General features: G+C 42.2%; 4 protein-coding genes across 7 annotated transcripts in view; 1 reads left to right on the top strand and 3 right to left on the bottom strand.

Annotated features, from left to right (window-relative positions):
* The window catches only part of tti2 (TELO2 interacting protein 2), a 10387-nt gene extending 5964 nt beyond the window's left edge, over positions 1 to 4423 (bottom strand). Inside the window, exons 1-6 of the mRNA XM_041900590.2 lie at positions 3281 to 4423; positions 2894 to 3080; positions 2685 to 2777; positions 720 to 904; positions 399 to 542; positions 146 to 302 (exon numbers count right to left, since the gene is read on the bottom strand). Of these exons, the coding sequence (XP_041756524.1) occupies positions 146 to 302; positions 399 to 542; positions 720 to 904; positions 2685 to 2777; positions 2894 to 3080; positions 3281 to 3978 (1464 nt within the window). The 5' untranslated portion in view covers positions 3979 to 4423. The remainder of the gene's footprint in view (positions 1 to 145; positions 303 to 398; positions 543 to 719; positions 905 to 2684; positions 2778 to 2893; positions 3081 to 3280) is intronic.
* A 16167-nt stretch (positions 4424 to 20590) lies between these two features.
* Positions 20591 to 28670, bottom strand: LOC121584604 (chromaffin granule amine transporter). The gene is made up of 16 exons (XM_041900589.2): positions 28044 to 28670; positions 26839 to 27007; positions 26110 to 26446; positions 25914 to 25972; positions 25267 to 25350; positions 25044 to 25136; positions 24680 to 24769; positions 24091 to 24134; positions 23599 to 23659; positions 23294 to 23389; positions 23120 to 23198; positions 22836 to 22887; positions 22686 to 22749; positions 22477 to 22596; positions 22174 to 22307; positions 20591 to 21673 (listed from the first exon to the last, which is right to left on the bottom strand). Exons 2-16 carry the CDS (start codon positions 26963 to 26965, stop codon positions 21566 to 21568), a joined length of 1548 nt encoding a protein of 515 aa, XP_041756523.1. The 5' UTR covers positions 26966 to 27007; positions 28044 to 28670; the 3' UTR covers positions 20591 to 21565.
* Positions 28671 to 35359: 6689 nt separating this feature from the next.
* Positions 35360 to 38902, top strand: LOC121584087 (dickkopf-related protein 4-like). The gene is made up of 4 exons (XM_041899918.2): positions 35360 to 35649; positions 35787 to 35912; positions 37475 to 37556; positions 37667 to 38902. The coding sequence occupies exons 1-4, from the start codon at positions 35515 to 35517 to the stop codon at positions 37963 to 37965; spliced, it is 642 nt and encodes a 213-aa protein (XP_041755852.1). The 5' UTR covers positions 35360 to 35514; the 3' UTR covers positions 37966 to 38902.
* A 32050-nt stretch (positions 38903 to 70952) lies between these two features.
* Positions 70953 to 140615, bottom strand: LOC121584603 (zinc finger MIZ domain-containing protein 2). Of its 4 annotated transcripts, XM_041900587.2 has the most exons (20): positions 111936 to 112092; positions 111638 to 111787; positions 102536 to 102640; positions 95551 to 95665; positions 95088 to 95281; positions 94411 to 94591; positions 93666 to 93890; positions 92992 to 93201; positions 92724 to 92822; positions 92277 to 92451; positions 90973 to 91114; positions 88987 to 89197; positions 88646 to 88751; positions 83206 to 83363; positions 82786 to 82853; positions 82601 to 82669; positions 82057 to 82301; positions 77147 to 77313; positions 76322 to 76537; positions 70953 to 71603 (listed from the first exon to the last, which is right to left on the bottom strand). In XM_041900587.2, exons 3-20 carry the CDS (start codon positions 102583 to 102585, stop codon positions 71496 to 71498), a joined length of 2739 nt encoding a protein of 912 aa, XP_041756521.2. In that variant the 5' UTR covers positions 102586 to 102640; positions 111638 to 111787; positions 111936 to 112092; the 3' UTR covers positions 70953 to 71495. The 4 variants fall into 4 exon arrangements, with proteins under 4 accessions (XP_041756521.2, XP_041756520.2, XP_041756522.2 ...); XM_041900586.2 differs by lacking the exons at positions 111638 to 111787; positions 111936 to 112092 and adding an exon at positions 140114 to 140615; XM_041900588.2 differs by lacking the exons at positions 111638 to 111787; positions 111936 to 112092 and adding an exon at positions 138390 to 138693.
* Positions 140616 to 144179: the final 3564 nt, after the last annotated feature.

The raw sequence follows: 144179 nt of genomic DNA, 5'->3' as shown, positions 1-144179 counted from the left end.
AGCGCAGCTCTTCAGCAGTACAGATTGAATCGAGCCCTAAATCATTTTCTGATTATTGCCAAGTTGTATTCAACAGGTAATATACTTGGAGGTTAATAGCCGACCGAAGACCCTGCGTGGTACAGTGATACTCTTTTATGCATACCTTGAGCTTGCCCTGGGTGCAGTGGTCCAGCAGCAGCAGGCAATGAGTGGCCTTGGTAACAAGCTCCTCTCTCACTGCTGGGGGTAGGGACTCTGTGGACAGGTCACACAGTAGCCTCAACAGACTCTGCACCAGAGCGGAAAGACGGCACTCCATTCTGCAAGTCCAGAGGACACAAACACTCAGCATGACCACAAAGACAGAGATGGGATTTCGATTATAGTCTAATGTATTTGCTGGGAGTAATGACAACCTTGGCCAGGCGATGAGCAGGGTCTTTTCTAAAGCATCCAGGATAGCCAGTCTAGTCTGTTCTTCAGGACCGTCTGAGATCTCTAGATACCCAATGATTACTCTTTCCAATCGTTTCAGATGGCGAACAATGACGATACCCATCCTAACAAAAGAAAAGCACAATCCAAAAGTTAATTTCCTAAATGTCTTACATTTTAAATGGCATTTACCACATAACCAGGAGATCACAACAAATGCAATTCCTCACCGAGACTCATATAGCGTAATAATAGTGTAGTGAAAATCCATTCAATTGTTAGCAAGAGGAGATAGACCTCACTTTTCAATTAAGTGTCCCAGACACTTGGCATAGACACTCCGAAGTACAAGTTTATGTTCCATCTCCATATGGATGAGGGTCAGCCGCAGCACCTCGTCATAACGGTTAGGCTTCCTGGGGAGCCCAGTGCAAGCAGGGTCTTTCTCCAACATAGGCAGAAGGTCTATCAGGCATGGAAGGACCACCTGAGACACAGAGGGGGAGATACAGTATATGGAGCAATAGAATACCATGATGTGAATGAGGCTACTTGGTCACCAGTTCAACTCGTACAGACAAAGTGTGTTGTTATGAGATGTTTGTCGGTGCATTGTACAGTGAGGGAAAAAAGTATTGATCCCCTGCTGATTTTGTACGTTTGCCCACTGACAAAGACATGATCAGTCTATAATTTTAATGGTAGGTTTATTTGAACAGTGAGAGACAGAATAACAACAAAAAAAAATCCTGAAAAACGCATGTCATAAATGTAATGTATTGATTTGCATTTTAATGAGGGAAATAAGTATTTGACCTCTCTGCAAAATATGACTTAGTACTTGGTGGCAAAACCCTTGTTGGCAATCACAGAGGTCAGACGTTTCTTGTAGTTGGCCACCAGGTTTGCACACATCTCAGGAGGGATTTTGTTCCACTCCTCTTTGCAGATCTTCTCAAAGTCATTAAGGTTTTGAGGCTGACGTTTGGCAACTCGAACCTTCAGCTCCCTCCACAGATTTTCTATGGCATTAAGGTCTTGAGACTGGCTAGGCCACTCCAGGACCTTAATGTGCTTCTTCTTGAGCCACTCCTTTGTTGCCTTGGCCGTGTGTTTTGGGTCATTGTCATGCTGGAATACCCATCCACGACCCATTTTCAATGCCCTGGCTGAGGGAAGGAGTTTCTCACCCAAGATTTGACAGTACATGGCCCCGTCCATCGTCCCTTTGATGCGGTGAAGTTGTCCTGTCACCTTAGCAGAAAAACACCCCCAAAGCATAATGTTTCCACCTCCATGTTTGACAGTGGGGATGGTGTTCTTGGGGTCATAGGCAGCCTTCCTCCTCCTCCAAACACGGCGACTTGAGTTGATGCCAAAGAGCTCGATTTTGGTCTCATCTGACCACAACACTTTCACCCAGTTCTCCTCTGAATCATTCAGATGTTCATTGGCAAACTTCAGACGGTCCTGTATATGTGCTTTCTTGAGCAGGGCGACCTTGCGGGCGCTGCAGGATTTCAGTCCTTCACGGCGTAGTGTGTTACCAATTGTTTTCTTGGTGACTATGGTCCCAGCTGCCTTGAGATCATTGACAAGATCCTCCCGTGTAGTTCTGGGCTGATTCCTCACCATTCTTATGATCAATGCAACTCCACGAGGTGAGATCTTGCATGGAGCCCCAGGCCGAGGGAGATTGACAGTTATTTTGTGTTTCTTTCATTTGCGAATAATCGCACCAACTGTTGTCACCTTCTCACCAAGCTGCTTGGCGATGGTCTTGTAGCCCATTCCAGCCTTGTGTAGGTCTACAATCTTGTCCCTGACATCCTTGGAGAGCTCTTTGGTCTTGGCCATGGTGGAGAGTTTGGAATCTGATTGATTGATTGCTTCTGTGGACAGGTGTCTTTTATACAGGTAACAAGCTGAGATTAGGAGCACTCCCTTTAAGAGTGTGCTCCTAATCTCAGCTCGTTACCTGTATAAAAGACACCTGGGAGCCAGATATCTTTCTTATTGAGAGGGGGTCAAATACTTATTTCCCTCATTAAAATGCAAATCAATTTATAACATTTTTGACATGCGTTTTTCTGGATTTCTTTGTTGTTATTCCGTCTCTCACTGTTCAAATAAACCTACCATTAAAATTATATACTGATCATTTCTTTGTCAGTGGGCAAACGTACAAAATCAGCAGGGGATCAAATACTTTTTTCCCTCACTGTATATACAAAAGCTGTTAATGCCATTGAAAGCCACAGCATTACCTCAATAAGCTGAGGCTCAGACGTGTAGAGGTGGTTGAAGAGGGCATGGTAGAGTACCTGGGCCCTGTTGTAATGACAGAGATCGGCAGCAGGCTGAAAGGGGGAGACGTTCATTGAACAGATACACAAAACACCACACATACTTTTACAACGCATTACTGTAGATGATGTCATTATCTAAGAATTCTGAGAGATAAAGTACATCTCACCACATTGAGGACAATGTGATTCAGGCAGCGCACTCCCAGCACTTGGTTGTCAGTGCAGTAATCATCTGACATCAGCAGTGAAGGGGGGAAAACCTTCTCCAGATAGTCTGTCAGCCACGGCCGGCCCACCTGCATGAGGATCCAGGAAAATACATGCTTAGTGGCCTGGTTTCGCTTCCAGCTGTCCCTGCAAGACATCATAAACGACACATTTAGAATATTCACAGCATGATGCACGGAATGAAAAAATAATGCAGATGATGTTCAGTTTTGATGTCGGGAATGTTGATGAAATATGGTCAACAACGCAGAGATTCAAGTGTTTGAAATGTTCTTAATCATTTCAATTTGCACTATTTACTAGTAAGCTATTTTGACGGAACTCACCTTTTTAAATCCGCCTGCAGGATTTCCAAGATGGAGCCAAGGACTCCTGGTTGGCGCTCGGTGTTGTTCTTCCCACACAGAAGCTGTGAGGTGGTCTCCCAGTCCCCTGCCTGGACCACTGAGGCCAGGAGGTCAGATGCAGCTGTTCTAGAGGCCTTACTGGTCCATGCCTGCTCTTGCATATGGGTCACCGCAAACACACACAAGATGGGGGCAAGTGGACCTGTGAGGAAGACCCAGGAGGTGGCTTGGCAGTGGCTGGAAACAGCCTCTCCTCCATTCCCATGTCTTTGTACCAGGGCTAAGACTACTGAACTCACGGCACGGGCTCTGGCAGGGATGGCCTCATAGGAACTCTCTGGTAATGCACCACTGTCATTCTCACACAATGGCAAAGCAGCATACAGTGTCAGGGAGCTCACAAAGTCTACATACTCCCTTGTCATGTCTGTGCTCTGATTGCTGCAACACTCAGAGAAGAGCCAGTGTCTGTCCCCCAGTCTGAATAGTTGCTCCACAATATGAAGGATCGCTCCACTCTGTTCTGTGGTGAGCCCTGGTGCCTTGAGTTTCTCCTGGACATGAAGCAGGACCTCAGCCACTGGACGGGAGAGCAGCGCATCAGGTCCTGCTGGGGAATGTCCCTCTTCAGGAGCTATACCTAGTTGTAGGTCTTGCAGCATATGGGACAAGTCCATCTTTGAAATATCTGTTTGATGATGTAATTATGTTGTTTTTGTGACAACAAAACCTCGATGAAGGAAAATAATGGCACAGCTCACAATTCTGACCCAGCACAAAAGCCTACCTTATGTACATTTGTGCTATCTAAAAATAGCATGCTAAACCGTAAACATCATGGTTGAACCTGTCAACTACCTACTAGCTAGCTAAAGTTAGCCGTTTACGATGGTACCACATGGACTAACAAGCTAGCTAGCTACCTAGACATACTATAAAACCTGCGTTAAACTAAAGCTAGCCACCGTTGAATGATCTTTAAATTGCGTGATACTTTATAGCCATTCGTATTCATAGCTGTAGTATTGATAGCAGAGGGATTTTTGATTTGCAGCTTATGATTTGACGGAGAGAGACCGCGGCAATATACTTCCTGGAATGAGAGAAGTAGGCGGAGCTTCTTTGGTTCATGCTATCAAAGATAGAACGCACCCGATTGTTGTCTAATCGGGTGTAGAACAATGAGACAGATATTTCACCGGATGTATAAATGTGAAGCATCCGCTTAGCGTTTCCACTCACGACCAAATATGGTCGTGAGAGGAAGCCCAATGGCCGGCAGTGGGAGAAGATAGAACGAGGTTTGGGCCGACATTCTGCACATTTTCTCATCGATGAAACATTTGATCTTAATATAGTTTTCTGTTCCCAAAACTAGAATATGTTATGAACAGAGTGGACTATGTTTTGTAGACTTTACAGTTTGCAAAAGTTTTTAAAAATCGCGTTGTTTAGAAGGAGTGCAAAGGCGAATTGAGTTATTGCACACGCGCACTCCACAGAGTAGGGGTTCCTTAACGGAAATATGCAGATGCATGCTAGAACGCGCCAGTTCATCTGCCACCCTTATTGCTAATATTCTTTGAATAATGTGGCTAATACAGATATACTTTATACTGACATTTCTGACGACTTTCCAATTTTCCACTTCTCTTTGCAGCTGGAAATGAACAGATCGGAATGATTAATAGCATTCAATGTAGAATATTTAACAAAAATAATTGTTAGCACTTTAAGATGTTGATTGATGATATTTCATGGGATTTCTTTTATAATCAGGCCGATGTGGAGTCTGCTTACCAGACTTTTCTCACATCTTTCAATTCTGTATTTTACCACTGCTTTCCCTTAGTTACACCAGGTAAGAGAGTAGCAGAAGGGTTCTGGAAACCTTGGTTTACAACTGGTCTCAAAAATCCTCAGTTACTTCGGATATCCCCAAAAATATATTTTACTGACAAATTCCAAGAATCCTTAAATAATATAAAGTCGACTTTGAAAATCATCAATCAACTGTTGAATAAGAAAAAGTCATCTACAACTATCCCATCTCAATTTATGTTATTTCATGTGAATTTAATAAGTTTTTTTGTGAATGTGGGTTCCTCTCAGTCAAATAAATGTTTGAAAACTGATGGAAATCCCTTGGATTACTAAAGTAATGATGGACTGTCGTTTCCCTTTGCTTATTTGAGCTGCTCTTGCCATAATATGGACTTGCCATAATAAAACACATTAAGAAGGAAAGAAATTCCACCAATTAACTTTTAAGAAGGCACACCTGTTAATTGAAATGCATTCCAGGTGACTACCTTATGAAGCTGGTTGAAAGAATGCCAAGAGTTTGCAAAGCTGTCATCAAGACAAAGGGTGGCTATTTGAAGAATCTCAAATATAAAATATATTTGTATTTGTTTAACACTTTTTTGGTTATTACATGATTCCATATGTGTTATTTCAAAGTTTTGATGTCTTCACTATTATTCTACAACGTAGAAAATAGTAAAAATAAAGAAAAACACTTGAATGAGTAGGTGTTCTAAAACTTTTGACCCGTAGTGTATATAAGACAAGACACTGTGATAACCTTCGCCCTCCCCACTGCCGCACCTCACATAGTCTATTCTCTGTCAGATACAGAGGTATCATACTCTGAAATTCTTATCTTCACATTGCGAAAACCTTATCATCACCTCAATAACTTCAAGCGAAGACTGGGGGTCAGCCTGATCAACCAAACTACCCAATAATCTCCTCCATGTAGCCTAACTGTCACAATCACATGCACACACACCTAATCAAACATGGTTTTTCTTGTATACTGAGTATATCGTGTACAATTATAATTGATATGCTTTGTTTAACTGATTGAACAAAGTTTGTTGTACTTATATTTGTGGTGTGGTTTTCATATAAGCCCTTTTGGGCTTCCAACCTCACCTGCACACTATTTTTACCCGTTTTTTATCTGTACTGTTTTGTCTTTCACTTCTTTAATTTGGTGCGAATAAATAAAAACTAAAAACGGTTCTCGCTAGCTCGTGCTTGGCTCTGCCCACCTCCTTGCTTGTTCTGCCCACTATAACTAATTTGTTCCCATTGGAAACGACAGGCTATGGTCTATCTTGGTTTAGTTATAAAATCTTTGTTGCTACTCCATCTTTAGGATTATTCAGCATTTTAAAAATCATGTCAACAGTAACATCTGTTAATAACTCTGTTGCCATTCCACAATAATCTTCAACCTAGCATTTCTGCTTTCCACAATCCGAGTCGTGTTGATAACCTTTCCAATGAAAGCTATGAAGTCCATTTAATATACTATCAAAGTGTCCTTTGGCACAGCACATTTATGGGAGCAAGATTTCTGAACATGCCTTGAAACCAGTAGAAGCACCAGTTCTGACAGTAGGTCCAATTACTACGGGAGCAGCCATGGTAGCTCCATCAGTCCACCTAGTAGTTCCACCAATCTGTTTTACAGTCTCTGCATATGAGACATCATGTTACATCATGACTGATCCTATATCTCTGAGCCTCTCTAGCCTCTCTCGATAGAAGCATTTAGCTACCGAAACTCAATTGGAAATGTAAATGGTCAAATGATAAATCAATATCATGTTTGCAATTCCTTTTCCTAAATGTGTTTGCATTGTTTGTGAATTCTAATTGAAATGCAAAAAAAAGATATTGCACTATCATTTTCATGATTGACTCTGCGTAATGCTTGCCAATTTGAAAAATAAATAGCAAATTGTGTAATATTCCATTTCCATGGTACTATCCAATACAACACTGACACATTCAGTTGGTAGAGCATGGAGCTTGCAATGCCACTGTTGTGGGTTCAATTCCCATGGGAGACCAGTATGAAAATGTATGCACTCACCACTGTAAGTCGCTCTGGATATGCGTGTCTGCTACGTGACTAAAATGTTACCTGACCATTGCTCTAGCTAGCTTTCGCCAGGTTAGTTATAATAAGGGCTACCAACAAGTAACGTTAGCTAGCTAGCTGCCTTCCTTCAATACTTGGTGGCTTTACTGACAGACAAGACAGGGAGCTTATATTAAAAGCCATCGAGCTATAAGCTAAAGCTAGCTATCATACCAAACTTGTGTGTGTGTACACTACAAGGATGCTTCAAGACTATCCAGCCCAAGCTAACGTGGCTTATACCAAGTCTTGACCATCACCCTCTCTCTGCCATCAGGTGAATTAATTATCAACAATTTTCTATATGGTGTAGGTAACTAGCTATAGGTGGTCATTTCCACCACCTAATAATGGCAGAGATGAAAGGAATTAAGATGGATCGTTCAATCATTCTCATTGGTAATTAGTGAGTATAGGTGAGTATATCTGTAGAGAAATAGGTGGGCATACTTAGTATGGCCACCACTACACCTGCAACACTGGGTGATATTGAAGTTGACAGTGACACTACACATATAGGCAGGCACAACACTCCTGACTTGCATGGTATGGCTTTGTGCACTGAACAAAAATATAAATGCAACAATTTCAAAGATTTTAGCCAAAAAGCACTTGGAAGCACCTGGATGATCATCAAGACTCTTGGAAGAATGTTCTATGGATAGATGTTTAAAAGTATAACATTTTGGATGAAATGGGTCCCATTATGCATGGTGAAAACCAAACACTGCATTCCACGATAAGAACCTCATACCAACGGTCAAGTATGGTGGTGGTAGTGTGATGTTTGGGGATGCTTTGCTGCCTCAGGACCTGGACGACTTGCCATAAAAAAGAAACCATGAATTCTGCTCTGTATCAGAGAATTCTACAGGAGAATGTCAGGCCATCCGTCTGTGAGCTGAAGTGCAGCTGGGTCTAAGGCACTGCATCGTACTCCTGAGTGGCGCAGTGGTCTAAGGCACTGCATCACAGTGCTAACTGTGCCATTAGAGATCCTGGTTCGAATCCAGGCTCTGTCGCAGCCGGCTGCGACCGGGAGACTCAAGGGCGGCGCACAATTGGCCCAGCGTCGTCCAGGGTAGGGGAGGGAATGGCCGGCAGGGATGTAGCTCAGTTGATAGAGCATGGCGTTTGCAACGCCAGGGTTGTGGGTTCGATTCCCACGGGGGGCCAGTATATATAAAAAAAAATGTATTCACTAACTGTAAGTCGCTCTGGATAAGAGCATCTGCTAAATGACTAAAATGTAATGTAAATGGGTCATGCAGCAAGACAATGATCAAAAACAAACAATAAAGTCTACATGAAAATGGCTAAAAAGCTAAACATTGAAAGTTTTGGAATGGCCTAGTCAAAGTCCAGACCTAATCCCAATTGAGACGTTGTGGCAGGACTTGAAACGGGCAGTTTATACTTGAAAACCCACAAATGTCGCTGAGTTACAGCAGTTCTGCATGGAAGAGTGGGCCAAAATTCCTCCACAGCAACGTGAGAGACTGATCAACAACTGCAGGAAGTGTTTGGTTGTAGTCATTGCAGCGAAAGGTGGCACAACCAGTTATTGAGTGTAAGGGGACAATTACTTTTTCACACAGGGGTATTGGGTGTTGCATAACTTTGTTTATGAAATAAATGAAATAAGTATGTAATTGTTGTGTTATTAATTCACTCAGGTTCCCTTTATCTAATATTAGGTTTTGGTTGAAGATCTGATAACATTCAGTACAAAAAATATGCAAAAGTGGAGAAAATATGAAAATAGGCTAACACTTTTTCACGGCACTGTATTTTGGTTCAGTATATATACTAGAGCCCTCAAACTACACTCTGGACCTCGAAGCCAGTTCCACTGCCTTTTTTAATTGTTCCCCTCTAATCAGGGACTGATTTAGACCTGGGATACCAGGTGGGGGCAATTAATTATCAGGTAGAACAGAAAACTAGCAGGCTCCGGACCTCGTAGGGTAATTATTATACATTATACTAGAATATAATTACATATTTCTAGAGAGGGACAGTGTGTAATGTGTGATTAACTAAATTGACTTTGTATCTTCATTCATTCTCCATAGAGAAGCTGGATACAGAATTGCAGTCCCTTACAATCCCTCACATCCTACACATGTTCAGTAGAGAAGAACATCCATAGACATGGAGCAGCAAAACCACTTCCTACAGGTAACACACACAGGAATGGATGAGCATACAGACACACACAGTCATGATTTCCCCATAGAAAGGATTTAATCTCGTTCCCAGACACTTCCACCCAAATGCGCGAAGAGTCTGGTTGGCCAATGGGTCAAACTGGTGTCAGAGGGAGCTAGGGTGCAGACGGTGGGAGTGGAGGTGGTGGAGAGGACGGTGGACTTAGTGGAGGACATCCCAGCCACTTGGCAGTGTTGGCACTGCTACTTCCTATCTGATGGGTAAGTGGACGTCACTTCTACAATCAATCCAAATTATATACAGTGGGGAGAACAAGTATTTGATACACTGCCGATTTTGCAGGTTTTCCTACTTACAAAGCATGTAGAGGTCTGTAATTTGTATCATAGGTACACGTCAACTGTGAGAGACGGAATCTAAAACAAAAATCCAGAAAATCACATTGTATGATTTTTAAGTAATTCATTTGCATTTTATTGCATGACATAAGTATTTGATCACCTACCAACCAGTAAGAATTCCGGCTCTCACAGACCTGTTAGTTTTTCTTTAAGAAGCCCTCCTGTTCTCCACTCATTACCTTTATTAACTGCACCTGTTTGAACACACCTGTCCACACACTCAATCAAACAGACTCCAACCTCTCCACAATGGCCAAGACCAGAGAGCTGTGTAAGGACATCAGGGATAAAATTGTAGACCTGCACAAGGCTGGGATGGGCTACAGGACAATAGGCAAGCAGCTTGGTGAGAAGGCAACAACTGTTGCCGCAATTATTAGAAAATGGAAGAAGTTCAAGATGACGGTCAATCACCCTCGGTCTGGGGCTCCATGCAAGATCTCACCTCGTGGGGCATCAATGATCATGAGGAAGGTGAGGGATCAGCCCAGAATTACACGGTGGGACCTGGTCAATGACCTGAAGAGAGCTGGGACCACAGTCTCAAAGAAAAACATTAGTAACACACTACGCCGTCATGAATTAAAATCCTGCAGCGCACGTAAGGTCTCCCTGCTCAAGCCAGCGCATGTCCAGGCCCGTCTGAAGTTTGCCAATGACCATCTGGATGATCCAGAGGAGGAATGGGAGAAGGTCATGTGGTCTGATGAGACAAAAATAGAGCTTTTTGGTCTAAACTCCACTCGCCGTGTTTGGAGGAAGAAGAAGGATGAGTACAACCCCAAGAACACCATCCCAACCGTGAAGCATGGAGATGGAAGCATCATTCTTTGGGGATGCTTTTCTGCAAAGGGGACAGGATGACTGCACCGTATTGAGGGGAGGATGGATGGGGCAATGTATCGCGAGATCTTGGCCAACAACCTCCTTCCCTCAGTAAGAGCATTGAAGATGGGTCGTGGCTGGGTCTTCCAGCATGACAACGACCCGAAACACACAACCAGGGCAACTAAGGAGTGGCTCCGTAAGAAGCATCTCAAGGTCCTGGAGTGGCCTAGCCAGTCTCCAGACCTGAACCCAATAGAACATCTTTGGAGGGAGCTGAAAGTCCGTATTGCCCAGCGACAGCCCCGAGACCTGAAGGATCTGGAGAAGGTCTGTATGGAGGAGTGGGCCAAAATCCCTGCTGCAGTGTGTGCAAACCTGGTCAAGACCTACAGGAAACGTATGATCTCTGTAATTGCAAACAAAGGTTTCTGTACCAAATATTAAGTTCTGCTTTTCTGATGTATCAAATACTTATGTCATGCAATAAAATGCAAATTAATTACTTAAAAATCATACCAACTATTTTGCAATCAAATGGGACGGCTGTCAATCCTTTGGTCCTTAAATTAAACTGGTATACTTTTTTATTTATCACAATTTTCTTTAACCAATTATGTTCTTTAATGCAGGGCCGACAGACAACTTCCTTACTTTTTCCCCCTTCCACTTTCCTCTTCCATTTTTGCGGTAATTCTGCAATTATTTGGTTGTAATTTTGGGTAGCTGCATGTGCGACATAACTCCACCAGTCCTACCTATGATATTATTTACGAAGATTATACCTTTTTAAAACATTTTTTCAAAAAATAAGATTTTTTAATCAATTAGTATATTTGAGTTTAACCACAATATTTGTTGCATTATCTGTTCTGTCGTTTCTGGAGGATTCAATTGAAATTGCAACCAACTTTCTATGGCTTGTTTTAGAAATAGTGATATTTGGGAGATGAATCTCCTCTTTGTAATTATGTAAGTCTGGGCAGCGAGTTCGGTTGTCATCGATCACTAGACCAGAAATAGTCTGAAGTTTTCATTTTTTCCCTACTTCCTCATTACGCAGACACCTCCCTACACAGGCTCAGAAGGATTATGTGATGGCGGGACATTTCCTGGGGACAGTAGTCCTTGTAGTGCTTCTGCCGTTAAGTCTTAGAGGCCCAAAAACTTATCGGCTGCAGATATAATGATGTCCAGCTTCTTGGGCTTCTTGGACACTTGAGCAGTACAATTAATAACTGTGGCTATAAATGCTACAAAATCCACCTTTTTCACAATAAGTGTATCAGATCGCTTGATTAAAGTATAACATTTGCAACTGGTTGTGGTGCATCCACCGCCATATCTGCCCCTTCAACGCTCTTCACCGCCTCCACATAGGAGATTTGCTGTACAGCCCTGATCCTTGACACCTCAACCTCTTTCACCCTAACAGGGCACTCAGGGAATTCGGAAATATGATCCCCACCACAGTTGCAACATTTTGCATTCACAGACTCTTCAATGACATATTCCTTCTGTCTGCAAACACTTGACACATGGCCAAACTTTTTACACTTCTTGCATTGCATCAGGTTTTCCACGAACGCTCTTACGGTGTATCTTATATATATCCCAACTTTACATTGGGTGGTAATTACTCATCAAACATCAATAATACAGATCAACTTTGCTCCTTTCCCCATTCTCCATATGGGTCAAGCGACGTGCATTAACTATGCCTGGAATGTTTAGCCTAAGATATTTATTATCAATGTCCAACAGGACGCCAGAAATAACACCTTTTACCGGTGTCCTGCTCCAAAAAGCTGTTCACTTCATGCGTCGATATTCTCCGTCTCGCTCCTTTTGTTCTTTAGATACACACGATATCAACACCATACCACTCCTGGTTACTTTGACTGCATCCACTTTTCCCAACGCCTTCTTCACCATCCTCGTGACTTCAAAAGGGTTTCCCAAATAAATAACTTACTCCAACAAGGAATGATTCATCAGACTAATTTTCCGCAACAATTTGAGCCCTTTTTGTTCCATTCTTGGACTTCACTGTTGTCCACTGATCTTCCTCGCTAACTGTACTCGACGCGCTTTCAGCATCAAACGACACTTCTGCTTCCGCCATCTCACGGTCCTACTGTCAATCTGCCTCCCTCCAGCAGGTGGCAGGTTTTTTCATTGATTCGCTCACCAAGCGAGGAGTTTTTGTAAGAGGTCAATGAGAGTGTCACATTTGGTCAACAAAAAATGAATGGCTTATTTGCTACATGAGGTTTATTTGATCTAATAAAAGTTTCATCATGCTTAAGTTGTTGTGAGATATAAGAGATTACTGATATAAGTAGGACATGTGACATCCCGGCAACTTTGACAAAAAACACTGGCTATATCGGAGTTGTCTCGAGATGGCTATGCGAGATGGCTATGCATATTCATACAGGTGGTTGACGTCAACAACTGTCATCGAATATTTTAAAAAAGTATTACAATATTGAGATGTATCCTATTCACCAATCCAAAGAAAGGATAGGCAGGCGCTAGACAGCCCGCCGTGCCGCTTTGTGGACAACGACTCCCATTGGAAGAGACATCTATCTTGTCAGTATATCCATAATCTTTGGCACATGCAACCTCTCTTCCGCCTCAGCTACCGAAACCCCGCCCACAGTGTTTGATTGACAATCAACATAGGTTGAAAACGATAACGCAAATGAGGAAACGAAATAGCAAAATGAAGCATTGCGATTAATTTATCGAATTTGATTGATCATTTGAATTTTGACAGTCTTAAACCACACAGAGTATGGAAAAGCATTGTCAGTTGCCAATTGAGAATTATTTTTCTTTTTGTCACAATTCATGCTATCACAACAAGGAAATGAAATGGCAAACATGATACATTATTTGTCATTTAAGCATTTACATTAGATTTTTAAATGTGTCACTGTTGTACTGGATAGTACCATGGAAATGAAATGTCAAACACACTTTGCTGTTTCTTTTTCAAATTGTCAGACATTATGCATACTAAATTATGAAAATGATAATGCAATATATTTTTTTGCATTTCAATTGGAATTTTGTCACAATAAATGCACACCCATTTAGGAAAAGTAATTGCAAACAATCCTACAGCTGTTGTATACAGTAATCATGCGCCTGTGACCCTGAGTTATACTTTTAGCACTGAGGCTGTTTGCCCTAGTAGGAAGTCCACTGTGTGCAGCTCACCCTGCACTATCAGCTCAAACATGTAAATGTAAACATAAATATCAATGTCATGTCTACCTCTGATAAGCCCAATAAAGCAATAAAAGCAAACAATAATCCCAGAAAGTGCAAAAATAGCCCATATTAACATATGTAGCCTAAAAAAACAGGGTTCATGAAATCGATAACTTGCTAGTAACAGATAACATTCATATACTGACTATCTCTGAAACTCACTTAGATAATACCTTTGATGATACAGTGTTAGCAATACATTGTTTCAACATCTTCAGAAGAGACAGGAATGCCAATGATGGAGGTGTTGCCATTTATGTTCAGTCATATTCCTGTAAAGCTTAGAGATGATCTCATGGCAAATGCTGTTGAAGTAAAATGGCTACAGGTTCACCTGCCTCACCTAAAGCCCGTTGTTGTGGGAAGATGCTTTAGACCACCAAGTGCTAACAGTAAGTATTTGGATAATATGTGTGAAATACTTGATAATGTATGTGATATCAACAGAGGTATGTTTTCTGGGTGACCTAAATATTGACTGGCTTTCAAGCTGCCCACTCAAGAAAAAGCTTCAAACTGTAACCAGTGCCTGCAACCTGGTTCAGGTTATCAGTCAACCTACCAGGTTATTTACAAACAGCACAGGAATGAAATCAGCCACTGTATTGATCTCATCTTTACTAATGCTGTAGAAATCTGCTCTAAAGCAGCATCCAAATCCATCAAATGTACTGATCATAATATAGTAGCCATATCTAGGAAAACCAAAGTTCCAAAGGCTGGTACTTTTGGGACTTTGGTGACAAACAATTACAACAAAATCTATGGGCTAAAAAACCTAAATAAAAAATGGGCTAGTTGAGCTGGACATTTCTGATGAATTATAAATAGCTCTCTAAGGTATGCAATGAATAACATGACAAGAGGAACTGATGATGCACTGCCCAATTTCGGGAACCACTGATCTACTACACCTATACAAAGATAAATATATTGTACGTTTTTTGGGCATAGTTTCAAAGGGATGGGGAAAACACCACAAAGCGAGCTCCATCACCTTAATCACATAGCAAACCTTCTGATGTACAGTATGTACTGAGCATCACGTCATACCTTACCTATGCAAATTGTAGGGGACAATGAGGCTATACAGTGGTGTCCGAAATTATTGACACCCTTGATAATGATGCGCAAAAATGACTGTATAAATAAATAATTTGAATACTGAGCTATAATGTATGCACAGAAAAAAAGGGAAATTATATAATTTTATACTAGTACAATTGCACATAGAAATATATTTAGTTAAACAAGTAATACTTATTTTCTCAAAAAGGTAGGGGTCAAATTTATTGACACCCCTGTTTTCAATACCTTTCAATACCTCACCTTGCGAGGATAACGGCGCTGAGCCTTTTTCTAAAATGTTTTATGAGCTGGAGAACACATTTGGAGGGATCGCAGACCATTCCTTCAAACAGAATCCTTCCAGATCCTCAATATAATTTCCCTGCGCTTATGGACTGCCCTCTTCAATTAAAACCACAGGTTTTCAATGGGTTTCAAGTCCTGAGACTGAGAAGCCATTGCAAAATGTTGATTTTGTGGCCAATTAAACATTTACTGTCTTGCTGGAAGATCCACTTGTGGCCATGTTTCAGCCTCCTGACAGAGGCAACCAAGTTTTTGGCTAAAATAACCTGGTACTGGGTAAAGTTCATGATGCCATTGATCTTAACAAGGGCCCCAGGACCAGTGGAAGCAAAATAGCCCCATAACATCAAAGGTCCACCACCATATTTTACAGTAGGTATGGGGTTCTTTTCTGATCACACGTTCTCATTTTGCTGCTAAACACACCACTGGTGTGTGTGGACAAAGAGCTCTATTTTCATGTCATCCAATAAATGTAAATGCCTGGAGTTTGCTAAACGGGATTGGCACTTGGATTGGAACCGGTGCTTTGGTCAGATGACATGAAAATAGAGGTCTTTGTGCATTCGGAAAGTATTCAGACCCCTTGACTTTTTCCATATTTTGTTACGTTACAGCCTTATTCTAAAATTGATTTTTTTAAAATAAAATCCGCTCATCAATCTACACACAATACCCCATAATGACAAAGCAAAAACAGGTTTTTATACATTTTTGCAAATTTATAAAAATAAAAAAACGGATATGACATTTACATAAGTATTCAGACCCTTTACTCAGTACTTTGTTGAAGCACCTTTGGCAGCAATTACAGTCTCGAGTCTTCTTGGGTATAACGCTGCAAGCTTGGCACACCTGTATTTGGGGAGTTTCTCCCATTCTTCTCTGCAGATCCTCTCAAACTCTGTCAGGTTGGATGGGGAGCATCGCTGCATAGCTATTTTCAGGTCTCTCCAGACATGTTCGATCAGGTTCAAGTCCAGGCTCTGGCTGGGCCACTCAAGAACATTCAGAGACTTATCCCGAAGCCACTCCTGCGTTATCTTGTCTGTGTGCTTACGGTCGTTGTCCTGTTGGAAGGTGAACCTTCGCCCCAGTCTGAGGTTCTGAGCGCTCTGGAGCAGGTTTTCATCAAGGATCTCTCTGTACTCTGTACTCATCTTTCCCTTGATCCTAACTAGTCTCCCAGTCCCTGCCACTGAAAAACATCCCCACAGCATGATGCTGCTACCACCATGCTTCATCGTAGGGATAGTTCCAGCTTTGCTCTAGACGTGACGCTTGGCATTCAGGCCAAAGAGTTCAATCTTGGTTTCATCAGACCAGAGAATCTTGTTTCTCATGGTCTGAGAGTCTTTAGGTAACTTTTGGCAAACTCCAAGTGGGCTGTCATGTGCCTTTTACTGAGGAGTGCCTTCCATCTGGCCACTCTACCATAAAGGCCTGATTGGTGGAGTGCTTCAGAGATGGTTGTCCTTCTGGAAGGTTCTGCCATCTCCACAGAGGAACTCTGGAGTTCTGCCAGAGTGTCCATTTCGTTCTTGGTCACCTCCCTTACCAAGGCCCTTCTCCCCCGATTGTTCAGTTTGGCCGGGCGGCCAGCTCTAGGAAGAGTCTTGGTGGTTCCAAACTTCTTCCATTTAAGAATGATGGAGGCCATTGTGTTCTTGGGGACCTTTAATGCTACAGACATTTTTTGGTACCCTTCCTCAGATCTGTGCCTCGACACAATCCTGTATCGGAGCTCTACGGACAATTCCTTCGACCTCATGGCTTGGTTTTTGCTCTGACATGCACTGTCAACTGTGGGACCTTGATATAGACTGATGTGTGCCTTTCCAAATCATGTCCAATCAATTGAATTCACCACAGGTGGACTCCAATCAAGTTGTAGAAACATCTCAAGGATGATCAATGGAAACAGGATGCACCTGAGCTCAATTTCGAGTCTCATAGCAAAGGGTCTGAATACTTATGTAAATTAGGTATTTCTGTTTTTTATTTTGAATACATTTGCAAAAGAAAATGTAAACCTGTTTTTGCTTTGTCATTATGGGGTATTGTGTGTAGATTGCTGATCAATATATATATATATATATTTTAGGTTAAGGCTGTAACGTAACAAAATGTGGAAAAAGTCAAGGGGTCTGAATACTTTCTGAAGGCATACATGTAACGTAATCAATAAGTTCTAGTATGGTAACATTAATAAGTATATTTCAAGCTAGAATCCAACAGTCTCTCCTTTTTGAATAGTAACTCCATACTGTTCAACATTATATAAACTTGGAAATTACTTATAAATGAACACACTCTTAATCCCCCTCTTATTGCACAACTGATAATTACATTTCAGCTGGAGCTTTTGACTTTCTCATTTTCCTCCTTCGGGTTCCTAAGAGAGTGATAGCACAGGACTTGAAAAGAAAACGAAAACACACAACATAACACGTATTAATAATGCGTTAAGCAATGCATAATTATATATGCAACAAAATACGAGGTTTGATAACATGACGATTCCCACTCTCTCTTTAGCCTGACTCTATACCTTCGGGATACTGTTCTGCTGGGGTCCACAAAAATGAAGGCCCTAAAAAACCTCCCCATGCTTTCACCCAGTCTTCCCCCGTTAGGCCACAGGTTACAAAAGTTCCAACGCCATATCATCTTCACTTTGCACCCATCTCCTTCTTCCTCCATGGCCACCTGATATACACGTGCGGTGGCCTTAATCAACTTTACCTCATCTTGTGGTAAATCAGCACTGTATACATGTTTCAACATCAACGCCTTCAGAAGGTGATATTTTGGTACCCTTCCTCAGATCTGTGCCTCGACACAATCCTGTCTCGGAGCTCTACGGACAATTCCTTCGACCTCATGGCTTGGTTTTTGCTCTGACATGCACTGTCAACTGTGGGACCTTGATATAGACTGATGTGTGCCTTTCCAAATCATGTCCAATCAATTGAATTTACCACAGGTGGACTCCAATCAAGTTGTAGAAACATCTCAAGGATGATCAATGGAAACAGGATGCACCTGAGCTCAATTTCGAGTCTCATAGCAAAGGGTCTGAATACTTATGTAAATAAGGTATTTCTGTTTTTTGTATTTAAATCATTTGCAAACATTTCTAAAAACCTGATTTCACTTTGTCATTATGGGGTATTGTGTGAAGATTGATGAGGAAAAAAATGTAGTTAATCCATTTTAGAGTAAGGCTGTAACGTAACAAAATGTGGAAAAAGTCAAGGGGTCTGAAAACTTTCCGAATGCACTTCAAAACTTTCAAAACTATCATGTCAATCAACTGCATCCATAGCCTCTGTCTCCGTAGCCTCTGTAGCCACCCTTGAATAGTGCGTACGCCACAGTACATCCCTGGGGCCAAGCTTCCTGAGATCCAGGACCTCTATACCAGGCGGTGTCAGAGGAAGGCCCTAATAATTGCCAAAGACTCCAGCCACCCTAGTCATAGACTGATCTCTCTGCTACCGCACGGCAAGCGGTACCGAAGCGCCAAGTCTAGGTCCAAAAGGCTTCTTAACAGCTTCTACCCCCAAGCCATAAGACTGCTGAACAGATAATCAAATGGCTACCCGGACTATTTGCATTGACCCCCCCTTTTTTTATGCTGCTGCTACTCGCTGTTTATTGTCTATGCATAATCACTTTACCCCTACCTACAGTGCCTTGCAAAAGTTAACTCTACCTACATGTACATTTTACCTCAATTACCTCGACTAACCTGTACCCCCGCACATTGACTCGGTATCGGTACCCCCTGTATATAGCCTCGTTATTGTTATTTTATTGTTGCTCTTACATTTTTTTACTTTAGTTTATTTATTAATATTTTCTTAACTCTTAATTTTCTTAAAACTGCATTGTTGGTTAAGGGCTTGTAAGTAAGCATTTCATGGTAAGGTCTACACCTGTTGTATTCGGCGCATGTGACAAATAACATTTGATTTGAGCTTACCAACCACAATTTCAGGGTCAGGCAGTTGAAATTACAGATAGTCCCTTTAAGGCAAAGCTATATTTAATTCTACACTCAAACAGTAAAATCACTTTGTCAAATAATCTAAGAGAAGTAATGTCGTCAGGCAATGCATGATTAAGTAGGGTGGCTGGTAGCCTGGCAGGCAGGAGCGTTGGGCCAGTTACCGAAAGGTTACTGGATGGGCAAGGCAGTTCTGAGCAAGGCAGTTAACCCACTGTTTCCCGGGCGATGATGACGTGGATGTCGATTAAGGCAGCCCCCCGCACATCTCTGATTCAGAGGGGTTGGGTTAAATGCAGAAGACACATTTCAGTTGAATGCATTCAGTTGTATAACTGACTAGGTATCCCCCTTCCCCTTTTTAAGTTTGGTTATAATTCCAAAATGTGTCAATCCATTTGATAATGACTTTTATAGCATCAACTGGTTAAATTAAATGGAAATCTTCATATCCCAATGCCTTTTTTTCTTCGTGTTCTATTGGTTTGACCACCAGTAAAGACAATGACAGATTTGACTCATTTGGGTTGTGACGATGTCCAGGATAGGTTACTTGCACATGTGATAACTCCATCCTTGTACCAGTCTATGAATGACGCAGTTCTATTTAATTATCACACATATTTATCTGGAAAGCCAAACAGGTATGGCATGTTTAATTAAATACATGCTTTCTTTCCTATTCCGTCATCTCCGAGTAAACAGCCTAGGCGTTGCCTGTTGGCCAAGCTTACAGCCTCAGAGGAGGGGAAGAGACCATCATTGATTGGAAAGCACAATATGAAAACATGCATATATTGATCGAGTGAGGAAATAATGTGAAAAATAATATACTGTTTAGATAAACATCATAAAATGTGGTGTCTCAATTATAACTGCCACCATTTTGAAATAGCCTTTCATTTGATTATTCTGGTGAATCTTACCTTTATTCAAACTTGATTCATTGTAGTTTACTTTTCATTTTGTTTTCCAGATACATTTATTAAGACTTCATTGAGCATTTATAACGTGCAATCAAATATATACTTTGGCTTTGACAATTTGCTTTGTATCACATACGCTTGTAGTGGCAATATGTTATTTATGTGGGTCAAGAAGATTTGAGGCATTTGAGCCACAATGATGCCGATCTTGCTCTCTTAATCTCATCTTTGCCTCTTTCTGTTAATCATTTCCTCTCCTTGGTTAGAAGCAAACCAACCCTACACAGAGGTTGTGTCACAAATGGCACCCTAGGCTATTCCCTATATAGTGCACTACTTTAGACTAGAGCCCTATGAGTCCTCGTCAAAAGTAGCGCACTACATAGGGAATAGCGTGCCATTTGGGACACAGACAGAGCCTTGCTACAGCCAAAGAGGAAATTAAAGGTGAGGCGAGATAGCTCTTGCCCTATACCAGACAACAGCTGATTGGCTGATACAGGGAGACAAACTAGAAGAGAGGATATTACATGTTACAGCATTTGAACTAAAAGCTCTGAGCTATTATGAGCTCTGAACAAGCATTGTCCTCTAGTCGAGCCATGTGAATGAAATAATCCGCTTTCATGATCGTGGATAGGTTATATTAAGCAATTAGGAATAGGCCTAGGAATAAACAATGTTATAGATCTAGACTAATTAGTTATCCGGAAGCACATTGAACATATCTTGACGTTCATATTTCAAACATTGAAAGCCACTGATTCATACGGTAGGCTCAACAAATGAACATAAACGTAGCCACAATCAAATGCCAAATGTATGTAAAGACATAATTTCAAGCTTATAGTAGGTTTTAATGTTTTTTGAGCCTGCACAAGTGTTACTTTTACCTCTTAGTACATTAAGCGAAATGATTCACAGAAATCTGACAGAGAGTAACTGAAAGTAACCAAGTTCATGCGCGCGCACACACACACACACACACACACACACACACACACACACACACACACACACACACACACACACACACACACACACACACACACATCAGACAACTTGGATTCAATAAATAAAATGCAAACACTACTGTCACTATACATGCCATATTAAAAACACAGGGGCCATTGTTTGTTATTTCAAGTAATAAACTAAGTACTGAGGTCATTAGGAAACGTTGAATACAGATAAGTGTGACACCAAATGCCTTTTCTAGACTTCATGTCAATTCAAAGGCAATATCAACAATTTAGAGACATCACAATGCCTCTGCTCTTTCACTGTCAAAAGAATAAAATAAATGTGTGTGTCGTGTTGTCAAAGAGCATGTTACTCCTCCGTTTCCTCCTCGCTCTCGTCACTCAAAGGGAACTCTCGACACTCCTTCTGTGTGTTGTAGCTCTTCCTGTGCAGAGGGCACTCCTGGTCTATGATGGTCTACAAGACACACAAGACATTTGTAAAACATTATCATGGGCCGTAAGAAATTACCTGATTTCGGGGGATACAATTATTTTACAATAGTAGGAAATCATCTTTGTTTTCATATTTGACTCTTATACTCTTATTATTAAATAATTAATTGGATTTCATAATATTATTATTATTATTATTATTTTTAAATAATTTATTCCTTATATTTTCTGTTATGACTGTATCTTTGAAGTGCATGACCATCATCTTTGAAACCATGGTCATAATTATTCGGTAAAAACCCACATCAATAAGAGGCACTATGTTTTCTACAATTATACCTTTGGCTAATACACCTTCCCACTATATGTGAGGGCTGATTCTCTGTTACCTGGCACTGATACAAACACATTGGATTGCAAACCTCACCTCCCAGGATGTGTTAGAACGCGTTGGGCCAGACATTCTGGTGGGTCTGGATTATGACTGGAGCCAGGGGATAGCAAATAGGAAATACCACTCACCATCTTCTCCTCCCTGATGGCAGGGTTACGCAGGAAGAAGCACAGGGGAGCGTAGAAGATATTGATGATGCCAATGAATACCATGAGGTAAGGGAATCCAATGGCCCTGACCAAGGCGCCCCCTATCGAAGGACCTGAATCACAACAACACGGGAGACAGAGGGTGCTGCTGGGTCAGACAAGCTAGACAAAGTTGAATCGCTGAGACCACCTGGCTGGGAGTATCTGGGTCATACAATTCAAGTGATTTACTGTATTTGCTGTATTTGTGTAGAAGCAGACGACAAAGGAATGATCACTCACCAATGGCAAAACCCATACACAATGCGACATCAGCTATGGCGTAAACACTGCCGTAGACCGAGGCATGGCGAATATCCACCAGGTATCCCATTATGGCCATCATAGAGGAGTCCACCATTCCTAACACACACACAGCAGACAGTTCATAGTTGTCATGGTGATTCAGACCATCATTCATATGTGTTTCTATATAACACATTGGCACCCACCAATAGCAAACCCCAGGCCTGCATTTGGACCAATAAGACCATAGATGTTCTTTGCAAAAGGAACCTATAGGACAAGAAATATGATGGTTATTCATTGAACTACCTTATGATCTTGCAGAGCCAGAAAACTGCATAGGAATTAATACTCACGCAAAGGAGACTGATGCCAACAATAAACATCCCAATCATAGAGCACAGCCACCTGAGAGAAAAATACCATCTCCTTACTGCGAATCATCATCTTACACATACACACACACACACAGTATATACATAGACACTAACACACCGATTCACACAACCCCCATAGGCTTACATGAGATGTCCTTTACTGAGTGACTAGCATTAAAGAGATGGTGAAATGTTTTTACATATTGATCATTGATAGGTAGGAACAAATAGAGGCAAACGGGAGAGGATCAACAAAAACCTACCTTCCCATTTTGTTGGCCAACAAACCAAATAAATTGGTGCCGATAAGATAAGAAATGCTTGCTGGTAGGAAAGCCATACCTATAAATCAAACGCAAAACACTGTCAGACAAAGGAAAGACTATTGCAATCCATACGATTTATTGGAAAGAAAGAAACATAACGCAGGAACGTACCAAGCTGCCATTTGGGAGAGCACATAGTCTGCATCATCCAGATGGGAAGCGTGGGCTCCAGAATGGCAACTCCCATGTTGGCGAAGCACAGAGAGCCTGAAACCAAAGCACCAAGGTCAGCTCACTTCTGTTTTAGGACTATGGTTGCGTCCCAAATGGCACCGTAATCCCTATTTAGTGCACTACTTCACCCATTGGGCCCTGGTCAGTGCACTAATAGGTAATAGGGTGCCATTAGAGACACATCCTCTGTGTTTAGCCTTCCTCTCTGGTTTGTTATTCTAACAGTCAAGGCCCAGTCTCACCTGCACTTATGAGAATGTAGGGGTCCTTCAGTAGGGTCAGCAAAGGAGTGCCCTCCACACTCTGTAAGTTAATGTGAAATGTTAAGCCAGAAGAGATAGAAAGACAGAGCAAACTTCAGTTTTTTCTAACGTGAGGGGGTTGTGAAATGTCAACATTCTAAAATAAGCATGTGTAACTTAATGCAATGATGGCTTCTGTTCGGTGCATCTTGAACTACATTGATTCGTACACACTCTGGCTCAATCTGAATTTGTCCTTGCCTCCTACTCTACATTATTGGAAGAGAAGGTCCAAGGTCCCTCGCCTCAGGCCTTCTTCTCTAATGCATTTTGTGAAGGAGGTGGGACATAGCATTCGAGGAATCAAGGAAAGATTAATTGAGATATAACCCCACTATTTGCAGTGATTGGGATTTTAGCAACTCAGTTATGTTCATTTTGAGAGTGTAATTTTTTTTTTTATCTTGAAAGAGATGGTAAAAGTATACTCACCCCTGGTGAAATCTTTGATGGCTGAAGTATACAAAGCTGTAACACTGTGTTTAGAGAGTCAGTCAGTTGGCATTGAGGAACATTCCTAGAATATATCTTGTCCGCTCCAAACAATACAAACAGCTTGCCTGTCTAAACCATTCATTCTGATTGGTTAGCCACAATAGATAATCTGGTAAAAAGCATTACTGTAACACTGTAACACTTTACGTTACAGTGCCCTTATTACTGTGTAACTACTCATGTAATTACAGTGTAACAACAAGTATATTAATTCCTCATATTACACTGAACCTAACCATAACCCTAACCATAGTCGCGACCCTCAGCCTAAGTAACCCTAAGTACATTGTAATTACAGACTGTACTGTACAAGTGCAACAAGAATTGTAATTACTCATTATTACACTGCAATGAGTAATTACAATACTTGTTACACTGTAATTACAGGAATAATTACACTGTAACAAGGTCACTGTAATGTAGAGTTTAACAGATAAACAGCATTGAAAACAGTCAATGCAGTCATAGCACTGAGATTAAATCAGTTCTTGGTATAATATTATAAGAAATAGTTTGATTTGATTACCTCCATCAAATACTGCCAGAAAAGCCAAGATTAAGAAAGGAGCAGTCTTCCCCACAAATTCATACATCACACTGCCAAATGGGGCTCCAACTGTCAAATACATTTTCAAGAAAAAGTAACTGATTACACATATATTCCACTTGAATATTTCAAGTTTGGCATGTTGTAGTGTAAGATACGTTTCACCATAACCATTTGCTATTTAACAGATGCTTTTATCCAAAGCAACTTACAGTAGTAATGTGTGCATACATTTTCGTGTGGGTGGCCACAGTGGGAATTGACCCCAAAACGTACAAGTGCCATGCTTTACCAGCTGAGCCACACAGGACCACCAGGATCTTAGAAAAGGGGAGTAACTCACTGAGAACCCCCATGGCCAGTCCACCCAGAGCGATCCCCATGGCTACGCCTCTCTCCTCATCATTTGTGTACACACTGGCCAACATTCCCAGTCCTACAGGAGAAGACGTGCTTTTCACTTGGACATTAAGATGCTAGGACAAAATGGTTCATATTCTATTGCAACACTGGGGAATTAGGATATTATTGTGAAACACAAAACACAACACACACACACACAGTACCTGCCACGGAGGAGAAAGAGGAACCAATTCCCTGAAGAGAGCGAGCAAAAAACAACAAGGCGTATGTACCTGAGAAGGCAAACACTGACAACCACCAGACACAAACACCATTACTATGACTACCCTGTGGTAAGATAAAATAAAATGTAAAGATGACACATTGGAGTTGTAAAACAGTCATGGTATGTATATTAGCGATCACTACCTCAAATATATTTCATTATCAACTGTGTGTAAAAAGTTAAAAGCTAGGACGATTCTCCTCATATCACTCATCTTGAAAAAACGTATAACAAAAAACTTGGAAGTCAATCAATCCGCCATCACAATGGCAACAATCTAATGATTTATTATTGAAATATTCAAATAGTATGGGCGACCGAGAAAAACAAATTGGTACAATTTAAGGCCAAATGGCAAACAATAATGCAGACAGTAGGGATGGGGGTGTGATGCATGCAGGTCTGGGCAGAGGAGATGTAGTCATTGTTTTTGTGCGTCTGTATGTTGTTGTTCATAAATAAGTAATACGTTCGTATAAGTTTGTTTTTGGAGAGTAAAAAAAAAGAAGGCAAAAAAATATATTATATAGTTAGAAGCTGTGTATCAAAAGTTAGAAAGTGTGTGTCAGTGTCAGCCACGCTTACTTATTGTTGAAACGAACATGATGATGAAACCAGCAAACATTGGTATGTGATATCCAACCCTTGGGGTAAAAGAGAAGGTTATGATTAGAACCAGGGTGTATTGTATTTCTTCATTTTCAATAAATGAGAAGTTGAACACCGTCCTAGCTAGCTGTGATTTTGTCACACACACTTGCTGTGAAGCCGGAACATGTACCTGTTGGTCAGGGGACCCACGAAGGGGTTGATCAGAAGTTGCACCAGAGCCTTGGAGGCAAAGAGGAGTCCCACACGAATATTCTCCTTGTCCAAGAAGGCACTGTCCTCCTGGCATGTGCTGCCTTTCGCCTGGCTGGAGTTTCTGGAGATGTTGAAGAGGAGGGCCTCAGACAGGTTGCTCTCAGAGCCCCTGAGGCTGTAGGAAGTGTTGTCGTAGAAGGAGTGGACCGAGGCCAATATGGAGCCCTCTTCAGAGGGCCTCTGTGTGCTTGGCTGGATGAAGGGGTCCTGTGTCGGGTGGTCCAGGGCATATAAAAAGGTTGGGATGATGGGCACTGCGAGACAGGAGAAACGACACACTTGGGTTTGGAGGAGACTGTGCACTTTAAAAGGCTGGCGGAAGGAAGAGAGGTGAACCCTTTTGTCTCAGCATCGGGGAGGCCCTTGTGTGCACAGTGGATCTACTCCATGAGGGGTAATGTGGTCGCGCTGCTCTCTGTCGCGCCAAGTTATTCTCTGTGTGCTCTAGAAGTCAGGCCAGGTAAAGGCAAATGCCACGGTCACGCTAGCTGCACTGCTGGCCCTACAGATAATATCAAAATGTGTGACGTCCCTTTTTCAATGCAGATGTCACTACCCTATCTAAGGTACACGCCTATGTGCACATTTGAAAGTGTGTGTGTATGTGTGTGTGTGTGTGTGTGTGTGAGGGGTTGTCTGGACTCACCGACAACAGTAAGCAGCATGTTATCCAGTAGCAGGGCAACACACACGACCACCAGCACCAGTCTGGGGGAGCCTCTGCTCTGTCGCAGCCACTCCCGCAGCCATACCAAGGGGTTGAATAGCGGCATAGCTCTCCACGTTCCCTGGGTCAATAGCTACAGAACAGTTATCTTTTTCGGATAAGAAACATATATGCTGATTATTGAAACATATTTGACAATATCAGCATTTGTTGACCAATTTAGTCACAAGAACATGTCCCCACAATCATGTCTGTACATTATCGTTACACCGCTACATTTGAGTAAATACTAAACTAACTACACATAAACTACTCCAGGTATACTCTTTTCATCTCAAAATATAAAACGGTAATAGTAACTGATCTGAAGGGGTCTCATCTCTCTATGTGTACTACCTCCAACGTTACCTATCCTGCCCTGAAACCACCACTCATGCACCATCCGTTTCAATTTAATAAGCTGGGATGCCCAGCCAGGGCTGCAGTAATTGTGGTAGCTAATGGAGTGAGCTGGGGGCTGCTGCCTGGATGGTCAGTCATAGTATTTCTGGAGAGACATTTGGCTCCGAGGATGGTGTTTTTTTTCTTTCAGCAATAGGATTAGACTTCCTCCAGGGCCCTCTCAGAGCCCTGCCTGCTGTGTTCTGTTCTGATCAAGGTAAAGTGCAGCCTGCTTGCCTGCTGTGGTGCTGATATACTGTAAATAAGGACTGGTCCATATGTCAAACAAACGTCTGATTGCACAGCTCCATCGTGTCTCCTTACACAACGTGCTAGTCAAGAACAAGTGTGCAAAGGGCTCAGTACACACTGTCCCGATCTTCTATGAAAATCACAATGTCTTCCAGTAACAGAGGTGATTATGGATTCAGTTTTTAATTTCTGCAAATCAGGTTTGCAGAGAATTCTAAATAGCTTACTCTTATCTTCAGACATTTTACATTACTATAATGACACATCATATAGCCTATGGTTACCATGCGTAACTGGTGGGAACAAACCAATGGATAACGTTACAATTCATGTTTGAGTCATATTCCATACATTATTTGTACCTTTAATGATTACAGAACAAATTAAAATGAACATTTCTAAAATGGATTTGCCTCATCCTTTCAGTTAAGGCTATAATAAAGTATTGATGATCCCTAGAGTCCAATTTGACCTGAGTCAAGACGTCTTACCTTCAGATACATCCTGCAGATCCACATCGGATACAAGTGGTCATCTCACTCTCCTGTTGCTCTATTTAAGTCCTCTTGTGGCTGCCCTTTTTTCATAAGGTAGACACAGCCCCCTCACAAACACACGCACGCACACATACTGTACACACTCCCTGACCTGAGCTCACTCTGCGTCACAGGGGGATGTAATTGTCTACATCTGCTACTCTTTATTGAGAGGGGTGGGTGGGCCCAGCCTCAGGGCGTATAACCTGAGGCTGGTGTTGTTCACAATAAGCTTTATCTGCCATCTCAGCCACATTAACCCTTTTCAAACTGTGGAACAACCTGGTCTTTTCCCCTGGCCTGTTTGCATTGTATCTTTGTCCAAAGGGCTCTATCAACAGGTCCCTGTGGTGCTATCGTACCAGGAGGAGAGTCTTGTAAACTGTAAACAAAAGGCAGCACATCCACTCCTCACTGTGTACACCTCCGGACCTGCTGCTGGAAAACCTGGAGCCACTGTTTGTTCACTGGTTGATATGCAAATGTCATATTATCAAAGTGTAAAACTGGTCCAATCAGAAAATGAAGGATTTTGAGAATTCCTGAAATTCACACCACTCTCCCCTCTAAAGCCCTATTCACACTGCAGGACTTAATGCTCAAATCAGTTTTGTTTTTCAAATCCGTTTTGGAATACTGACTGTTCAAACAGCAAGTTACAAGTGGCCAAATAGGATTTGAGTGTGTTCAGACAGCAGTCATTTGCTGACATGGCTACGCTAGTCATAGTAACGACGGGTGTGTGCACAGTGGTGTAGGCTGATTGGTGGTGGTGCTCGTGCTTCCTATCACTCAGAAGTTATGTAGCAAGCTAAGATGACAACACTTCCTGCCATGGACGTTTCCCATTTGCTTTGAATGCTCAAAATCATAGTGTAAGAACAGTTTTAAAGCCAAAAAGGATAAGATGATCCAACTTTCAAAACAAGTCCTTTTTGACTAGACAAGGAAGTCAACTAGCTAGCTAGGTAACTGTTTAGCTTCCTAGCACATTCACTAATTTGTTTGTAAGCAATTAACAAGCTAATTAGCTACCATATGTTCTTGTCAAACTCTCAACGGAGTAGCTAGCAAGCAACAATATCTGCCAAATAACAGCCTATAAACCACTTGAGGGCAAATAAATCAGATTTGACCATTCAGACACAAGTCACCTGGCCAGGAATCAGATTTGTATCTGACTTCAAACCACCTTCGAAGGTGGTTTGAAATGTGACTTGAAATATCTAATTCCATGTACTTTTTGGCTGTATAGACATCAGGAAAAATAACAGATTCTAATCGGATTTGCAAAGAAATAGGATTTGAGTCACTTCAAACTGTCAATGTGAACATGGCTTAAAAGTACCATGTGAATCTAAGAGGGATAACTCCTCTATAGCTTGAATTATTTGCTTTACACAAATGATAGTCATGTACTGTTACTATATTTCTGTCAGCTTGAAATGTACTTATTACTAGTAGAATTAGTGGTGTGCAAGGCTTTTATTGGGGATGGGAGTATAGGTCCCTCCCTATCTTTTCCCCTTATGTTTTGACAACTGAAATTCACCTGAAACTGAGCAGGTGCCATCGCCTACTAGCTCGAGGGTAGGTTTTTAAAAAGGCAGACCTGAATCAAACAGCCCTAGGTGAGCTGCCTGGACCAATGCATGTTCACTCTCCCTGTGTGCGCATGTGTGCACATCATGTAAAGAGAGAGAAAGAGAGAGAGAGAAAAATCTAAATCAAATTGTATTTTTCAGATGCGCCGAATATAGCGCGTGTAGACTTTACCGTGAAATGCTTGCTTACGAGCCTTTCCCAACAATGCAGAGTTAAAAAGAACAAGGCAGCACTCTCCCCCTTGGACCAATTAGTGACAACACTTCAAACTAGACTATATTGATAGTAACAAAACATGTGCCCGTTATAGCGCCACCGTGTGGTCGATATGAAGGTTCTTGCATATGTTGCTGTTTGCAACATCTTTACCAAATGTTGTTACAATAAGAATACCTGTGACTGATTTATATGCCTTTATGTGCCAGACCATGCCCACGTTAATGTCTATTGCTTAATAATCATGTTGTTTTAGGGATTAGTCTGGAAAATATTGCGTTGAGAGACCTTTGTCCATATATGCCACATTTCAAGGTTTGTGCAGATCGGTCATTCAGTGCCAGAGGTGTTTTAAGTGTTTTTCACAAAATTCAAAATCGCAAAAATCCATCATGTCGGACCTTATGGATTCCTGAAGCAAATGTGTTCCTTGTGAGGAGAGGGACCGATGTACCGCATTTCATGACTTTAGGTCAAATGGGGTGAGGGGCGTCACATTTAATAGTTTGAATTTTCAATCGCTTGTTATAGCGCCACCATCTGGCAAGACACATCATTCACCCAAGTTGAGTCAAAATCAGGCCAGTGCTGTCTGAGATATCTCATGTGACGAACGTACGAACGTACGAAAGTACTAATGGACGGAGACAGATCCACAGTCCCCTCCCCGATTTAATCGTGGGGGACAGTAAAATAAGAAAAATACAAATAGTAACACAAGAGGAATAAAATACACAATAGTTATGACTGTAAGTCGCTTAGGATAAAAGCGTCTGCTAAATGGCATATATGCTAAATGGCATATTATTATTATTATTTAAGCTATATACAGGGTGTGCCAGTACCATATCACTGTGCAGGGTACTAGGTATTTGAGGTAAATATGTACATAACGGCAGGGTAAAGTGACTAGGCATCAGAATACATAATAATAAGAGTAAAATAAATCACAGAGTAGCAGCAGCATATGATGATTGTGAAAGTGTGTTTTACCCCCCTTTCCTCCCCAATTGGTAGTTACAATCTTGTCTCATCACTGCAACTCCATAACGGACTCAGGAGAGGCGAAGGTCATGCGAAACATGACCTGCCGAGCCGCTTTGCTTCTTAACACGTTGCTCGCTTAACCCAGAAGCCAATATGTCAGAGGAAACACTGTCCAACCGAAATCAGCTTGCAGGCGCCCGGCCCGCCACAAAGAGTCTCTAGAGCACAATGAGCCAAGGATATCCCCCCGGCCAAACCCTCCCCTAACCCCCATGGGGCTCCCAGTCATGGGATCGAACCCGAGGCTGTAGTGGCACCTCAGCACTGCGATGCAGTGCCTTAGACCGCTGCGCCACCCGGGAGGCTAATGTGTGTGGGTTTGTGTGAGAGTGTCAGTGTCAGTGTAATGTGTGTGAGTGAGTGAATGTACATATAGTTTATATATAGTTTTGTGAGGGTGCATAAAGTAAGTGTAAGATAGGGTCAATGCAGATAGTCTGGGTAACCATTTAATTAACTATTTAGCAGTCTTATGGCTTGGGGGTAGAAGCTGTCTCGGAGCCTGTTGGTCAGAGAGCTGATGCTCCAGTCTATGGCTTGGGTGGCTGAAGTTTTTATTTAAAATCAAAAACAAATGCAGGCCTTCCTCCCACGCCGCCTGATATAGAGGTCCTGGATGGCAGGCAGGTCGGCCCCAGTAATGTACTGGGCTGTCCGCACCACCCTCTGTAGCGCTTTTATGTCGAGGGCATTGTATTTGCCATACCAAGCGGTGATGCAGCCAGTCAAGATGCTCTCGATGGTGCAGCTGTAGAACTTTTTGAGGTTCCAAGGACCCATGCCAAATCTTTTCAGCCTCCTGAGGTGGAAGAGGCACTGTTGTGCCTTCTTCACGGCTGTGCGGGTGTGCATGGACCATGTTCAGTCTTTAGTGATGTGGACGCCAAGGAACTTCAAGCTCTCGACCCGCTCCACTGCAGCTCCGTCGATGTGGATGGGGGCATGCTCTTCTCTCTTTTTCCTGCAGCTCCTTGGTCTTACTGACTTTGAGGGAGAGGCTGTTGTCCTGTCTCATCACCGTCGGTGATCAGGCCTACCGCCGTCGAGTCGTCAGCAAATTTGATGATGGTGTTGGAGCCTGCGTGGCTACGATAGTCATTTAGGCAGGTTACCTTGGAGTGTTAACCTGTTTAAAAGTTTTACTTACATCGGCCACGGAGAGCGAGATCATACAGTAGTCCAGAACAACAGGGGCTTGTATAAAGCGAGTATAAAAAGGCATTTAGCTTGTTTGGGAGCTCTGTGTCACTGGGCATCTCACGGCTGGGTTTCCCTTTGTAGGCTGTTATTAACTGCGAGCCCTACCACATCCGACGAGCATCAGAGCCTGTGTAATAGGATTCCACCTTCCTCCTATATTGAGAGACAGCATGTTTAGAATGGTAGAATCAGGGCAATGCTGAGCATATAGTTGGGTAATCTCATTTTCCATTGATGCACAACATTTATTTACTATCAAACTGTCTAGCCGAGTATTAATGTGTTATTGTATGGAAAGCCAACCCTGTCATATAGAATGCAGGGGCTCGAGCAAGAGGTCTGTGCAGAACACGCAGCTTTTCATACCACACCCGCCCACACCCTGGCTTTCTGTCTGACCCCCAACAACTACCTCAAGAACTGGTCCCCAACCCAACAGCAGTCATGCAATGTTATTTTAGGCATATGTGACGCAGCTCACTTCCCAGCCATGGTCACAGCAATTTTGCACCCTATAGGCAATATCAAAATGCGCAAAAATAACCTAAAAAATAGGTTATTATTACTAGAGAGTCTCAAATGGCCCATTATATTAGGCTACAGGTATTACTGGGCTATGTCAGCCAATAGGCTAGACATAGTTTGAAGAGAGTTGAGTTGAAGAGACTTGCACTTTCTCTTGAGCTACGTTTTATAGCCTAGCCTTTAAGAGTGTGGATGATCAACATTTATTTCTAGGCAATTTTTTTCTAGGCAATCATATATGTGAAGTAAATTTCCTTGGAAAGATAACTGCTACGTGCTTTTCCTCCCATGTATAGGCTATACAGTGCATTTGTAAAGTATTCAGACCCCTTCCCTTTTTCCACATTTTGTTATGTTACAGCCTCATTCTAAAATGGATTAAATAAATAAAAATCCTCAACAATTTACACACAATACCCCATAATGACAATGTGAAAACAGGTAGAAATTGTAGCAAATGTATTAAAAATAAAAAACAGCAATACCTTATTTGCATAAGTATTCAGACCCTTTAGTATGAGACTCCAAATTGAGCTTAGGTGCATCCTGTTTCCATTGATCATCCTTAACATGTTTCTACAACTTGATTGGAGTGCACCTGTGGTAAATTCAATTGATTGGACATGATTTGGAAAGGCACTGACGTCTATATAAGGTCCCACAGTTGACAGTGCATGTCAGAGCAAAAACCAAGCCATGAGGTCGAAGGAATTGTCCATAGAGCTCCGAGACAGGATTGTGTCAAGGCACACATCTGGGGAAGGGTACCAAAAAATGTCTGCAGCATTGAAGGTCCACAAGAACACAGTGGCCTCCATCATTCTTAAATGGAAGAAGTTTGGAACCACCAATACTCTTCCTAGAGCTGGCCGCCCGGCCAAATTGAGCAATGGGGGAGAAGGGCCTTGGTCAGGGAGGTGACCAAGAACCCAATGGTCACTCTGACAGAGCTCCAGAGTTCCTCTGTGGAGAAGGGAGAACCTTCCAGATGGACAACCATCTCTGCAGCACTCCACCAATCAGGCCTTTATGGTAGAGTGGACAGATGGAAGCCACTCCTCAGTAAAATCGCTGTCAAAGGTGCTTCAACAAAGTACTGAGTAAAGGGTCTGAATACTTATGTAATTTCATATTTCCTTTTTATATTTTTAAGAAATGTGCTAAAATTCCTAAAAACCTGTTTTTGCTTTGTCATTATGGGGTATTGTGTGTACATTGATGAGGGGAAAAACGATTTAATCCATTTTAGAATAAAGCTGTAACTTAACAAAATGTGGAAAAAGTCAACGGGTCTGAATACTTTAATTGAGACCACATGAGCACCTGATCTTGCACTTATGGACTTGAAGCAGCAAGAATGATGACAGCAGACACTTGCACTTTCTATTGAGCGATGTTTTGCAAATAGAAGATAGGCTACCTTTTATGAGGACTATTTGCAGACGGAGAGAAATAAAGGGGTAAATCAATATTTATTGAAAATGTGTAGGCGCAATGCTTGCTCACCATGGCAGCCTATGCTCGTTGCGGCTTTCCCTTTTCAATGATTATGTAATTTTTTGATTGCACCTCCCTACACTTTCCATTATCATTATTTATTTACAGACTAATCATATTTAATTTCCCTGGAAAGATAACTGCCACGTGATTCTACGCCCATGCATAGACAGCCTACTCTATTTTATTGAGATCACACATATACTAGTCGCACTTGATCTCGCACGCCCAACTAGGAGAGGAGAGGTAAGCTACATCACTTGAAGCAGCGAATTCTGAGAGTTTGTGAAAAATGCGACAAAGGTAGGCTAACGCAGACAAAGCAGAAAGACGGCCGTTTCCAAATAATCCAAATAAACACAAATATTTTCATTCCAAAATTATCTGTCTGACCGCCCGCTCCCAACCGTAGCATGAAAAATGTCCACCGCGCCGCAATGATCTCTGTTGGACTCGGAACCCGCAGCTCCCAATGCAGCCCTCTAGCTCGAGCCATTGAAAGAATACAATTTGGGCGGGGAGAAGATTCCCAAATGGGTGCAGTCACAGTGACACAGATGATTCAATACATCGCCTGATGATATAGATGATTCAATATATTAATTTAACATCATGAAAAGTAGACTCATATATCATGTATTTACTGCTAGGTAAGCATTTATAAACAAAATTGACAGAATCAACCCCTCATATCAGTCCTCTGATCTAGTATATGCCTGCCCTCTCTTTGCCATGTTTGATCTGTATCTAACAAAAATATGACGAAATTGGGCAAGACAAAGGTGCACAGGATGAAGGTGTTTGACACCCTTATTTTAAAATGTCAATTTAGAGTCAAGTAGCCTACTTAGAGAATAGGAAAATATCAAAATAAGTTGGAGGTAACACATTTATTATAGCCTACTACATTATTTTTGACAGTTAATATCCTAATTATTATTATTACAGGAGTGATAGATAGTGATCTCAGACCATCAAACGGTTGACAATTCTTCAATTTACGACATTTCCCCCTATAGCCTAAACGAGTCTAGTTCTAAAGAGAGCAGCTTACCATATGTTCCGGTCGGCCAGGATGTAGCTCTCATCCATGTCGACTGATGCGGTTTGTTCAAAGAATATTTCTTATTTATTAAAAATACGTTTCAAAGAGCCTCTGTGTGTTGGGAGGAGGGATTGGTGTGGATTTTGGTGTGCAATGAAAGAAGTAGAAGCTTTACAATGTGCGGGTGGGCCGGTGTAGGGTTATAAGTACCAGGATACACCTGCTCTGCTCAGAGAAAAGTGGGTTCGCCTTCTGCATTAGAGATTTTGCTATTTACAACTGCTGGATATTATGTGTCATTTTATTTGGTTAACAATGTGGACACCTACGATCGCTTTGCTTTTCATGTGTTCTCATTGTTTTGTGCGTAGCCTCGACTTCAATGTAATCCGATCCTCTAAAGAAGCAATGGATCCATTGGAACAGGTGAGAGCACCTGCAGTGGAGTGACCAGTGATGACCAGGCTACGTTTTGCAGCTGTGTGGATTCAAGTGTTTCAAGTGTCATTCAAGTGTCTCTTTTTTCAGATTGAAATAGGCCAATTATTTTGTTCGTAATACAGGTGCAGCCGCTAAATGGAACGGTGGCCATACAGAATAATGTGAACACGCGTCGCAGGGCAGATACATCTTCTAATCGCCATCACACCAGGTCATCTTGCCCTGATCAAGAATGCAGTCCGTCAACAGTGAGTTGAGTTGAGTGTGTGTGTGTGTGTGTGAGAGATCTAGAGAGATAAGAAAGAAGGGATCTGAGACTGTAATCACTAGGTAGTCCAATTAATTCCGAAATAAATAATATAATATGTTTCTAAACACTTCTACATTAATGTGGATGCTAATATGATTATGGATAGTCCTGAATGAATCATGAATAATGATGAGTGAGAAAGTTACAAAGGCATAAATATATTGCGAGTAAAGTACATGACGGATATTAAAATGTGATGACAGGCCTGATGGAAACAGAACATTTTCCGGTAAACTTTCCAAATGTTGACAAAACAAAATACGCTAGACAATGGATCCTATTTGTGTTACTAAAACGAATTATGCCAGAAATGTTGGTGGAAATGATATTATGTGCAAATATTGATATAATAACCATCATATCGAAGTAAATTTGGAGTCACGTGATGACATGTGTGGTCCTCCCACTACGACTCCTCGGGAAAGTATGCAGTTTATTAAACTACAGATTAAAGGTTAGGATGAACTTCACGAGGTGGTGAACGTGCAAGGTGACGAGCTTGATGCTTCGTTCCAATAAATATCGAGAGTCACATTTTGGTGACATGATCATCGATGCTTGGCTGCCGTTCGACAAATAAAATAATAAGCTATTTTGTCCATAATAATCTCATCATGTAGGCTATACGTGTATCTGCGCGCTGTTGGCTAGAGTTGGCACACTTGCTATATAACATAACTTTTTTTGTGAGAAAACCATCAGTAGAGTTGAAAATGCAATGGAAACCCCTTTAACTTGTATTTTTAATTCGGTACATGGGTACATGGAACAAGTCAATTTGATGGAAGCACATCTCTGGAGGGAAAATGAGCATACTGTTTTTATCCGGATTTTAGAATATTCACATGAAAACCTAGCTACCGTCCCAATACTTTTGGAGCTCACTGTTTATGGTGTGACCTTATGTGCTAAATTACCTCTTAATTAAAAACTGAAAGCGGCTATCTGCAAATCAAGGGATGGGGCTGGAGAAATGTAACCACTCTCAAATTCATAGACAAAGCTATATGCAAGTACTGACATCCATGAGATCAAAATGATTGTTTTAACCATGTTCAGGCTACACAGTGTTTGTTTACAATTACATCGTTTACAAACAACAGAGTAAATAAAACAAGCTTCCATGTTGGGTTCTGCTGGGGTACAACAGTTGAACAAAATTCAGGATGCATTTATGTTATATTCTTCAAGCACAGGAGGTTGGTGGCACCTTAATTGGGGAGGACGGGCTCGTGGTAATGGCTGAAGCGGATGTGTTTCTATGGTTTCTATGTGTTTGATGCCATTCCATTAGCTCCGTTCCGGCTATTATTATGAGCCGTCCTCCCCTCAGCAGCCTCCACTGTCTTCAATAATAAATTATTACGTAATGAATTCCAAAAGTCCAAAATGTACCAATCACAAAGGTGCCCTTTTAAACAGAACTGCTAACATTACATTGTTTAATTGTGCTGCTGACTGTCATGTGTAAGTGGTAATGAAGTTCCTATATCTACACAGAGAAATACCTGCAATGGATCTCAGAAAAAGAACCAGAATAAGGAAATACTTGCTCCTGATGATGACGAAAACATAAGGAAAGGTAAGAAAACGTAGAAAATGATAGCCTGGTCCCAAACTGTGTGTGCTGCCTCCAACTCTTGCAGCTCTGCATGTCTGAGTGTGGTGCTAACTGTCCTGTTCCCTCTCCAGTGGCAGAGATGGCAACATGCGTGCGCTCTGGAGACTGTGAGGCAGGGCTGTGCTGCGTCCGCTATTTAACAGGGAAAAGATGTCAACGCATCCCAAAGGAGGGAGAGGCCTGCCTCCTGGGAGGACGCTCTAAATTGCGTAGAAATCTTGAGCGCTGCAACTGTGCACGCGGGCTAACCTGTCGTGCCCAGGATGAAAGCCCCAAAAACCAAGGCGTTTGTCTACCCAAACTGAGAAAGAACATGAGGAGGGCTAGACACTCAGGCAAGAGGAGTATGGCCGAGAGAAGATGTGGATAACTTAAGCCAAAACATTTGACTCAATACTTTTGCACCATTCTTTGTTTCACAGCATTTCACTGATTTAATGTCAGAAAGGTTCATTTTGTCTTTGTTCTGTATATCAAGTTAAAGGTTAAAATGTTAAAGGCTAAACGCAAGGTAGGCTTTTGTAAATGTATATTTCATTCCATACAAGCTCCGGTGGTCTACTCTTTATTTTTATTTGAGCCCCTCACCTAATCTTATTAGCCTTCAAAAGAAAAGTCTGCACACTTCATAACCTCCTTGAGTTTAATGGCATCTGGTTCCATCTCTCAAGCACTTCTGTATGAAAATGGTCCAGACTTCATCATCACAATGTCCACTAGTGCCATCTATTGGATGAAGATTGTAAGCAACACATTGACAATATCTGAAAAGGGTCCTAGGCTAGGGTTTTGTAGCCTGGAATCCACACTGACCATCACCGTTTCAATATTGTTTCATGTCATTGATTCAGTCTGGACCTGCTCCAAGAGGGACTCTTGGGCCTAAATAGAAAATAGCCAGTCCAGTCAGTGACCGATCAGAATCTAAAGGTGGGTTTAACACAAAAACCCATGTGGCAAAATGCTGCACTTTAAATGGCAGGTAGCAGATAATGGAACATGTCAGATATTTATGTAGTTGGTCCTGTATATGAACTAATATACATGAGTTCTAACTAGAAAAAATCTTTGTTAGTTTACAATTGTACAACTTATGTTCCCGCATATAAAATCCACAAAGACTGCTGGAAAGGCCCGAACGCAAGATCGTAATTTCTATGACTCACACCGTGTAGAACATAACATTTAATAGCCTGTAGCCTACTGTTCATGAGTGGCACTTCACTTTTTAGTATGGAGAACAGCTGTGACAACATTGATCCTAAGATCAAAATGTTATTTGTGTAATGACAATGAATTGTGAAATAAAAAATCAAATGCAATTTCCTCAAATGATTGTGATTGTGCTTTCAAAATAACCTTCAAATGGTACAGCTATAAGATAGCTTTTGAAAATCATGTTTTAAAAAAAAATCAAATTGGATGATATTTGGATGAAACCAGAAACCAGTTGAACGTAGGGTGACCCAAGTGATTTTTTAAAAACTGTTGTTGGCACATTGATAAAGTTTGATCATAACGTTACAGGTCCCCTCCCTCCTACCTGAGGAACGCTCAACTCTGTTCCCTTATATCAAGGCGGAGTTTAGTTTTGATAACTGGTCTTGGGATTTGCTAGCTACAGCATTGAGCCACCATCAGTTGATTCTTCTAAAAATGTCAATTCTCAAAACGCTTACCAGTAGCTATGTTTGTCCTGTACAACTGCGGTCCTTCCACAGGGTGCGGAAAATCATACTTTTAATAAAAACCTTTAGCGAATACAACCACCAACTTTTTCCTCGTTGCTCTTACTACCTAAGGTGAGATTCAATTGGGTCCGTGCTATCCGGAATCCTTGGGACGTATAAAAGTATGAATTTCAGCACCCCGCAGAAGTACCGCAGTTGTACAGGACAAACTTAGGTACCGGTAAGCGTTTTCAGAATTGAAATTTTTAGAAGAATCAACTGATGGTGGCTCAATGTTGTTGCTAGCAAATCCCGCGACCAGTTATCAAAACTCAACTCTGTCTCGATGTAACGGCTTGTCACGAATTCAGCATAGCAAGTTTGTATGAACGTCTGGTTATTAAATGGAAAATATTGAATCCATTCTCCATTTCATTAATTTATTCACAGGTAATAGTAATATGCTCTAAACCGCTCTCTTGACAAACAAACTTTGCTGCCCTGTTTCCAATCATCCACATGGCTGGGAGAACCAAGTAAGTAAATACATTTAAAACTAAAAAACTAAACAAAAACAATGTATTATTAGCTAACTAGCTACAGTGCAGGCTAACTCAAATGAGCTGCTAATGTAGCTAGCTAGCTATCTAGCCAACTTTACATACTGTATAGCCACAGATAGAACAGGCAAGACGACCAACCATGGAGAATAGTTAGACACTTCATTATTTATATTTATATTTATATAACTACGCTATATTGTTTGTCCTCATGTGTCTGTGCATGTTTTTCAGTATAAAGTACTCTGCAGCCACTTAGTGTGGACACCAGGTAGGACCACACACACAGATTCCTGTTGAACACTGCCTCTTTAACTACCTTATTTTCTCAATGACAGTTTCTCTCCTTCACTTCATCCCTCTACCCCCTTCTCCCTAAATCCTCTAGGTTATATCAGCTGTGTCGGTGAAACCCTCCCGCATCTGTACTGGCTACACAGAGGGCACAGCATGATCAGAGGTGAGAGTTCACTTGGTTGGGTCAACAGGAAGTATTATTAATGAGATGCTTTACATTGAAATACAGATAGAGATGTAGTAGTCCTAGAGTTAATGATCCAAGGTCAGTTTTGCATTTCACCTCCTGATGATTATGATGACTGACAGTGTTAGCATGATTAAGCCCTGTGTTTTTTTTATTCTATCTCTCTCTCCATCTGTCTCTCGTCTGCAGGTATGTTTTGATGTGAGAGAGGGTGCCAACCCCCAGTCCCGTCATCACCATCTCACCCGCTCTTAAGATAACCTTCAGGCCAACTGAGGGTCCAAGGCTGGTCAGGGACACTGCTAGAGACACTATTATGTAATTGTGATGAACTGATTCATTAATCATATGCTGTCTTCCCTGCTCCTCTGTTCTTAGCTCTTTCCCTTTCTGTCTTTTACACTCTCTCACACCTCTCTCCCCACCTCCTCTTTCTCACACCTCTCTCTCCACCTCCTCTTTCTGCCTCTGTTTTTATAATGCACACCAGATGTGCATTGAAGTACAGATTGAACTTGTATTTATAATATAATATTACAATTATAATATTTATAATGCATGTATTATGTATTTATAACACTTGGATAATGAACTTCTTTCAAAAAAGCGTTTCACATTCTCTACTGGTTGAAATGAAGTCTCTCATTTGATGAAATACTACACCTATCCTGTGTCCTCAGATCAGTGCAGATTAAGGAAATTAGATATTGCGATGAACCGGTTTTAGAGTATTTACATGATGCATGGGAAGTGTAGTGTACTGTTTTTTAAATAATGTTTCTGTATATATGAATTACAAATCAGCCTTTAACTAGTTAAATCATGTTTCTAGTCTATTGCATAGTTACAATGTGTAACCATTGATGTCCCAGGACCAGGATTGGTAAACACCATTGAAGTATATCATTATAATACATACATGCAGACACAGCATCATTCAAAGACTGGAGTTTGACACTCCTGGTAATGGATATGACTGAAAAAGAATGTCTCACAGACATTCATACCTGAACCACACCTTTATTTGCCAAGGTAGAGTACATGATCAGTGAATATATTCAATGTACAGGCTACAATGTGGGGATCTCATGCTTGGTAATAACCACATGTATATATGACTTGCATTCTTGGCACAATAAAGTTACATTATATTCTGTTCAATCCATAGGCTTCATTGATGCCATTTAGACTGTTTTGAAGTCGATACAACCGGCTATGATAGCTGAGGTTCATAGCTAGGTTCTGAACTAATATTTATGCCAAACGTTTTAGGGTCCATACACAGATCGGCTACATAGCTAGCTACACATCCATAGTTGTACATTCAATTTGCAGTAAAAGCTTTAGCTAGCTAGATTCTTTACATTCACTGTTTCACAAGACGACAGCCTGGTTTGCTGGTTTTCTCAGGAGTCCCTAAAACATGAAACAACACGAATTACAATGTCAAACTCATGTCACAACGCCCATAAAGCTATCTTGCTAGCTTGCCAAATAGTGATATATATATATATATTTTTATTTTTTGCATGATTCATTATGACGTTAGAATTACTTCCATCCTAGTATTTTTGTCAGACATCTTTGCTGAAGAAAGTCTCCAGCATTGGATTGCATAGCGTCAAATTCACATAGCATCAAATTCGTCATGGGAACCACTCGATATGATTGGTCATCGCTCAGCAGTCGCCGCTGGTGATTTGCATAAACGTTTTCACTGCCACCCACACCACGTTCGTGTCGCCCAACGGTCCCCCGGCCACTCCGCTTCTCACCGCTTTCCTTCCATTGAAAATGAATGGGAAGTGGTGTTTCACCGCAGGCTAGTGTACATGAGCCGTAAGAGAACGGAGTTTAGCGTTCCTCAGCTATCGCCCAGTGTGATGCCGCGTTCACATGCTAGCCTGAACTAGGAAACTCTGACATTTCCGACTTGCTAACTGGTTGTAGTTATACACATACCGCGTTCAACCAGTTAACACATCTGAAATGTCTGAGTTGCCTAGTTCCGACTAGCACGTGAACACGGCATCAAACACTGGGATTCAGGAGGCAGGCATTACCAAGGATTTACTTCTGGCTTTATGCAACGTCACATAAAGCCGAAAATGTAATGCACCAATGGTAGCGTCTTATTATCTTAACTAATTTAAATATGTACCGCCATATAACCGTCATCATGTGCACCTATGCCTTTGTTTACAAACCATAAGCTAGCTTCTAGTAGCTAGCTCAAGCAGTGCGTACTACCAAAGATACTGGTAACCTTTCATCTGTGGTGTGACTGTTAGCTAGCAAGCTACTTACCAGCATGCCAGCAAAAGCACACTGTGTTGTGACTGGATGCCATAGTGTAAAATCAGGGGGAAAACTTTCACTGGGGACTGGGGGGGACATGACCTCCCCACATTCTGAAATTGCATATTTGTTCACCCTAGTTTTATCATTGCACTGTGTTACAAAATGCGGCACCGGTGTGCTTTAGGACCATGCAGAAGCCTCAGAGCGGTCAGGTAGGTTGTTTTCCGGTTTCAGCTGGCTGGATTTAGGACTGCATGGACACCACAGAGCATGCTGACTGGCTGTGTGAAGGCAAAGTTTCTGAAAGGCTGGCATATAGGACCAGCATGGGAAAGATGATCAGAGGCAGCTGCTGTCTGTGTTGTGCTTTTTCTCCAAGTTGTAAAAGCAAGCAGAGCAGAAACTGGCTACTCTTTAGTTGACTGATCTAGCTGGCAAGGTAACTGCTGTTTGACAGAAAAAAAGTATCTATTCCCTTACCTAGTAAACTCAGAAAAAAAAAACGTCCCTTTTTCAGGACCCTGTCTTTCAAAGATAATTCGTAAAATTCCAAATAACTTCACAGATCTTCATTGTAAAGGGTTTAAACACTGTTCCCCATGCTTGTTCAATGAACCATAAATAATTAATGAACATGCACCTGTGGAACGGTCATTAAGAAACTAACAGCTTACAGACGGTAGGCAATTAAGGTCACAGTTATGAAAACTTAGGACACTAGAGGCCTTCTACTGACTCTGAAAAACACCAATAGAAAGATTCCCAGGGTCCCTGCTCATCTGCGTGAACGTGCCTTAGGCATGCTGCAAGGAGGCATGAGGACTGCAGATGTGGCCAGGGCAATAAATTGCAATGTCCGTACTGTGAGACGCCTAAGACAGCACTACAGGGAGACAGGACGGACAGCTGATCGTCCTTGCAGTGGCAGACCACGTGTAACAACACCTGCACAGGATCGGTACATCCGAACATCACACCTGTGGGACAGGTACAGGATGGCAACAACAACTGCCCGAGTTACACCAGGAACGCACAATCCCTCGATAAGTACTCAGACTATCCGCAATAGGCTGAGAGAAGCTGGACTGAGGGCTTATAGGCCTGTTGTAAGGCAGGTCCTCACCAGACATCACTGGCAACAACGTCGCCTATGAGCACAAACCCACCGTCGCTGGACTAGACAGGACTGGCAAAAAGTGCTCTTCAATAACAAGTCGCGGTTTTGTCTCACCAGGTGTGATAGTCGGATTCGCGTTTATCGTCGAAGGAATGAGCGTTACACCGAGGCCTGTACTCTGGGGCGGGATCGATTTGGAGATGGAGGGTCTGTCATGGTCTGGGGCGGTGTGTCACAGCATCATCGGACTGAGCTTGTTGTCATTGCAGGCAATCTCAACGCTGTGCGTTACAGGGAAGACATCATCCTCCTCCTCCATACCCTTCCTGCAGGCTCATCCTGACATGACCCTCCAGCATGACAATGCCACCAGCCATACTGCTCGTTCTGTGCGTGATTTCCTGCAAGACAGGAATGTCAGTGTTCTGCCATGGCCAGCGAAGAGCCCGGATCTCAATCCCTTTGAGCACGTCTGGGACCTGTTGGATCGGAAGGTGAGGGCTAGGGCCATTCCCCCTCATAAATGTCTGGGAACTTGCAGGTGCCTTGGTGGAAGAGTGGGGTAACATCTCACAGCAAGAACTGGCAAATCTGGTGCAGTCCATGAGGAGGAGATGCACTGCAGTACTTAATGCAGCTGGTGGTCACACCAGATACTGACTGTTACTTTAGATTTTGACCCCCCCTTTGTTCAGGGACACATTATTCAATTTCTGTTAGTCACATGTCTGTGGAACTTGTTCAGTTTATGTCTCAGTTGTTGAATCTTGTTATGTTCAACAAATATTTACACATGTTAAGTTTGCTGAAAATAAACACAGTTGACAGTGAGAGGACGTTTCTATTTTCTAATGACGTACCATTAGCTAGAGCTAGCCAAAAGTTGGCTAATGTTAGCTAGCTAGCTAGCGCACTAACTTTAGCTACTCTTTTTGTTCAATCACACTAGACCTGTCACGCCTGCTCCCGCTCCCCCTCCCTGGCGCTAGAGGCCAGTACTTGCTTCCTGTCTCCCAGAGTCTGTCGTTACAGAATGCAGACACCACTATTGGAAGTGTCAGGGAGTTTTTTTGTTTTTTTTGTTGGAAACGTCGGGTATGGGTGCCGCTGCCGAAGCAACCGGGGATGCCTCAGCTGGCTCGTCAGGCTCACACTGGAAAAGCAAGAAGCTTCAAAGATTGAAACTATTTTAAGGCAGTCCGACAAACCTCTAAAGTTGATAGAGTTTGGCTGCCCAATATAAAGGATCAAAACTGACAGAGGAATAAAAATAGCATAAATAGGAAAGTATACCAGTTTCATTTGAGTACCAGGATGTTGACAGCTGTGCCATACAGATTGCAAAATAGTTGGGAAGAGATTTTTGATGTACCGATTCCATGGTGCAGGGTGTATGAGTTGATGCATAAAACAACGCAAGATTCAAGACTTTGTGCTTTTTAGCTAAAATTATTGTACAGAATTCTTGCCACCAACAAAATGTTGAATATTTGGGGCATATAATCATCGCAGCTCTGCAGATTTTGTTGTGAGGATACACAATCAATAGACCATTTGTTTTGGTATTGCCCTCAGGTAGCCTGTTTCTGGTCTCAGGTTCAGGAATGGCTGAAAAAGCATAATATTAATCTAAAATTGACCCTAGAAATAGCATTGTTGGGAGATCTGGAGAGACCTGGTCAGTCAAGTACTAATATACTAATACTCTTAGTAAAAGTATTTCTCTTCCACTCGCAATCTGTGGATTCTTTTCGATTAGATACAGTGGGGAGAACAAGTATTTGATACACTGCCGATTTTGCAGGTTTTCCTACTTACAAAGCATGTAGAGGTCTGTAATTTTTATCATAGGTACACTTCAACTGTGAGAGACGGAATCTAAAACAAAAATCCAGAAAATCACATTGTATTATTTATAAGTAATTAATTTGCATTTTATTGCATGACATAATTATTTGATCACCTACCAACCAGTAAGAATTCCGGCTCTCACAAACCTGCTAGTTTTTCTTTAAGAAGCCCTCCTGTTCTCCACTCATTACCTGTATTAACTGCACCTGTTTGAACTCGTTACCTGTTAAAAGACACCTGTCCACACACTCAATCAAACAGACTCCAACCTCTCCACAATGGCCAAGACCAGAGAGCTGTGTAAGGACATCAGGGATAAAATTGTAGACCTGCACAAGGCTGGGATGGGCTACAGGACAATAGGCAAGCAGCTTGGTGAGAAGGCAACAACTGTTGGCGGAATTATTAGAAAATGGAAGAAGTTCAAGATGACGGTCAATCACCCTCGGTCTGGGGCTCCATGCAAGATCTCACCTCGTGGAGCATCAATGATCATGAGGAAGGTGAGGGATCAGCCCAGAACTACACGGCAGGACCTGGTCAATGACCTGAAGAGAGCTGGGACCACAGTCTCAAAGAAAACCATTAGTAACACACTACGCCGTCATGAATTAAAATCCTGCAGCGCACGCAAGGTCCCCCTGCTCAAGCCAGCGCATGTCCAGGCCCGTCTGAAGTTTGCCAATGACCATCTGGATGATCCAGGGGAGGAATGGGAGAAGGTCATGTGGTCTGATGAGACAAAAATAGAGCTTTTTGGTCTAAACTCCACTCGCCGTGTTTGGAGGAAGAAGAAGGATGAGTACAACCCCAAGAACACCATCCCAACCGTGAAGCATGGAGGTGGAAACATAATTATTTGTGGATGCTTTTCTGCAAAGGGGACAGGATGACTGCACCGTATTGAGGGGAGGATGGATGGGGCCATGTATCGCGAGATCTTGGCCAACAACCTCCTTCCCTCAGTAAGAGCATTGAAGATGGGTCGTGGCTGGGTCTTCCAGTATGACGACGACCCGAAACACACAGCCAGGGCAACTAAGGAGTGGCTCCGTAAGAAGCATCTCAAGGTCCTGGAGTGGCCTAGCCAGTCTCCAGACCTGAACCCAATAGAAAATCTTTGGAGGGAGCTGAAAGTCCGTATTGCCCAGCGACAGGCCCGAAACCTGAAGGATCTGGAGAAGGTCTGTATGGAGGAGTGGGCCAAAATCCCTGCTGTAGTGTGTGCAAACCTGGTCAAGACCTACAGGAAACGTATGATCTCTGTAATTGCAAATAAAGGTTTCTGTACCAAATATTAAGTTCTGCTTTTCTGATGTATCAAATACTTATGTCATGCAATGAAATGCAAACTAATTACTTAAAAATCATACAATGTGATTTTCTGGATTTTTGTTTTAGATTCCATCTCTCACAGTTGAAGTGTACCTATGATAAAAATTACAGACCTCTACATGCTTTGTAAGTAGGAAAACCTGCAAAATCGGCAGTGTATCAAATACTTGTTCTCCCCACTGTAGATTCAAATTGTATGTTAAACATCACAGCACAGTTGAAGATATATGGCTCATTGAAATCCGAAGAGGGTGGCCAGCAGAGATAAGTGGGATGGGCTGAGGGAAGCTGAGGGTTGGGATGTGGAATTGGAGACAAGTGGGAGTGGAGTTGCTGAGCGGGGGATAGAATAATTGTCAAAGACTGAGGTTGATGACGCGCAGGTGTTTGTACGCATGTACACATGCATAAACACACACTCGCATTCAAACATACATACGTGCACATACACAGACACTGCACTGGGAAATTGTATTATTCTGCTGGAGGTGTAAAGCACAAAAGGGGACTTATTTGCATATGTTATGGTCTTGTAAAGGCTGGCTGAATTCTGGCAAAGAGTATGTTATTTTATCTCAGCATCTCTACAGATTCTCCCTTCTCCCTGTTTTTGTTTGCTTGCAAATGTTGATACTGGAGACTGTTATTAGAAGAAACTGTGTAACCTAGCATTTATAGCGGCTAGGAAATGCATTACCATGAATTGGAAGGATGGTTATCCTCCCACAATGTATGGAAAAAATGTAATGTTATGTACAGTATCACTAGATTTGTTTTATTACAAGATTAAGGATATACTGTGCAACTTTCATAAGGTCTGGATGCGTAAATGGAATACAGTACGACAAATGGAGTCTGTTTTGATAACATATCCACGTCAGGGGAGATACCTATTTAGGCAATCCCGAGCTGCTGGGTTGCTCAGTCCTGGCCCTGGGAGTCTGCTGTACTGTTGTCACTCTGGCCTTGGCCTAACTCACCTGAAACCAATAATGAATAGGGATCCGGGGGGACGGGGTGGTATGCCGATCACTGGGATGACAACCCAACTTGGGATGGGGAGGGGCTTTAGCGGGGGGAATAGTGGAGAAGAATTGGAGTGTTACTTAGTAGCAATGCAAATATCATGGTACAGCTATATGGACACTCAATCACTATGGTATTTTTTATTGGTAAATTTACAAACATATGTTATGATAAATAGATTTGAAACTTGTATCTCATTATGGTAAGTGGTGAAATAAGTATAGCCAGTTATAATTGTAATGGCTTAGCAGATAATAACAAAAGAAGAACAATATTTACATGGCTCAAAGAGAAGGAATATAATGTCTATTGTTTACAAGAAACTCATTCAACAATTATAGATAAAGTTGTGTGGAAAAAGGACTGGGAGAGCGAAATATACTTCTCCCATGGGCAAACAAACTCAAAAAGGGGTGATGATATTAATTAACAGTAATTTCGATCCAAATGTGCAAATTGTCCAAACAGATCCGTAAGGTAGATGGATGATTTTAAATATGTTATTGGACCATAAACATATATGGCTCATTAACCTTTACGGACCAAATAATGATGATCCATCCTTCTTTGACAATATATATAATACATTATCAACCCTGCAAGCAATACAATACTCTATTATTATGGTGAGAGATTATAATACTATGGTGAGAGATTTTAAATAGCTCAATGGACCGTAAAGGAAATCACACTACAAACTATCACCTCATGCGCTTAAGGAAATCATGAATGTCATGGATACATTAGAACTAGTAGATATATGGAGGCTTAAATATCCTGACCTAGTGAGATATACATGGCGGAGACTCAATCAAGCAAGTCAACTTCTTTCTCACCTCTCTCTCCAGATAAAATCTTGCGACTAGTGACTGCAGGCCGCCCAACAACCTGCCCGCTTGACCCCATCCCCTCCTCTCTTCTCCAGACCATCTCCGGTGACCTTCTCCCCTACCTCACCTCGCTGATCAACTCATCCTTGACCGCTGGCCATGTCCCTTCCGTCTTCAAGAGAGCGAGAGTTGCACCCCTTCTCAAAAAACCAACACTCGATCCCACTGATGTCAACAACTACAGACCAGTATCCCTTCTTTCTTTCTTTCCAAAACTATTGAGCGTGCCGTCTTTAGCCAACTCTCTTGCTATCTCTCTCAGAATTACCTTCTTGATCCAAACCAGTCAGGTTTCAGGACTGGTCATTCAACTGAGACTGCTCTTCTCTGTGTCACGGAGGCTCTCCGCACTGCTAAAGCTAACTCTCTCTCCTCTGCTCTTGTCCTTCTAGACCTGTCTGCTGCCTTTGATACTGTGAACCATCAGATCCTCCTCTCCACCCTCTCCGAGCTGGGCATCTCCGGCGCGGCTCACTCCCTGGATTGCGTCCTACCTGACCGGTCGCTCCTACCAAGTGGCGTGGCGAGAAGCTGTCTCCGCACCACGTGCTCTCACCACTGGTGTCCCCCAGGGCTCAGTTCTAGGCCCTCTCCTTTTCTCCCTATACACCAAGTCACTTGGCTCTGTCATATCCTCACATGGCCTCTCCTATCATTGCTACGCTGACGATACACAACTAATCTTCTCCTTTCCCCCTTCTGATAACCAGGTGGCGAATCGCATCTCTGCATGTCTGGCCGACATATCAGTATGGATGACGGATCACCACCTCAAGCTGAACCCTGGCAAGACGGAGCTGCTCTTCCTCCCGGGGAAGGACTGCCCGTTCCATGATCTCGCCATCACGGTTGACAACTCCGTTGTGTCCTCCTCCCAGAGTGCGAAGAGCCTTGGCGTGACCCTGGACAACACCCTGTCGTTCTCCGCTAACATCAAGGCGGTGACCCGATCCTGCAGGTTCATGCTCTACAACATTCGGAGAGTACGACCCTGCCTTACACAGGAAGCAGCACAGGTCCTAATCCAGGCACTTGTCATCTCCCGTCTGGATTACTGCAACTCGCTGTTGGCTGGGCTCCCTGCCTGTGCCATTAAACCCCTACAACTCATCCAGAATGCCGCAGCCCGTCTGGTGTTCAACCTTCCCAAGTTCTCTCACGTCACCCCCTCCTCCGCACACTCCACTGGCTTCCAGTTGAAGCTCGCATCCGTTACAAGACCATGGTGCTTGCCTATGGAGCAGTGAGGGGAACGGCACCTCCGTACCTTCAGGCTCTGATCAGTCCCTACACCCAAACGAGGGCATTGCGTTCATCCACCTCTGGCCTGCTGGCTCCCCTTCCTCTGCGGAAGCATAGTTCCCGCTCAGCCCAGTCAAAACTGTTCGCTGCTCTGGCACCCCAATGGTGGAACAAGCTCCCTCACGACGCCAGGACAGCGGAGTCACTCACCACCTTCCGGAGACATTTGAAACCCCACCTCTTTAAGGAATACCTGGGATAGGATGAAGTAATCCTTCTAGCCCCCCCCCCCAAAAAAAAATTAAAAAATAAAATGTTTTGTTGTAAAGTGGTTAACCCACTGGCTATAGGGTGAATGCACCAATTTGTAAGTCGCTCTGGATAAGAGCGTCTGCTAAATGACTTAAATTTAAATGTAAATCTTGATTCCTTCTTATGTCATTCTCATTGGCACCAAAAGATAAAAAAAAGTGTTGATAGGGGACAGAATGCGGTCAGACCATCATATAATTGGCATATACATTACTCTTACTGAATTTCCACGTGGGCGAGGATATTGGAAATTTAATCAACGCCTATTGGATGATAACTTGTTTTTAACTAGGACAGAGGAATTTATAACTGATTTTGTCGGACATAACATAGGTACAGAGAATCACCTTATTGTATGGGACACTTTTAAATGTGCCTTTAGAGGCCATGCAATTCAGTAGTCATCTCGAAAACAAAAGCAATTTAGGTCAAAAGAGTCCATACTAACAAAGGAAATAGAAGGTCTAACAGAACAGATAGATAGCAATAAAAACGGTAACATAGAGGCTCAGAATAAATTAGAGGAAAAACAAAAAGAAATGGAGAAACTTATTCAAGAAAGATCAAGTGTAATATATTATAAAAATAAAGCAAACTGGATGGAATATGGGGAAAAATGCATCAAATTATTTTTTAAACTTCAACATAGAAATGCTACCAAAAATAATTTACTGGAACTGGTTACAAATGACAGAATCACCCATGATTCACCAAATTATATTTTGAAGGAGGAAGCAAAGTACTTTAAGCATATGTTTTCGTTTCAGTCGCCTCCATCTCCTCTAACTGAAGCTAAATATTTTTCTATTGATAATGTAAAATTAACAGCCATACAGAAAGACTCATGTGAAGGTGAAATTACAGAGGAGGAACTTCTGGATGCAATTAAAGACCTTAAGTACGACTGGAGTTTATATATACAGTGGGGGAAAAAGTATTTAGTCAGCCACCAATTGTGCAAGCTCTCCCACTTAAAAAGATGAGAGAGGCCTGTAATTTTCATCATAGGTACACATCAACTATGACAGACAAAATGAGAAAAAAAAACAGAAAATCACATTGTAGGATTTTTAATGAATTGATTTGCAAATTATGGTGGAAAATAAGTATTTGGTCAATAACAAAAGTTTCTCAATACTTTGTTATATACCCTTTGTTGGCAATGACACAGGTCAAACGTTTTCTGTAAGTCTTTACAAGGTTTTCACACACTGTTGCTGGTATTTTGGCCCATTCCTCCATGCAGATCTCCTCTAGAGCAGTGATGTTTTGGGGCTGTCGCTGGGCAACACAGACTTTCAACTCCCTCCAAAGATTTTCTATGGGGTTGAGATCTGGAGACTGGCTAGGCCACTCCAGGACCTTGAAATGCTTCTTACGAAGCCACTCCTTCATTGCCCGGGCGGTGTGTTTGGGATCATTGTCATGCTGAAAGACCCAGCCACGTTTCATCTTCAATGCCCTTGCTGATGGAAGGAGGTTTTCACTCAAAATCTCACGATACATGGCCCCATTCATTCTTTCCTTTACACGGATCAGTCGTCCTGGTCCCTTTGCAGAAAAACAGCCCCAAAGCATGATGTTTCCACCCCCATGCTTCACAGTAGGTATGGTGTTATTTGGATGCAACTCAGCATTCTTTGTCCTCCAAACACGACGAGTTGAGTTTTTACCAAAAAGTTCTATTTTGGTTTCATCTGACCATATGACATTCTCCCAATCCTCTTCTGGATCATCCAAATGCACTCTAGCAAACTTCAGACGGGCCTGGACATGTACTGGCTTAAGCAGGGGGACACGTCTGGAACTGCAGGATTTGAGTCCCTGGCGGCGTAGTGTGTTACTGATGGTAGGCTTTGTTACTTTGGTCCCAGCTCTCTGCAGGTCATTCACCGTGTGGTTCTGGGATTTTTGCTCACCGTTCTTGTGATCATTTTGACCCCACGGGGTGAGATCTTGCGTGGAGCCCCAGATCGAGGGAGATTATCAGTGGTCTTGTATGTCTTCCATTTCCTAATAATTGCTCCCACAGTTGATTTCTTCAAACCAAGCTGCTTACCTATTGCAGATTCAGTCTTCCCAGCCTGGTGCAGGTCTACAATTTTGTTTCTGGTGTCCTTTGACAGCTCTTTGGTCTTGGCCATAGTGGAGTTCGGAGTGTGACTGTTTGAGGTTGTGGACAGGTGTCTTTTATACTGATAACAAGTTCAAACAGGTGCCATTAATACAGGTAACGAGTGGAGGACAGAGGAGCCTCTTAAAGAAGAAGTTACAGGTCTGTGAGAGCCAGAAATCTTGCTTGTTTGTAGGTGACCAAATACTTATTTTCCACCATAATTTGCAAATAAATTCATTAAAAATCCTACAATGTGATTTTCTGGATTTTTTTTCCTCAATTTGTCTGTCATAGTTGACGTGTACCTATGATGAAAATTACAGGCCTCTCTTATCTTTTTAAGTGGGAGAACTTGCAAAATTGGTGACTGACTAAATACTTTCTTTCCCCACTGTAAATGCCTGGAGCATTTCAATTTTGGAGAATCTCTTATAAAATGGGTTAAAATCATGTATAGTAACCCTAGGTGTAAAATAGTAAATAATGGCTATTTCTCCGAAAGTTTTAAACTGTCAAGAGGAGTAAAACAAGGTTGTCCACTATCGGCATATCTATTTATTATGGCTATCAAAATGTTAGCTATTCAATTCAGAGGCTTAAAAACAAAGGTGTCATTGTACGCTGATGATTCATGTTTTCTTTTAAATCCACAACTTGAATCCCTCCACAGCCTCAAATTATGATAAATGTACTGTATTATGTATTGGATCCTAAAAAATAAAAATGTTACATTACCATGTAGTTTACCAATAAAATGGGCTGATGGTGATGTGGATATACTCAGAATACATATCCCAAATGAAATAAGTGATCTCACTCCAATACATTTTAATAGAAGGTTAGTGTAGTGTCGAGAAAACAATACTAATTATGCTGTGAGAACAAGGAGTCCGCTTACACGGTACTTTGATTATAAAGGTTTATTATTTCAAAGGATTTCAGCGTAAATTTACAGACATCTGCAGGCATCTGGAGAACAACGGACCCAAAATAATATGTTGTTCTGTCCTCCTTTGTCCCAACCAAGTATTTATCATCTTTAACATGATATGGGTGGTTTCCCCTACAGACCAATCCCAGGACTCCACCTAACAGACTTCCTCTGCTTTAGGGTGCCCCTATAGAACTGCTCCCCAGATGCTTCCCTAAGCTGAATCAACATCCTCTAAGATACCATTTGCAAACGTTAGCAAAGTCATAAATTGTCCAGATACCGCATTAGCAAAAATAGATAAGATCTTGCTCCCATGGAAAGGTAAATACCTGTCTATATGTGGAAAAATCACCCTGATTAACTCTGTAGTATTATCCCAGTTTACCTATTTGCTTATGGTGTTGCCTACGCCTAGCGAACAGTTTTTTAAATTATATGAGAAAAATATATTCCATTTTATTTGGAACGCCAAGCCAGACAAAATTAAACGGGCCTATTTATATAATGAATATGAATTCAGAGGACAGAAATTATTAAATATTAAAGCTTTAGACTTATCACTAAAAGTTTCAGTCAAACAAAAGTTAATCCAAATGGGATCTCTAGCAAATTAGTAAGATTGTCTCACCCTATGTTCAAGAATGGCCTTTTTCCATTTATTCAGATTACAACCTCTCACTTTCAGTTATTTGAAAAGGAAATCATCTCCCAAATATCACTATTTCTAAAACAAGCCATAGAAAGTTGGTTGCAATTTCAATTTAATCCTCCAGAAACGACAGAACAAATAACGCAACAAATATTGTGGTTAAACTCAAATATACTAATTGATTTTAAAAAATGTATAATCTTCGTAAATGATATCATAGGTAGGACTGGTGGAGTTATAATAATAATAATAATAATAATAATATGCCATTTAGCAGACGCTTTTATCCAAAGCGACTTACAGTCATGCGTGCATAAATGTTTTGTGTATGGGTGGTCCCGGGGATCGAACCCACTACCTTGGTGTTACAAGCGCCGTGCTCTACCAGTTATGTCACACATGCAGCTAACAAAAACATATGGAAATGTCTGCTCTACCCAAAACTACAACCAAATAATTGCAGCATTACCGGAAAAATGGAAGAGGAAAGTGGAAGGGGGAAAAAGTAAGGAACTTGTCTGTCGGCCCTGCATTAAAGAATATAATTGGTTAAAGAAAATGGTAATAAATAAAAAAGTATACCAGTTTCATTTAAGGACCAAAGGATTGACAGCCGTCCCATATAGATTGCAAAATAGTTGGGAAGAGATTTTTGACGTAACGATTCCATGGCATAATGTTTGTGAACTGATAAGCAAAACGATGCCGGATTCAAAACTTAAAATTGTTCTATTTAAATTATTAAACCAAATTCTTGCTACCAATAGAATGTTATTTACATGGGGGATACAATCTTCCCAGCTCTGCAGATTTTGCTCCGTAGAGACAGAATCATTAGATCATTTGTTTTGGTACTGTCCATTTGTAGCTTGTTTTTGGTCACAGGTCCAGGAATGGCTGAAGGATTGCAATATGTACCTGGAGCTAACCCTGCAGATAGCACTACTGGGTGATCTGAAAAGTCATAGTCAATTGATCAATAATATAATAATACTTTTAGCAAAAATGTTTATTTTCAATTTACAATCTGTAGAAAGAATGAGAATAGAAGGGTTGAGAGCTTTTGTGAAAGAGCACAGTTATAGAAAGAAATGGCATATAGAAGCAAACCGGATGACAGAAAATGATCAGAGACGTTGAGGAAGTTAAGGAGTAAAAACAAACAAAATATAATTATTGTAAAATTAACTGTGTCCATAACATGTACATACTATGTATAAGCTGGAAGTAGAGGCCAAAGCGTTGTTGTTCACTAGTTTTACTCCAATTAGGGAAGGGGTCGTGGGGTTGGAAAGTAATAAAGGGAAATATATATTTTTTAAGGTTATGTATATATATGTATGTATATATATTTATATGTATGTATGTGTATATGTATGTATGTATATGTATATATATATATATATATACAGTGGGGCAAAAAAGTATTTAGTCAGCCACCAATTGTGCAAGTTCTCCCACTTAAAAAGATGAGAGAGGCCTGTAATTTTCATCATAGGTACACGTCAATTATGACAGACAAAATGAGGAAAAAAAATCCAGAAAATCACATTGTAGGATTTTTAATGAATTTATTTGCAAATTATGGTGGAAAATAAGTATTTGGTCAATAACAAAAGTTTCTCAATACTTTGTTATATACCCTTTGTTGGCAATGACACAGGTCAAACGTTTTCTGTAAGTCTTCACAAGGTTTTCACACACTGTTGCTGGTATTTTGGCCCATTCCTCCATGCAGATCTCCTCTAGAGCAGTGATGTTTTGGGGCTGTCGCTGGGCAACACAGACTTTCAACTCCCTCCAAAGATTTTCTATGGGGTTGAGATCTGGAGACTGGCTAGGCCACTCCAGGACCTTGAAATGCTTCTTACGAAGCCACTCCTTCATTGCCCGGGCGGTGTGTTTGGGATCATTGTCATGCTGAAAGACCCAGCCACGTTTCATCTTCAATGCCCTTGCTGATGGAAGGAGGTTTTCACTCAAAATCTCACGATACATGGCCCCATTCATTCTTTCCTTTACACGGATCAGTCGACCTGGTCCCTTTGCAGAAAAACAGCCCCAAAGCATGATGTTTCCACCCCCATGCTTCACAGTAGGTATGGTGTTCTTTGTCCTCCAAACACGACGAGTTGAGTTTTTACCAAAAAGTTCTATTTTGGTTTCATCTGACCATATGACATTCTCCCAATCCTCTTCTGGGACATCCAAATGCACTCTAGCAAACTTCAGACGGGCCTGGACATGTACTGGCTTAAGCAGGGGGACACGTCTGGCACAGCAGGATTTGAGTCCCTGGCGGCGTAGTGTGTTACTGATGGTAGGCTTTGTTACTTTGGTCCCAGCTCTCTGCAGGTCATTCACTAGGTCCCCCCGTGTGGTTCTGGGATTTTTTCTCACCGTTCTTGTGATCATTTTGACCCCACGGGGTGAGATCTTGCGTGGAGCCCCAGATCAAGGGAGATTATCAGTGGTCTTGCATGTCTTCCATTTCCTAATAATTGCTCCCACAGTTGATTTCTTCAAACCAAGCTGCTTACCTATTGCAGATTCAGTCTTCCCAGCCTGGTGCAGGTCTACAATTTTGTTTCTGGTGTCCTTTGACAGCTCTTTGGTCTTGGCCATAGTGGAGTTTGGAGTGTGACTGTTTGAGGTTGTGGACATGTGTCTTTTATACTGATAACAAGTTCAAACAGGTGCCATTAATACAGGTAACGAGTGGAGGACAGAGGAGCCTCTTAAAGAAGAAGTTACAGGTCTGTGAGAGCCAGAAATCTTGCTTGTTTGTAGGTGACCAAATACTTATTTTCCACCATAATTTGCTAATAAATTCATTAAAAATCCTACAATGTGATTTTCTGGATTGTTCTTTCTTAATTTGTCTGTCATAGTTGACGTGTACCTATGATGAAAATTACAGGCCTCTCTCATCTTTTTAAGTGGGAGAACTTGCACAATTGGTGGCTGACTAAATACTTTTTTTCCCCACTGTATATATATATATATATATACACAGTTGACGTCGGAAGTTTACACACACCTTAGCCAAATACATTTAAACTCAGATTTTCACAATAACTGACATTTAATCCTACTAAAACTTCCCTGTCTTAGGTCAGTTAGGATCACCACTTTATTTTAAGAAGGTGAAATGTCAGAATAATAGTAGAAAGAATGATTTATTTCAGCTTTTATTTCTTTCATCACATTCCCAGTGGGTCAGAAGTTTACATACACTCAATTAGTATTTGGTAGCACTGTCTTTAAATTGTTTAACTTGGGTCAAACGTTTCGGGTAGCCTTCCACAAGCTTCCCAAAATAAGTTGGGTGAATTTTGGCCCATTCCTCCTGACAGAGCTGGTGTAACTGAGTCAGGTTTGTAGGCCTCCTTGTTCGCACACGCTTTTTCAGTTCTGCCCACAAATGTTCTATAGGATTGAGGTCAGCGCTTTGTGATGGCCACTCCAATACCTTGACTTTGTTGTCCTTAAGCCATTTTGTCACAACTTTGGAAGTATGCTTGGGGTCATTGTCCATTTGGAAGACCCATTTGCGACCAAGCTTTAACTTCCTGACTGATGTCTTGAGATGTTGCTTCAATATATCCACATAATTTTCCTTCCTCATGATGCCATCTATTTTGTGAAGTGCACCAGTCCCTCCTGCAGCAAAGCACCCCCACAGCATGGTGCTGCCACCCCCGTGCTTCCCGGTTGGGATGGTGTTCTTCGGCTTGCAAGCCACACCCTTTTTCCTCCAAACATAACGATGGTCATTATGGCCAAACATATCTCTTTTTGTTTCATCAGACCAGAGGACATTTCTCCAAAAAGTAAGATCTTTGTCCCCATGTGCAGTTGCAAACCATAGTCTGGCTTTTTTATGGCGGTTTTGGAGCAGTGGCTTCTTCCTTGCTGAGCGGCCTTTCGGGTTATGTCGATATAGGACTCGTTTTACTGTGGATACAGATACTTTTGTACCTGTTTCCTCCAGCATCTTCACAAGGTCCTTTGCTGTTGTTCTGGGATTGATTTGCACTTTTCACACCAATGTATCTCTAGGAGACAGAACGCGTCTCCTTCCTGAGCGGTATGACGGCTGTGTGGTCCCATGGTGTTTATACTTGCGTACTATTGTTTGTACAGATGAACGTGGTACCTTCAGGTGTTTGGAAATTGCTCCCAAGGATGAACCAGACTTGTGGAGGTCTACAATTATTTTTCTGAGGTCTTGGCTGATTTCTTTTGATTTTCCCATGATGTCAAGCAAAGATGCACTAAGTTTGAAGGTAGGCCTTGAAATACATCCACAGGTACACCTCCAATTGACTCAAATTATGTCAATTAGCCTATCAGAAGCTTCTAAAGCCATGACATAATTTTCTAGAATTTTCCAAACTGTTTAAAGGCACAGTCAACTTTGTGTATGTAAACTTCTGACCCACTGGAATTGTGATACAGTGAATTATAAGTGAAATAATCTGTCTGTAAACAATTGTTGGAAAAATGACTTGGGTCATGCACAAAGTAGATGTCCTAACCAACTTGCCAAAACTATAGTTTGTTAACAAGAAATTTGTGGAGTGGTTGAAAAACTAGTTTTAATGACTCCAACCTAAGTGTATGTAAACTTCCGACTTCAACTGTATCACCACCAGTAAATGTTCACCGTTAATTCCCGTCTTTAATAATCTACAATGTTGATTTAAGGTAATTTATGTTAATGCCATTCAAACTGCTATACTCGATCAATAAGTTTTGTTTTATTTAATAACATTTATGAATTTTGTCAATTTCTTCATTGGTTTGTCAATTTCTTTATCTTTTGTTTGCATGTGAGCATGTCTTTGACGGTCCTGTCAATGTTGAGTGATCACAAATGCCTCAGTACACATAGAAGTAGGCTACTTTGCCTACTTGCAAATGTGTGCGAAAAGTGGGGATGTTTCGTAGTATTTCTGACCTTAACTCACCACCAACAATTATCCTTTTTTTTAATGTGCTATCTAGAACCTATAAGGATTCTTCCACTGTCCCCATAGGAGAACCCTTTTTAGTTCCAGGTAGAACCCTTTTGTATTCCATTCCACAGAGGGTTCTACATGGAACCCAAAAGGGTTCTTACTGGAACCAAGTAGACTTCTACCTGTAACCAAAAACAGTTAAATCTGTAACAGAAAAGGGTTCTCCTTTGGTCACAGCCAAAGAACCCTGTTGGAACCTCTTTTTCTAAGAGTGTATTCAACAAGTTCAACCTGTTCAGTTTACACCATTTCATTCTGTACATACATCTGCATGGTATTCAAAATAACACGCAATATAGCATCACCACCTTTGAAGGTTTTCGTCAAACTCTGCTCAGACTTAATAAATAGCAATGTTCCAAGAACCTCCACCAGGGGTGACTGTAGAATCCTCAAACAGTCCACCACCTTCTCCCAAACTGCCTTCTCATACAAAGCACTAAAGACATGAATCAAGTCGAATCAGATGTAATTTGATTATGTGTTTGTGTCTTTTACAAGTAACATGGTACCAAGAAACATGTCCTGTTTAAAATGTTTATTTATTTGTGTTTTAATATGCATTTTGTTAGTATGTAGGCCTATGTATGTATTCATGTTTATATATTCACCTGTTTATGAGACTTAGTCTATGTTGTTGTAGGCTACATTGTCCCTTTTCAAATAAACTTAATAAATAAACTAAAATCAGATGAGCTGTGTAGCTTCTTAAAGTAATTTTTTTCTTCACCTCACAAGAGTCAAACTCCATTGAGGATGACAATATTTAGGCTATCTGAATAATATTTACAACACTCCCCCGATAACCACGGTGCCTCGTGTGAAATTGCAAAACGGTTATGCTACATGCACACAATAATATGACATGCTTAGCAAAAGTAACGATTTCCCCAATAAACCTGTTTAGGTTTCATGGTCATGAAATCAGGCTACTGATGGGATTTAGGCCCTGTGTAGCTCAGTTGGTAGAGCATGGCGTTTGCAACGCCAGGGTTGTGGGTTTGATTCTCACGGGGGGCCAGTATGAAAAATTTATGCACTCACTAACTGTAAGTCGCTCTGGATAAGAGCGTCTGCTAAATGACTAAAATGTAATGTAAAACATTTTACAGCGCATTCGGAAAGTATTCAGACCCCTTCGCGTTTTCCACATTTTGTTACGTTACAGCCTTATTCTAAAATTGATTAAATTGGTTTTTCCCGTCATCAATCTATGCACAATACCACATAATGACTAAGCAAAAACAGGTTTTTAGACATTTTTGCAAAAAAACAAAAAACAAAACGGAAATATTACATTTACATAAGTATTCAGACCCTTTACTCAGTACTTTTTTGAAGCACCTTTGGCAGTGATTACAGCCTTGAGTCTTCTTGGGTATGACGCTACAAGCTTGGTACACCTGTATTTGGGGAGTTTCTCCCATTCTTCTCTGCAGATCCTCTCAAGCTCTGTCAGGTTGGATGGGGAGTGTCGCTGCACAGCTATGTTCAGGTCTCTCCAGAGATGTTCGATTGGGTTAAAGTACGGGCTCTGACTAGGCAACTCAAGGACATTCAGAGACGTGTACCAAAGCCACTCCTGCGTTGTCTTGGCTGTGTGCTTAGGGTCATTGTCCTGTTGGAAGGTGAACCTTCGCCACAGTCTGAGGTCCTGAGTGCTCTGGAGCAAGTTTTCATCAAGGATCTCTCTGTGCTTTGCTCCGTTCATCTTTCCCTCGATCCTGACTAGTCTCCCAGTCCCTGCTGCTGAAAAACACCCCCAGAGCATGATCCTGCCACCACCATGCTTCACTGTAGCAATGGTGCCAGGTTTCCTTCAGACGTGTTTAATCTTGGTTTCATCAGACCAGAGAATCTTGTTTCTCATGGTTTTAGAGTCCTTTAGGTGCCTTTTGGCAAACTGGCTGTCATGTGCCTTTTACTGAGGAGTGGCTTCCATCTGGCCACTCTACTATAAAGGCCTGATTGGTTGGGTGCGTCAGAGATGGTTGTCCTTCTGGAAGGTTCTCCCCATCTCCACAGAGGAACTCTGGAGCTCTGTCAGAGTGACCATCAGGTCACCTCCCTGACCAAGGCCCTTCTCCCCCGATTGCTCAGTTTGGCCAAAATCATCTTAAACTAAATATAAAAGGGATTATTGTCATTGTTACAGTATATACAGTAAATTATATTCTTACATTTTAAATAATAGGCTCTTCCACCATCTATAATCATCAGGTCTGTTTCTAGATTAACAGAATGTTTTGGAAAGCCAGATTTTTAGACCTTGTTGAATTTTTCATATTTATAGTTTAGTTACAAAGTGGGATTTAAATTGATGTACACTCCGTAATGTTGCAGTGAAAAATACATATATTTTTCTAAACATGAGGTATTAGTCACATGCTACAGTATATAAATTGTATTCTTCCATTTTAAATAGCCTAACAGGCTCTCCCATCATCTCAAATGATCTGGTCTGCTTGATGAACAAACTGTAGACCACAACATGATTAAACTACTGCAACTCTGTACCCCCCACACACAATTCATGTTTGGCAGATGCTCTTTGTTTGCTATCATTTAAAATTCTGTTTTCGCTGGTTCCGGCATGTTTCAATGCTAGGCGTTGGTGAAGCGGCAGGGGGTTGGGTCTGGGCACCGCAGGTTCTGTTTAAAGACCATGCTATTGTTGTGTGTCTTTTCACGTCCTGACATTGAGATACATAGCCACAATACAATAAGGAGTTTATTTCTGTTTTCGGTGGCGTCGAGAATTCTACTTTTCTGGATTAGTTAGCAACCTTGGCACAGGTTGAGGTTCCAATCCCCCAGGAAGTGTTGGACCATATAGCTGACATACTGGACCAATTAAGCGACCAACTTCGACAACCAAATGCTGCAGTAGACGATCTCGAATGATCTGGTCTGCTTGATGAACAAAATGTATACAACAACATGATTATTGTATGACTACCCCATCGCTGTACCCCCCCACACACAATCCATGGTTGGTAGATTCTCTTTTCATTTACAATTTAATTCATTCATGAAATAAATAATACTAGCACATCAAATTACGTTATGATTGTACACTAGCCTACTCCCTTATCGACACAGTAAATAATATTGCCTACATGCCTTCGACAATACGTTATCAACTCAGCAAAAAGTAATTATTTTCAAATAAACCAAATTTGCCTTGTCAACACAGTAGGCGTAAATATTTCCTAATAATATCACAATTTAAATATACTTACTCCTCAATCGGATCAAGGACATCTTGGTAATTACACTACATGACCAAAAGTATGTGGACACCTGCTCATCGAACATCTCATTCCAAAATCATGGGCATTAATATGGAGTTGGTCCCCCCTTTGCTGCTATAACAGCCTCCACTCTTCTCGGAAGGCTTTCCACTATATGTTGGAAAATGGCTGCGGGACTTGCTTCCATTCTGTCACAAGAGCATTAATGAGGTCGGGCACTGATGTTGGGCGATTAGGCCTGGCTCGCAGTCGGCGTTCCAATTCATCCCAAAGGTGTTCGATGGGGTTAAGGTCAGGGTTTTGTGCAGGCCAGTCAAGTTCTTCCACACCGATCTCGACAAACCATTTCTGTATGGACCTTGCTTTGTGCACAGGGGCATTGTCATGCTGAAACAGGAAAGGGCCTTCCCCAAACTGTTGCCAATAAGTTGGAAGCACAGAATCGTCTAGAATGTCATTGTATGCTGTAGCGTTAAGATTTCCCTTCACTGGAACTAAGGGGCCTAGCCCGAACCATGAATAACAGTCCCAGACCATTTTTCCTCCTCCACCGAACTTTACAGTTGGCACTATGCACTCGGGCAGGTAGCGTTCTCCTGGCATCCGCCAAACCAAAGTCAGATGGTGAAGCGTGATTCATCACTCCAGATAACGCCTTTCCACTGCTCCAGAGTCCAATGGCGGCGAGCTTTACACCACTCCAGCCTACGCTTGTTTTACACCACTCCAGCCGACGCTTGGCAGGCTTGTGTGTGGCTGCTCGGCCATGGAAACCAATTTCACAAAGCTCCCGACGAACAGTTATTGTGCTGACGTTGCTTCCAGATGCAGTTTGGAACTCGGTAGTGAGTGTTGCAACCGAGGACAGACGATTTTTACATGCTACGCACTTCAGCACTCCGCGGTCCCCTTCTGTGAGCTTGTGTGGCCTACCACTTCGCAGCTGAGCTGTTGTTGCTCCTAGACGTTTCCACTTCACAATAACAGCACTTACAGTTGACCGGGGCAGCTTTAGCAGGTGTCGTGGAAATTCTAATCAAAAGGAATAGAGACAACAGATTCTTCAAAACAACACATTTTTATTATAAGATTTGCAAATCTGGAGCTGGTCAACAATCACTCAAACAGCGCAGCATTAAGAGCCCAACAAACAAGAGTTGGGTCTCAGCCTTTATAGGAAAGTATAACCTCTGTCTACGTGGCAGTTTAGCAGGTGTGTGAGATCATGGTGGGAACATAGCGTACAAACAAGGGATAACGCCAGTTTTGTTACTCCTTTCTGCTGATAGAATTGTAGCTGCTGCTCAAGCTAGCCTCTGTTCTCTTCATATCTCCACACAGCTGTGCCCTTGAAAGATACCAAAAGAACAGGATGGACCAAAAACTGGTCACTCTCAGACGGCCCTTTGTCTTTAGCCGCGTGACTAAGTTACTCAGAAACAAGAAAGGGAAAACACTGGCTTCTTCTTACATGAGAGAAACAGACAGTGGAAATGTACAGGTTTAAGGCTCATACAGCGCATGTGCATAACAAAGTTTGTAATTTTTCCACCATACAGGGCAGAAATTTGACGAACTGACTTGTTGGAAAGCTGGCATCCTATGACAGCACCACGTTGAAAGTCACTAAGCTCTTTAGTCTAGGCCATTCTACTGCCAATGTTTGTCTATGGAGATTGCATGGCGGTGTGCTCGATTTTATACACCTGTCAGAAATGGGTGTGGCTGAAAAAGCTGAATCCACAAATTTGAAGGGGTGTCCACATACTTTTGTATAGTGTATTTTCATTGTCTCTATGGAAACTGTCTTGGGCAGACACTGTTGAAAATCGCATCTGCCGCTTGTTGTGTGGTGTACTATTTATTTGCCATCGTTTTAACTGTGAAAAACAAACAAACAAATTACCGTGCCCGTCTCTCACTCTACTAACGGTCACTGTTATCCGGATTCATTGGGACGTCCCTACCCTAAACCCTAACCATAACCCTTACCTAACATTAAACTTAACCCTTACCTTAACCATTTTACATTTGTGCTTGATTGAGGTAGGTACATTCCAAGGATCCCGGATAGCATGGATCCTCTGGGAAATCCTATGAACTTGTCTATTCAACTGAAAGTCACGGAGACAACTCCTATTGGTTGTCTGACATACTGGGAACAACACATTATGTGATTGGCTAACAATGTTTAGATCTGTTTACAGCGAGATAAGATGACGTACCATCCCATGAGGTGTTGAGGGAAAGCCAGGTTACCTATAGATAGGAAGTCATCTTTTTTAGGCCGGAAATAACTGGAAATATACAAGCCGTAGGCTACACTATAGCACCATTAGGCTAGCTACATCGGAATGTTAGCTTGCAAGGGAAAAAAGGTAAGTTTCTAACATTTATGATTGAAATGTAATTAACTTTTATTAACATGCAGGCGTCACACAGACGTTAGTAAGGCATTGGTTTCACGTCATGAGTTCAATGGTAGGCGACAGGTGGTACTGTTGCCTTATATAAGGCCTTTATCACCCCTCATAGATAAATCTCATTATTGTAATCCTTTTTGGAATATTCAATGAGGGTTGTTGATGTTAACCGCCTGTATTCAATGGAGAAAAATGCTACCCTACTAGTATCATGCCATGAATATGCATAGCCACCTCGAGACAACTCCGATATAAAGCGTTTTTTCTCAAAGTTGCCGGGATGTCACGTGTCCAGCATTACGAAACTAGCAAATAAGCTATTCATTTTTGTTGTTGACCAAATTCGACACTCTCATTGACTTCCATACATCTCCTTGCTTGGTGGGCGAAACAACGAAAAAATCCACCTTCTGGAGGGAGAAACATTTTCCGCTGAGTTGGGCCTCTCTTCCCCCCTTTCCATAAAATAAGTAGCTAATCAACTTCCTCGAATCGGCAAATGCAATGAAGGAGTTGCTTGTTTCTCATTCATGGACTGGCCAACATGTTCCATCAGACAACTTCGAAAACATGCTATTTAAAGTTGACAGGAAAAATTGTGCCCGCCTAATCTTCAAGACTGGTGCGATAAACTCAAGTTCGTCTTCAAGCACAATTGTTTCATTAGCAATCACATACGCCACGTTACTCGACTTAGCTAGTTTTTTAGACACCAGTAGCTTAGTGATTGTGCAGTGTTTATTAATGAAACCGACACATTAGTCATGTCCTGAGCGACACACGTGACAACATTAGCTAGCTTGTGTTGTCAAGAGTGTGCTTTAAGCCATTAGCTAGTTAGCTAGCAAGCAGTAGCGGTTCGTTTAGCCATCTCGTTTGAAACCTACGTACGAGACTGAATAGCAAGCTACTTACCTCTATCTCCACCCTCTGATGGCGGTATTAACAGTACTGATTTCAAAATAGACATTTGGGTTAGGCATGTTTGTGAACAGATAAGCTCAGCACTGCGGAACCCTGCACAAATACAACCACACCAGAAACCGTAAAAGATTGAAAGGGTGGTGTTTACTTTTTATAACGTGAAAGAATGACCTGAAAACAACAGCCAATGAGTAGTAGCTATACATTTTGACTGACATGGATTTAAGCAAATCAATGACATGTCCAAGATAGCTCTGCCTGTTCCTATCGAATAAGCCAAAGGTAGTACAGCACAACCCTCAATTGACATTGAGGGAGTTCTATTACACTGGCCCGGGTTGAACCGGGCAATGTAATTTCATCGGGCGAAAGCGGGGAGGGAGGAGCGCCCTTCTCAAGGGTGTGTTCGTAAGTTCACTCTGGAGTGCCAGAGTGCGCTCAGAGTGCACTCTGGGCATTCATAAATTCAGAGCGTTGTCAGATTGTCCGTTCATTTCGCTCTCTGAGTGTTCAGAACGCACACTGGATGCTCTGGCCTAGGAGTAGGGTTGATCCGAGCTTTCTGACCTCACAACGGCAGTCAAGCACCCAAGCTAACTGGCTTAAGTTGGCTAGCTTGCTAGCTACTTCCAGACACAAATGAGACAACACCTCACTCTGACCATTTTACTCGCCCTAGCAGACCTGGTTAGGCTGTTTTCATGTTATCTAGAACGTTGTTGACTAACTGCCCAGTGACACAAGCCTACCAGATGAGCTAAATGACTTCTATGCGCGCTTCCAGGCAAGCAACCCTGAAGCATGCATGAGATCACCAGCTGTGATCATGCTCTCCGTTAACAATGTGAGTAAGACATTTAAACAGGTCAACATTCACAAGGCCGCAGGGCCAGACGGATTACCAGGACGTGTGCTCAGAGCAAGCGCTGACCAACTGGCAAGTGTCTTCACTGACATTTTCAACCTGTCCCTGACCGAGTCTAATACCTACATGTTTCAAGCAGACCACCATAGTCCCTGTGGCCAAGAACGCCAAGGTAACCTGCCTAAATGACTACCGAACTGTAGCACTCACGTCTGTTGCCATGAAGTGCTTTGAAAGGCTGGTCATGGCTCACATCATCCCAGAAACCCTAGAGCCACTCCAACTCACATTCCGCCCCAACAGATCCACAGATGACGCAATATCTATTGCACTCCACATTGCCCTTTCCCACCTGGACAAAAGAGAAACACCTACGTGAGAATAGTGTTCATTGACTACAGCTCAGCATTCAACACCATGGTGCCCTCAAAGCTCATTACTAAGCTAAGAACCCTGGGACTAAACACCTACCTCTGCAACTGGATCCTGGACTTCCTGACGGGGCACCCCCAGGTGGTAAGGGTAGGCAACAACACATCTGCCACGCTGATCCTCAACACAGGGGCCCCTCAGGGGTGCGTGCTTAGTCCCCTCCTGTACTCCTTGTTCACCCACGACTGTGTGGCCAAGCACGACTCCAACACCATCATTAAGTTTGCTGACGACACAACGGTGGTAGGCATGATCACCGACAACGATGAGACAGCCTATAGGGAGGAGGTCAGAGACCTGGCAGTGTGGTGCCAGGACAACAACCTCTCCTTCAACATGATCAAGACAAAGGAGCTGATAGTGGACTACAGGAAAAGGAGGGCCGAGCACACCCCCATTCACTTCGACAGGGCTGTAGTGGAGCAGGTCGAGAGCTTTAAGTTCCTTGGTGTCCACATCACCAACAAACTATCATGGTCCAAACACACCAAGAGAGTCATGAAGAGGGCACGACAATGCCTACAGTGAGGGAAAAAAGTATTTGATCCCCTGATGATTTTGTACGTTTGCCCACTGACAAAGAAATGATCAGTCTATAATTTTAATGGTAGGTTTATTTGAACAGTGAGAGACAGAATAACAACAAAAAAATCCAGAAAAACGCATGTCAAAAATGTTATGAATTTATTTGCATTTTAATGAGGGAAATAAGTATTTGACCCCCTCTCAATCAAATATTTCTGGCTCCCAGGTGTCTTTTATACAGGTAACGAGCTGAGATTAGGCGCACACTCTTAAAGGGAGTGCTCCTAATCTCAGCTTGTTACCTGTATAAAAGACACCTGTCCACAGAAGCAATCAATCAGATTCCAAATTCTCCACCATGGCCAAGACCAAAGAGCTCTCCAAGGATGTCAGGGACAAGATTGTAGACCTACACAAGGCTGGAATGGGCTACAAGACCATCGCCAAGCAGCTTGGTGAGAAGGTGACAACAGTTGGTGCGATTATTCGCAAATGGAAAAAACACAAAATAACTGTCAATCTCCCTCAGCCTGGGGCTCCATGCAAGATCTCACCTCGTGGAGTTGCAATGATCATGAGAACGGTGAGGAATCAGCCCAGAACTACACGGGAGGATCTTGTCAATGATCTCAAGGCAGCTGGGACGATAGTCCCCAAGAAAACAATTGGTAACACACTACGCCGTGAAGGACTGAAATCCTGCAGCGCCCGCAAGGTCCCCCTGCTCAAGAAAGCACATATACAGGCCCGTCTGAAGTTTGCCAATGAACGTCTGAATGATTCAGAGGAGAACTGGGTGAAAGTGTTGTGGTCAGTTGAGACCAAAATCGAGCTCTTTGGCATCAACTCAACTCGCCGTGTTTGGAGGAGGAGGAATGCTGCCTATGACCCCAAGAACACCATCCGCACCGTCAAACATTGAGGTGGAAATATTATGCTTTGGGGGTGTTTTTCTGCTAAGGGGACAGGACAACTTTGCATCAAAGGGACGATGGATGGGGCCATGTACCGTCAAATCTTGGGTGAGAACCTCCTTCCCTCAGCCAGGGCATTGAAAATGGGTCGTGGATGAATTTTCCAGCATGACAATGTCCCAAAACACACAGCCAAGGCAACAAAGGAGTGGCTCAAGAAGAAGCACATTAAGGTCCTGGAGTGGCCTAGCCAGTCTCCAGACCTTAATCCCATAGAAAATCTGTGGAGGGAGCTGAAGGTTCGAGTTGCCAAACGTCAGCCTCGAAACCTTAATGACTTGGAGAAGATCTGCAAAGAGGAGTGGGACAAAATCCCTCCTGAGATGTGTGCAAACCTGGTGGCCAACTACAAGAAACATCTGACCTCTGTGATTGCCAACAAGGGTTTTGCCACCAAGTACTAAGTCTTGTTTTGCAGAGGGGTCAAATACTTATTTCCCTCATTAAAATGCAAATCAATGTATAACATTTTTGACATGCGTTTTTCTGGATTTTTTTTTGTTATTCTGTCTCTCACTGTTCAAATAAACCTACCATAAAAATTATAGACTGATCATGTCTTTGTCAGTGGGCAAACGTACAAAATCAGCAGGGGATCAAATACTTTTTTCCCTCACTGTATTCCCCCTCAGGAGACTGAGAATATTTGGCATGGGTCCTCAGATCCTCAAAAAGTTATACACCTGCACCATCGAGAGCATCCTGACTGGTTGCATCACCGCCTGGTATGGCAACTGCTCGGCATCCGATCGCAAGGCGCTACAGAGGGTAGTGCGTACGGCCCAGTACATCACTGGGGCCAAGCTTCCTGCCATCCAGGACCTCTATACCAGGCGGTGTCAGAGGAAGGCCCTAAAAATTGTCAAAGATTCCAGCCACTCTAGTCATAGACTGTTCTCTCTGCTACTGCACGGCAAGTGGTACCAGAGTGCCAAGTCTAGGTCCAAGAGGCTCCTTAACAGCTTCTACCCCCAAGCCATAAGACTGCTAAACAGTTCATCAAATGGCTACCCAGACTTTTTTTTATTGACCGCCCCTTTTTTTACGCTGCTGCTACTCGCCGTTTATTATCTATGCATTGTCACTATACCCCTACCTACACGTACAAATTACCTCAACTTCCTGTACCCCCCGCACATTGACTCGGTACCGGTACCCCCTGTATATAGTCTTGTTATTGTTATTTTATTGTGTATTTTACTTTATTTAGTAAACTCTTATTTTTCTTAAAACTGCATTGTTGGTTAAGGGCTTGTAAGTAAGCATTTCACGGTAAGGTTGTATTCTGTATTCAGCACATGGACAAATAAAATGTGATTTGATTTTAAATGAAGTCAGAGCCAGCCCTAGCCTTTTGTGGGCTCTAAGTGAAATTTTGTTGGGGGGCACCCACCTTGCCAGCAAAACATTTTAGAGGCCCCGCTTTTGACAGCGGAGAGAAAATATATACGTTTTAGAGTTAATTTCCTGCAATTCTACACATTTTGCCACGGAGCGAAGAGAAAATGTTGCAGTTTTAAAGCAAGTTTGCTGCAATTCTATACATTTTGCCATGGGGCGGAGAGAAGATTTAGCAATTTAGCTAACTTAATGCAATTCTTCTCATTTTGCCATGGGATGAAGAGAAATGTCTGCAGTTTTTAATACGATATCTGAGTGAGAGTGACTAACAAAATGAATGGAGGCCCCCCGGTCTGTAATTGGACCATGATTACTACAAGTTTAGATAGTTGGCTAGACGAACTTACAATCTAAATAATTTTAGCTGACATGGGCTAATTAAGTGACTGTCAGTGACTGACATAACAAGAGAAAATCTGCTGACGCACAACCAAATGACGAAATTGCACCTAGTATATTCTACTATTCTAACTCTCGACAGTAATGGGACCCCGAATGAGTTCCAAAAATGTTTTATAATAATTGATCCGGGGGCCTACAAAAGGGCCGCCAGTTGCCCATCCCTGTGTAGTAAATGTTTCTGTCATTCTGCAAAGAGCAGGCATACAAAGCGTTAGTGTGGGAAGAATATAAAGTAGGCTAAAATAAAAGTTTATCTGGATCAGTAAGAACCAGTAGTTTGCATATGAATTCACATAAAAAAATGGAATAGGGGACTACATCTGGTTGATGTAGATATCTTTGATTTAGCTAGAGACATGCATTTACATGTAGCCATAAAGGTATGGATCTGGCTCCATAGCTGCTCCAAATAATTGAGTCTCACAAAGCCTTACAGATTGCCATTTATTCCATTTGCCTTCCAGGTTGTTAACCATTGTAATGAATATAATGTCAAACATTTATGCATAAAAATCTGTTAATTTAGAATAGAAAAAGACTGAGTAATTGTTTGTGTGCCAGTGTGCTAAATGATCATAGCTTGGAATGGTTATGTAAATGTGGAAATTGTCACTGTTGTGCATTGATAAATCACAGTAAAAGGCAGTGAAAATACATATTTTCTCGTTTATCTTTGAAACACATAGGGCATCCCCTCAATGTATTAATCTTCAATTTATTATTGTAAATTAAAAAAGGTGTTATTTAATCATACTTTGATGGACATTTCAAACTCACCAAATTCAGTTGGACATAAGTTTGCATCACAACTGCATTGACTAAGAAAATGTACATACATTTATAATCCCTTCTGAATGACATACAATAAATGTGATTCTAGTAAGGAAGCATTTAAATAAAATTGGATCCTTGGGCAAGAAAGGTAGTAACAAGGGAATGGATGCGGGAATTGTTTACAGATATAAAACAAAATATTACCATAGTTTATAGTCAGACAAAGGACATCAAAGATTTTCCTCATATTCAAAAGTCCTCTCGACACCCCCACCACTGACGGCCATTTTCGGCTCAAGGGGAGCTCTTATATTACAGGAAGTATTTTTAATACCCACATTGTAGGTGGGATACTTCTCGTTTGTAGTTTATGTGTTGCAGGGAACCATGGGAGACTGGAGAGGAGCACCAGGACTCAGTTGGTCTCAAAGAGGGAGAGTAGGTCATCATTGCTGTTGCTCGGTAAATCGGGGGGGCCAAGGTAAGACAGCAGCTCATCTGGATTTGTCAATTCAGGAAGTAACTGCAGAGGAGAAAGAGAAATGAGAATCCCTAAAGATTATGTACAACAACAGATACTGTGCTTATGAACACATTGTGCCTCGCTCATCAATCAATCATTCACAGCACAAATATAGTCATCATTAGCATGAGCCATTGTCTTGCACATTTTTTTGTAGCTCTGATTTTTTTTGTAGCTCAGATCTGTATGAAAATGTATGCACTCACTACTGTAAGTCGCTCTGGATAACGTAAATGTAAATTGGTCCGAGACCACTCGTATGCACATTGCTCTAAATTAACTTATTTCATTGGTAGCACTGGTGTTAGGAGCACAACATAAAATCTAGGAGCACCAGAATATATTTGTTTTAATTGATTGAGATATAGCATATTGGGCCTATATGAATTCTAGCTACTTTTGAAGCACATGTTGTGCTCTAGAAATGAATATTTAACCCTGTAAAGACATTTGTTTGTTATAAAAAGCTAAAATATTGATACAAAAACCTGTCATTGAAATTACAAAGTCATTTGTGGAATATTAGGTTTCTACATTGTGTAAAAGCACTACCTATTGAGATGCATTACATTGAAAGTATTTTTAAGACCGTCAGGTTTGTGAGATGCAAGAGATCAGTCATTCATTCATTGCTATGATCATTGATCTTCTAAAGAAGCTATGCCTTTTCCTTTCTTTCTGTTTAGATGTACCGGTAAAGTCACCAGGTTGTTAGCTAGCTAGCTAGCTAATGAGGTAACATGACTGAACAAGGTGTAAACAAATACCTGTGAGTGGTTTTGGAATAATCCGCGACATGGTTTATGAACAGTGCCTAAAAATGAACTTTTTGGTCCACCAACCACTGTGGCAGGTAGATCTGATTTATTTTCTTCTCTGTTTTGTTTTTCCAGGTTTCAGATTTCCCCCAGTTTTTCTCTCAAAATCACACTTTAAAAAAATAGAAAACCAACAAAATTGCATGTTCTAAGTCCACAACAACGCTTATACTTTTGAGGTCTGGGGAACAAAATAAAACATATTTTGTAGGGTATTGTTGCCTTTTAATTTCAATTGCGCACCTCAAGAGACTGGTGTTTGGCTAGTGGTGTTTCTGTACTTGCATATAAGGAAATCAGTTAATTTAAATAAATTCATTAGGCCCTAATTTATTAATTTCACATGACTGGGAATATCGATTATGCATCTGTTGGTTACAGATAACTTTTTTAAAAGGTAGGGGCGCTGTCGTACACGTCGATCCAGAGCATCCCAAACTGCTCTATGGGTGACATGTCTAGTGAGTATGCAGGCCATGGAAGATCTGGGACATTTTCAGCTTCCAGGAATTGTGTACTGATCCTTCGACATGGGGCCGTGCATTATCATGCTGAAACATGAGGTGAAGGCGGCGGATGAATGGCATGACAACGGGCCTCAGGATCTTGTCACGGTATCTCTGTGCATTCAAATTGCCATCGATAAAATGCAATTGTGTTCGTTGTCTGTAGCTTATGCCTGCCCATACCATACCATAACCCCACCATGGGGCACTCTGTTCACAACGTTGACATCAGCAAACCACTCACCCATACGACACCATACGTCTACCATCTGCCCGGTACAGTTGAAACTGGGATTCAGCCGTGAAGAGCACACTTCTCCAGCATGCCAGTGGCCATCAAAGGTGAGCCTTTGCCCACTGAAGTCAGTTACGACGCCGAACTGCAGTCAGGTCAATACCCCGGTGAGGACAACGAGCACGCAGATGAGCTACCCTGAGACGGTTTCTGACAGTTTGTGCAGAAATTCTTCGGTTGTGCAAACCCACAGTTTTATCAGCTGTCCGGGTGGCTGGTCTCAGACGATCCCACAGGTGAAGAAGCTGGATGTGGAGGTCCTGGACTGGCATGGCTACACGTGGTCTGTGGTTGTGAGGCCGGTTCGACGTACTGCCAAAATCTCTGAAACGACGGCTTATGGTAGAGAAATGAACATTACATTTTCTGGAAAAATCTCTGGTGGACATTCCTGCAGTCAGCAAGCCAATTGCACGCTGCCTCAAAACTTGAGACATCTGTGGCATTGTGTTGTGTGACAAAACTGGACACAGAGGGCCTTTTAGTGTCCCCAGCACAAGGTGCACCTATTTAATGATCATGTTGTTTAATCAGCTTCTTGATATGCCACACCTGTCACGTGGATGGATTATCTTGGCAAAGGAGAAATGCTCACTAACAGGGATGTAAACAAATGTGTGCACCAAATTTTTGAGAAATACGCTTTTTGTGCACATTTCTGGGATCTTATATTTCAGCTCATGAAACATGGAACCAACACTTTACATGTTGCGTTTATATTTTTGTTCAGTGTAATAATTTGCAACAGCAGAGTTTGCAAAACAAAAGACCACCCGATTGATAAATCATCATATCATCATATTCAGCCAGGTAAGCCTACTTTGCAGTTAACATTTAATTTGGAAAAGTTTTATGGGAAAGCCTTTAGAAATTACTGTTTCGGCATCGCTAACTGGTACACAAAATGGTAGACACAGGCATTCCCATGCCGTTACGTCTTCAGAAAGTTGCAAGAAATGACTGATGCATCAGGGCACTCGGAAACACCTGCACAGTGAAGCCTATCATTACAACAATTATTATCTGGATGATTTTTTATCCTGGTCGCACTGGTGCTCCCAAAATTAAACGTCAGGTCACACAGAAAAATATTTAGGAGCATATGCGATCAAAATGGTCGCACTTTAGAGCCCTGCTTGTAGAAGTCAAACATTAAACTTGTGTTGGTTTTGCAAATGGGTTTTTCATAAGATCAAATCCACACATTATGTTTATTACACATTGTTGGCGCAAAATTGTTTTATTACAGTCTAATGCTATTGTGGGTGCAAAATGGTTTGTTACAGTCAATGGTAATTTTCCAGTGTCACTGGTAATTTTCCACAGCTGTCCATTAACTTCTTCATACACCCTACAAAGGAGTGATTTGTTATTCGGCCTTATCTCTGGGACACTAAAAGCCATCCAGGCTGAATTCTTCTCCTGTCTGTTTAGGCTCTAAAGATCTTATCACTCCCCTATCTTAGACACATAGGCTGTGAGAACTAGCTTTTATTTTTTGTATGCTTTAAGGGAGTAGAGCTAAGTACCCCTTATCTCTCATGTAAGCTTGCCTCCCCCTAGGAGGGTTAAGCAGCTCTTTGTGTAGATGAAGTATATAAAGACTGTGAATGTAAAATCTTTGAGATCCTTTCCGGTATATACTGAGAATTCCTTTCCAGTAGATCCTGGAAGTTACTTTCCAGGTTCATCCTGAGAGTGATCTTCCTTCCAATTGCTTGAATAAATCTGTTATTGCTGATAAATGAGTTCTGCCTGATTCCTCAAACTATTTTTCCTCAACAACATAATACACATTACGTAGTGCAAAAGCATTGTGAAAAGTTCAAAACTTACCATAAACCTCAATCTGGCACTATGAAAATGTTGCCCTATTTATGAACATGTTGATGAATGAGGGCCATTGCGTAGCAGCTCTGCATTAGTGGAAACCAAGACTGTTCTCAGGACAGGCCTGGTTGTAGCTAGATATGTTTGAGTTACCTCCCGGGTGTCGCAGCAGTTTAAGGCACTACATCGCAGTGCTAGAGGCGTCATTACAGACCCGGGTTCAATCCCGGGCTGTATCACAACCGGCCGTGATTGGGAGTCCCATAGGGCGGCGCACAATTGGCCCAGCGTCGTCCGGGTTAGGGAAGGGTTTGGCCAGGGGGACTTTACTTGGCTCATCGCGCTCTAGCGACTCCTTGTGGCAGGCTGGCATCCTGCAGGCTGATCTCGGTCGTCAGTTGAACAGTGTTTCCTCCGACACATTGGTGCGGCTGGCTTCCGGGTTAAGCGGGCGGGTGTTGAGAAGCGCGGTTTGGCAGGTCATGTTTCTGAGGACGCATGACTCGACCGTCACCTCCCGAGCCCGTTGGGGAGTTGCAGCAATGAGACAAGATCAACATTTTATTTTACCTTTTTCTCCCCAATTTCGTGATATCCAATTGGTAGTTACAGTCTTGTCCCATCACTGCAACTCCCGTACAGACTCGGGAGAGGCGAAGGTCGAGAGCCATGCGTCTTCCGAAACACAACCCGGCCAAGCTTCACTGCCTCTTGACACACTGCTCGCTTAACCCGGAAGCCAGCCACACCAATGTGTCAGAGGAAACACCGTACAACTGGCGACCGTGTCAGCGTGCATGCGCCCGCCCGGCCTGCCACAGGAGTCGCTAGAGCGAGATGGGACAAGGACATCCCGGCCGGCCAAACCCTCCCACAACCCAGACAACGCTGGGCCATTTGTGCGTCGCCTCATGGGTCTCACGGTCGTGGCCGGCTGAGACACAGCCCGGGATCGAACCTGGATCTGTAGTGACGCCTCAAGCACTGCAGTAACTTAGACCGCTGCGCCACTCGGGAGGCCCCACGTTTGGGACAATTTTAACATTTTACCTAACCCGTTTCCTAACCTTAACCTAATTCTCCTAACCTGCTACAGAAAAGTAACTTATGCTAGTCAAAACCAGCAGACCTGCCCTGAAAACAGTCTTGGATTCCACTAATGCGATACAGCCATTGTGTACAGTGTGAATGTAAATGTCGTGTAGCAATGCACTGAGTAGCTAGTTCATGAAGTGAGTGAATGAAGTGAATTAAAATGTTGCTACTCACATCCAAGGAAGGCTCTGGCACCTCTGAGCAAGCGGGACCCCCTAACCCAAAGGAGCTTTCTGTGTGTAGTCTGGTGTTTTGGGAGGGATTGCGAGGCTGCATCATGGGTGCCCCTGGTCCCCCGAGGTGCGAGTTGCCGTGGAGGCCTTGATGCTGCTGATGCTGTTGATGCTGGAGAGAACTGTGGGAGGAGTCCATGCGGCCCAAATGGGGAATCTGAGTTGAAAAGAAGGTGACAGGATTATTTGCTCCTGTAATACACGTCAGTGCCACATCGAAGTCTATCATGGTTCGGAGTGTTAGAAGGAAAACATTTCTTTTTAAATAACATGCCAATTCAACTCAAATTCAACTACTATTCAAAAGTGTCATGCTGCTTTCAATTAGAAATCATCATCAATTCTTTACATACTTTATGACTTTGATGGCACCTGTGATTTGTAGAACGGCCAAGAGAACAAGGCAATATATGAAACCATCTTAACCCACACTTAACCTTGGGATATTTTTTATAGTTGAACTTCAACTTTATATGGTTAATTCATTCAGATTACATTATGAATTGTATGGATAACTTATCATAACGACATGTCTCATCAACACTGATTAGTCAACCAGGATGCACATACAAAAGAAAGAAAGACCAGGTCTACAACAACACTCCACAGTTCGGTCTCTAAACGACAGCTGGCTACAAGAAAAGTGAACCATAATACGTAAGAGCACAAACATTATTATTTTAGAGGTGCGGTGGATTCGTTAATCAAGACTCCAGACTATTGAGAACAGGAAGAACAAAGCACTCAGCAGGGTAGAGGTTAGTACCTGGGATGACATGGGATGTCCGATAGGTTTGTCTGGAGTGAGGAGTCCACTTGGCAAATCAGCCTGGTAGGAGAGGGGGGGTGGTCCCGAGGAGAACTCCCCAACATTAGGGGTGCCAGGGGAATTTGGGAAGTCTGAGAACCCAGGCTGGTTAGGGTATCCCAATCCTAGGCAGAAACAGACATACACTCTTGTTACTCACACATTTTCCACCCTTTTACCATCAATTTACATGAGAAGAACGTTTCATATTTTTTTCTCACAGAGAGCATTTGCTAATTTATCAATTTCAAATTCTTGACTCGGCAATACTTTGTAAAAAATAAGAGTAATGTTTTAGCAGGGAATGGCTATGAGAGGTGATTTGGCTATTGAGGGAAAACCAGTCCAAAACCTTTGTATTTGTACACTAAAGAAAAATCGCCAGAACCATTCTTTACTGAATGAACTCTGCGTTGTGTTCATTAGGGCACTCCATAAAAAAACGTGTACAAATATTTTGTGACAGAAAATAAAAACAGGTGTTTCCTTTGTGAGACAATATCCTATCGTATCTCAGTCCCCCTTTGCAGCGTTTTTTGGTTTTAGATTCAGAGGGGTTGGGTTAAATGCGGAAGACACATTTCAATTGAATGCATTCAGTTGTACAACTGACTAGGTATCCCCTTTCCCTTCTCAATTTGCGATGATTTTGTCCAATTTGTCACAAAAATGCACTGACTTTGTCATGAAAACAGGGGGAAAGGTTTGTTGACGTGTGGCTTGATTTAACCATTTTATACTTTAAAAGTGTAGCAATTGGTAAAAATTGTGAGCACTCTTTTTGTAGTGCGGTGATCATACAGTTTTATGTGGTAATATTGCAGTGATTTGACTGTTTTATGCAGTAATAGTGCGGTGATTGGTCAAATGTGAAACCCCTCGCATAATAATCGCAGAATCCTAAAGGGACTGGTATCTGGTTCAGTGTTTTCTTTTCTTCTATTTCATGCCAACTGGACACGACCGTGGTTTGTTATCCACTGGGAAAGTCATGTCTAGTTCCATCTCCACTTCCGTATAAAGTCCCATACTGTTTTTGACTGGACTTCAAGATGACATAATGAAATTCATGAAAACGCAGTCACTTAAGACACAGTGTATTCAGAAAGTATTCAGACCCCTTGACTTTTTCCACTTTGTTTCATTACAGCCTTATTCTAAAATGGAATTAATTGTTTTTTTCCCCCTCATCAATCTACACACAATACCCCATAATGACAAAGCAAAAACTAGTTTTTAGAAATGTTTGCAAATTAATTAAAAATAAACTGAAATATAACATTTACATAAGTATTCAGACCCTTTACTCAGTACTTTGTTGAAGCACCTTTGGCAGCGATTACAGCCTCAAGTCTTCTTGGGTATGACGCTACAAGCTTGGCACACCTGTATTTGTGGAGTTTCTCCCATTCTTCTCTGCAGATCCTCTCAAGCTCTGTCAGGTTGGATGGGGAGCGTTGCTGCACAGCTAATTTCAGGTCTCTCCAGAGATGTTCGATCGGGTTCAAGTCCAGGCTCTGGCTGGGCCACTCAAGGACATTCAGAGACTTGTCCCGAAGTCACTCCTGCGTTGTCTTGGCTGTGTGCTTAGGGTTGTTGTCCTGTTGGAAGGTGAACCTTCACCCCAGTCTGAGGTCCTGATCGCTCTGGAGCAGGTTTTCATCAAGGATCTCTGTACTTTGCTCCGTTCACCTTTGCCTCGATCCTGACTAGTCTCCCAGTCCCTGCCGCTGAAAAACATCCCCATAGCATGATGCTGCCACCACCATGCTTCACTGTAGGGATGGTGTCAGGTTTCCTCCAGACGTGACGCTTGGCATTCAGGCCAAAAAGTTCAATCTTGGTTTCATCAGACCAGATAATCTTGTTTCTCATGGTCTGAGAGTCTTCAGGTGCCTTTTGGAAACTCCAAGCAGGCTGTAATGTGCCTTTTACTGAGGAGTGGCTTCCGTCTGGCCACTCTACCATAAAGACCTGATTGGTGGAGTGCTGCAGAGATGGTTGTTCTTCTGGAAGTTTCTCCCATCTCCACAGAGGAACTCTAGAGCTCTGTAAGAGTGACCATCTAGTTCTTGGTCACCTCCCTGGTGGTTCCAAACTTCTTCCATTTAAGAATGATGGAGGCCACTGTGTTCTTGGGGGCCTTCAATGCTGCAGAAATGTTTTGGTACACTTCCCCAGATCTGTGCCTCGACACAATCCTGTCTCGGAGCTCTACGGACAATTCCTTCAACCTCATGGCTTGGTTTTTGCTCTGAAATGCACTGTCAACTGTGGGACCTTTATATAGACGTCCAATCAATTGAATTTACCACAGGTGGACTCTAATCAATTTGCAGAAACATCTCAAGGATGATAAATGGAAACAGGATGAACCTGAGCTCAATTTCGAGTCTCATAGCAAAGGGTCTGAATACTTATGTATTCGCTTTGTCATTATGGGGTATTGTGTATAGATTGCTGAGATTTTTATTTATTTAATCCATTTTAGAATAAGGCTGTAACGTAACAAAATGTGGAAAAAGTCAAGGGGTCTGAATACTTTCCGAAGGCACTGTATATATAAAGTTGTCCGTATTTGTTGGATTTATGCAACAAATTTATGCATTTGGATTGATGCCGATGCATTTGACGAAGGTTTTCAATTGCGATTTTGTGCTTGAAGTAGCATCATTACGTCAAGGGAAATGTAATTACCTTGTAAATGTAATATTCTTGAAATGTAATATTCTTTCTAACAAATAAATATATTTCAGGAAATATCTTTCAGGATGTTGTGTATCCCTGGAAATAATCAGAATTAATGTAAACATAACAGTTTTGAAAACATAGCTTGTCCTAAAAAAGTGGACTCTTGGCAGAACGTACCCTGGGTATGGGGTAATTTGAGTATAGGGACAGTGTAAGTTGAGCTGCCTACACATGTCTGTACTGGTTGAAATATTATCATTAATCTTTTTTAAAACCATAACCTAGTTTTCCATCCAACCTTTTTATGCGAGTAAAGTCTGATAAAAAAATTTCACGACAGGCCAGATGGAAACAGAACATTTGTGAGTAAACTTTCCAAATGTCGACAAAACAAAATACGCTAGACAAGGTGGGATCTTTTTGTGTCTGTAAAATTTATTATGCGAGAAATGGCGGTGGAAATGCCTTTATGAACAAATATTGATATAATAACCATCATACCGAAGTAAACTTGGGAGTCACGCGATGATATATTGTGATCCTACCACTACAACTCGGGAAAGCATACAGTTTATAAGGCTACAGATCAAATCATTTATGATTAACTTCAGAGGGTGTTGAAAGTGCACAGTGATGAGCTTGCTACTCCTTTCCAATAAATCTATATTTAGGGTCTTAATCTGGTGACATGATGACCGACGCTTGGCTACCGTTTGACAAATAAAAATAATCTAGCTCTTTTGTCCATAATAATCTCATTATGTAGGTAGCCTACCCACACTGTATCTGCTAGCTGTTGGCTAGACCAGAGTGGCACATTCGCTATATAACGCAGCATTTTTTGTGACAAAACCATCAGTAGAGTTGAAAATGCAATGGAAACCCATTTAACTTGTATTATTTATTCGGTACATGGGAATTTAACCGCAAAAGTTATTTTTATACGCACTACGTCATCACGCACAGCATTTTATCCGCAACAAGTCAAACATCTCTGGAGGGAAAACGCACGTTTTTATGCAGATTTGAGATTATTCGCATTTAAATCTGTCGCCAATTGGATGGAAACCTAGAAAATTTCCATATTTTTTCCCCAAACACAATCACTTTTATTTTAATCTTTTTAAGCACCTTTTAACACAGATGTAACACTTAACATACGCTTAACAACTAACAAACACTTTGTACTTTTTTAAAACACTTTTAACATAGGCCAGGCCCTGGAGTTACCTCATATTCCGGCGATAATACCATGCCTTACGCCTGGGAAGAAAACACTTTGCAACAATTTGCTCAACTTGCCATTGGATCATCCATTGGCTGAACTTGCACCTGGACAAATGGCTCAATTTACCCCACAGCAACCATTTTGACTATATTAGCCTACACACACCTACAAGGATGCACTTTCATGATAGGTTAAGGATCTCATACTGAAACTCATAAAGACCCCAACTGGTGTAAAGAAAAACAATATACTTTGGTTTAGATACAAGCATCATGATTTGCTTACCACTTTGGTTTAGATACAAGCACCTCATTTGCTTACCACTTTTTCCATGTGGTTTCTTTCTTCACAGATTCCATGAAAGGATCACTTTTACCCCTACCTACATGTACATATTACCTCAATTAACTCAACTACCTCATACCCCTGCACATTGACTCGGTACCGGGACTCCTTGTATATAGCCTCGTTATTGTTATTTTATTGTGTTACAATTTCTATTATTTAGCAAATTTGTATTACTTTTAACTGCATTGTTGGGAAAGGCTTCCTAAGTAAGCATTTCACGGTAAAGTCTACACCTGTTGTATTCGGCGCATGTGACAAATACATTTTGATTTGATGATATTGGTCACATTGATGATATTTGGTCACATAATACATTTTATGTATAGTTTTCTAGAAACAAGGGGTGGCTCAACTAACCCTTTGGCTCGACTGACCCAACTCTCCCCTATACCATTCTGTTTGTGCTGTCTTTCTACTCCTTTTAATGCCATACGCGTTTGGCAGTGACACAGAGTCCAAGGAGTGGAATGTTAGCACAAAACAGGTTCTCGATTTCAGGCTACTCTTGAAGTCCATAAAAAAAAATACTTTAAAAAAGTGGATATGGAAGTGAAAAGGACACCACGCTTCCCTACCGCATGAGAGGAGCTAGTCAGTCTACCTTGGCTGGGGTAGTCCGGAGTACTGCCGTTTCCCCCTGCTGGCATGGAGGGGTAGGGCGATGAGGCTGGGCCCAGGGAGGCGATCATCTCCATGACACTGGGCAAGATCATGTGACTGGGGCTCAGGGTGCGGCAGCGCTTCAGTGCCGGACCGTCCGGCTCTTCTTTGATGTGAAGGTCGGGTTTGATGGGAACGGGTTTCCAGCTGCACACCGGGTCAATGGTAATCTCCTCATACTCCGAGCTGCGTGCGTGTACAATTCAGAGGTGAACGTTTTAGATACGTGGCTGCAGATGAAATAGCACCGTATTCTCTATATGGCGCACTACTTTTGACCAGATAGGTCTCTGGACAAAAGTAGTGCACCATATAGGGAATAGGCTGCCATTCAGGACGTAACTGTGGTGTGGGTTTTGTGAGAGATATATTGGTGAGGAGGTTGGGAGGGGGGAAATAATAGAGAATGGGAGAGGAATATGGGGGGAAGAATATAAAGCAGAATCAGGTACAAGTCAGCATGACATGCAGGAGTTGGTTCTTACTTATGAATGTAGATGAGGATCCCCAGCATGTACTGGTCCACCTCTAGACCCTCCAGTAGAGCCGTCTTACTGCAAGGGGGAAAGGACATAGTAGTGAGCTTCAATCTATTTAGGACATAGTAGTGAGCTTCAATCTATTTGAACCGTGCAAGGGAGTTATGTAGTAGTCTACTATTCTAACGTACTTGCACACAGGACAGCGCCAGGTCCCCCTCTCACAGTTCAGCTGCAGGTAGGACTCCAGGTCGAAACACTGAAACCAGGTAGAGAGAGATAGTAGGTTTAGCGGAAAATTCAACAACATCCTGATACAGAAACATAACATTGATCCGCCTTTCACAACTCCTCACCCTCACATGTGTATAGAGCTCTGACATGTGACTTCCTTGGCACTCAAGCGTTGTATAGCCTATCTCCAGGGAAGAGGTGGGGGATCAACACTGGCTACGTCTGAAGTGACACCCTATTCCCTATATAGTGCCCTAAAAGTAGTGCACTATTTAGGGAATAGGGTGCCATTTCAGATGCAGCACTGTGTTTTCTTCCACCCGGAGGGAGCAGTGTTAGTGAAGCTGAGCGGTGTGGTACTGGCGAGGAGTACTGACCTGTATGTGTCTGCAGTCATGGCCCCGCGCTGGCAGCTGGATGCGGCGGAAGGTGATGGGGCACTTGAGGGATACCCTGATACCTGTCTGCTCCACCCCGTCCTCTCCATTCAGCCCCGGCGTCCCTGGGATGGTGCCACTGCTGAAGTTCCTCTTGACTGCAGTGGGGAGCGGGGGAGAGAGTGAATTTAAGGCCTTTTCACACTGCATTTTTCTTAGCCCTGGGCTATCCTTAGCCTCATGCTAAGAATGGCCCTTTGTTAACTTAGCCTGTGTTCACACAAGCAGGGTTAACTGAAAGCAACTGTCACTTTTCTGGAGTAGAATATTCAATGGCGCCGGCGGGGATGGCTGCCGTTTATAACTTATTTTGTACATAATGTTGCTGCTACCGTCTCTTACGACCGAAAAGAGCTTCTGGACATCAGAACAGCGATTACTCACCTTGAACTGGACAAATAATTGTTCTTTAATGAGTCGGACGAGAGGGATTTGCTCTAGACCCCCGACAGGGCCCTCATCCCCGTCTTTTGCAGTAGAAAGAAAATGAAATATCGCGGAAGAAGATCGGGGAGCCTGGTAAGGAGCCGGCGACGAGTGGCTAATCTGCCTTTGCCATAGATACCATTGGCCAATTTACAATCACTTGATAATAAAGTGGACGAACTACAAGCACGTATATCCTACCAACGGGACATTAAAAACTGTAATATCTTATGTTTCAAGTCGTGGCTGAACGAAGACATGAATAACATAAACCTGTCGGGTTATACACTGTATCGGCAGGATAGAACAGCAGCCTCTGGTAAGACAAGGGGTGGCGGTCTATGTATATTTGTAAACAACAGCTGGTGCACGATATCTAAGGAAGGTTGTGATGTTTTTCTAGCCTGAGGTGTAGACCACACTATCTACCAAGAGAGTTTTCATCTATATTCTTCGTAGCTGTCTATTTATCACCACAAACCGATGCTGGCACTAAGACCGCACTCAATGAACTGTATACGGCAATAAGCAAACAGGAAAATGCTCATCCAGAGGCGGCGCTCCTAGTGGCCGGGGACTTTAATGCAGGGAAACTTACATCCGTTTTACCTCATTTCTACCAGCATGTTAAATGTGCAACCAGAGGGAAAAAAACTCTAGACCACCTTTACTCCACACACAGAGACGCGTACAAAGCTCTCCCTCGCCCTCCATTTGGCAAATCTGGCCATAATTATATCCTCCTGATTCCTGCTTACAAGCAAAAACTAAAGCAGGAAGCACCAGTGACTTGGTCAATAAAAAAAAGTGGTCAGATGAAGCAGATGCTAAGCTACAGGACTGTTTTGCTAGCACAGACTGGAATATGTTCCGGGATTCTTCCAATGGCATTGAAGAGTACACCACATCAGTCACTGGCTTCATCAATAAGTGCATCGATGACGTTGTCCCCACAGTGACTGTACGTACATACCTCAACCAGAAGCCATGGATTACAGGCAATATCCGCACTGAGCTAAAGGATAGAGCTGCCACTTTCAAGGAGCGGGACTCTAACCCGGACGCTTATAAGAAATCCCGCTATGCCCTCCGACGAACCATCAAACAGGCAAAGCGTCAATACACGACTAAGATCGAATCGTACTACACCGGCTCCGACGCTCATCCGATGTGGCAGGGCTTGCAAACTATTACAGACTACAAAGGGAAGCACAGCCGTGAGCTGCCCAGTGACACGAGCCTACCAGATGAGCTAAATTACTTCTATGCTCGCTTCGATGCAAGTAACACTGAAACATGCATGAGAGCATCAGCTGTTCCGGACGACTGTGTGATCACGCTCTCTGTAGCCGATGTGAGTAAGACCTTTAAACAGGTCAACATTCACAAGGCCGCAGGGCCAGACGGATTACCAGGACGTGTAATCCAAGCATGCGCTGACCAACTGGCAAGTGTCTTCACTGACATTTTCAACCTCTCCCTGTCCGAGTCTGTAATACCAACATGTTTCAAGCAGACCACCATAGTCCCTGTGCCCAAGAACACTAAGGTAACCTGCCTAAATGACTACCGACCCGTAGCACTTACGTGTGTAGCCATGAAGTGCTTTGAAAGGCTGGTCCATTGCTCACATCAACACCATTATCCCAGAAACCCTAGACCCACTCCAATTTGCATACCGCCCCAACAGATCCACAGATGATGCAATCTCTATTGCGCTCCACACTGCCCTTTCACACCTGGACAAAAGGAACAACTATGTGAGAATGCTATTAATTGACTACAGCTCAGCGTTAAACACCATAGTGCCCTCAAAGCTCATCACTAAGCTAAGGACCCTGGGACTAAACACCTCCCTCTGCAACTGGATCCTGGACTTCCTGACGGGCCGCGCCCAGGTGGTAAGGATAGGTAACAACACATCCGCCACACTGATCCTCAACACAGGGGCCCCTCAGGGGTGCGTGCTCAGTCCCATCCTGTACTCCCTGTCCACTCATGACTGCATGCCGAGGCACGACTCCAACACCATCATTAAGTTTGCCGATGACACAACAGTAGTAGGCCTGATCACAGACAACGACGAGACAGCCTATAGGGAGGAGGTCAGAGACCTGGCCATGTGGTGCCAGGACAACAACCTCTCCCTCAAAGTGATCAAGACAAAGGAGATGATTGTGGACTACAGGAAAAAGAAGAGGACAGAGCACGCCCCCATTCTCATCGACGGGGCTGTAGTGGAGCAGGTTGAGAGCTTTAAGTTCCTTGGTGTCCACATCACCAACAAACTAACATGGTCCAAGCACACCAAGACAGTCGTGAAGAGGGCACGACAAAACCTATTCCCCCTAAGGAGACTGAAAAGATTTGGCATGGGTCCTCAGATCCTCAAAAGGTTCTACAGCTGCACCATCAAGAGCATCCTGCCTGGTTGCATCACTGCCTGGTATGGCAACTGCTCGGCATCAGACCGCAAGCCACTACAGAGGGTAGTGCGTACGGCCCAGTACATCACTGGGGCCAAGCTTCCTGCCATCCAGGACCTCTATACCAGGTGGTGTCAGAGGAAGGCCCTAAAAATTGTCAAAGACTCCAGCCACCCTAGTAATAGACTGTTCTCTGTGCTACCGCATGGCAAGTGGTACCGGAGCACCAAGTCTAGGTCCAAGAGGCTTCTAAACAGCTTCTACCCCCAAGCCATAAGACTCCTGAACATCTAATCAAATGGCTACCCAGACTATTTGCATTTTTTTTGGTATTCTTTCTTAAAACTGCATTGTTGGTTAAGGGTTTGTAAGTAAGCATTTCACTGTAAGGTCTACACATGTTGTTTTCGGTGATGTGGCAAATAACATTTGATTTGATTTGAATGGAAATCTGATTGGCTAGACCTGGGCTAAGGTTGGTGCTAGCCCACTTTAGAATATGCAAGTGTGAACACTCTCTTAGCCCCAGGCTAAAAGCTCCCTTAGCTAAGTGCAGTGTGAACAGGGCTTTAGAGACCTATAGGCCATGTGGTGAGTGAAGTCCCCATTCTAGAGTCACAGGATGTAATGCTAATGCTATGATGCCCGTAGTACTCAGTGCCTTATCATGGGACGGTAGCGTAAAAGGGATGGAGAAATGAATGCACAGGTTTCACAAAGGCTATGTCGCTCAGCTGGTAAAGCATGGTGCCTGCGATGTCAGGATTGTGGGTTTGATTCCCGCTGGGGCCACCAATATGAATATTTATGCACGCACTACTGTTATTAGCTTTGGATAAAAGCATCTGCTAAATGGCTACTAAATACTACTAAAAGTGCATTCGGAAAGTATTCAGACCCCTTTCTCCAAATTTTGTTACGTTACAGCCTTATTCTAAAATTGATTAAATACATTTTTTCCTCATCAATCTACACACAATACCCCAAAATGGCGAAACAGGTTTTTATAATTTCTGGTAAATGTATTAATAATTCTGTACATAAGTATTCAGACCCTTTGCTATGAGACTCGAAATTGAGCTCAGGTTCATCCTGTTTCCATTGATCATCCTTGAGATGTTTCTACAACTTGATTAGAGTCCACCTGTGGTAAATTCAATTGATTGGACATGATTTGGAAAGGCACACACCTGTCTATATAAGGTTGCACAGTTGACAGTGCATGTCAGAGCAAAAACCAAGCCATGAGGTCGAAGGAATTGTCCGTAGAGCTCCTAGACAGCATTGTGTCGAGGCATAAATCTGGGGAAGGGTACCAAAACGTTTCGGCAGCATTGAAGGTCCCCAAGAACACAGTGGCCATCATTCTTAAATGGAAGAAGTTTGGAACCACCAAGACTCTTCCTAAAGCTGGCCGCACGGCCAAACTGAGCAATCGGGGGAGAAGGGCCTTGGTCAGGGAGGTGACCAAGAACCCAATGGTCACTCTGACAGAGCTCCAGAGTTCCTCTGTGGAGATGGGAGAACCTTCCAGAAGGACAACCATCTCTGCAGCACTCCACCAATCAGGCCTTTATGGTAGTGGCCAGACGGAAGCCACTCCTCAGTAAAAAGGCACATGACAGTCCGCTTGGAGTTTGCCAAAAGGCACCTAAAGGACTCTCAGACCATGAGAAACAAGATTCTCTGGTCTGATGAAACCAAGATTGAACTATTTGGCCTGAATGCCAAGAGTCACGTCTGAAGGAAACCTTGCACCATTGCTACGGTGAAGTATGGTGGTGGCAGCATCATGCTCTGGTTGTGTTTTTCAGCAGCAGGGACTGGGAGACTAGTCAGGATCGAGGGAAAGATGAACGGAGCAAAGTACAGAGAGATTGCTCCAGAGCGCTCAGGACCTCAGACTGGGGCAAAGGTTCACCTTCCAACAAGACAATGACACTAAGCACACAGCCAACACAACGCAGGAGTGGCTTCGGGACAAGTCTCTGAATGTCCTTGAGTGGCCCAGAACCTGAAGCTGACAGAGGTTGAGAGGATTTGCAGAGAAGAATGGGAGAAACTCCCTAAATACAGGTGTGCCAAGCTTGTAGCGTCATACCCAAGAAGACTCGAGGCTGTAATCGCTGCCAAAGGTGCTTCAACAAAGTACTGAGTAAAGGGTCTGAATACTTATGTGATATCAGTTTTTTATTACATTTGCAATTTCAAAAAACATGTTTTTGCTTTGTCGTTATGGGTATTGTGTGTAGATTGATGAAGGAAAAAAACTATTTAATCAATTTTAGATTAAGTCTGTAACGTAACAAATTGTGGAAAAAGTCAAGGGGTCTTTATACTTTCCGAATGGACTGTATACTACTAAAAGCTTGTTCAGACTTTGCAATAGATTTGAGACAACTGAGAATGGCAAATGGTGGTACCAGTGGTAGTCCTAGTTCCAATGCGAGGTTTCCCTTTTAAAATAGATTTTATATCTCAATGGGATTTTCCTGGTAAATTAAAGATTAAATAAATGCTCCACTCACTCTTAGTGACACAGTGCTCCGCTGGCAACAGCCTCTTCTTCATCAAGCCCTGCAGCACCGAGCGCACTGACGGCCTGTGAACCAGCTGGAGCACAAACAGGTGCGACTGCAGGTAGAGAGGGCGAGGGGTTGAGAGAAGGAAAGAGACAGCGAAAGAGATATTTAGGATTAGAGATGTTCAGTGCAATAGTGAACACTTGTCTCTACATAGAGGGCTACAGGTTTGACTGTGCCTCAATTTGAACTGTGACATGACACTTGCAGAAGAGTTGGTTACAATGGTGAGACTCCATTCAACAGAGAGTGTGTGTGTGTGTGTGTGCGCGCTGCAGGCCACTTACACAACAGCAGGCGGTGACAGTGATCTGGATGGTGTTCCTGCCAGGCTGGCACACTTGCTTCAGGTACAGGGGCTTGTGGGAAGTCTTGTTGTCACCGCGCTGGATGGTGAGGGGCGTGGCGTTGACGCTCACCTGCACCGACGCTGGCCAGTTGGTGTTCATCTGACGGTCCTCGTGGTGGTAACACTTAAACTGGAGCTCCAAGTCCGGCCTGCGTACGGTACACACACGAGCCAAATAATCTACAAAAGCAATATAGTAGTATAGCCTACTATAGTATAGTATAGCATGGTATAGTATAGCACAGTACAGTATATTATAGTATAGCATGGTATAGTATAATATAGTATAGCACAGTACAGTATATTATAGTATAGCATGGTATAGTATAATATAGTATAGCACAGTACAGTATATTATAGTATAGCATGGTATAGTATAATATAGTATAGCACAGTACAGTATATTATAGTATAGCACGGTATAGTATAATATAGTATAGCACAGTACAGTATATTATAGTATAGCATGGTATAGTATAATATAGTATAGCACAGTACAGTATATTATAGTATAGCATGGTATAGTATAATATAGTATAGCACAGTACAGTATATTATAGTATAGCATGGTATAGTATAATATAGTATAGCACAGTACAGTATATTATAGTATAGCACGGTATAGTATAATATAGTATAGCACAGTACAGTATATTATAGTATAGCACGGTATAGTATAATATAGTATAGCACAGTACAGTATATTATAGTATAGCATGGTATAGTATAATATAGTATAGCACAGTACAGTATATTATAGTATAGCACGGTATAGTATAATATAGTATAGCACAGTACAGTATATTATAGTATAGCATGGTATAGTATAATATAGTATAGCACAGTACAGTATATTATAGTATAGCATGGTATAGTATAATATAGTATAGCACAGTACAGTATATTATAGTATAGCACGGTATAGTATAATATAGTATAGCACAGTACAGTATATTATAGTATAGCACGGTATAGTATAATATAGTATAGCACAGTACAGTATATTATAGTATAGCATGGTATAGTATAATATAGTATAGCACAGTACAGTATATTATAGTATAGCATGGTATAGTATAATATAGTATAGCACAGTACATTATATTAGAGTATAGCACGGTATAGTATAATATAGTATAGCACAGTACAGTATATTATAGTATAGCATGGTATAGTATAATATAGTATAGCACAGTACAGTATATTATAGTATAGCACGGTATAGTATAATATAGTATAGCACAGTACAGTATATTATAGTATAGCACGGTATAGTATAATATAGTATAGCACAGTACATTATATTAGAGTATAGCATGGTATAGTATAATATAGTATAGCACAGTACAGTATATTATAGTATAGCATGGTATAGTATAATATAGTATAGCACAGTACAGTATATTATAGTATAGCACGGTATAGTATAATATAGTATAGCACAGTACAGTATATTATAGTATAGCACGGTATAGTATAATATAGTATAGCACAGTACATTATATTAGAGTATAGCATGGTATAGTATAATATAGTATAGCACAGTACAGTATATTATAGTATAGCATGGTATAGTATAATATAGTATAGCACAGTACAGTATATTAGAGTATAGCATGGTATAGTATAATATAGTATAGCACAGTACAGTATATTATAGTATAGCATGGTATAGTATAATATAGTATAGCACAGTACAGTATATTATAGTATAGCACGGTATAGTATAATATAGTATAGCACAGTACAGTATATTATAGTATAGCATGGTATAGTATAGTATAGTATAGCACAGTACAGTATATTATAGTATAGCATGGTATAGTATAGTATAGCACAGTACAGTATATTATAGTATAGCACGGTATAGTATAATATAGTATAGCATAGCAGTATATAACATGAAGAGCAGCAGAGCTCGGACCTCATCATGAGGGTCTTGTAGACGGAGTCGCGCAGCTGGAAGACGTGGTTGCTGACGGCCAGGTTGTGCTCCAGGCGGAAGGGTTCCAGCACCACGCCGTCTCGTACGGGGAAGGTCAGCCGCAGGTCGTCGCTGGGGTTACCTGTTGAGCGTGGCCAGGCGCAATCAATCAGCCACCATGTCTCGTTGTTAGACCGTCCAAACACACACAACACTGGTTTCTCTGTTTTCTGGAGGCACCGAGCGTTACTTGCGTAAATGCAGATAAACGGTGAAACCAAAGACTACACTAACCACGCTTCCATCCACAGTTTTTATGCGAGTAATGTCATACCATATAAAAATGAATCACGACAGTTGTGATGGAAACAGGAAGTTTCAGTACAATTTTATAAATACCGACAGATAATTTGTTAGTTTGACATGGTGGGACCTTTTTGTGTCTGTAAAATTAATTATGCGAGAAATGGCAGTGGAAACGCATTGATGTGCTAATATTGATATAATACATATTGAAGTAAACTTGGAGTCACGCGACGACATGGTGTGTGGTCCTCCCACTACGACTCGGGAAACCATGCAGTTTAAATTAGGCTACAGATTAAGTAAGTTATGATGAACTTCACAGGGTGGAGAAAGTGCATGGTATGAGCTTGATGCTCCTCTCCAATAAATGTGGAGGGTCTTATTCTGGTGACATGATGATCGATGCTTGACTGCCGTTTTGAAAAATATCCATAATCTCATCATGTAAACCAGCCTACCCGCACTGTATCTGAGCCATGGCTAGATGGGATCCAGTTATTGTCAAATTAACGTCAAAAGTTTTTTTATTTTTTATTTTAGCAAACCCTAATCATTTTCCTAACCTTTACCTAATTATTATAACCTGCTGCGTAAATTCTCCTAACCTGCTACGAAAAGTCAAATCTGACGGTGAGTCGACAAAAGCTAGATCACTTCTAGCCATTACCCTGTATCTGCGAGCTGCTGGCTAAAGTACACGTAACAAGACCATAGTAGGCACATCTTCTATTTAATGCAACCGTTTTTGTGACAACACATAGAACGTACACAAAAAGGTACATTTTTAAGTGCACTACGTCATCAGCACTGATTTTTATCTGCAATAAGTCAGTTTGGTGGAAACACACCACTGGTGGGAAAATGTACCTATTTTCTTTATGCAGATTTTTGAATATTCGCATGAAAATCTGTCCCCAATTGGATGGAAGCCTAGCTACTGAGAGACAGGGGATTTCAAAAGCATATTCTGTGTGTGAGTGTGTCATGTTTGGGTTTACCTGTGGGGGGTGGTGGGGGTAGGGAGTTCATGTTTGGCTTGATGTCAGGCAGAAAAGAGGGCTTGACGTCATGGCCAGGAGACATGTAGGGGGGCACCGCACTGCCCGGGGTTATGGGTGGGGTGGGGTTTCCAGGAAGGGGAGAGCTTGGATAACCAGGCATCGCCCTGCCCGGCTGGGACACAAAGAGAACAAGAGTAGGGTTAGGTTGCTGTACTCGGAGGACTAAAAATACCAGCAATGTGCTGTGCTTTGAGATGTTGCCTTTCAGAGGCAACGTAGGTCTACATCTCCACACACAAAGACAAGCCTAGTCCCAAATCTGTTTGTGCCGTCTTGCCAACTCCTATGGCCATTGGCAAGAGAGCACAAACAGATCTGGGACCATGTTACACAAAAACATAATGAAGGTAGAATGAGTTCTCTCCCTCTCGGTCTCTCTCTCACCCCATTGACTGCAGCCTGGTTGAAGGTGTTGTAAGGTCCACCGACTCCCCCGGCTGCTAGTGAATTTAGCGTGTTGCCCTGCCCGTTGAACTGCTCCGACTGAAAGGCAAATCGCAAAACACTGGTTTGTACTCTGGACTCTAGTTTGGGTATTATTACAGTAGCCAGCCAGGGCATACACACACATGGGAAGGAGGGTGTGAAAACAGCACAGGCCACCAGGCTGTGAAACAGACAGACAGACACTGGACAGCGTAGGAAGCGTTACCTTGTAGTACTGTCCTGGGTGGGCTGGTCCCGAGGGGTACTGGCCCATGTTGCCCTGCTGCATGGGCATTTTGTGGCCTTGGTAGGAGGGGGAGGTAGCTGAGCGCTGGGGCCCCGGGGCCCCGTGGTACTGCATGGGCTGCCCAGGGTAGGGCCCCTGACCAGGAGCAGGGCCAGCCATGCCTGGACCATACTGCTGCCCGGGAAAGCCCTGAGGGAGAGACACAGAGGGGGCAAAATGGAACAGAGATATGTGTTGACCTCAAAACAAAACTGGGCACACAATTATATTTCTGGTATGATGGGGATACAACGAAATGAAAGCTATAATGTTACAGAGAATGACCTCACCAAATAAGGAAGTTGAGCTTACTTGAGTTTTAAGCTGGCGAAATTACACTTTGATACCCAGCATTTATTAGAGGCGTTAACTTGCTAAAATGTGAAGGGACTACTATAAGAAAATGGCCCATTTTGGTGAAGTTGGACAGTGTAACCAAAAACAACTACATATCAAGATCAAGCTTAATAAAATTAAATGAAATATGATTATGGATGTATGTAGGTGTTAACATAGTATTATAATTCACACTGTATATTTCCAACTTATGGCTATCAGTCTACAAATGGTTTGCATTAGAGAGTATGTGAAGTAATTCGCCGGGAGAGACGAACCTCAGCGTTGTATGGGCGTTTGAGTCCCTGCTGCGGCCTGGGGGGTCCCTGCTGAGCCCCGGGGTAGCCCGGGTGCTGGGGCATCCTCTGGCCCTGAGGGGCTCCGTACATGGGCCCCATGGACGGGGGACGAGCGGGACCCATCCCTGCCGGGGACATGCCAGGGGGACCTCTGGGGCCCGGGTGTTGCATGAACTGTGTGTTGTAGCCCGCGCCGCCGCCCATCTGAAAAGTCCTCTAGGTTAGTGTGGGCGTGACATGGCAGATGAGATAAAGCAAACAGAAGTCTCTTTGATGTTCTCTGTTTTCCCTGGTTTACGTGGTTATAATAACGTATAAATACAGTCCATTTGAGCGGTGTTGCTCATAAGACACTCACTCCTACAGCCAGCAGGGGGTGCAGTATCCACTCAGACCCACAGAGGCCACCATTTTGGTTGGATGTTTCAACACAATACATGAGTCTGACAGGCAAATCCCATAAGGCTTTTACGTCTCAACCCCTGGCTTGTGGTCATCCTGAGACAATAGTATTACAATAGCAGAGTAGGATTAAGTTGCCCCTAGATACTAATCTTGGGTCAGTTTTGCATTTTCCCCTCTAATGGTTAAGGTTAGGATTTGGGGGAAGGCAAGCTGATCCTAGATCTATACCTATGGAAAAATTAACTCTAGAGCATGTACTACCTTGCTCTCCCTCCCTCCCTCCCTCCCTCCCTCCCTCCCTCCCTCCCTCCTTCCTTACCTGGCCATAGTTCATCTCCTGGTTCTGCTTCTCCTGGATAGCAGCAACCGTTGCCGTGGCTGTGGCCGTTGCTGTGGCAGCCGCTGCGGCCACAGCTGCCGCCGCCGCCTGGGTGAAGTCTGTTTGAGGGCGGATGCCGTGAGGGGGCATGCCCATAGACCCCCCTCCGTTATTGGGGTAACTGAGGCGGCAGAGAAATGGTTGTTTCAAAATAAACCAACCTGAAAATAGTGTGTCTCCAGTATTTCACACACAGGTACATTTTCTCCCTGTAAAACAGTAACTGTTCCGTATAAACAGAAACCATCATCCTCATTGCTACTATACAAAGACTAAAGGAGGACTACTATACAACATGTCTGACAGCTAATTCATTCTGTTTTGGTTTGGACTCTTGTCCCTTGTGCTCGGAGGGAATAATTCCAGCTATTCAAAAACGAATGGTGCATAGAGATTATTTTTATTTATTTATTTATTTTTGTCATTTAGCAGACGCTCTTATCCAGAGCGACTTACAGGAGCAATTAGGGTTAAGTGCCTTGCTCAAGGGCACATTGGCAGATTTTTCACCTAGTCGGCTTGAGGATTAGAACCAGCGACCTTTCTGTTACTGGCACAACGCTCTTAACCACTAGTGTCACCCTGAATGTTTAACGATTTAGTCTATTCAGGATTACCTGCCCACGTAGCCAGGCCCGGCAGGGTATCCCCCATTGCCCCTGCCGTACATGCCCTGCTGCATGTAGCCTTTGTTGGGCTCCGGGTAGCCCTGTTGACCAATAAACTGCTGGCCCATCCCAGGGCTGTGGCCAGGCATCATGTTGCCCCCGCCAGAGTTCCCACCTGGGCCCATCGGGTTCCCACCCAGGACCTGAGATGGGGAGGAGAAACAAACAGAGGAGCGTTACGAGGTGAATCACTATCAACCTAGTTCTAATATCGCACCGCGATGATACTTGTACTTTGGAATGTTGATCTATCGCCTGTGGAGGAAGGGAAGGGAGGGTGACATTGTATCGCAGCTGTAGGTAGCGTCCCAAATGGGTCCTGGTCAAAAGTAGTGCACTACATAGGGAATAGGGTGCCATTTGGGACGCAGCCTTAATATTTGCTTTCATGGGGTCACGGGTCTATCCATACCTGGCTGGGTGAAGGATTGGTCACCCCCCACACTGTGGTTACCACAGACAGGGAGCCTGCCGGCTGATTGCTGCCTTGCTGCCAGGACACAGGGTCATAAGGGTAGGAGCCGTCACTGAGGAGGAGGAGAGACAGAGAGAGATTACTGACTGGAGAATTGGGTCGTGACCAACACTTCCTCTATGGCGCTTTGGGGACCTCAACTATGGGATAAGGTGGATAAGTCGGAGCTTTGAGCTGATGCTGGAGCTTTGCTTTGTCAGGAGAGAAATATGGAAATGTATTTATACATGTAAGCAACATGCATGCCTGAAGATTCTGGCTTTGCTATAGCCCGTTCATATTTAAAATCTCTGCTGAGCATGTGTGCTGCCTGTGCTTTACTTAGTGGATTTGCCTTGTGCATGTCAGTCACATTATCACACGACACTGCACCATGTCTCCATGGAGATAAAGCCGTCACCTAGATAGGGGTAAAAGTAGCAGTGCCAAGAGAGAAGTTACGTGTGTGTGTGTGACTCATACTGGGTAAAACAGGCCTGCTCTAGTTATTCCTGTTTGCTTTCCATAATCAGCCTTGCAGCGCACATCTTGTTGAGTCTGGCACGGTGGCCACACAGGCACAGCAGGGTTTCCGTTATTTTGGCCGATAAAAAAAATGAAAAGCCTGTTGCCGGCCAAAATGACTGGGAGACTTTAAAAAATCCCATTGCAAAATTATGCTTATATTCATTGATGGAAATACCAGTCGATAGAAATACATTTGACCGTCATTCTTATGGGTCTATAGGTAATTTGCATAATTTAGTGAAATGAAATTGGCCTGTGTGTATTTTCGTTAGTCATCATGTGTCTTATTTATCCAACACAACTATCACACGTGCACAGCATACAGAGCTCCTCAGCTGTTAGCTGCTGGAACAGTAAAACCTGCTTTTATAAGCCCATTCTTTGCGCAACAATTCTAAAGGCAATCATGTGTTAAAAACAGTTTTGGTGCACGATTAAAAATAATACTTTTTTTATTTCTCAATAGGTAATTGAAGCGTGCCTCCCAATCACTATTCAAGTGCAGGCAACAGGATATCAGCGCGTCACCCACCACTTTACAATGTGAGCTAGAGCCAGTATGCATTTTGAAGACATACTTAATTGTTTGAAACCTGAATGTTTTATTTCATTTTATGAGGCATGTCTTACCTTGCTTCAAAGTAGCCTATAGGCAAAATCTGACCATAAAGCGTGGAGGCAATTATTTTATAAAGAATTCGTCGGCGAGTGAGTTTCAAGTTTGGGAAAGCTTATAATTAACCTACCATTTCTACTGTTTTACGTGCCAGTTATGATTTTCATATGCGCATTTTCGTGGAACAGTTTCATTTAAATAATAACATTTTCGTTTCTCAAAATCATTGTCACATGGTTAATCATAAAAATCGGAATTAAAATGATAAAAATCGAAAAGTTAAAAGTCAACTAATGCGAGATCGCCATGATCCAATGGCGCATAAAGAAATGAGCGCATGGAACTCATAGCCTATAGTGCCTTGCAAAAGTATTCATCCCCATTGGCGCTTTTCCTATTTTGTTGCATTACAACCTGTAATTTAAATGGATTTTTATTTGGATTTCATGTAATGGACATACACAAAATAGTCCATGGCACCACAACAAACCTGCCAAGAGACGGCCTCCCACCAAAACTTACGGAGCAGGCAAGGAGTGCATTAATCAGAGAGGCAACAAAAAGACCAAAGATAACCCTGAAGGAGCTGCAAAGCTCCACAGCGGCAATTGGAGTATCTGTCCATAGGACCACTTTAAGCCGTACACTCCACAGAGCTGGGCTTTATGGAAGAGTGGCCAGAAAAAAGATATTGCTTAAAGAAAATAATAAGCAAACACGTTTGGTGTTCGCCAAAAGGCATGTGGGAGACTCCCCAAACATATGGAAGAAGGTACTCTGGTCAGATGAGACAAAAATTGAGCTTTTTGGCCATCAAGGAAAACGCTATGTCTGGCGCAAACCCAACACCTCTCATCACCCCGAGAACACCATCCCCACAGTGAAGCATGGTGGTGGCAGCATCATGCTGTGGGGATGTTTTTCCATCGGCAGGGACTGGGAAACTGCTCAGAATTGAAGGAATGATGGATGGCGCTAAATACAGGGAAATTCTTGAATGAAACCTGTTTCAGTCTTCCAGAGATTTTAGACTGGGACAAAGGTACACCTTCCAGCAGGACAATGACCCTAAGCATACTGCTAAAGCAACACTCGAGTGGTTTAAGGGGAAACATTTAAATGTCTTGGAATGGCCTAGTCAAAGCCCAGACCTCAATCCAATTGAGAATCTGTGGTATGACTTAAAGATTGCTGTACACCAGCGGAACCCATCCAACTTGAAGGAGCTGGAGCAGTTTTGCCTTGAAGAATGGGAAAAAATCCCAGTGGCTAGATGTGCCAAGCTTATGGAGAAATACCCCAAGAGAGTTGCAGCTGTAATTGCTGCAAAAGGTGGCTCTACAAAGTATTGACTTTGGCGGGGTGAATAGTTATGCACGCTCAAGTTCTGTTTTTTTTGTCTTATTTCTTTTTTGTTTCACAAAAAAAAACAAAAAAAATCTTCAAAGTGGTAGGCATGTTGTGTAAATCAAATGATACAAACCCCCAAAAAATCTATTTTAATTCCAGGTTGTAAGGCAACAAAATAGGGAAAATGCCAATGTATAGGCCAATGCAGCAGTAGGCTTATAACTTCCATTGTTCTTTCACACTGAGGATTGGTGATTATCGACGGGGAGAATGTTGGAAAGATTTTTCAAATAGCTTACAGTGAAGAACTATAGTTTTATTATATTATAATTCGCAATGGATGTTAAAAAACCACTTTCCTACATTTCCACGCAGCAGGCCAGGTACTTCTATACGTGCTCAGGCGTGCACAATCCCTCAACATTATCAGGACAGAGAAACCAGACACATGCTCATTGTTCACACTGAGCACGCCAAACAAAAGGCAATGAAAAAATTTATAAATCTCGTAAATGATGGTTATGAAATAAACCAAAACATGTTTCTCACAAGTGAGGCAGGTTGTGAACTCTGCAAACAACTTTTCCACTCCGAGAATGAGAACGGTAAATGACAGTAATTAATGGATTAATTAACAGAAATTAGCCTTATTCAAAAATGGATAAAATAGTTTTTTCCCCTCATCAATCTACACACAATACCCCATAACGACAGCATAAACAGGTTTTCAGAAATTCTTGCAACAAACAAAAAAGAAGACGTAAATATGACATTTACATAAATATTGGTTATGAAACCTTGGTGTGCAGCCTTCCTATTCAGACCCTTTACTCAGTACTTTGTTGAAGCACCTTTGGCAGCGATTACATCTTCGAGTCTTCTTGGGTAGGACGCTACAAGCTTGGCACACCTGTATTTGGAGAGTTTCTCCCATTCTTCTCTGCAGATCCTCTCAAACTCTGTCAGGTTGGATGGGGAGCGTTGCTGCACAGCTATTTTCAGGTCTCTCCAGAGATGTTCGATGGGTTCAAGTCCGGACTCTGGCTGGGCTACTCAAGGACATTCAGAGACTTGTCCCGAAGCCACTCCTGCGTTGTCTTGGCTGTCTGCTTAGGGTCATTGTCCTGTTGGAAGGTGAACCTTCGCCCTAGTCTGGAGCAGGTATTCATCAAGGATCTCTCTGTACTTTGCTCCGTTCATCTTTCCCTCGATCCTGACTAGTCTCCCAGTCCCTGCCGCTGAAAAACATCCCCACAGCATGATGCTGCCACCACCATGCTTCACCGTAGGGATGGTGCCAGGTTTCCTCCAAACGTGACTCTTGGCATTCAGGCCAAAGAGTTCAATCTTGGTTTCATCATACCAGATAATCTTGTTTCTCATGGTCTGAGAGTCCTTTAGGTGCCTTTTGGCAAATTCCAAGTGGGCTGTCATGTGCCTTTTACTGAGGAGTGGCTTCTGTCTGGCCACTCTACCATAAAGGCCTGATTGGTGCTGTGCTGCAGAGATGGTTGTTATTCTGGAAGGTTCTCCCGCCTTTCTCCCCCGATTGCTCAGTTTGGCCAGGCGTCCAGCTCTAGGAAGAGTCTTGGTGGTTCTAAACTTTTTCCATTTAAGAATGATGGAGTCCACTGTGTTCTTGGGGACCTTTAATGCTGCAGAAATGTTTTGGTACCCTTCCCCAGATCTGTGCCTCGACACAATCCTGTCTCAGAGCTCTTCGGACAATTCCTTTGACCTCATGGCTTGGTTTTAACTCTGATATGCCCTGTCAACTGTGGGACCTTATATAGACAGGTGTGTGCCTTTCCAAATCATATCCGATCAATTGAATTTGGAGGTGAAAGAAACGCACACCTGTTTAGGTGCTGGCTAGCGGAGTAGAAGACCTAAAAAAGAAAAGGAGATCCAGGCAGATCTTTAATTTAAAGACCCTTGCTCCCTTCGGTCTCAACATAGATTTTGATCTGAAGCCATTCTTGTCATTATTGTGATTTTGCTATTCATTGTAAATGTTTGTAGGCCTATGTAGCCAAATTGTCTCTATGATCGTATGCTATCCATTCATGTTTTCTATATTTTCTATTTATATCTGTAAATTAACCAATGATATCAAGCCTCACCTGGCCATGATTACAGACACCTGTGTGTCCTTTGAAACTATATAAATAAGTGACCCACAGTGTTTGTCATTATACCCTGATGAAGAAAGCTTGTCTGTCGAAACGTTGGTTATTAGGTTATTAAATTATTGCATCTGAGCTCCTAGAGTGTGCGGCTCTCCTTTTCTTTTTCAATCAATTGAATTTACCATAGGTGGACTCCAATCAAGTTGTAGAAACATCTCAAGGATGATCAATGGAAACAAGATGCACCTGAGCTCAATTTTGAGTCTCATAGCAAAAGGTCTGTTTTTTATTTGTAATAAATTAGCAAACATTTCTGAAAACCTGTTTTCGCTTTGTCATTAAGGGGTATTGTGTGTAGATTGATGAGGGGAAAAAAATATTTAATCCACTTTAGAATAAGGCTGTAGCATAACAAAATGTGGAAAAAGGGGAAGTGGTCTGACTCTTTCCGAATTCACTGTACTGTTTAAAGAGGTAGGGTTTCAGATGTTTTTGGAAGATAGGTGGGGACATTACGAGTTGCATGTTCTGTTAAAATGCATTACCATAATCTAAATGGTATTTCTGTCATTCTGAGCACCGTGGGTGGATGCCCTAATGGGTTATACACACAATACACATGGGTCCGGTAAATTTCTCAAATGGCAGGTAAATTAAAATCTTCCCAGTCATGTTGTCAGGCGCCACATTTTCCTAACAGAAACCCTGATGCACAGATACAACACTCAGGCATCTGCACAAACCCATTGGGAGTGTAAATGTGTGTGTGTGTTGTGTGTGTGTAGTGTGTGTGTGTGCATGTGTACAGTGCGTGTGTGCGCGGTGTGTGTGTGTACAGGCGGCCTTGAACTATGTGGGACACCTTCAATGACCATGAAGATGAGAAGAACCATGTATGTACACCACAACACGGCACCTCCTGCAAACTACTTCCTGTGGGCCTGATCCCTTGACTGGGACAAAGGACAGTGGCATGTTTCTCTGAGCCCCTCTCCACTCCCAGACAACAGAGCTCTTCAGAGCTCCACAGAACCTGTCCACAGGTCACACTGACTCACACGCTGCACACCACACATCTATGGATGTGACAACACATTTACCAAATGGCACCCTATTCCCTATCCTGGTCAAAAGTAGTGCACTAAATAGGGAACAGGCTGGGGACGCAAACTTGGTGTGCAGCCTTGCTGCAGCAGAGCCACTGCTCCCAAGTCCCTACACTACAGTATGTAGGCTAGTTATACCCAGCAGCCAGAGAGCAACAACACAAAAGTCTCCTTGCTTTAGGTTACATGTTCAACATACTCCAGGTAAGATGGGGCTACGCTCTGTGACTTCACTGAACAGTTTACTTCAGGTGAGGTCATTCTGAATTTGGTCAAATCCAAGGTCCAAACTGTATTAGAACGTGTGGCTCTGCACAAATGTTGTGCAATGATGATTCCCTGAAGTGCTACTGCAGGTGTAGGTTAAAGTTGGCCATAGATACAGATCTTGAGTCAGTTTAGCATTTTCCCCAATGGTTAAGGTTAGGATTTGGGGAGGGGAAGCTTATCCTAGAACTGTACATAGGGGGAACTTCAACCCAGAGCACAAAGGCCAGGGACAGGGATCACACCGGGTCATACTACTTCATCATCATCAGACACACGGACCAATTGAGAAAGCTGTTAAGGCTAGCTGCTACTTCATACTGTCAACAAAATCCAACTTGGTTGGACTGAGAGGTGACTATGGTAAACTGCTAGAGAAAGTTGATGTTGGTGGTACAGGAATTTCAACTGGGAGAGAGATTTGGTAGGCTAGACCCAGGCCTCTATCCAGGCAAACTGTACTGAAGTGAGGGTTAGAAGGCTATATCAGCACAAAACTGTGTTGAGTAAGTGTTTCTATATTAAAATAAAGCTACGTTGGAGTGAAAGGTGGTGGCATATTTTTGCCTTGTGTGGGTGTACTTTTCTCAACTCCCACGTCTAGCCAGCCATCCTCAAAATACGTTCACTTTATCTGTCAGTTCATCTCGACTCTCCCTTGCCTCCTTGACAGAAATTCAGATAGGATGTATTTCTGGGCCCGTATTCACAAAGCATCTCAGAGTATGACCAAGGATCAGTTTCGTGTTTTAAATCATAATGAATAAGAGGGGGGACCTGATCCTAGATCAGCACTCCTACTCTGAGACACGTGAATACAGGCCCTGAAAGTCACATAGCTATTCTTCCAATCTACAAAACACATCAAAGCTTAGAATCATCCTTATCGAACGGAGAGGGAGGAGAGATGGGCAGGCTGTCTGGCTGGGTGGGTAGTTGGTACACACCTGTGTGGATTAGGAGGCAGGCCAGGTTTCATGGAGTTCATGGGGTTCATCGGAGGGACGTTGGGGTCAGCAGGGAGCCCCACAACTCCGCAACCAGCAGGCAGCCTGAAAACAAAAGAACACGTGTTTAGACATGAGGCCAACTATTAAGATAGCAGTCTACCGTACCACATTGGAGAATAGACATGAGAAATGTTCCTGCAATGTTGCTATCATTTGCATATTCAGAAAGTCTATAATTATAAGAGGAGAAACTACCAAAACAATGATTGGCATCCCTCAGCTACAAGAGGGACACTACTGAGCAAATCAACATAGGCCTACCACCCAATGTTGTTGTTACGTATACAGTGCCTTCAGAAAGTATTCACACCCCTTGACTTTATCCACATTTTGTTGTGTCACAGCCTGAATTTAAAATTGTTTAAATTTAGATTTCTTATCACTGGACTACACACAATACCCCATCATGTCAAAGTGGACTTATGTTTTTCGAAATGTTTCCAAATTAATTTCAAATAACAAGCTCTAACGTCTTGAGTCAAAAAGTATTCAAACCCTTTGCTATGGCAACACTAAATAAGTTCAGAAGTGAAAATGTGCTTAACAAGACACATAATAAGTTGCATGGACTCACTCTGTGTGCAATAACAGTGTTTAACATTATTTTTGAATGACTACCTCATCTCTGTCCCCCACACATACAACTATCTGTAAGATCACTCAGTAGAGCAGTGAATTTCAAACACAGATTCAACCACAAAGACCAGGGATGTTTTCCAATGCCTCGCAAAAAGGGATGAAAAGCAGACATTGAATATCCCTTTGACCATGGTGAAGTTATTAATTACACTTTGGATGGTGTATCAATACACCCAGTCACTACAAAGATACAGGCGTCCTTCCTAACTCAGCTGTCGGAGAGGAAGGAAACTGCTCAGGGATTTCACCATGCCAACGGTGATGTTACAGAGTTTAATGGCTGTGATAGGAGAAAACTGAGGATGGATCAACAACATTGTAGTTACTCTACAATACTAACCTAATTGACAGAGTGAAAAGAAAGAAGCCTGTACAGAACACAAATATTCCAAAACATGCATCCTGTTTGCAACAAGGCACTAAAGTAATATTGCAAGAAATGTGGCAAAGCAATTAATTTTTTGTATACAAAGTGTTATGTTTGCAGCAAACCCAATACAACATATTACTGAGTACCACTCTCCATATTTTCAATCATAGGGGTGGCTGCATCATGTTATGGGTATGCTTGTAATCGTTATGGACTGGGGAGTTTTTTAGCATGAAAGATGAACAGAATGGAGCTAAGCACAGACAAAATGATAGAAGAAAACCTGGTTAAGTCTGCTTTCCACCAGACATTGGGAGATTAATTTACCTATCAACAGGACAATAACCTAAAACACAAGGCTAAATCTACACTGGAGTTGCTTACCAAGACGACATTGAATGTTCCTGAGTAGCCTAGTTACAGTTTTGATTTAAATCTGCTTGAAAATATATTGCAAGACCTGAAAATGGTTGTCTAGCAATAATCAACAACCAATTTGACAGCGCTTGAAGAATTTAAAAAAGAATGGGCAAACGTTGCACAATCCAGGTGTGGAAAACACTTAGAGACTTACCCAGAAAGACTCACAGCTGTAATCACTGCAAAAAGTGCTTCTACATTTATGTCATTTAGCAGACGCTCTTATTCAGAGCGACTTACAAATTGGTGCATTCAACTTATGATAGCCAGTGGGACAACCACCTTTTTTTTTTTTTTTTATGGGGGAGAAGGATTACTTTATACTATTCCAGGTATTCCTTAAAGAGGTAGGGTTTCAAGTGTCTCCGGAAGGTGGTCAGTGACTCCGCTGTCCTGGCATCGTGGGGAAGCTTGTTCCACCATTGGGGTGCCAGAGCAGCGAATAGCTTTGACTGGGCTGAGCGGGATAAGTTGAAGGGGTTTAATGGCACAGGCAGGGAGCCCAGCCAACAGCGAGTTGCAGTAATCCAGATGGGAGATGACAAGTGCCTGGATTAGGACCTGTGCCGCTTTCTGTGTAAGCTACAAAGTATTGACTCAGGGGTGTGAATACTTATGTACATTTTCAATAAATTTGCAAACATTTGTAAAAACATGTTTTCACTTTGTCATTATGGGGTATTGTGTGTAGATGTGTGAGAAGTTTTTTTTATTTAATCCATTTTGAATTCAAGCTATAACACAACAAAATGTGGAATAAATCAAGGGTATGAATACTTTCTGAAGGTACTGTAGCAGGACAGATGGACACATTATCTATTTCAGCCTCGGGCAGATCAGATCGAGAGAAGTTTTGTTACACGATCAAAGTCATGACGTACATTGTCATAATGACATCAGGCCAAACCAAAAATTCCATAGGGAAACGGGAGGGAGGGTTGGGATGGTCCTAGTTGTTGGAGAACCGGTCCTCCACTGAATTTATGAGCAGCCAGGAAGTGAGACTGAGTGGTATTGAATGTAATGTTGTTACGTATACAGTGCCTTAGTAGTTGAATCTGTGTTTGAAATTCACTGCTCGACTGAGGGGCCTTACAGATAATTGTATGTGTGTGGTAGAGATGAGGTAGTCATTCAAAAATCATGTTAAACACTATTATTGCACACAGAGAGAGTCCATGCAATTTATTATGTGACTTGTTTAGCACATTTTTACTCATGAACTTATTTAGGCTGGCCATAACAAAGGGGTTGAATACTTATTGGCATTTCAGCTTTTCATGTGTAAATGGACTTGTGGTTCGACATTGTAAAGTTGAATTTGTGTATGGTTCTGCAACAAAGGAGAGACATAAGCAGGTTGCATAACATAAAAGATGTGATAAGGATCGATCAATTAAACCAATATATCTCAAATAAGGAAATTAGATGACATCTTAACGTTATGACTTAACTAAAATATACATGGGAATAGGAAACAAACTTACTCTTAACTTAACACAACTGGAAAGAAACTGAGAAATGACTTGACTGGATTTAAACACAAACTAAAAAGGTGTGAATGAGCCAGGGAAGTCCTGATAATTAGTGGCAAGTGTTTGGCATTGAGAGAGAGTCAACAGGTGAAATCAACTTGGTTGATCAAGTTCATCTCAGTAGTATGCTGCTCCACTCCAAGGGCTTTTGTACAGCCGCCAACCAGCTGCATGGGGCTGTATAGAGTACCACAGTATGAGTCATAATACCCATAAAACCTAGCGGTCAAACGAGGAAATGGTTCAATTTTTTTTACACAATTCATTTTTCCCATTGCGGATTTTAGAAACACTTAAAATAAGGGCTTTGTTTCGTGCAGGCTTACCCTGGCATGACATTTTGATAACCATGTAAATCTCTCTAGGACAAGGTGACTTTTATCAATATATTCGCCTGTATTTCCCCCGAAAAAATTAAATGCTAATTAGCTGCTAATGTGGCTATCATAAAGAACTACAAATGCCATGATGATCTGGACAAGACTGCCAAATCAAAAGGTAAGAATCTCTGTTAGCTAAATTTAGTAAATAATAAATTGGCTAAAGTTATTTAAATTGACAATTCTGTGAACTGTTTTGTGTAACTTTTAAATTGACAAAACACCGGTTAGCAAAGGTGTCAGCTAGAGATGACATGCAGGAGCTTACAGGGATTTGTAGTCTTGCATGATGTCTACTTTGATGCTATATAGCATTTTCGAATCTGAGAGTAAATAGAGCCAAATATAATTATAAAAGTCACCTTGTTCGAGAGCGAGTTGCATGGTTACCAAAACATCACGCCAGGGTAAGCCTACACAAAACACAGCCCTTATTAAGTGTTTCTAAAATTAAAAATGAATGGTGGAAAAAACTATTGGAATCATTTCCCTGTTTGACCGCTAGTTTTTATGGGTAGTAGTGCATCATCAGTTCCTCTTGTCATGTTAGTCATTGCATACCTTAGAGAGCTATTTATAACTTGTCAGAAATGTCCAGATCAACCAGCCCATGTCAGCTAACATTTTCCTATTTTTGTTACTCAAATATCACATGAATACATATCAGACATGGCAAAATATAGAATTGTAAGAAAATTATCTTTAAAACTGCAAAACTTTCTTTGCACCCCATGACAAAATGTGTAGAATTGCAGGAAATAAGCTTTAACCCTGCAAAATTCTCTCCACCAACAATAGGGGTGTGAACAGTTTGTGTCATGAACAGTGCTTGTGCCCATATAAATAGCCGTGGCGCATGCGAGTGCCGGGGGGGCATGTTCCCCAATGCTGGAAGGGGGGCCCCGAGTTTGGGAACCCCTGCTCTGTTGGACATGATTCACATGGCCATATCTCCATAAAGAATTGATACATACAGCCCAACGATGGCTTAAAATGGAAAACACATTAAATGGCCAAAAGATGCCATATACAGTGCAATCGGAAAGTATTCAGACCCCTTCCCCTTTTCCACATTTTGTTACATTACTGCCTCATTCTAAAATGGATTTAATACAATAAATCAATCTTTACACACAATACCCAATAATGACAATGCGAAAACAGGGTTTTAGAAATCTTTGCGAATGTATTAAAAATAAAAAACAAATACATTATTTACATAACTATTCAGACCCTTTGCTATGAAAATCGAAATTGAGCTCAGGTGCATCCTGTTTCCATTTTATCATCCTTGAGATGTTTCTACAACTTGATTGTAAATTCAATTGATTGGACATGATTTGGAAAGGCACACACCTGTCCAGTGGTGGAAAAAGTACCCAATTGTCATTTTTGAGTAAAAGTAAAGATACCTTAATAGAAAATGACTCAAGTAAAAGTGAAAGTCACCCAGTAAAATACTACTTGAGTAAAAGTCTAAAATTATTTGGTTTTAAATATACTTAAGTATCAAAAGTAAATGTAATTGCTAAAATATACTTAAGTATCAAAAGTAAAAGTTAAAGTATAAATCATTTCACATTCCCTATATTAAGCAAACTAGACGCAACGATTTTCTTCTTTTTTTAATTTATGGATAGCCAGGGGCACACTCCAACACTCAGACATAATTTACAAATGAAGCATTTGTGTTTAGTGAGTTGCCAGATCACAGGCAGTAGGGATGACCAGGGACGTTCTCTTGATAACTGTGTGAATTGGACCATTTGCTGTCCTGCTAGGCATTCGAAATGTAACGAGTACTTTGGGTTTCAGGAAAAATGTATGGAGTAAAAATTACATTATTTTCTTTAGGAATGTAGTGGAGTAAAACTATAGTTTGTTAACAAGAAATTTGTGGAGTGGTTGAAAAACTAGTTGCCTTCCAACCTGGAATTAAAATGGATTTTTGGAGGGTTTGTATCATTTGATTTACACAATATGCCTTCCACTTTGAAGATGCAAAATATTTTTTTTGGGTGAAACAAACAAGAAATAAGACAAAAAAACAGAAAACTTGTGCGTGCATAACTATTCACCCCCCCTTGGGGTATGTCTTTATAAGCTTGGCACATCTAGCCACTGGGATTTTTGCCCATTCTTCTAGGCAAAACTGCTCCAGCTCCTTCAAGTTGGATGGGTTCCGCTGGTGTACAGCAATCTTTAAGTCATACCACAGATTCTCAATTGGATTGAGGTCTGGGCTTTGACTAGGCCATTCTAAGACATTTAAATGTTTCCCCTTAAACCACTCGAGTGTTGCTTTAGCAGTATGCTTAGGGTCATTGTCCTGCTGGAAGGTGAACCTCCGTCCCAGTCTCAAATCTCTGGAAGACTGAAATAGGTTTCCCTCAAGAATTTCCCTGTATTTAGCGCCATCCATCATTCCTTCAATTCTGAGCAGTTTCTCAGTCCCTGCCGATGAAAAACATCCCCACAGCATGATGCTGCCACCACCATGCTTCACTGTGGGGATGGTGTTCTCGGGGTGATGAGAGGTGTTGGGTTTGCGCCAGACATAGTGTTTTCCTTGATGGCCAAAAAGCTCAATTTTAGTCTCATCTGACCAGAGTACCTTCTTCCATATGTTTGGGGAGTCTCCCACATGCCTTTTGGCGAACACCAAATGTGTTTGCTTATTTTTTTCTTTAAGCAATGGCTTTTTTCTGGTCCTATGGACAGATACTCCAGTCTCCGCTGAGGAGCTCTGTGACACTTAGATTGCACACAGGTAGACTTTAACAAATTATGTGACTTCTGAAGGTAATTGGTTGCAACAGATCTTATTTAGGGGCTTCATAGCAAAGGGGGTGAATACATATGCACGCACCACTTTTTGAAACAAGTAATTTTTTTCCTTTCACTTCACCAATTTGGACTATTTTGTGTGTCCATTACATGAAATCCAAATAAAAATCAATTTAAATTACAGGTTGTAATGCAACAAAATAGGAAAAACACCAGGGAGATGAATACTTTCGCAAGGCACTGTAAATCGGCCAGTCAAGTGTCTCCTGCTGCAGTTTTACCCAAAATAACTCTTGAAACTCTCCACCATCACTCTCTCGGCCATATGCCCCTACATCCATCTCTGCCTCTCCCATATTATATGTCTTGCTAGGTAAAGCAAATCTAGTAGATCCCGGGCAATTCCCGGGTCTCTCTGTCTATACTATTTTATCTGTCTTTGATTTTATTGTCCCGCACATCTCTTCCTTGTTTGGGTGTGTCGTCACTTCCTTGCTTAGCCGTAGATGGCTATTACCAGCTTATTGCCCTCTACTGTCCCGGCGTAATATTGCCACTTTCTCCCTTTTTTAACCGAACGTCTTTTAAGGGAGTATGCGAGCACACTCGTTCGGTTTACCCAGCCGAGTTCGAACCGAAGCATGCTGACGTCTTAATCCTACTTCAGAGTGCAGTGAAGTGGTATGCTCAGGCATCAGGCATCAGTACTAATTGTTAGGCTGAGGCTAGGGCTGGGGCAACACGTGAGGAGGTTGTGCACCTGTGTCCTGGTGCAGCAGCATGATGCCATGCAGTGCTTGTGTTGGTGCTTTTGGACAATATCACAACCTCTGCGGCTACTGCTGCACGCCACAGATTCCTCACAGCTGAGAGGAGTGTAGGGCTAAAAATAACAGCAGGATTTGAAAAAGGTGGAAAATGTGATATTGAGAGTGGAAACAGTGTGGATGTCTCTCTCTCTCTGTGGCCAAATGGCACGCAGGCAGCAGAGTAGAAGAGCCGAGCAGTAGCACGGGTGAAGAAGATTGTTTCAGAATGAGGAGGTTAATTTCCCTTGAGGGGCCTTTGAACAAAAGGATTGTCATCCCCCCTCCAAGCCCACACTATCCCACGTCCCCTCACTCTGGGCCATACCACATCGCTGGGATGAGCAACATTAACTGACATGCTCATTTGTTGGAATCATTGCCTTTTGTCCACCCCTCCCTCCCTCTTTCCCTCCCCGCCGAGAGTGGGCCGGCAAAGGTAGAGAGGGAGGGGAGGAGAGAGCAATAACTGGAGAGCGGGAGAGGGAGTGAGATTGTTGGAGCATTAATTTGATATATCGCCCACTCAGATATTTCACTTTAAAATGTACACCAAACAAAAACCATTGATTTCTAAATTTAACAAACCATATAACTCTATGCACAAGGACTGTTTTGAACAATTTCCACAGAAAATGTAACAAAAACACATTTACAGGAAGAACTGTGCAGATGCAACATTTGGTAACAGAATAAAACTGAGGGAGATTTTACTGTAATTCTGTTACGTAACTTTATCTGCACAGTTTATTTCCAGTAAATGTTTTTAATTGTATTTATTGTGTACATTTTTCTAGTAGTCATTATGCATAGAGTTGTATGGTTTGTTAAACTTTGAAATCAACGTTTTTTGTTTGGCATACATTTTAAAGTGAAAAATCTGAGTCTCAGTGTAATTCCGTTTCCATGGAATTGCCCTTAACAACCGTACTGTGCTGAAGCATACGCATACCTTTGCAGAGGCAAGACAGAGCGGAGGTTAGATCTAATGAGGAGGACTGTATGGGAGCATTGCTTCTGAGATGAGAACAGTCATTGTGTAGACTGGCAGACAGAGTGCGGTGGATCGCCGCTCACACAGCCTTAACATATGGTCCTTTAATCCTCTGAGAGGTTGGCTGAGAACCGACGGCAAGTTAATGTAGACGCCAATCAAAACAAATGACATCCTCCTCAACTAATTGTCATGGCGTCTGGTCTGATGGAGCGAACTGGTTATATGTAGGAGGATCTGGTGGCATTACACACACATGCACAGACACACACACATGTAGCTAATGTCACCATCATCATCAACCCCTGCTGAGTGAACGATGGTGGATTCCACGTCGGAAAATGTGTCAGACACACTAACCGTGTGATCTGTCTCAGATCAATATTCCTGACATGCACACTGTGAATGACTGACACGCACACGGCACTTAGCTGCCCTAAAACACACTCAGACACTCTGCCCCACACAGATCCAGGTCACGCACAGCCCTGCTCCAACCCCCCCAGTGTTAGGGACCAGCATGGAACTGCACACATAAACCCTTGGGCCCACTTCTTATACCAACCCCCTGGGATTCACAGGTTTATCAGCAAAGCTTTCCCTAGGGGCGGCAGGTAGCTTAGTGGTTAAGAGCGTCGCTGGGTCTAATCCCCGAGCCGACTAGGTGAAAAATCTGTCGATGTGCCCTTGAGCAAGGCACTTAACCCTAATTGCTCCTTTAGCGTCTGCTAAATGACTAAAATGTAAATGTAGATCAGCACTGGTATTTAGAAGCTTTATGAGTATGGGCCCTGCCCCTGAAGACCTATTGGTTCCCAAATAAACTTTCTTGGGGTGGGGGGATGAGGACAAGACAGGCAGCTTTATTCTGGTGGTTGCACCTCCAAAACAAACTCAATCACTTCCTCCTGCATTAATTCTATTGTAAAGGTACCCTCCCCGCGGTGTCATCCTCTCTACAGCACCACTTCAATGGCCAGTTCACCTAAACCTCCAGCTCCGGCCAAAGGCACAACTGTTGAAAAGCTTTCTGAAGAGCTCAGAGTAGGAATGCTGATCTAGGATCAGGTCCCCCTATCCATTCATTATAATCTAAAAAGGCACTGACCCTAAATCAGCACTTCATGAATACAGGCCTGGTGTCCGATGTCTTCTGGTTAGCTAGATGACATCTCAAGTCAATTCAACCCACAATCTCAACATATTCAACAGCCATATTCCAGCCAACCTCGGACAGTCCATCCTGTGTGGCTGAGTCCTGAAACACAAAGACATGGATGGAACAGCCAACAGCAGCCCCATTGATTTAGCCTATGTGATGTGATGTGCTCTATAGTGAAAGGAATCAAAAGACCCATTCCAGTATGAGTAGCTAGAAGGAAAACAGCACAGAGAGCAAGGCTTACCTCTTCATACAAGCTTGTACTCCCAGAGAGACGGTTGCTACCTTTCCGACAGAACCTAGTTGCAACCCTTGCCCGTCAATGGGTGCTTATGAAGCGGTGTCCACTGTCCAGCACAAGAGCTCCAGAAAACAGGACATTACTGCTTATCCCAACCACTGCTCAAGCCAACAAGCCATTCACCAACACCAAATGGACAGAGGCTGAAGTCACATGACTGGTCGGTGTGGGGCCCCTCCCCCACCACGGGCCCTTTGAGGAATGGTTTGCGAAGGGAAGAGTGCTGGGAAGGAGGGAGCTGAGGGAACAGAGAGGGGCCGGCCCAAGATTACACATTCCTGAACATCACTACAGTGTCAGACAACACACTTTTACACTCCCCAAAATCAAACGCAGATGTGCTCACTCATTTGTGGAGACCCGGTTGCTCACACAGACTTGCTTGGCATCCCTGATGTAATTAATCATCGTAGTGATGTCATCTGATAAAGTTTCGTTGAGCATTCCCCAGCCTCAACCACTCATTTGGGTAACTCAACGAGCGCAGCTAGAGAAAGAAATCCCAGAAATAGAGAATGCAGTCTCAGAACCACCTGGGTTTCGAAAATGCACCACCTCTAGCTGCCTCTACTTGAACAAGCTAGAGGAGGGACTGAAACCAAATTGTTTCAGCCTCTTTGAATAGCAGGGGTGAAAGGTCCCCCAGAGGGACAATAGCAGTGGATGCCTCACAGAAACAGGATTTTGGGATAGCCTGAGCTGTGAGCTCCCCTCCCCCGAAGCCCTTACTGCAGACAGTATTCCATCTCCTAAAGAACAGGTAAGGTCAAGTCAATTATATGGAACCAAAGACGGAAGCAAATGGGACGAAACCCGAACTTGTCCAATAAGGAAGGCTAATTTTAGTTGCAAATGTTTTCCGTTGCAAAATCTTGTCTTGATGTTCTCTGAAGGGTTGCCCACTGTCTCAGACTTTGAAAACGCCTGGCCTACATAAAGGTGACCTTTTTCAGGACGGTAATTCATTCACTCGAGGTGAACTTAGCAGCAGCATTAAAATAACCCTGAAAGAATCTCTTGACGTGATAAGCCTAACCGCCCTTTTTCTCTACTATTCCTCAAACCGTTTGTCACTGAACCAAATCAAGGCAACAAGACGCAACGACAGTCAAAATAACCGCATTCGAGTTAACCTCAATGCCACCCTTATTTGCTTAGAGACATATTACCACTACGAGAGTTGAAGGGGAGTCTGAGGAGCGAAGTGGCGAAAGAGATTTCTACTTTTCAATTCACATTACATCCTTGCCTTACCTTTCATTGTGACTGGCAACGTGACAGTAGCCACTATCACAGTAGCCACTAGCCAGTAAGAACAAACTATTTAACAATCTGAGAAACTTTTCTTCTAAAACATATTACTGTATAGATTAATGCAACCAAACCATAATACACTCTTGAGTAAAGCAACAATTCACAAGCATGTGCAGACAATTAAATGGTTTATTTTCTCGTCCATCCACATTAAATTAGCTGACAATACACAACTAACTCCTGCTAGCTAGATAGCTAACAACAAGCTTCAGATCAAGTAACATTACCATATCAATAATGAATGTTTACCACTCCCATACGAATATAAAAGTACAGTAACGTTATCATACAGTGTCATTCACATTATAATATAGGCTACACAGCTAGGTAACGTTAGCTAGCTAGCAAGCTAGCTAGCTAAACAAAATAATTTCTGCATCCTCCTCACAACAACGTGCTGGTTGTTCGCTGAATGTTGATGTTTAGCTAACCCATAGCTAGATAGTAGCTCTTAGGCTTACACTAGCATATTAAAGTTACCTTAGAACAAACCAGGCTTCATTTGATCAATATCATGGAAGTCATTATATAAGACAAAAGCAAATTGCGACTGAAAACGTTGATAATTCCAAGGGGAGTTGCTACTTGCCTGGACTTCGGTGGCTCAGAGTAGTCAAGCAAATATAAAAATGTTTAACCTCTGTTGACAATTAAAGTTACGGCAATGATTTCAGACTGTAACAGGCGGTTACTAGAATTTCAGGTTACAAAAAAAATAATCTAAAAAAATCTAAAGAATTTGGAAAAAATGTCTGTAGGCCTAAATTTCAGCTGTTTCAAAAACATTGCTCTGCTAGAAAAAAAAGAATACTGTAAGAGTGTTGGCTCAACGAGACAATTCTGTTTACACTGCCCTGCTTAGATGTGGGCAACTGTCGAGCGAAAGTCATGCGCTACCTCCGGAGATAGCGTTCGAGATGTGACAACTTCGCAAGTTTACATTGCAGTAATATGTGTAGCCGACGGTCGTTTTTACAAAAAGTCTAGTAAGTGTGAAGACCCTCTTAGCCATGTTTGACATTTTTATACAGTGCATTCGGAAAGTATTCAGACCCCTTGACATTTTGTTACGTTACAGCCTTATTCTAAAATGGATCATCAATCATCTACACATAATACACCATAATGACAAAGCAAAAACAGGTTTTTAGACATTTTTGCACCTTTATAAAACATTTAAAACTGAAAAATCACATTTACATAAGTATTCAGACCCTTTACTCAGTACTTTGTTGAAGCACCTTTGGCAGCGATTACAGCCTCAAGTCTTCTTGGGTATGACGCTACAAGCTTGGCACACCTGTATTTGGGGAGTTTCTCCCATTCTTCTCTGCAGATCCTCTCAAGCTCTGTCAGGTTGGATGGGGAGCATCGCTGCACAGCCATTTTCAGGTCTCTCCAGAGACGTTAGATCGGGTTCAAGTCCGGGCTCTGGCTGGGCCACTCAAGGACATTCAGAGACTTGTCCCGAAGCCACTCCTGCATTGTCTTGGCTGTGTGCTTAGGGTCGTTGTCCTGTTGGAAGGTGAACCTTCGCCCCAGTCTGAGGTCCTGAGCGCTCTGGAGCAGGGTTTCGTCAAGGATCTCTCTGTGCTTTGCTCCGTTCATCTTTCCCTCGATCCTGACTAGTCTCCCAGTCCCTGCCGCTGAATGAAATCCCCACAGCATGATGCTGCCACCACCATGCTTCACAGTAGGGATGGTGCCAGGTTTCCTCCAGACATGACGCTTGGCATTCAGGCCAAAGAGTTCAATCTTGGTTTCATCAGACCAGAGAATCTTGTTTCTCATGGTCTGAGAGTCCTTTAGGTGCCTTTTGGCAAATTCCAAGCGGACTGTCATGTGCCTTTTACTGAGGAGTGGCTTCTGTCTGGCCACTCTACCATAAAAGCCTGATTGGTGGAGTGCTGCAGATATGTGTGTCCTTCTCAAAGGTTCTCCCATCTCCACAGAGGAACTCTGGAACTATGTCAAAGTGACCATTGGGTTCTTGGTCACCTCCCTGACCAAGGCCCTTCTTCCCCGATTGCTCAGTTTGGCCAGGCGGCCAAATCTAGGAAGAGTCTTGGTTGTTCCAAACTTCTTCAATTTAAGAATGATGGAGGCCACTGTGTTCTTGGGGACCTTCAATGCTGCAGACATTTTTTGGTACCCTTCCCCAGATCTGTGCTCGACACAATCCTGTCTCGGAGCTCTACGGACAATTCCTTCGACCTCATGGCTTGATTTTTGCTCTGACATGCACTGTCAACTGTGGGACCTTATATTGACAGGTGTGTGCCTTTCCAAATCATGTCCAATCAATTGAATTTACCACAGGTGGACTCCAATCAAGTTGTAGAAACATCAAGGATGATCAATGGAAACAGGATGCACCTGAGCTCAATTTCGAGTCTCATAGCAAAGGGTCTGAATACTTATGTAATTAAGGTATTTCTTTTTTTTTTGTGCTAAAATTTCTAAAACACCGTTTTCACTTTGTCATTATTATTTCCGAAGACACTGTATGTATAGATAGATAGATCTAACTGTACTGCCATATATGAGATTCATTTCAGCGTATATTTTCAAAGAGAATCTTAGCTAGAAAACATGATTTTCAAGATATCAAAAACGATTTGTCTTAAGAATACATCTCAGAACAAGCACACAAAATGTGGTGAATGCACAAGCTTCTGAAGCGAAGATATGATACATCAATATTTTTTGGGATGTATCAACTCATTACTCGAGGAAGTCATCAGAATCATAAAGCCATATGGGAATGCCAACAACAATATGTGAAATAACAGATTTGGTGACAGGCAGCAAGACTTTGCCATTGCCAAAATAAAGAGGGAAAAAAAGAACTATCATTAATAATTTAAGATAAAACATTTTAGTCTTGTATTAGACCTTCATATTAATGAAAAACTGTGGTCATTAGTTTACAGTTGGTTATATTTTAGCTGGTATGTCCAGTCATCACAGGTGTGTTCACTTTTAATTCATTCCAAAGTTCACACATTTAGCACCACTAAAACATAAACCATTTAGAGTCCTTTGATAATGCATCTCAACTACACTGTAGAGTCAGCTACGCAAAAGCTTGCTTGTCTCGTGGTTGGCCTCTGTCAAATTTCATGCCATAATTGATTGAGCCATTTGTCACAGTTCCACTTCCAATGTTGGCGACTCCATAACTGCCTCCTCTCATCACAACGCACAGGCTGAAAGAGGAATGTTTGTGCGTACTCTGCTCTTTCCACCGCATAGTAATTCTTCACAGTTATTAAGACCTTGAGCATGAATACCTGCTCAACTTGTATTTATCCTCCTCCTGCCTTTGTTCTCAAACAAAAGAGCGTGTGGGTTTGTTCACAGCAGGCATCCCTCTCTGTATAAACTTGGTCAGAGAGCTGTTGTGCTGTGCAGGCCCTGCTCTCTCTCTCCCCCCTCCCTCTCTCTCTTCCCTGCTGCAACGTGACTCACCCTGCACACAGTCACTGGCCCCTTCCTGCTTCGAGGTGAAAAAACAGCTTGACTGCTGACTGATCGGCCAGCTGATCGGCACCGACAGGAGCAACTCACTGGGAGTCGGCTGCACACAGACAGACATTGGCTGCCTGCTGCACGGGGCCCTGTCAGAGTGAGTGTGTGTGTGTGTTTGTGTGGCTCGGCAACAAAGCGAGCGGTCCCTCCTCATTCAGAACATATACAAAGACACTTCTCTAGTGAGCATGGGAACATGTATCACTTCAGAGTTAATAATGTTAACAGCCTTTGTGTGTTATGACTGGGGAGGTACGGACCCATCAATAGAGCGTGGCTCTCTTCAGTGTCTGTTAATCAGTCCTGAGGGACCATCCACTCCATTGAAGGCTTAGCTGGAATGTATTACATCCAACCTGTAGCTGCACACATGCTCTGAGGGAGGGAGGTATTTGCAGACTCCGCAAGTGCAAATGTTTCACACTCACATGAAAGTCTTGGACTGGGACTCGATACAAAGTTCAAATAACAACAACATTGGTGTAACAGAAACCTACAGTACCAGTCAAAAGTTTGGACACACCTACTCATTCAAAGGCTTGTCTTTATTTTTTACTATTTTCTACATTGTACAATAATAGTGAAGACATCAAAACTATGAAATAACACAAATGGAATCATGTAGTAACCAAAAAAAAGTGTTAAACAAATCAAAATGGATTTTATATTTGAGATTCTTCAAATAGCCACCCTTTGCCTTGACAGCTTAGCACACTTGGCATTCTCTCAACCAGCTTCACCTGGAATGCTTTTCCAACAGTCTTGAAGGAGTTCCCGCACTTGTTGGCTGCTTTTCCTTCACTCTGCCATCCGACTCATCCCAAACCATCTCAATTGGGTTGAGGTCACAGGGTTTGTGGAGGCCAGGTCATCTGATGCAGCACTCCATCACTCTCCTTCTTGGTCAAACAGCCCTTACACAGCCTGGAGGTGTATTGGGTCATTGTCCTGTTGAAAAACAAATGATAGTCCCACTAAGCCCAAACCAGATGGGATGGCGTATCGCTGCAGAATGCTGTGGTAGCCATGCTGGTTAAGTGTGCCTTGAATTCTAAATAAATCACTGACAGTGTCACCAGCAAAGCACCCCCACACCATAACACCTCCTCCTCCATGCTTTATGGTGGGAACTACACATGCAGAGATCATCCATTCACCCACACCGCGTCTGACAAAGACACCAATTTGGACTCCAGACCAAAAGGACACATTTCCTCCGGTCTAATGTCCATTGCTCGTGTTTCTTGGCCCAAGCAGGTCTCTTCTTATTATTGGTGTCCTTTAGTAGTGGTTTCTTTGCAGCAATTCGACCATGAAGGCCTGATTCACACAGTCCCCTCTGAACAGTTGATGTTGAGATGGGTCTGTGACTTGAACTCTGTGAAGCATTTATTTGGGCTGCAATTTCTGAGGGTGGTAACTAATGAACTTATCCTCTGCAGCAGAGGTAACTCTGGGTCTTCCATTCCTGTGGCGGTCCTCATGAGAGCCAGTTTCATCATATGGGTTTTGCGACTGCAGTTGAAGAAACTTTCAAAGTTTTTGAAATTTTCTGTATTGACTGACCTTCATGTCTTAAAGTAATGATGGATTTCTCTTTGGTTATTTGAGCTGTTCTTGCTATAATATGGACTTGGTCTTTTACCAAATAGGGCCATCTTCTGTATACCCCCCTATCTCGGGCTCCCGAGTGGCGCAGCGGTCTAAGGCACTGCATCTCAGTGCTTGAGGTGTCACTACAGACCCCCTGGTTCGATTCCAGGCTGTATCACAACCGGCCGTGAGTGTGAGTCCCATAGCGCAGCGCACAATTGGCCCAGCGTCGTCCGGGTTTGGCCGGTGTAGGCCGTCATTGTAAATAATAATTTGTTCTTAACTGACTTGCCTAGTTAAATAAAGGTAAAATAAATAAATAAAATATCTTGTCACAACACAACTGATTGGCTCAAATGCATTAAGAAGGTCGGGAAAGTGCAAATCTCTCCAACTTTGCTCTCTTGAAACTACATCTAGCATATTGGCTGATATAGCCCAGTAATACCGATAGCTTAATATAATGTGCCATGTGAGAATCTCTGGTAATTTAACCTAGGCTATTTCTTTGGTTATTTTTGCACATTTTGATATTGCCTATAGGGCAATGTGACCATGGCTGGCAAGTGAGCTACGTCACATACGCCTAAAATAACTTGCGGGACTGCGGTTGGGTTGGGGACCAGTTCTTGCGGTAGCGGGTGGGAGTCGGACAGAAAGCAGGTGTGGTATTAAAAGCTGTGGGTGCGGGTGGGATGAAGAAATCAGTCCCGCACAGACCTCTATCTCGATCCCTCTGTCAGTTTGGCAACCACACAGCTATTCAAGGATTTATGAAACGACAAATGAGTGGTGTCAAGAAAACACACATGTAGTAGGCCTATCGTAGGGCTGGGCGGGATACCGTATTTTACTATATACACACACACACACACCGGTATTGATGCACGGACCGGTTTGGGTTTTTACTTTACCTTCTATAACGGTATTTGAATGTTTGGTTTGTTAAATGTGATACGCTGTGTGTAACGTCCATTTTTATAGTTTACTCTGCTACTTGAGTCATCTCTCTCCGCGCTCTCCCTCTCTCTCTGTGCTCACTCTCTCTCTATACTCCCACTCTCTCCTTTTCACACAGACCTAGCCCCGCCCCCTGTCACTCAAGGAGCACATTTGTTGTTGCTCGACCACCGTTCAATCTGCATGGTCAATGCAGCACATGCAACAATGTTGATGACTACGATGCGGTTTCCACTTTGCTTCTTAATATAAATCCACAAGCGTTCTATAATTACACTATTAGTTTATGTTTCTTACATCTGCAAACAGCTAGTTTGTCTTTTCTTAGCAAGTTGTGGCTATGTCGTGTCAGCCACTAATGCTAATCGCTAGTTAGCTGGCTAGCTAGCTAATAAATATACTGAGTCAGAACAAACGTAGCTTTACACCCTGATACCAGTGATCATGTAGGCCTAAATCTGCATGTTGTTTGTGTAACAGTATCTTCTAAATCAGTGGTACTCATCGCGAGCCCTTAATTTGCGGCTTGTGGTGATTTCCTATTTTCCATTCATAAAAACATAACAATGACACAATTTCAATTCAATGTGTTTAATGCAGGCATGAATCACTTCATTGAATATATCTATTGTTCCCTGGACGGCAGATAGATGGCAGTATAGCACAGCTGTTGAACAGAAAGGCCGAAATAGAATGTTTGGCGAAATAGAACACAACTGCTCAGCTACAGCGACCGACACATATCAGTTTGCTACTAGCTAATTCTGCAGTCTGGTCGACATGGATCGATTTATTGTAAAAAAGAAACGTAAATCTATTGACAATGAAAATGAGGGGGAAGAGCTGGAGAACAATGTGACAGCTATGAACAAACAACCACCGGAGAACCAGGAAAATCAGGAAGATGGCGGCGGGGAAATGCAGATAGCTAAGGTAGCTAACGTAGCTAACGTAGCTAACGTGGCTAAGAGAAGTTGATTCAAGAAGAACACAGAAAGTTCCAAGAGAAATGGACAGACAAGTAATTGTTTGTACTGCATGATGGGACTAGCTCACTTTGTCTTATTTGCCAGAAGGCAGTCAATTCTTTTAAACAAACAAATTTAGAGCGAAATTTCCAGTCACACCATACCCACTTTGACAAAACATATCCGCCACAAAGCAACCTCAGAAACAACAAAATAGCACAACTCAAAGGACAGCTCAAAGGACAACAACAAATGATGGACAGATCTAGCACTGTTGCAGAAAAAACGACAGAGGCAACATATGAGATTGTTTGGATACTCGCGAGAAACAAGAAGGCCTTCACAGACGCGGAGACTGTCAAATAATGTTTTTTGTCCGGAGCCAAAATATTGTATGCTGATTTCACAAACAAGGAAGCTATTTTAAAGCAAATTAAGGGACTGCAACTCAGACTCGACCATAACAAGACGCATAGAAGACATTGGCGAGGACATCGGTAAGCAACTGATTACTGACATATCCGTGGCACTGTGTTTCAGTATTGCGCTTGACGAAATGCACTGATGTGACATTGCCCAATTATGTGTTTGGGTTTGCTTCCCTCAAAATGAGTCGTTCAGAGAGGAACTTTTATGTTTACTGCCCCTTCCGGGACAAACCACGAGGAGAGGATATTCTGAAAGCCCTTGTTACATTTTTTGCTGATAATAATATTGACTGGTCAAATCTGGCATCTGTGTGCACTGAAGGCTCCCCAAACATGCGAGGGAAGGAGAAGGGACTCATAGGCCTGATGAAAAAAAGAGAGGATATTCCCAAATGTGTTACATTTCATTGTATCATTCATCAGGAAGCACTTGTGGCTAAACTCAAAGACTGTGACTTACAGAATGTGATGCAGCAAGTCGTGCGCGTGGTGAACATTATTATTGCGAGGGCACTGAATCACCGGCAATTCCGCGAGTTGCTGGAGGAATACCAGACAGAATACGGCGACTTGATATTTCACAATGAGGTGAGATGGCTGTCTCGTGGCAGAGTTTTGGAAAGATTTCTCTCTCTCCTCCCTCAAATCCGTGAATTTGTTGCAAGCAAGGGGAGAAAGGAGCCAGAGCTGGATGATCCACAGTGGATATTAAAGCTGGCTTTTTTAACTGACATCACCTGCCACCTGAACACGGTGAATCTCCAGCTCCAAGGGAAAGCTAAAACTCTGGGCAAAATGCTGCGTGTGGTCACAGCATTTCAAAATAAAATCACCACACTGTTCATACCTGACAGACAGTTTCCCAAAACTCAGAGCAGTCACCAAATCCAACCCAGACATACTGCAACATTTTAGCTATGATGCATTTGTGCATGTGTTGGAAGAGTTGAAGTTTGAGTTTGAGTCAAGATTCAAGGATATCATGGAGTACAAGGAGTTTTTCAACTTCATTGAGAACCCCTTTCATTTGCCAGTGTCATCTCTGACCCCAGTCATCACAGCCCTCTGTCCTGACCGTGCTGGAATAGAGAATGAGATAGTGGAGCTGCAGGCAAATGACACATTGCAAGGTGAACTAAGATCAGGTGTTACCCATTTCTGGAGCCTTGTGTCAGACACAGAGTATCCACTTCTGAAGCAGGGTGTGCAAAAGGTGACATCATTTTTTGTCAGCACTTATTCATGAGAAGCAACATTTTCTACAAATGAACACTGTGAAACAAAAACAGAGAAACAGACTGACCAATGCACACCTGGATTGCCTCACAAGGATAGCAACAACAGACTATACATTTAGAATGAATTCTGTCAAGGAACAGAAGGGACATTTTCGCTCATCCAACTACTGAGGTAACCCTTAATATGGGCCTTATACATGTGATATAGCCTATTTGATGTGTGGATGTATATATTTGTGATGTGCTGTACATCAAATCAACTGCATGTGCTCTATTGCTCTGAATTTGCTATCAGTTGATCATTGATAATATTGGAAGAAAAAGTACAACAAATTAAAGATCTGTGCGGCCCTCTGAATGACTGTCTAACCCAAAGTGGCCCCCTTACAAAAAATAGTGAGTAACACTGTTCTAAATCAAAGAAGAATAGGCGAAGCATGAATATGTTAGCTACATGAAGTAGCTAAGAGAAAACATTTAATGTAGCCAAAGATTATAGGGTCCCCTAGGAAACACTAACCAACACTTTGGTTCCTACCCTGTCACAATAACTCCTCCCTGGCATTTTCATTCGTTGTCATGTCAAACAACAGTGTATTCAAAGTGCCCACTATTATCTTCTAACTACAGAATTAGAATAATCATAATTTTTCCATGATTCCAATAGTTCACCCACATTTTTTTATCTAAATCGCAAGTCAAATAGAAATTGCAAGATTTGGTAAAAAATAAAGCCTTGATTTTTAGGCCCATATCGTGCAGCCCTATGTGGCAGGGTGGAAATGATCTCAAATGAGTGCAGGAAATGCAGAAATGTATGTCAATGCAGAAGATTATTTTGGATTGAAGTTTATTGGACACTATAAAACAATCATAGTTGAGAAAGACCCATTAAAATCACTTAGGTCACGCACTACTCATAAAGCAAATGTGGAACTTTTATTATTCCAAAACACAACTGTAAAATACTGTCATCAATTTTTTAAATACTGTGATATGATATTATGGCCATATCGCCCAGCCCTAGCCTATCGTCAGAATGCCAACAGGGCGATTCCACACCAGTGTAGACAGAAAATATTTTTGGTATCTCAGATTGTTCTGGCAATTCTTACATAGAAACTTCATTGGGAGGAAGAACGTTTTAGGCCCTTTTTAGACCTACACATGCCTCTTGTAAGACTATGATCCGTGAACCATACATGATGCAGACAACATTTTGGTGTCATTATACTCCTACAATATGGAGTATGTCTATAGACACTGAATATCCCTTTGAGCATGGTGAAGTTATTCATTACGCTTTGGATGGTGTATCAATACACCCAGTCACTACAAAGATACAGGCGTCCTTCATAACTCAGTTGCCGGAGAGGAAGTAAACCGCTTGGGGAGTTCACCATGAGGCTAATGGTGATTTTAAAACAGTTACAGAGTTTAATGGCTGTGATAGGAGAAAACTGAGGATGGATCAACAACATTGTAGTTACTCCATAATACTAACTTAAATGACAGAGTGAAAAGAAGGAAGTCTGTACAGAATAAAAATATTCCAAAACATGCATTATGTTATGGATATGCTCGTCATTGGCAAGGACGTTTATATATATATATATATATATATATATAAAGAAATTGAATAGAGCTAAGCACACGCAAAATCCTAGAGGAAAACCTGGTTCAGTCTGCTTTCCAAAAGACACCGGAAGATACATTTCACCTTTCACGACCAAATATACACTGGAGTTGCTTACCAAGACGACATTGAATGTTCTTGAGCAGCCTAGTCACTGTTTTTATTTTTCATTAATTGTAAAAAATATATATTATAATTTTTCTTCCACTTTGACATTGGAGTATTTTGTGTAGATCGTTGAGAAGAAAAAAAAGATGAATCCATTTTAATCGCAATTTGGAACAAAATTTGGACGTTTTCAACAGGTATGAATACTTTCTGAAGGAACTGTAACTGCATGCTTTTCATGATCAGTAAAAATAAATGGATCATGTAATTTCAGATACGTGAGGGCAGCCTATCCATTTGGCATGTAGCTAGCTAGCATTAGCTATAAGCTTTTTGGAAAGAGCTTGACATTGGCAAGTCCTCGTCCTCGTAAAGTTGTCAATCGGACTACTGTCATCACCACTATAGATGGCAAGCAAATCAAACAATATTTGGATATAGCCATCTAGCTTGTTATCTAGCCATATTGACGTGATCTGTTCTTAGCTAGCTAGTCAATTTGACGTGGTCCATCAATCAATGTCGCCTATCATGTCTGTCAGCAGCAATCGTGATTAAACACTCTTTAAAAACAATGTTAAAAAAACAAATTCGTTAGGTAGGCCGACATTGGTTGGATAAAAATGTACATTAGGTCTACTTACCATTATATGTTTAGACAACTGTACAAAGTTTCTACCGGTAGATTGCAAAGTAAACATTATTAGCTAACAATACATCGGCAAATGCACCCTTCTGCTGCTTGACAGGCAGAGCCCACAAAGGATGGGAAATTAACCTAAATCACTCATACAGTACTGCGAAAAATCTGTGTAAACTGCAAGAAAATGTGCCAATTTTCAGAGTGGGGTTGTCACAATACCAAAATGTTATTAACGACGTGATCCCAGGCAAAGTATCACAATACCGAGTAGTATCGTGATACCAAACAGAATTTAAGGAACACCAGAAAAAAATAGAGATTTTCTATTCAGATTTAGCTTAGATTGATTAGGCATATGCATCCTACCTCTGAAGCATCCCTTTTCCATTTTTCCTGTGCCATCCACATTTGTGCATAGCTAGCTAGCCAGGTATCATGACTAAACAACGTTGTTAGTTATCAAACCAAAAACTCGTGGCCCACGAGTAGTTTAAAACATCCTGCGAAATGGTTTATAAAATTATATAAAATGTGCGCCAATTCATGGTGGATAGGGGAGAAGGTTTGCGCCGCTCTTTTATAGCTCAATAGCTGATACACTGAGTCTGCACACTGTGTCCAAGTTGGATGACCGTTCAAAACAATCTTTCCCAGTCGGAGCTAATTTTTTTCAGAGTTTCCAGTTGTTTTGAACGCGCCATTAGTCCACTCTGTTCATAACAGATTCTAGTTTAGGGAACAGACAACTGTATTGAGATCAATCGTTTCATTGATAAGAAAACGTGCAGAAAGTTTAATCTAGCTCCATTTTCTCCCAATTCCACCACTGGATTTCCTCTTATCACCATATTTGGTGGTGAAAAAAAGTTATAAACAGATGCTTCAGATTTATACATCCTGTGAGAGATCTGGCTCCTTGTTCTATCTGTGATATAACCACTCTCAAATTCATAGATGGAGGCATTGTCTTGGAGGTTCTGAATATGAAGCTCTGGATGCTGGCATTCCATGAAAACAACATGGACGTTTTAAACATTTTGAAGCTATATATAGGCTCCATCAATCGTTTTAAGACACATTTTTTACAAACAATAGTAAAACAACCTTATATTTGGGGTTATAATGGGGTAAGACAGTTGTACTAACTACACACTGTATAATTAATTCAAATGACCATTGAACAGCAGTAAATATTGCAGATGGCACAATGGCTTGGCAGTAACTCTACCCAAGAGTGCAGTGTAAGCCCTTGAAGTAACTATTAAAAGTATACTCATAGCAATTCAAAGTAAACTCGTAACAATACAGCTAGCTAGCTAACAGATACAGTTACAATCTAGCGGTAATGACTCATTTACAATACCATTTGTGTTGTGAAACTGACATACTAAGCTGACAGCCTAACAAATGCATTAGCTACCTGCATCACTACCTCACTCAGCCACCGGTGGTGTCCCGAGGCAGGCAAGTTGCTGGGAAACTCTGGCTCTCTCCCATTACAGAGAACAAATGTAAATCTGAACCAAGTACCCCTCACCACGGCAAACAGAATGGGGCGGGGTCAGCTGTGGGTGGGGTTGGCGGGCCGGCCCCACCCACCACACTTTTTCATTGGGTGAGGCCAATTCACATTCCACCACGCTCAACAACGCAGCATTAGTAGGCTATACAGTGCATTCGGAAAGTATTCAGACCCCTTATTGTTACGTTACAGCAGGATTATAAAATTGATTTTTTTCTTCTTCTTCTCATCAATCTACACACAATACCCCATAATGACAAAGCAAAAACAGGTTTTTAGACATTTTTGCAAATGTATTACAAATAAAAAACGGAAATATCACATTTACATAAGTATTCAGACCCTTTACTCAGTAAACGTCTTGAAGCACCTTTGGCAGAGATTACAGCCTCAAGTCTTCTTGGGTATGATGCTACGAGCTTGGCACACCTGTATTTGGGGAGTTTCTCCCATTCTTCTCTGCAGATCCTCTCAAGCTCTGTCAGGTTGGATGGGGAGCATCGCTGCACAGCTATTTTCAGGTGTTTCCAGAGATGTTCGATCGGGTTCAAGTCCGGGCTCTGGCTGGGCTACTCAAGGACATTCAGAGACTTGTCCTGAAGCCACTCCTGTGTTGTCTTGGCTGTGTGCTTAGGGTCATTGTCCTGTTGGAAGGTGAACCTTCGCCCCAGTCTGAGGACCTGAGCGTTCTGGAGCAGGTTTTCATCAAGGATCTTTCTGTACTTTGCTCCGTTCATCTTTCCCTTGACCCTGACTAGTCTCCCACTCCCTGCCGCTGAAAAACATCCCCACAGCATGATGCTGCCACGAGGGAAGGTGACAGGTTTCCTCCAGATGTGACGCTTGGCATTCAGGCCAAAGAGTTCAATTTGGGTTTCATCAGACCAGAGAATCTTGTTTCTCATGGTCAGAGTCCTTTAGGTGCCTTTTGGCAAACTCCAAGTGGGTGGTCATGTGCCTTTTTACTGAGGAGTGGCTTCCGTCTGGCCACTCTACCATAAAGGCCTGATTGGTGGAGTGCTGCAGAGATGGTTGTCCTTCTGGAAGGTTTTACGATATCCACAGAGGAACTCTGGAGCTCTGTCAGAGTGACCATTGGGTTCTTGGTCACCTCCCTGACCAAGGCCCTTCTCCCCCGATAACTCAGTTTGGCCGGGCGGCCAGCTCTAGGAAGAGTGGTTCCAAACTTCTTCCATTTAAGAATGATGGAGGCCACTGTGTTCTTAGCGACCTTCAATGCTGTAAAAAAAATGTTGGTACCCTTCCCCAGATCGGTGCCTCGACACAATCGTGTCTCGGAGCTCTACAGACAATTCCTTCGACCACATGGCTTGATTTTTGCTCTGACATGCACTGTCAACTGTGGGACCTTATATAGACAGGTGTGCGCCTTTCCAAATCATGTCCAATCAATTGAATTTACCACAGGTGGACTCCAATCAAGTTGTAGAAACATCTCAAGGATGATCAATGGAAACAGGATGCAGCTGAGCTCAATTTCGAGTCTCATAGCAAAGGGTCTGAATACTTGTGTAAATAAGATATTTCTGTTTTTTATTTTTAATACATTTGCAAACATTTCTACAAACCTATTTTCTATTTGTCATTATGGGGTATTGTGCGTAGATTGATGAGGCAAAAAATTTATTTAATCAATTTTGAATAAGGCTGTAATGTAACAAAATGTGTTAAAAGTGAAGGGGTCTGAATACTTTCCGAATGCAATGTATATCGGTGTGTGTCCGATACCGCCCCTCATCTCTGATTCTCCTCTGGGCGCACAATATCAAGTGCGCCTATAGGCTATTTAGTGTGGTCTCAATGAAATGATCTGTGGCCTAGGCTACGAAGTGCATGCTCGGAGAATCACAGAGCAAAGTTATATTTCTAAGATAGCTGCTGGGAAGGTGTAAATAAAACTAGGCACAGTGCAATGGATATTCCAACCCTAAGCCCCGGCCTGCTCTGCTCTTGCTGGTCAAAACCTTATTTTTTGTGCTGCCTATCCAATGCTGTGCTGTGTAGGCATCAGAGTTATTGACTTCACAATAAGCCAGATTCAAGTAACTTACATTCTGGTGTTGAAACTTTAAGCAATCAATCGGAAATGGACAGCTCATGGTGCCGAAAGTAGGCAAATTCGAGCAGGCATTGTCACGATCGTCGGGAAGAGAGGACCAATGCGCAGCGTGGAATGTGAACATCCTTTAATTATTATGATCACACGAACAAAACAACAAACGATAACGAAACGTGAAGTCCTTGGCTACAATATAAACCATACGGAACAAGAAACCACACCAAATGAATGCCTAATGGCTACCCAAGTATGGCTCCCAATCAGAGATAACGAGCTACAGCCGTCTCTGATTGGGAGCCACCCTGGCCAACATAGAAATACAAAACTAGACTATCACCCTAGCACACAAAACACAAAGAAACAACACACCCTGGCTCAACATAACAGAGTCCCAGAGCCAGGGCGTGACAGGCATAATTCATTTCTTCCTATTTAAGAAATAAGTGGTAGGGAAAGACGTTGGGAGGTCACAATTCAGATGGATATGGATATGCTTCTTAATAAAAAATTATTTGAAACAAGCCATTGCACTTATTATCATGGCATTTCATTATTATTATTATTATTATTATTATTATTCAGGTTATTACTTATAAATATTAAATCAACAAATTCAGAAATGCAGGTTGGAGAGGATCTGTCACATTATTGTATTGACAACATTAACGGAGTTAAAATAAAGGCATGCTTACCTTTCTGCATTAAAATATTTTCATACAGATCCCATTTCTTCGCACAAACCCATTCAAACGAAGTCCGATGGGTTTTGTCCCACTTTTCCTGAAATATTCGCAGTGTCACAAACCCTACTGCTGCGGTCATTTGACCGTTCTTCAAAGAGTAGGTGCCGTAATGAGAGAAATAATGTAGCCTAAGCTACTGAAAATTGGCTTTTTACACGATTAAATCATGACCGACAGACAGGCTACTTAAGGAAACTTTCTGAATGGACATGTAGACGAACTCACACACGCACACCCCCGTAAAAGCACCAATCAAATCAAAGCCACCAGCATATGTCAGACACAAGAGCAAATATTTGGAAATACCGCGAGGAACTATTATAATTTGAATGGATATCATAATTTTAAAAAAAACGTACTTTGTTGACTTACTGTGAGGTGAAGAAAAAATGCCAGAAGGCTAGCTTGGCACTTTCCTACATTTGACATTTGTGAGAAGCAGACCAGGTACTTCTATGCGTGCTCAGGCGCGCACGCTCCGTGAACATTAACAGGACTGAGAAATCAGACATGCTCATTGCTCACATAGACCGCATAAGTGGAATGAAATAAACCAAAACTTGTTTCTCACAAGGGTAGCTGGTTGTGAACTCGGCAAATAACGTTTCCACTCCGAGAATGAGAACGGTAAATTACTGTAATTAATACATGCATTAACTAAAATTAATGCAAACAAATTAAAGGGGTTAACGGTAAATTGCCTGTTTTACAAACGGTAGGTTACCACATGGGCATTCATAAAAGTGCATTGCGGGCCGACACTGTACTGCCTAGGCTACTATTTTACTTTGCGGGGATAGGAGGGTGGCAATTTTTTTTGTCTCGTCAAGGGCTGCATATTGGCCTGGACTGGGCATGATCAGCATTGATTAGAGTATAAATTAAGAAATGATTCCATATCAAATTATACCATGGCAGGTTGGAGAGGATTGGCCCAGTCCATTTGACACAACCTTAGCGCATAATAGACCTCAGAGCCAGAACAACCTTTGTCGACTGCTGTTTAGTAATTAATCAATAGTCAGACACAGCCAAACTTTTTTTAAAGACTGATTTATTTATTTACTCGCATGCAATGAAAACGTGCATTGTATAAAAGAAAGTCCACACAAACATTTTTTTCAACTTAAGTGCCACGCATCATCAGTTGGAAAGAGGAGCTGTAGAAAGTTTAATAGACAGACTAAGTTAGCAAAACAATTGCTTATAATCAATAGTAAACGCTATTAGGTAAAGTTTATTTACATGAAAATAAAGTGAATAAAAATGTTTTACAATTCCTAAAATGAATGTAGGTCTATTTAAAACGGTTTTGAAGGTTATTTTATTTTCATGAAGGTCTTCATCCATAACCGTCAGTTACACGGTTATTCAATTACAGTCACAGCCCTAGTTCAAAGACATTGAAAGTTCCGACATAGAAGCCACTCCTCCAGAGGTATAATTCTGTGGGCCTAATTCAGATAATGCCTTTCTAACAAGATGCCCAGCGCTTCAAGGCAAGCTTCCTCCATCCTCTCGCTCTCTCCTCACCCTCAACATTTCAGTTGCATCTCACGCCCTACGTTTGTCGTTCATTATGATTAAATCATGCTGTTACGACAAAATACAATTCGCTCTTATCGACTTTCCTATACAGAGTAAATCGCTGACACGCTCTACAGCAAGCTGCTCTATCCCAACTGATTGGTGAAGTCATTTAATGTCGAGCTAAATGTAAAAATAATATTTTTTTTTCAGAGGTTTCAAAAGTAACAATATAAAATCTGTACTTTTTTCTGGTTCGATCCGGTTCAGAACTATATTTTGCTGGTCGGAACAGTGGAACGGAACAAAAAAAAGAATGGTTCTGTTCAGAACGAAACGATTGGAAAATAATTTAAACACAGACAGCTTTTAGGGAAACACTTGTGACCTTCTCTTGTTGGGTTAAGCCACCGAAGAAGAGTAGCCAGCAGTTAAAGATTAACATTTTCTGCGTCGGTAGGGCTACTGTCTGGGATGAAAAGGTATGCCTAACTTTTGAAAGTACCATATTCTGATTCCTAATGATGTCTCAGATTTAATTATTTGCAAACAGGGACAGTTTCGTTGCAAACAAGACACACTGATTTGGCATTGGAGAAATATGATAAGATGAACACATAGGCCTATCTAACTTCGGTAATTTGTGTGGTATTAAAAAATATTCTGCTAAAATGTAAAATTATTTAGAATTGTATGAAACGTTTATAAAATGCTTTTTTTCCTCAAACCTGCAAATACAATGATAGATTCATGCAATGCTTTTACTATAAAGTTCATCTTTCTACCCCTAGTCTTGTCCACGGTGATCTCTGAACCCACAACCTTCTGGCACGCAGCCCTCTGAGCTATCAAAATTCCTGCGTAGCCATGTAATGCTTACAGGACTAAGAACAGTTTCTAAAACGGCATATCTAAGACAATGGTCTGTCAAAGAAGTGAGGGTAAACGGTAAGGATGTTCTCTGCTATACACATTAGGGCTGTCCCCGACTAAATAAAATATTGGTTGACCAAGAGTCGTCTGTTCTTTCGACCAATCAACTATATTTAGGCAACTTTGCGTGATGCTTTAAGCGCTGCAATTAAAAATGAATACACACAAATTACTAAAGAGGGAGCCAGAGATCCATATAGCATAACCAGAAGAAAAAGACCTGTTCCCGACCAGAACCACCTCCTCCCGCTGCTGCTGGCCTTTGCAGATTCTGCCATTATGCTCCTGAAGTCCAGTGCCAGTAATACGCACACCATTGGTCGGCAACCTTTTCAATTTGGAGTGCCAAGTTATTGTACCATTTCTACTGATCTGAGTGCCATTTATGATTTTCATATGCACATTTTCGTGGAATAGTTTCAAACTGCATGATGCGACTAATGATGATTTGAAAAAAAAAAAGTTGCTTGAAAGGCATGAGCTCTGCTTTGTTTGTTGCGCAGGCTGTAAACACTTCATCAGTCTCTCATTCACAATTTGACAAGCACTTGATAATGCCTCTAATTTCACGGCGGCATCCCCTTTGTGTGGCCGTAATGCACCCTAAAAAAATCCATGCCTTTTGCGGCCAGTGGCCGTTGTTTCCTTGGCCCGGAGTGCTGCGTTGTGCCTTCTCCCTGAGTGCTGCGTGTGCCGAAGCACCGCTCACTCACATGGCTCTCAATCACGTGATCGGGTCTTTCTCACAGGCTACAAGTGAAGACAGACACATCTGGGACGCAACAGCGCTCGTCCTTATCCAATTCCGAGGTGCATATTGAACATATTGGAAGAACTGTCCACATTTACTTTGTCAGCCAACACTAGCCTATGTCAATATACTATCCCCCACAGTACAAAAGTTAACCTATTCTATTCAATTAATAAATATTCCAAACATAGTCTTGGACAGTTGTGGGATGTGATAGATCCCAAATTAACACAACATTTTAGAGGCAATGTGGCTGACGCAACAGGTCAGAACATTTAGCTTAAAATATTTAATCACATTATAAGCGCAGCAATGCGCACACGGCAGTAGGCTATAAGCGTGTATGTTCCATTAGCGGGAAAACACCATTATCAAAAGTGACCGCAACTGCGATTATGCATGTAATGCATAAATTAACTTCCCCAAACTTGAAACTCACGCGCTGCTTATGTATGCCAGTTAGACTCTACACCAGGGTTCTTCAATTCCGGTCCTGGAGGGCCGAAACACTTCTGTTTTTTATTTCTACCTGGTAGTTAATTGCACTCACCTGGTGTCCCAGGTCTGAATTAGCCCCTGATTAGAAGGAGAGGGTGAAAAACAGAAGTGTTTCGGCCCTCCAGGACCGGAATTGAAGAACCCTGCTCTACACCCCTTGTAAAGCGTATTAATGTGCTTAATTTTAATAAGTTATTTGGCCACTTTAGTTCTGATACAAACCTTTCGCTTGGCAAGTGATTATAATTCACAAGTGATAGGCTAATATTGTCACCCATCAGACTATTATATTCAAGCTACAAATGGACAGTACCAAAACAAATTATCTAATGACTCTGTCTCTTCGCAGCAAAATCTGCAGAGCTGGGAAGATTGTATCCTCAATATAAATAACATTCTATTGGTAGCAAGAATTTTGTATAATAATTTAAATTGAAAAATTCTAAGTTTTGAATCCAGCATCGTTTTGCGTATCAGTTCATAAACACTATGCCATGGAATCGTTACGTCAAAAATCTCTTCCCAACTATTTTGCAATCTATATGGGACGGCTGTCAATCCTTTGGTCCTTAAATGAAACTGGTATACCTTTTTATTTATCACAAATTTCTTTAACCAATTATGTTCTTTAATGCAGGGCCGACAGACAAGTTCCTTACTTTTTCCCCCTTCCACTTTCCTCTTCCATTTTTGCGGTAATGCTGCAATTATTTGGTTGTAATTTTGGATAGAGCAGACATTTCCATATGTTTTTGTTAGCTGCATGTGCGACATAACTCCACCAGTCCTATCTATGATATAATCTACGAAGATTATACCTTTATTAAAAAAATTTTTATCAATTAGAATATTTGCGTTTAACCACAATATTTGTTGCATTATTTGTTCTGTCGTTTCTGGAGGATTAAATTGAAATTGCAACCAACTTTCTATGGCTTGTTTTAGAAATAGTGATGTTTTGGAGATTTCGTTTTCAAATAACTGAAAGTGAGAGGTTGTAATCTGAATAAAGGGAAAAGGGTATCTCATCCAACCCTGGAGTTTTCCCGAACTTAAAGTCTTTAATTGCATACAGAAGTTCCTCCTCTGTAATTTCGCCTTCACATGAGTCTTTCTGTATGGCTGTTAATTTGACATTATCAATAGAAAAAAAATCATAAGTGTTTGATCACCTACCAACCAGTAAGAATTCCGGCTCTCACAGACCTGTTAGTTTTTCTTTAAGAAGCCCTCCTGTTCTCCACTCATTACCTGTATTAACTGCACCTGTTTGAACTCGTTACCTGTATAACAGACACCTGTCCACACACTCAATCAAAACAGACTCCAACCTCTCCACAATGGCCAAGACCAGAGAGCTGTGTAAGGACATCAGGGATAAAATTGTAGACCTGCACAAGGCTGGGATGGGCTACAGGACAATAGGCAAGCAGCTTGGTGAGAAGGCAACAACTGTTGGCGCAATTATTAGAAAATGGAAGAAGTTCAAGATGACGGTCAATCACCCTCGGTCTGGGGCTCCATGCAAGATCTCACCTCGTGGGGCATCAATGATCATGAGGAAGGTGAGGGATCAGCCCAGAACTACACGGCAGGACCTGGTCAATGACCTGAAGAGAGCTGGGACCACAGTCTCAAAGAAAACCATTAGTAACACACTACGCCGTCATGGATTAAAATCCTGCAGCGCACGCAAGGTCCCCCTGCTCAAGCCAGCGCATGTCCAGGCCCGTCTGAAGTTTGCCAATGACCATCTGGATGATCCAGAGGAGGAATGGGAGAAGGTCATGTGGTCTGATGAGACAAAAATAGAGCTTTTTGGTCTAAACTCCACTCGCCGTGTTTGGAGGAAGAAGAAGGATGAGTACAACCCCAAGAACACCATCCCAACCGTGAAGCATGGAGGTGGAAACATCATTCTTTGGGGATGCTTTTCTGCAAAGGGGACAGGACGACTGCACCGTATTGAGGGGAGGCTGGATGGGGCCATGTATCGCGAGATCTTGGCCAACAACCTCCTTCCCTCAGTAAGAGCATTGAAGATGGGTCGTGGCTGGGTCTTGCAGCATGACAACGACCCAAAACACACAGCCAGGGCAACTAAGGAGTGGCTCCGTAAGAAGCATCTCAAGGTCCTGGAGTGGCCTAGCCAGTCTCCAGACCTGAACCCAATAGAACATCTTTGGAGGGAACTGAAAGTCCGTATTGCCCAGCGACAGCCCCGAAACCTGAAGGATCTGGAGAAGGTTTGTATGGAGGAGTGGGCCAAAATGTGGGATACACACACACACACACACACTCACTCTCAACCCCTTTCCTCCACAATCAACCATAAGCTCAGATGCTCAACGGTTGTTACATCCCAGATTTATTCCTTGTGTTATTATTTTTCTATTATTTCTCTCTTTTTCGCATTGTTGGGAAGGGCCCGTAAGCATTTCATTGTTAATCTACACCTGTTGTTTAGGAAGCATGTCACAAATAAAATGTGATTGATTGATTGTTGTCCTCAGTGCGTGGAATTTGCGGTTCGCCTTCAAAATAAAAGTCCCTCATTGAAATTGACACAACCTGATACAAATAGTGGAATCATGGCGTATTTGGACAAGATAATGCTAAACAAGGTTGGAATGTTGTTACATATTTTAAATTAAATACAATAATTAATTAGTTTGACAATAAACAGAAAAAACGGTTGAAATCCCACTGTGGATGTATTATACTGCATAATTGCATTGGGTGCATACTTATATGCACTGTACAGCTTAACCTATGCATTGTGCACCCATGAAATGGGGTATCGGCCTGCTCAGTGACATCCACAGAACACAGCCATGTGTTTACACAAATATTAGCGTATTAGCTCTTACTGCAGGACTCTAAAATCACTGAAATTAGCCACATTAGCTCTCAATGTTCAATACACATAGTAGTTTAGTGTAGTTTACTAATAGAACACATAAAACTTGAAAAAGACATCCATGCACATGAGTAAAATCATTGAGGAATGTGGATAATCATTATTGTGGCTAGCTTCACATAGGTAGGAACAAGCGGATACCAGGGCCAGGTCCGGTAGGAGGAGAGACAACGTTTGCCAACGTTCAGATAGAAATGTATTATGTAGAATAAACATGCCCCTGATTCTAAGGAATCGTGTCAGTTATATTCATAGCATTTCTATCTGCAATGTTCCAAAAAGTTTTTGTACTGAACACAGTAGCGGTGGGTGGGTAAAAACACCGGGGAAGCCAATCCAGAAGAAAAAGCCATATCACAACCTGTGTGTTGTGAAAATTGTGTTGTTTGCTCTATAATCTGTTAGTTCATATGCCTTGTGACCGTGGTATATAGGCCTAAGGCCGAGACAGTAAGGAGACACAGCGGCAGAATAAATTCAACCACACATTTGTTTCATTACAAAACCAGAAAGCAACATCTGTCCAGTGAAGTCCACAAAACATATTGCATTAACAAACAGTTACATGACCTACAGCATGGTCAAGCAAGGCAATGTTTCCGACATTTTCGGACTAATAAACAACTACTGATTTAGAACCACGCAGAGTTACCGCAAGTCGCAAAGAAAACAGGACCTGCCTCCACTATTCCAGCACCATTTCAATTTGATCTAATCACCTATGCTTAGTCTAATACAGTGATAACTAAAAGATACCAAAAACGATTTAGTCCAATCAACTTAAGCTAAATATGATGTGGCTGTCCATGGACTGATGTGTGTATGTGCGCAAGTAGAAAAAACATGTTGACTCACCCTACTTGTAGAGAAACGGTATATGACTTTGTCATACAGTACATGCTTTTAGTTTTTGTTGACCTAGGCTACCTGGCTAAAATACATGCTCGCTAGCCTAACTTCCTTTCATGGGCAACAATACGCCAAGCTAGCTAGTTAACATTAGCATACTACATCTAGCTACATATTGAACTTCCATCCTCTCAGGCCAGGGGCACAATGTATGAAATTATGGTTGGATCATAATCGCCGTTATAATCACTGGACAGTATGGATAATTAAGTAAACACACAAGTCCAAATCCCCATCCATGACTCATTTAGGAAAGGGATCATTTTAGCTAGCTAGCTAGCCACTGGAGGACAACAACACAACAATTCATGTTTTCTTTCTGTCAATAATGTCGTTTGGCTTGTGATGTGATTGGTCTGAAGCCAAATCCAAACTGGCTTCCCTTTACACTTTTTTTTGGTGCGCCAGGACCATTCACAGCTGAGCTCACTCAGTTTAGCGTAACGCTGATTAGCTATTATTTATTTTAAACAATTATCAAGGGAGGCCAAATGCTCACTGGCTTCCCTTGCATTCAATGCTACGGGCGGCAACAATGTCATACTCTTTCTGACCAGACAGCATCACATAGTGAAACGGATGGGCACTGTTTCATTCGCTCAGATGCTTTCTCCGGTGAAATACATTCAGCCTCTTGCGAATTGAAGGACATTTATGAAACACAGAGAGACTAAAGATAAATTATTTTATATATGTTTTTTTTCTTGGTCAATATTTTGAGGAAGTCTGGCTTCCCTTGGCATCCATGAATACACCATAGCCGCGGGAAGTAGGGGTGTTAAGGATGCTGCAGCACCACCTGAAAGAGATTGGGATCATTTTTTCTTCTTCACAAAAGTAGTGTCATGTGTCCTGTATTAGAGGTTCGATATAGCCGTCTGTAGCGTGAAAATAAAAATCCAGTGCCACGTCCCCCCTCCCTCGTTCCACAAGGGTGACTTCACAATGTATGATGGCGCCGACAGACATGGCAGCTCTGCATCTAGCTCCTAAGCAACTTTGCAGTATTTTGTTTTTTGTGTGTTATTTCTTACATTATTAGCCCAGAACATTTTTTGTGTTATTACATACAGCTGGAAATAATTTTAGGATATCAGAGCAGCGTTAACTCACCAGCACTCCGACCAGAAATACGACTTTCCCGAATTGGATCCTTTGTTCGTACCCCCCTACAGCACCCGATGTCACAGGAACGCCAAAAAGATCATCAAGGACATCAACCACCCAAGTCACGGCCTGTTCACCCCGCTATCATCCAGAAGGCGGGGTCAGTACAGGTGCATCAAAGCTGGGACCGAGAGACTGAAAAACAGCTTCTATCTCAAGGCCATCGGACTGTTAAATAGCCATCACTAGCCGGCATCCACTTAGTACCCTGCCTTGAATTTAGTCACTAGCCGGCTACCACCCGGTTCCTCAACCCTGCACCTGAGAGGCTGCTGCCCTATGTACATAGACATGGAATCACTGGTCACTTTAATCATGTTTACATACCGTTTTACAGAAAGGAAAACGCCACACTGCGTTTTCCTTTCTGTTTTTCATGAATTTTCCTACTCCAGCACCTGCGGAAAGTACCTGGATGTGCATATGTTCTTCAGCTTTTGTACTGTTTTACTCATCTCATATGTGTATACTGTATTCTATTCTACTGTATTCTAGTCAATGCCACTCTGACATTGCTCGTCCTAATATTTATATATTTCTTAATTCCATTATTTTACTTTGAGATGTGTGTATAGTTGTGAAGTGTTAGATACTACTGCACTGTTGGAGCTAGGAACACAAGCATTTCGCTGCATCCGCAATAACATCTGCTAAATATGTGTATGTGACCAATACAATTTGATTTAATAAAGAAAATATATGGCCTACAGGTCTGCGACCTTTGTCATATGAGTGACAATTTACAATTGATCCTACAATTTCTAAAGATCTGCGTGCCAGTTATGATTTTCATATATGCATTGTAGGCTACTCAACTGTGCCCAGAAAATGTCTAACTGCCCACAAACTGAATAGCCTAATTCTAGCTGGCTACTAGACAGAGACGCTGTCCATTCAGCCACACCCCATGGAGCTCCACTATGCCTACCTGTATCAAGGCGCTGTCCATTCAGTGGTGCTGAATCACGGGTGCGGCCTTAATATGTCGATTTTTTTTAAATTCCTTGGTCGAGTTTGTTTGTCTTTATGCGTCCTTGTCGATTGTAGGCCTAAGTAATTCCTTTGATGTATGCCTTTTATTTCAATGCATGTGTAGGACTTATCTGGCATTGTTTGCATTTGCAGTGAGCTGTTTTATGCTCTGGGTACTTTCACATTGATGTCTGTATTTGATGTCGGCCTTGATAGCGTGTATTATGCATTTATTTCATGTTGCACTGTTCCACAAGTAGGCTAAATTAGTCAATGGGGGGCGGCAGGTAGCTTAGTGGGTAAGAGCGTTGTGCCAGTAACCGAAAGGTCGCTGGTTCTAATCCCCGAGCCGACTAGGTGAAAAATCTGTCGATGTGCCCTTGAGCAAGGCACTTAACCCTAATTGCTCCTGTAAGTCGCTCTGGATAAGAGCGTCTGCTAAATTACTAAAATGTAAAAATGTAAATGTAATGTAGCCTATGTATGAAGAGGTTGAGTAGTACATTGTACACATCATTGCACAGACCTATAAACCTAATTTTGGAGGTGATAATGTCTGGGGGACATTTTTGTTTGTTATTGCTGTTCTCCAAATAGCATTTTAGAGTTAAAAAATTGTGTAGAAGTACAGTAAATGAGCTTCAACTGGTGGGTGTATTTCCACACGCAACTTCGCCATACCCTAGGTTTAGCTGAACTGACGCCACTGAAAACTCGAAAGAGTCCTAATTCTACAAGCCTCTCGTTCACATGTCCTTCACCATAAGGGGCTTATTGTTACTGTCATCTGTGACAGACTTGTAAGTGTGCTTTAAACAATCTACATAAACAATCTACATTTGTTGATTTCTAGGCATACAAATAAGGTCTATTTGTGGCGGCCGCAATCGGACTAGATTGTGAACGACACTTGGCGGAATGCATTGCTTGACTGCCGTGAGTGATTCGCACAATAGCCTATCGTTCGCGAACTGCAGACCCCAAACGATTCGTTCTCGAGTTCGTTGAGCAGAGGCTGTGTATGTTTTGGTTCTACAAAGCTGTGTCCATCATAACATTCAATTAATTACATTCGTTCTTTAAACGAACGTTATCTTATTCATATTGTCGTGGTACAGTAACGTTAAATGTAAACCACAATGATTGGAAAAAATATAAATGGAAGACATTTTGAATGTCTTCCTTGTACTAGCTACATTAGCTAGCTGCCTACCACCGGCAACTGTCTGTGTGACAGTGTTTACAAATGGTTGCTAGCCAGCTAGCTAACATTTGCTAACACCTGAGACGAATTTTGATATTTTACGAGACAGTGGTTCAATGCCAAGACAAAATCGTAACTACATAGCCTACTCACGTTAACGTTACTTTCCTAAAGCTATGATGAGACGCTTGACGTTTGGCTAACACGCGAATGATGGCTTGGGCCATTTGTGTCTAACTAGCTAGCTCGGTGCCTTGCTAGTTAGTGAACAACTCCGATGTAGCAAATATCCTGTGCCAAAATATAACTCGTTAGTTAGCAAAAGTTAATGATGTGGCAGTACAGTCTACCACTATCTATAGGTTTTATAGCTAACTAGCTAGCGGATTGTTTAGCCTGCTCCCTGGTTAGCTACATGTTAGCTAACGTTAGCTTTACGTGACAATGGAGTGAAGTGGCTGCTGGTGCTGGCTTACCTTGCAACTTCAACTGCCCGGGGTTGGTCTGCGTGGCTGCAGTCTGAGCTCCACGGCAGTAATGCGCAAACCCGAATGCTAGGGAACCGGTTTCATTAAGATAAATTGTACTTACAAAATAACCTGGCTAGCTATTTAACGTTAGCTTGCAGGATAAGTTGCTTCTGTAGCTACCTAAATGTCGAAAGGTTGTCCAGGCTGGTCTATCCAGGAAACTTGTTTAGGCTACTTGACCAGCTAACGTTAGCTAGCTACCTCCCGCAGCGCTCGGCACCATCAGTGCTATTTAAATAAAGTACAGCTTTAATTCAATTAATTGTAAAAGAGTGTAACATTGTCCATCACCCAAGCTTGCTACTTTGATGGAGAACCCTGTCCTACCCTCTCAATAACGTCGCTAAATGGCCTGATAACTGAGGGCAGCCTGGTCTGCTTGCCTGCTGTGTTGAAGGGCTGCACTTTCCTTGGCTCTGTTGTTCTGCTGCTCTGCTCTCCACTAACGTTACAGTGTGTTTCTAGCCACCATAGCTAACAAGCTGCCTCCTTCTGTTGCACAATGGGCTGTAATACACAGGTAATTACTTTGTATATACAGCCTGAAACGAATGCTTGCAAAATCGTGTAAATGTAAACTATGTACCTTACAAGCAGAATGTAGAAGGAAATTACATTTAAACTTACTCTGCTGGTTGTATGTGCGGTTTGTCCTTCAACTGCTCGAAATTTGAGACAAAATATCCACAGGAAAGTATTGTTTATCTGCCTTTTTAAATATTTTAGTTTAATATAGGATATTCAGTTTTCTCGTCAATAGCTATTGAACCAAGCATGCCATGACAATGAGAATTGTATATTCTGAATCAGGGGAGGATGAAGAACAACCGACACTTTTTTTGTGTTAATTATAGATCAGAATAGAAAATGTAAGAAAATGAAAAAGTCACCAAAAAAAGGGGTTGATTGTTCCCCATCCTCCCCTGATTCAGAATATACAATTTTCATGGCATCCTTGGTTCAATAACTGTTCATGAGAGAACTGAATATCCAATATAAAACGAACTTTATCTTGGTGCAGAACTGTACTGCTCTCTAAAAAGTCATATAAACAATACTTTCCTGTGGATATATAAGGAACATTTACAAGATTTTGCAGGCATTAGTTTCAGGCTGTGTGTATTACAGCCTAAATAATCAGAGTAGTTGTAATTGATAAGTATGTATAACAATAATAATAACAATAATACATTATTCCATTAATTAATTAATATTAATTAATTCAATAATAGTTGTTGTCATCACTACCGGAATTGTAATTTTACAGATGGAAATGGAGAGCAGTCAATTAACTCTGTTAGAACTCTGCATCAGATTCAGGTAATTTATTTCTAACGCCAAGGTCCCATGTGGCTCAGTTGGTAGAGCATGGTGCTTGCAATGCCAGGGTTGTGGGTTAAATTCCCACGGGGGACCAGTACAAAAAATGTATGCACTCACTACTATAAGTCACTCTGGATAAGAATGTCATCTAAATTACTAAAATGTAAAGGACAGATATATTTGCCATATGGGCTGAAATATAAGTGGTAGTTGGTCAAAGAGAGTCTCCAACTTCAGATGATAGTGTTTTTGCACTGTAGTATAAATGTAATGTACCCAGAACATATATTGCAATGTATCCAGAATGTCATAATCCTGTTGACATGAGCTGACAGCAGGTTGTCTGCTTATCAGTCTATATACAAAAAAGGATCTAAAGCAGACCACAGGAGTCCCTCAGTTTAGAGATTTTTAGTATTGGCTTTTTTTTTGTCATAGCTGCTATCCCCATACATCCACTCAAGGTCTATATGACTTTGATAAATATTTGTTGTTGTCCTGCTCTGTAAATCCCCATCTTTACAGAAGTCCCTCTTGGGATTTGGAGGACTCATTATTTCAGAAAAGTCTGGAGCAACACTAGGTGTAATTACTGTGTGATTCACTGCTACCACCATAAACAATGTAAGCCCCTGGGGTAATAATGTGGTGCTCTTCTCATCATGAATCAGCATGCAAGTGAGCCTATGGAAATACAGTTTGTTTCTGTTTTTAGAGGAACATACAGGCACATGGAGATAGGATCATAATAACATGCTGCCAAACAATAGTTTTCTTGAAAGGGAGTCTTAAAGAAACAATACTTAATAAGGCTCTTATCAATTTCTTATGACTATGAAAATGTTAATTACATTATAATGGGCTCCTGAGTGGCGCAGCGGTCTAAGGTACTGCATCTCAGTGCTAGAGGCGTCACTACAGACCCTGGTTCGATTCCAGACTGTATCACATCCGGCCGTGATTGGGAGTCCCATAGGGCGGCGCACAATTGGTCTAGCATCGTCCGGGTTTGGCCGGGGTAGGCCGTCATTGTAAATAAGAATTTGTTCTTAACTGACTTGCCTAGTTAAATAATGGATCTGTTTGCAGCTAATTCTAATACTGTTAGAAGATTAAAGAAACTAAATGTAGTCGGTCTTGCACCCCAAAAAAATTGGAAAACTTGTAGTCTTTTACATTTGATAACAACATGTAGACCTACATTCCAGAGTCTGTGGAATGTAGGTCTACATTCCCCTCGAGGGCTTCTAGGTCTCCTCAGCCTGTGACTGTCACAGCATACCATGGGAATTAACCCGTGGATGTGCTAAGCCTTGGGGGATAGGCTGAAGAGAGATGAACAATTGATCTGGCCTTGATGAGCCCTCACGGTTTAGTGCCAAGTGTAGCATTCCTTTAGCCAAAGTGCTTGAGGGCATCTATTCAGCATGTGCGCTCTCTCTCTCACACTGGGAAAAACCAGTCAGCTGATCACACTGGATACAAGGAGCTCAAGAGGATGTCTTATAGATGATCACCCAGAGGACGCAAAAGACATGTTGAGGAAAGCTTTGTCACGGTCAAAATAAATAAACACAAATAAAATGTACACCTTGCTCCAATAGAGCAAATATGTCTCTAGGAAAGTAATCTGTTCACATTATGTTTTTACGAGAATGTTTTAAATGCTTACCTAATTGAAGGTCCAGCCTTTCAATTCCTGATATTTTTTTGTGGCATCATTCAATACATGCTGTCTATTTTCCACAGATGAAGACCAACTTAGTTCAAATGGAGTCTACTGGTGAAATATGACTTTTATATAATGATGATAATGATAGGAATACAGTGTATAAAGGACCAAAGGTCCAAAACGGAGCGATCCTGTAATAATTGTTTCTAGAGCTGAGAGAAACATGAATGCCATTTCATGTTAGTGGTGCACTACTAGACAGATTTCTGGGGTCTGTCTGCAAGTGACTAGCGTACAGAACTGTGATCTGCAGATCCTTGTTGCCCTGGAAACAGAAGCTTAAATTCTTTTGGCATATTCTCGCTGTTCCTTCCAAGTGCACCCCCCCCCTAATTCAACCTGCCGCACAGCCTCCACCCCAACCTGCTGCAGTCATTTACCACTGTCAGAACAGCAGGCACACACACTCACAGTGTGTAAGGTATCCTGTTAAATGGTCAGAGATGCACTGCTATTGAATGTATGCTGTGTGACTGGGATTTGGGCCATGCTGTGCTATGGTGCAACAATTTCACCCTTAGCTGCACAGGGTAACAAAGAAGCCAATCCAGTAATCCCAAAGGATGTTCTCACGAAAGAGAGCCTGGAATGAAAATGGGATCTTATTGAATATTATGATATCAGCGTGTGTTTATTAGTCAGATAATACTTGCAAGCTATCATCATTTGGTCATGCATGCACACATAAAGTACTGTATGTCCCATGGTAGCTAACAATTTAATACCCCACAGAAATGCCAAGGATGCACTGTATTCTTCCACCTAATAGAGATACGACAAAACATGACATGCCCCTTAGGAGGACTTGAACACCAAATCCGATTACCACACACTACTGTACTGTGAAATGTCATTACTTTACATGGGTGTGCGTGTGATTTTTTTTAACCTCTTGGATTCACTCTGCATTCCATCGCAGTGACTTTGCTTTTCTGGCTAGAACAGGAACATTCCTTT

This window comes from Coregonus clupeaformis, unplaced genomic scaffold (assembly GCF_020615455.1).
Source record: "Coregonus clupeaformis isolate EN_2021a unplaced genomic scaffold, ASM2061545v1 scaf0098, whole genome shotgun sequence".
In the NCBI taxonomy this organism is placed as follows: Eukaryota; Metazoa; Chordata; class Actinopteri; order Salmoniformes; family Salmonidae; genus Coregonus; species Coregonus clupeaformis.
This window is presented reverse-complemented; position numbering and strand designations above follow the sequence as displayed.

Excerpts from the sequence above, each read along its gene's own strand:
- LOC121584604 (XM_041900589.2), bottom strand. The coding sequence starts at position 26,965 with ATGCCGCTATTCAACCCCTTGGTATGGCTGCGGGAGTGGCTGCGACAG. Across the intron at positions 23,199-23,293 it reads CTCTCCCAAATGGCAGCTTG|GTATGGCTTTCCTACCAGCA; the intron begins GTACGTTCCTGC and ends TTTGATTTATAG. Across the intron at positions 22,308-22,476 it reads GTGTATGGGTTTTGCCATTG|GTCCTTCGATAGGGGGCGCC; the intron begins GTGAGTGATCAT and ends GTTGTGATTCAG.
- LOC121584087 (XM_041899918.2), top strand. The coding sequence starts at position 35,515 with ATGTGTCATTTTATTTGGTTAACAATGTGGACACCTACGATCGCTTTG. Across the intron at positions 35,650-35,786 it reads CAATGGATCCATTGGAACAG|GTGCAGCCGCTAAATGGAAC; the intron begins GTGAGAGCACCT and ends TTCGTAATACAG. Across the intron at positions 35,913-37,474 it reads AAGAATGCAGTCCGTCAACA|AGAAATACCTGCAATGGATC; the intron begins GTGAGTTGAGTT and ends ATATCTACACAG.
- LOC121584603 (XM_041900585.2), bottom strand. Across the intron at positions 82,302-82,600 it reads ATCCTCATCTACATTCATAA|CTCGGAGTATGAGGAGATTA; the intron begins GTAAGAACCAAC and ends ACACGCACGCAG. Across the intron at positions 71,604-76,321 it reads TGCCAGAGCCTTCCTTGGAT|TTACTTCCTGAATTGACAAA; the intron begins GTGAGTAGCAAC and ends TCTCCTCTGCAG.